This window comes from Podarcis muralis, chromosome 14 (assembly GCF_964188315.1).
Source record: "Podarcis muralis chromosome 14, rPodMur119.hap1.1, whole genome shotgun sequence".
Taxonomy (NCBI): domain Eukaryota; kingdom Metazoa; phylum Chordata; class Lepidosauria; order Squamata; family Lacertidae; genus Podarcis; species Podarcis muralis.
The window spans coordinates 10385542-10507437 of NC_135668.1; the positions used below are offsets into that span (position 1 = coordinate 10385542).

The 121896-nt window shown below is 42.6% G+C and overlaps 2 protein-coding genes across 3 annotated transcripts; both read left to right on the forward strand.

Annotated features, from left to right (window-relative positions):
- The first annotated feature begins 54822 nt into the window (after positions 1-54822).
- Positions 54823-104937, forward strand: ATOSA (atos homolog A). 2 transcript variants are annotated; one of them, XM_028705418.2, is made up of 12 exons: positions 54823-56679; positions 85480-85664; positions 86488-86690; positions 87294-87419; positions 87657-89499; positions 90632-90742; positions 92494-92573; positions 94292-94400; positions 96547-96705; positions 101649-101717; positions 102329-102528; positions 103937-104937. In XM_028705418.2, the coding sequence occupies exons 1-12, from the start codon at positions 56664-56666 to the stop codon at positions 104088-104090; spliced, it is 3255 nt and encodes a 1084-aa protein (XP_028561251.2). In that variant the 5' UTR covers positions 54823-56663; the 3' UTR covers positions 104091-104937. The 2 variants fall into 2 exon arrangements, with proteins under 2 accessions (XP_028561251.2, XP_028561250.2); XM_028705417.2 differs by lacking the exon at positions 54823-56679 and adding an exon at positions 65894-66052.
- A 3589-nt stretch (positions 104938-108526) lies between these two features.
- Positions 108527-117908, forward strand: ARPP19 (cAMP regulated phosphoprotein 19). The gene is made up of 3 exons (XM_028705798.2): positions 108527-108849; positions 111479-111601; positions 114733-117908. Exons 1-3 carry the CDS (start codon positions 108805-108807, stop codon positions 114901-114903), a joined length of 339 nt encoding a protein of 112 aa, XP_028561631.1. The 5' UTR covers positions 108527-108804; the 3' UTR covers positions 114904-117908.
- The last annotated feature ends 3988 nt before the right edge of the window (positions 117909-121896 follow it).

Consider the following 121896-nt stretch of genomic DNA (forward strand, 5'->3'; position numbering starts at 1 on the left):
GGCTTAGTCAACATGGCCACATGACCCAGAAGCTGTACGCCGGCTCCCTCGGCCAATAAAGCGAGATGAGCGTCGCAACCCCAGAGTCGGTCACAACCGGACCTAATGGTCAGGGGTCCCTTTACCTTTACCTTAGTCGTTTAGTCGTGTCCGACTCTTCGTGACCCCATGGACCAGAGCACGCCAGGCACTCCTGTCTTCCACTGCCTCCCGCAGTTTGGTCAAACTCATGCTGGTAGCTTCGAGAACACTGTCCAACCATCTCATCCTCTGTTGTCCCCTTCTCCTTGTGCCCTCCATCTTTCCCAGCATCAGGGTCTTTTCCAGGGAGTCTCCTCATGAGGTGGCCAAAGTATTGGAGCCGCAGCTGCACGATCTGTCTTTCCAGTGAGCATTCCTTCAGAATGGATAGGTTTGATCTTCTTGCAGTCCATGGGACTCTCAAGTGTCTCCTCCAGCACCATAATTCAAAAGCATCAATTCTTTGGCGATCAGCCTTCTTTATGGTCCAGCTCTCACTTCCGTACATCACTACTGGGAAAACCATAGCTTTTACTATACGGACCTTCATTGGCAAGGTGCTGTCTCTGCTTTTTAAGATGCTGTCTAGGTTTGTCATTGCTTTTCTCCCAAGAAGCAGGCGTCTTTTAATTTCGTGGCTGCTGTCACCATCTGCAGTGATCAGGGAGCCCAAGAAAGTAAAATCTCTCACTGCCTCCATTTCTTCCCCTTCTATTTGCTAGGAGGTGATGGGCCCAGTGGCCATGATTGCAGCAGTACCAGCGGAGGTGACCAATGCAACCTTGAAGCCATGTATTGTGGGATCATCCCCAGTTAATGTGACCTGCAGAAGAAACTTGCAGTGATGTTTCATTAGATCCTTGTCTACCCTGCCATATTAGAGCTGGCCAGGATACGGGCAACTGAATGGGTTGGAGGTGTGGTAAATGCATTTTTGCACAATGGACATTTTTGCACTGTCCTCAAAAAGGAAGCAGTGTGTACACTTCTCAAAAAACCCACCCTAGACCCAACAGAGTAACTACAGACTGGTCACCATCACCCCTTTCTTGGCAAAGGTGGTGTAGAGGGTGGTTGTGGAGCAACTGCAGGTATGAGACTGATTTATCTAGAGCAACAGTTCACAAACTTTTTTCTCTGGAAACTTCCTTTCAACCGGAGACAGGAGGCCTGTTGCAGAGATTTATGCTGAGTGGGATTTTGTCAAACAAACAAACAAACAAACAAACAAACCACCTTTTGGAGTTTTGGAGGGGGTTTTGTTGTTATTGTTAAGTTTTAAATCTCAAGTTTCTTCAAATTGTAATCATTTCCTATTAAAATAAATGTGAACGTAAAATTATTAAAAATGCTCTTTCACATGTTCTTAATGCGGCCTTTTGAGTTCCTAGAAAACTCCTTCAAAACAATTGCCCCGTGCTTCATCATATGCATGAAGTGTTATCCTGAGTTGCAGGCGTGTGTGTGTGTGTGTGTGTGTGTGTGGAATTATAAACAGTGAGGTAAGAATGAAATGAAATGCAGAAAAGTACAGACAGTGGTCATAGTTAACTGGGTAATCGTGAAAGAAATAGTTATTAATAACCAAAGAGTACGCCACTTTAAATGTGTTAGTGTAATTCTAATTCTTTGCGCTCAAGTAAGACTTATTGAATTCAATTGGGCTAACTCCCAGGAAGGTGAATTTGCAGACTTAATATTTAAGGCACTACAAGATTCTTTTGTTTAGGCTATTATCTACTGGTTCCTCAGCTCTAGCTAATAGCCATTATCACATCTTGTGACAGCTAATTCTATGCATTTGTTATGCACCACACTTTTTGTTCCCTGCCCTGAATCTCCTGCAAACCAGCTACCTTGGATAATCCTTCCCACTAAAGATGTTGGTGTGAAGGCACTTATCTTTTGGAATGCCTTCCCTTTGCATATCTGACAGGTACCTTGTCCATTGTCTTTTCACACACCTGCTAAAGATTTTCCTCTTTCAACAATCGTTATTAAAATCTTTGTCCCTGTTGGCATCTGTCTTGAATTGATTTTATTTTATTGTGCAAGATGGATATACTACTGGATTGTAATAAAGCCTTAAAGTCATTTACAAAAGGAATAGAGCACGAAAATCATCAGTAAGAACAACACCTATAAAGCATTCAAAAATAATTAGAATCAATGATAAACTAAAAACCAGATGAAAACATGTTAACATTCTGGGCTATATTTCATTCATAGGCTATATTTTTAAAAATGTTTTTAGCAGATCCCCCAAAGTGTACAGTGAAGACATCTATCTACCTGATGCCAATAGGCAGGGAATTCCAATGTTTGGGCGCTGCTACACTGAAATATCAATTTCTTAGAAACACAGAACGAATATTTTGTGGCATCTATAACAGTGCCAGTTCCACAGATCAAAGTAGTCCTGTGGGCATATATGGAGTAAGGCAATCTCACAGGTAAATTGGTCCCCAGCTTTTAAAGGCTTCATATACTAAACAGTAACACCATGAACTTGGCCTAGTAGCAGAACAGCAACCCGTACAGGACTCTTGAGCAGCAGTGGACAGGGTTTTGCTCCCGTCAGCAATCAGGCAGCGGCATCCTGCACTAATTGCAGCTTCCAGATCAAGTGCAAAGGAAACCCCTCATAGAGAACACTGCAGTAATCCTGTCTTGAAGTAACCAGTGCATGATCTACCAAGTTTTCCTGGTTGAGGAACAATCATAGTTGTTGCACCAGTCTCAACTGGTAAAAGTCAGTTCTAACCATTGAAATGGCCTGGCCCTCCAGTCTGCAGCCAAGACTGCAAACCTGCTCTTTCAGGGGAGGTACAAGTGACCATTTTCTCAAACATGGGAAACTCTCACACAGAGTGCCTCTCTGTCTTGCTAGGAATCAACAGGTATCCAGTACCATATTGCTTCACACCATATTTCCATTATTGCCACCCACGAGAAATTAGGTCAGAGGCCTCTGGTTGCCCTCTCTTTACTATACATGAGTGGCGCTGTGGTCTAAACCACTGAGCCTCTTGGGCTTGCTGATCAGAAGGTCGGCGGTTCAAATCCCCGCAACAGAGTGAGCTCCCATTTCTCTGTCCCAGCTCCTGCCAACCTAGCAGTTCAAAAGCACACCAGTGCAAGTAGATAAATAGGTACCGATGTGGTGGGAAGGTAAACAGTGTTTCCATGCACTCTTACTTATGTCATGGTGTCCCGTTGCTCCAGAATCAGTTTAGTCCTGCTGGCCACATGACCCGGAAAGCTGTCTGTGGACAAACGCTGGCTTCCTTGGCCTGAAAAGCAAGATGAGCGCCACAACCCCATAGTCGCCTTTGACTGGACTTAGCCATCCAGCGGTCCTTTACCTTTACCTTATAAGCCGTTGTTGTTGTTGTTGTTTAGAGGAGGGATCCCGTTTTAGATTATTTATATAGTGCCGGGGATTTTAAGCATCTTACAAATAACAACAGAACAATCCTGACAGAAACAGACAACTTGGGTTAGTCTCATATCCGTATGTTATGTCCCTGGCTGCACTGCCTCCCGCATCTGCTAAGGCCAGACTCCCGGCAGCAGGAGCAGTTTCAGATGGCAGAGATAAGCAGCTGCTAAATCCATGGGCCAGCAAAATGTCAACTCCAGAATAGTAATCCATGGGCAAAGGGAAGTGGCACTGCTGTGGGTGCCGGGGGTGAGGGGGTGGAGAGGAGAATCATCTGTCAGGAGTTGGGAGATAAATCAGGTGGCTCTCCTTAGCAAGGAGCTGCTTACCATATGGAACAGCTGGGTAGCCCCAGAGTTTCTAAAGAAGGAAATTGTGTCTGCTTCCTTCCTTGTGCTCACCTGCCTCTGTGTACAGATTGGTGCACAGAAGTTTAAGTTAAACTGTAGGTGGCAGTATCATATATTTATTCTAGTTACAGGTAGGTAGCCGTGTTGGTCTGCCATAGTCGAAACAAAATAAAAAAAATTCCTTCCAGTACCACCTTAGAGACACAAAAAGCTCATACCACACACAAGAAAGCTCATAACAATAACAAACTTAGTTGGCCTCTAAGGTGCTACTGGAAGGAATTTTTAAAATATATTTATTCTGTTAGCAGTCAAAGGATTTAAAATAGTTACTTACCACCATAAAGCAGCCTGACTTGATTCAGCTGATGTTCTGTCTCAGCTTTCCTGCTGATAGGAGTTTGTAGTCCTAAACATCTGAAGGGCACCAGGGATGGCATTCAACAAAGTGTTACTTAGAGTAGACCCATTCAGTTAATGACCAGGATGTAAGTAATGTCCATTGATTTCATTAGGGGACTCAGGCATATAGCCTATTCCCCCCCCACCCCCCCAAAAAAATACTCATAAAAATATTGTACATATGTGTGGATTTTCAGCTGAGTTAATCTTGGCTGAAAGAAGCAGAGGATAAATATAATGAATGAATGGCACTCATCTGCCACATAGGTCTGTTTTCCATCTGCCTTGCAGAACCAGGAAGGTTTTATTGTTCCTTGAAAAATTACTGTACAGTTGGAAAACGTAAGGATGCTTTGTTTCCCCATGAGATTTAAAAGTGATATTTTAGAAGGATAATGGCGAAAGGCAAGCAGTCTTCCCAGTAATGCATTGCAGAAACTAATAAACTAAACCTGGGTGCGGCTTTCTCAAGGCAAAGCACCCCAGTGTTGCATGTAACACAGGATGTACGGTATTCACTTAAGGTGTGTCGGCACTAGCCCTGTTTTTACCCAGAGAAGGAATGTCTCTCCTTGTCGCCGCGGGTAGTGGCTTCCTGCCTTGATTTGCACAAAGCAGTCAGGTCCTGCCTTTGCGCTTCCCATAGGCATCTGGTTGGCCACTGTGAGAGCAGGATGCTAGACTACATTGGCCTGATCCAGAGGCTCTTCTCATGTTCTTAAGAAGGAGCACTGGGATGAATCTACTTCAAGGGAAGGGTGAAAAACAGTCTCTCACTTGCAAAATAACAGCAGCAACAAAAGCCCTACCAAGGCAGCTGTATTGGTTCATAGGAAAGAAAAACCCATCCAAAAACTATGTCTTATGCCCATGATGAGAAAAGCAATGACAAACCTAGACAGCATCTTAAAAAGCAGAGCCATCACCTTGCCAACAAAGGTCTGTATAGTTAAAGCCATGGTTTTCCCAGTAGTGATGTATGGAACTGAGAGCTGGATCATAAAGAAGGCTGATCGCCAAAGAATTTATGCTTTTGAATGATGGTGCTGGAGGAGTCTCTTGAGAGTCCCATGGACTGCAAGAAGATCAGACCAATCCATTCTTAAGGAAATCAGCCCTGAGTGCTCACTGGAAGGACAGATTGTGAAGCTGAGGCTCCAATACTTTGGCCACCTCATGAGGAGACTCCCTGGAAAAGACCCTGATGTTGGGAAAGAAAAGGGGACGACCGAGGACGAGATGGTTGGGCAGTGTTTTTGAAGCTAGCAACATGAGTCTGACCAAACTGCGGGAGGCAGTGGAAGACAGGAGTGCCTGGCATGCTCTGGTCAATGGGGTCATGAAGAGTCGGACAAGACTAAATGACTAAACAACAACAACAATGCCCATGATGGGGAGGGAACATTTCTGGGCTTCTAGATGTTGTTGGAATGCCAACTCCCAACAGCCTCAACAGTCAGCATGGCCATTTTACACTGGGTGGCAGAGGTTACAATCCAGCAACATGGCAGGACACAGTTTCCCCACCCCCCTCTTATGCTATTGTTCCCCCCCCCCAAGCCATCCCCATCTCTGAAGGAGAGGGATTCCTCCTCAGAGGCTTCATCTTTGTACTTATGTTAAAAGAGCTTAAGAAGGGCAATTAATTCCTTTGTATTTCTTTTCTGTAACCAAACTGAGTATTGTTGAAGGTGTCATGGCTCTGTTAGGCACATTCCTGGTTAATGGTCCAGGAAGTTCAGTTGATGTCGAATGAATGGGGGATAATGGTCAGGTCAATGATGGTTTCCTCACAGTTCAAAGTGTCTTGTTTCTTGAATGAGATACCCCATCAGAGGTTTGGAGAACTTCAGTTAAGCAGTTGCGGGTGCAGGGCTGGGGGGCAGTTGAAATCTCAGAGAAAGAGAAAGAGTTGTAAGAAGTCTAAAGGCACCTTGTGGGTGCAGGACTCTGTCTCAGGGTCTGACTTAAGGTAACAGTCCTTCAAGTGGCTCTTTGCTTCCAAAAACAACCAGGAGTTTTGTGGCATTGTTATTTTTGTTGCAAGAGACTAACACAGGGACCCCTCTAAAAATATTTGCATCCAGCTGTGCTTGTAGCTGTGTGAATAAAGGAAGTTTGAATAAAGCAAATAGGATGGGGGGGATTAGTCTGGATGCTATCTGTTGGGCCCATCCAAACTTGTGGTTTTATGTATATAAAATGGATTCTTGTAGCAGAATGAACTGCTGCAATGGTCAAACCAGTGTAGCCAAATCCATTAAGCATTAGTCATTGTCATCATATTCCTTTTATTTCTATAGTGGTACCTCCGGTTATGAACTTAATTCGTTCCAGAGGTCTGTTCTTAACCTGAAACCATTCTTAACATGAGGCGCGCTTTCGCTATGGGGCTTCCTGTTGCTGGCGCGCCACTGGCACGCGACTTCCACTCGCATCCAGGGGCAAAGTTTGCTACCAGGAGCATCTACTTCCGGGTTAGTGGAGCTCATTACCCAAAGCGTTCATAAGGGGGACGGTACGTAACATGAGGTTCCACTATATACTGCTTTATATTTTTAAGAAAAAATCTCAAACGGTTTACAGTAAGACATCATTTAAGGAGCCCCAAGTGGCACCATGGGTTAGTGCGTCTGGCTGTGAACCAGAAGGTTGGTGTTTCAAGCCCACCCAGGGACAGCCTTGGGCAGGATTTCTGCATTGCAAGGAGTTGAACTAGATGCTGTCCCTTCCAGCTCTATGATTCTGTGATCAAATAAAACAATCTAGAATAAAGCATTACAAAAGAAGTCAAATATGTATGCATTCAAAGCAACATAATTAATAGGAAACTAAAATTTTATCTTAAAGGTTTCATAATAAAGCATCTCTTTATATGACTAAAGAGTTGGCCATCACACATGCGATGCTTCCTTCCCCTCTCTTGGCTGGAGGTGATGTCCCACTGAGGACCAACAGAGTCTGGTCTAGTCTCTGGAGCTGGGACCATACAGCACCTAGACTTGCTGAACTTGCAGGTCTTCACCTCTCCCCTAGCAGGAGGCAAGGTCATTCCAAGTGAAAGGAAAACAACAGGCCAGAGGCCCGTCTTGCATGGTCTCCTCTGGAGCTGGGAAAACCTTGTTTTTTGTGCTGAACCCAAAACTATATTTGGGACCCCCACTAGAAACCTAATGGGGGAGCCAGATTTGTTGGCATGCTAATTCTATGAAGACTTTCATCTTACGCTCAGCTCACGTATCTGTGTAAGTAAAACCATATACCCCAAAGACACCATAGTCTCTGGTGAACTTCATTCCAAGGAAATCAAAGCCGGGCTTATGTGCTGGAACCCCTGAAGTCTCTGTGCTGTATGTAACATTGCAAAGGCATGTTTAGTCTCCTCTTCTTTCTAATCCGTTCATTTACCTGGGGGCAATTCCCATTTAATTTGATAGGCCTTACTTGCCTGATTAGACATGGTTAGGATTGCATTGTAAAAATGCAATCCCGAATAGAAGAAAAGGGAGCAAGCACTATTGAATAAGAGCAGCCCTTGCCCTCCAGTAAAGATGCCAAAATTGCTCTGTTCAGGTTGCGACCCAAAGAAAGGAGTCAGTCTCATTGAACTCAGTGGGACTTATATCTGTAAGAACAAAGATGGGATCACACTGTGGATCAGGCATCCCTGTCCCAGGAGCACCTCACTGCCAGGGAAGTGGGAGAGCATCCTACAGTTTTATTTTCCAGTCCAGTAGGTCAGTTCACAGCAGAATAATAAATTAAAGTTACATAACAAGATGGAAAATTATGTCTGAGGTTATGAAAGAAAAGTCCTTGTAACTGCATGACCTGTTTAAACAATAGACTTCTTTTATCAGCAAGATAAAGAGAATATCTCAGACAGGGAAACCAAACCAGACAAAATGCTTGATTCATAAATGGGGGAGAGGATGTTCCTCCTTTGCAAAGAACACACATAATGCCTTCCTCCATGAAAGGAAGCAACTCCCAGAGCCTCAGAGCAGCGGAAGAGTTTCAGATGTTGCAGAAATGCAGACCCAAAGCCTGCACCTATGTAAATGTTTGTGGCTGCAGGAGAATCTAAGGAGGTAGAAAGGAAGAGGCTCAGAAACTGGTAGCCTGCTGTATCCTCCAGACACAGGAAAGAACCCCAGATTTTGGGATCCCCTCCAAACCTGTCTTCCCACGGCCCACTGTAGAACAGTCTTAGATCTCTACCATAAAGGCTTTGGATTAAAGTCTCCTCTCAGCCATACCTACCTCATAGGGCTGTTGCGAGAATGCCCTATTTAACATGTTGTTTTTGTTTAGTCGTTTAGTCATGTCCGACTCTTCGTGACCCCCTGGACCAGAGCACGCCAGGCACTCCTGTCTTCCACTGCCTCCTGCAGTTTGGTCAGACTCATGCCCCCCTCATGCTTCGAGAACACTGTCCAACCATCTCGTCCTCTGTCGTCCCCTTCTCCTTGTGCCCTCCATCTTTCCCAACATCAGGGTCTTTTCCAGGGAGTCTTCTCTTCTCATGAGGTGGCCAAAGTATTGGAGCCTCAGCTTCAGGATCTGACCTTCCAGTGAGCACTCAGGGCTGATTTCCTTCAGAATGGAGAGGTTTGATCTTCTTGCAGTCCATGGGACTCTCAAGAGTCTCCTCCAGCACCATAATTCAAAAGCATCCATTCTTCGGCGATCAGCCTTCTTTGTGGTCCAGCTTTCACTTCCGTACATCACTACTGGGAAAACCTTAGCTTTAACTATATGGACCTTTGTTGGCAAGGTGATGTCTCTGCTTTTTAACATAATTTAAATAATGGGGCTTATTTCTGTGGGTACATGTTTTGGGTTGTGCTGCATAGAGCTGGCTAAACGCAACACAGACCACTTTCTCACCACAGTTTGAAATTCTACCCCCATACTGCTTCAGGCTCTCTTGAGAGAAGGCCGTGGGTACACAACAAAGAGTTCAGTATGGCTATAAACTTTGTAGCTAACTTAAGTCCCTCATTGTGTAGCCGTATTCTTCCCTCAGGAGATGCTGGAGGGCAGAATGCAGATGCACAACAAAAAGAGTTTAGTGTGGTCATAAACTTTATAACCTTGCTAAGTCCTTTGCCATGCATCTATAAACTAACAGGGGTCAGAAAACTTTTTCAGCAGGGGGCCGGTCCACTGTCCCTCAGGCCTTGTGGGGGACCAGACTATATATTGAAGGGGGGGAAATGAACAAATTCCTATGCCCTACAAATAACCCAGAGATGCATTTTAAATAAAAGGACACATTCTACTCATGTAAAAACACGCTGATCCCCAGACCGTCCGCAGGCTGGATTTAGAAGGCAATTGGGCTCTCGACCAAGAACCTCACTGGCTACACTAGGGAGTTATTGATGGAAAACGTCTGAGCCCAGCCGGTTCCAGTGGCTCTCTGCCTGCCAAGGAAGGATTGGAAGCACTGATTATTATTCGGAAAAGGAGGAGGGAGAATTTGAGGATTGTTCCATCAGCACAAACCTTTCGGCTTGCCAGGTGAAATGATCCTCCTCTCCTCCCCTTGTGTGCTGTCCCAGGAGCTCTCTTGACCCCACCACAGCAGAGCCAATTTGAGGGGAACATATGGGGGGGGGGAACCCTGTCAGGCAAATGAAAGTCCTTGCACTGGGCACCCACTGACAGAACTCATTACAGTGGTACCTCGGGTTAAGAACTTAATTCGTTCCGGAGGTCCGTTCTTAACCTGAAACTGTTCTTAACCTGAAGCACCACTTTAGCTAATGGGGCCTCCTGCTGCTGCTGTGCCGCCGCCGCACAATTTCTGTTCTCATCCTGAAGCAAAGTTCTTAACCTGAGGTACTATTTCTGGGTTAGCGGAGTCTGTAACCTGAAGCGTCTGTAACCCGAGGTACCACTGTAGTTGAATCCCAACTATTCTTATTAATATTATTATTCTCAGGGCTTTTTTTCAGCCTGAACTCACCGAAACTCATTTCTGGCACCTCTCTGGTGGGCGCCATTGCCATTCTTAGAGAACAAAGGGGGTGTTCATAGTGAGTTCTGGCATCTCTTTTTCTAGAAATATAGCCTTGATTATTCTAATTAATAATAATTTCTTACCCACCCTTCACCAGCAGGTCTCAGGGCATGTTACAACAATTTAAACTTGGGCACTAAAAACAGTTAAAACAAATTACAGTCACAGAAATAGGGCAGGCCCTGAAAGCACATACCTCGGGCACAGCGTTCAAAACTCCCATTTGTTAGAAGAAATTATCTTAAGCCAAATGAAACTAGGTATAATAATTGATACTTGGGTATAAAGTTGCATCTGGCAAAAGGTAAGAAACGGTTTTTTTTCCTTTTAGAAGCAGAGAAGGAGCTCTGACAGCTACACAGCGACATCTACTTTGTCTGTAATGAATAACACCAGTTCACAATGTCAGTCCACTCCATTCATTGGATTCATAAGCTGTTAAGTGGTGTTTCTGCCCCCCCCCCAACATTGCATGATGCCCTCCCCTTTGTAGGTCCTTTTGTTAACCATTTCCTCCTGCATCTTTTATAATAATCCAAATCTTTTACGTCTCCATTATATCCAAAATCCAACATTAAACTACAACATTCTATACATTGTCTATACATTCTATACATTGTTATGCTAGAAAAACTCCAAGTCTTAGATGCGCCTTTGGTACTTCCTTTTCACATTCCTAAGAATGTGCTCTCCACTTTTGTCCCTACAAAAGACAACATCAAGTAATTGTTAGCATGTTATTGATATTAGGATATAAGAAAAAAGTAAAGAACAAAACAAAACAGAAACTAGCAGGGAGATGTTTTGAGGTGTCGGATGGAAACCCACCCATGCCTGCCTCTCCTAAGTAACACACACACCCCCCCACACACCTGAGGAGGTGTCAATGACTTACCTGTAACTTGTGAAACTTACCTGTAACTCTATCTGATGTGCCTCCTTTCTGTGTGCCTCCTTTCTATGACATACTGTATTTCTGATACAGTATATGACTGACGTTCTTGCTGGGCTGGCCGCAGGAAGATCTGCCTGTGGATCATAAGGTATACAAATTACGGTTTTCTTTTGTTCTGGGTTCTCCTCCCTCCTGCTTGTGGAGGAGTGGGGACCTTTTGCAACAGCTTATTTCTATTAATAAAAATCAGGCTTACTAGCCGCCTTGCTTCCATATACTCTGGTTGGCTTCTTCTTCTTCTCTCCAACCGATAGAGACTTTCATGAGGAACTCTATACGGGGCTCTAGAAACCCAACAAGGGAGACAGAGAAATTTTCTTATAACACATTGTTCTAGACGCGTTTTGCAACAAGGAATTTCATTAGCGTGAGCAGTTTCTGAGCTCTGGGCGCAGTACTGAGTCTAAGATTTTAGATTAAAATTGCAGAGGGGAAGGAAAGGAGGAACTTTTTCTGCCTCCCCACCTCCAGCCACTCTCTGAAGACTGGAGAAGAGACCCTCTTAAGAATATTAGGGGGGCAGGCAGGGGAAGCATGGCTTTGTTTTTTGCAATCTTCAGATGTGGACTAGACCATGTGAAAAATGAATACAGTGGACGCTTGGGTTGCGAACGTGATCCATGCGGGATGCACGTTCACAACCTGCAGCGGCGCATCTGCGCACACGCGGGTTGCGATTTGGTGCTTCTGCGCATGCGCGGCCGCCAAAACCCAGAAGTAACCCATTCCGGTACTTCTAGGTTTTGACGGGTCAGTAACCCAAAAAAACACAACCTGAAGAGTCTGTAACCCAAGGTATCACTGCACAGTGGTACCTCTGGTTATGTACTTAATTCGTTCCAGAGGTCCGTTCTTAACCTGAAACTGTTCTTAACCTGAACCACCACCACTTTAGCTAATGGGGCCTCCCGCTGCCGCCGCGCCACCGCTGTGCGATTTCTGTTCTCATCCTGAAGCAAAGTTCTTAACCCGAGGTACTATTTCTGGGTTAGCGGAGTCTGTAACCGGAAGCGTATGTAACCTGAAGTGTATGTAACCCGAGGTAGCACTGTATAAGATTTTAGCTGCCGTTCATTCATTTTCAGCTTTGTATAATAATAATAATAATAATAATAATAATAATAATGGCAACAATAATATTTTATTTATATCCCGCCCTCCCCAGCCAAGACTGGGCTCAGGGTGGCTAACAACCAATAATAAAAACAAGTTGATTGAAATACAATTTAAAAAAACAAGATTAAAATACAGCATTAAAACATTAGGATGCAGCCTCTTCTCAGGAGGAGAAAGGAAAAAGAAAGAGGGGGAGGGAACCAAACTGATTCTAAGCCAAAGGCCAGGCGGAACAACTCTGTCTTACAGGCTCTGCGGAAAGAAATCAGATCCCTCAGGGCCCTGGTCTCAAGAGACAGAGCGTTCCACCAGGCCGGAGCCAGTGTTGAAAAGGCCCTGGCTCTGGTTGAGGCTAATCTAACTTCTTTAGGGCCCGGGACCTCTAGGGTGTTGCTATTTATGGTCCTTAAGGTCCTCCGTGGCGCATACCTAAAAAAGTGCACCTAGACATTCCGCTGTTGAACCCATAACCTAGGTTTAAGGTGCCATTTATCTCAGTTTCTGCCACTTTGTGGGGAGGGAATTCCACAACCTAGGGTTCGAAACCCACCCACCCCCCCGAAAAAAAATTGAGAGTGGCAGAAGAGGAGAGGAGGAGCCTTTGGCTGCTGTTGGAAAGCAGTGACCTTCAGCCTCCACAATTTCCTCAAAGGGGCAAAGCCTACAGAGAAGAGCTGCTGTGCTCATTAGACCTGGTACTCCTGAGCAGATCCTGTTTCTTTTAATAAAGAATTAACTTCACGTACCCCATATGATTTATTGCTGGCTTGCTCCTGACAGCCTGCTTCCATGAAAGTAAATCTCAATAAGCTTAATGGGAATTTCTTCTGATTCAGCACCTTTGGGATTGGACTGTCAAGACTGCTTTCCTATGAAAAGGTGGGGGCTCTGTTAAACTCACTGAGATTTACTTCAAAATAAACATGATTTTTTACTTTGATTGCAGTGTGAATAAGGTATGGTCTGGTTATATGTATTATAGGTAAAGGTGGTGAAGGACCCTTGGATGATTTAGTATTCTACGTATATTAAGTATATCATATAAGATAATTATATTAAGTATATGTGTTTTTATAGTTAAAGCCATGGTTTTCCCAGTAGTGATGTATGGAAGTGAGAGCTGGACCATAAAGAAGGCTGATCACTGAAGAATTGATGCTTTTGAATTATGGTGCTGGAGAAGACTCTTGAGAGTCCCATGGACTGTAAGAAGATCAAACGCATCCATTCTTAAGGAAATCAGCCCTGAGTGCTCACTGGAAGGACAGATCGTGAAGCTGAGGCTCCAGTACTTTGGCCACCTCATGAGAAGAGAAGACTCCCTGGAGAAGACACTGATGCTGGGAAAGATGGAGGGCACAAGGAGAAGGGGGCGACAGAGGACGAGATGGTTGGATAGCGTTTTTGAGGTTACCAGCATGAGTTTGACCAAACTGCGGGAGGTAGTGGAGGACAGAGGTGCCTGGCGTGCTCTGGTCCATGGGGTCACGAAGAGTTGGACACGACTAAACGACTAAACAACAACATATGTGTTTTTATCCCAGCATTCCCTCAGAGAACATATTTCTCTTCTCCACCATTTTTGTGGTCTCAGCAATCCTGTGAGGTAGATCAAGCTAAGGTCTGGTTGAAGGTCACAAAATGAATTTAGTGGCTGAATGAGGATTTTAATCATGGTTACTCTAGTCCCAGTCCAATCCGCTAACCCAGGTGTGGGGAACCACTGGGCCTCCAGATGTCGCTGAATTTACAACTTCAGCCCCAGAAAGCATGGCCAATGACTAGAGATGATGTGAGCTGTAGTTTGGCAACATCTGGAGGGCCATAATATGTGGTCTAAACCACTGAGCCTAGGGCTTGCCGATCAGAAGGTCGGCGGTTCAAATCCCTGCGACGGTGTGAGCTCCCATTGCTCGGTCCCCAGCTCCTGCCAACCTAGCAGTTCAAAAGCACATCAAAGTGCAAGTAGATAAATAGGTACCACTCCAGCAGGAAGGTAAACGGCGTTTCCATGTGCTGCTCTGGTTCACCAGAAGCGGCTTAGTCATGCTCGCCACATGACCCGGAAGCTGTACACCGGCTCCTTTGGCCAATAAAGCGAGATGAGCGCCACAACCCCAGAGTCGTCCATGACTGGACCTAACAGTCAGGGGTCCCTTTACCTTTATATTTTAAAACTCCCAGCCCAGTCCTCTTCCCAGGGAACTCTGAGAATTAGCTATGGGAGGGGAATAGGATTCTTCTAAGAACTCTCTGAACCCTTAAACAAACTTCCCAGGATTATGAAGACACGAGTGCTTGAAGTGGCATGATACGGTACTGCTTTAAATCTGCACTATACTGCAGATGGGGCTTGAGTACCAATTTCATATCCAGCTCTTTTTCTCTTAACTGAAAACCTTTTCAGATGCTACCTTTGAAAATGAGCTCAGAATGAAATATTTCCACTTCTGCATAATAGTCATTTCCCCATCTTATTCAAAGCCCAGTCACTTCCTCCTTAACAATTAAACCCTTGAGGTTGTGGTTTTATGCTCGGGGGGGGGGGGGTTGGGGTTGGGAATGGTTTAGTCACATAACGCCACATTGGCTAGACATAAACTCTCCATTTTGAATGGAACCAACCCATGATCATTCTAGATCATGGACCTGAATGGACACAGGCACTCTTCACTTAAAATTCTAATTAAATTTAAATGGATAAAAAATAGCTTTAAAGATAATTGGGTTTCTTTTTTTTTAATCAAAAAATAAAATACAAAATAAATATAAAGGAAAGAAACTGATAAAAGTCACATGGTTCATTTTACATATAAATCCCTGCATATTTTACAAAAACTATATCATACAGTATTCCATTATTTAAAAAGGTTAAAGACCACTGACAGTTAAGTCCAGTCGCAAACTCATCTTGCTTTACAGGCCAAGGGAGCCGGCGTTTGTCCGCTCTGCAGACAGTTTTTCCAGGTCATGTGGCCAGCATGACTAAGCCACTTCTGGCGCAACGGAACACCGAAATGCTGTTTACCTTCCCACCAGAGCGGTACCTATTTATCTACTTGCACTTTGACGTGCTTTCGAACTGCTAGGTTGGCAGGAGCTGGGACAGAGCAACAGGAGCTCACCTCATCGGGGGGGGGGGGGAGATTTGAACCGCCGACCTTTGATCGGCAAGCCCAAGAGGCTCAGTGGATTAGACCACAGCGCCACCTGCATCCCAAGGTACGTCCCTGCTAGCACTTAAACGCACAGACTTGTAGTCACTGTAACACTGTGGAGCCATCCCATCAATGCCCTGTCTTGCCCAGTCCTCTCATGCGCTCCTAAAATCTGTTTTGGCGGTTTCCTCCCAAGCCCTGTGTTGGGAGATTTCTAATGCTTGATGTTTTTATTATGTTTCTAGATATGCTGTAAGCCGCCCAGAGTGACTGGGGAAACCCAGACAGATGGGCAGGCTATAAATAATAAAATTATTTATTATTATTATTATTATTATTATTATTATTAACCCTCCAGAGCAGATTTGGAGAGGGTGTGGCATGTGAGGGGGCAGCAGGAGGAGTCCTACTGTGCAAGTTTAAATCCTTGCAGTGACAGGAAGGTTGCATAGCGCTACATTGTATACAGCAACAGATATGTAGTTAATGCAATATGTCATTTGGCCTAAAGCAAAACAAATTAAATTTTATTCTTTTTTTTTTTTTAAATGGAAACTTGCCTTTACCAAGGGGATGTGTAGCTTTCCCATAGGACCATACCATTCAGAATGTATAAATTTCACACCAACAGAAATTTGACTACCACCATTTTCTTTTATACTCAGCGCTGAAATCATCACAGGACTTTGAAGGTTTAGGAGAACAGCTCAGCTAACACAGTCATCCTGAGTCTATCTATGACTCATACTCATGTCCTTTCCCGAATCTTTTTCTGAATCATTTTGATTATTGCCTTTCTCCCTCACAGCAGCAGGTCTGTGGGTGGGACTGTTCTGTGTCTTCTTTCTGAAAAGGACTTCGCCGCACTGCAGATGTTTAGTACAAAGATCTGCAAGCCAAAAGCAGGCTTGGCCGACTTTTTCACGGTTTATCTTGAGACCCCCTGGTTCCATTCCTCTCCCCCCACGGCCTCAGCAGAATTATTCTTATTATTTTCTACCCCATCCATCTGACTGGGTTGCCCCAGCCACTCTGAGCAGCTTACAACATATATAAAAACATAATAAAACATTAAACATTAAAAAGCTTCCCTATACAGGGCCGCCTTCAGGTGTCATCTAAAAGTTATATAGTTACCCATCTCTTTGACATCTGATGGGAGTGTGTTCCAAATGGCAGGTGCCACCACCAAAAAGGCCCTCTGCCTGACTCCTAGTAGCTTCACTTCTTGCAGTGAGGGAACCACCAGAAGACATTTCGTGCTGGATCTCAGTGTCTGGGCTGAATTTATTAAATTTCTATATGCTACTCTAAAGTCCTAATGTAGGAAAGGCTCAGTAAATGTACTATAAAGCAGTAATGACCTGGCTGGAAAAAGAGACAGTCTTCTAACAACACAGAAGAAAGCAAATCCAGTGGCATAGCGAACAGGTGCTGTGGTGGCAGCTGGTGTCCATCGGGACTGATAGGGTCAGACACACACAAATACATTCCAAATTATATTGTACGTTTGGATTTTAATTGTAAGCTGCTTCGGGAGCCGTTCTTGGCTGGAAAGCAGGGAATAGGTTTAATGAATAACTGTTGCTCATTGGATGCAGTGGGGATTGGTGTCCATTGGGACTGGTAGGGCAAAAAGAATGGAGGTCACCAGTAGGTGGCGCCAAAGCCAAACCCATTCTAGTTATGCCCCCATCCTTTTCCTCCTTGCCAAATTCTTAAAGGACACCACTAAGGCTAATTTTGCTTTTATCTAATTGTAGATAAACATTTGTTCAGTTTATCTGTTTTAACTTTTGTTGCTTGTGTGCTGTTTATGCTTATTTTAGCTTTTGGCAATTTGATATGGCTATGCAGTTCTCTTAAACTTTTTGTTTTCTGATGGCCTGATTACTAGGCATGAATAAAAAAGAACTTCAATTCTGGATGCAAATACAACAAAGGATGCCTTTCACGAAAACAAAGCTAGGAAACGGAATGTAGTAGAGTCACATAAATTGTGTCTCTGCTCCTGTTATTTAATTCGGGCACCTTGGAGGAAAATTTTGAGGTAAGCGTCAAGCTAGTTCCCCAGGGAACTCATTCTTATAGTACAGCATGAGATCTCTGTTTGACTAAGCTCAGTGAATCTTTGCAGAGGGGGAAGGAAAGCTCTGCATACTTTCCGAGCCTGGGAAATCCCAGTTGCCTGGTTATCAAGGCATCTAAAATGTTGATACTGACACCTAGTGGTTTAAACATAGCTGATGCCTAGGAGAGCGCAAAATATGGTCTGAAGCTCAACATCAAAAAAACGAAGATCATGGCCACTGGTCCCATCACCTCCTGGCAAACAGAAGGGGAAGAAATGGAGGCAGTGAGAGATTTTACTTTCTTGGGCTCCATGATCACTGCAGATGGTGACAGCAGCCACGAAATTAAAAGATGCCTGCTTCTTGGGAGAAAAGCAATGACAAACCTAGACAGCATCTTAAAAAGCAGAGACATCACCTTGCCAACAAAGGTCCGTATAGTAAAAGCTATGGTTTTCCCAGTAGTGATGTACGGAAGTGAGAGCTGGACCATAAAGAAGGCTGATCGCTGAAGAATTGATGCTTTTGAATTATGGTGCTGGAGGAGACTCTTGAGAGTCCCATGGACTGCAAGAAGATCAAACGTATGTATTCTTAAGGAAATCAGCCCTGAGTGCTCACTGGAAGGACAGATCCTGAAGCTGAGGCTCCAATACTTTGGCCACCTCATGAGAAGAGAAGACTCCCTGGAAAAGACCCTGATGTTGGGAAAGATGGAGGGCACAAGGAGAAGGGGACGACAGAGGACGAGATGGTTGGACAGTGTTCTCGAAGCTACCAGCATGAGTTTGACCAAACTGCGGGAAGCAGTGGAAGACAGGAGTGCCTGGCGTGCTCTGGTCCATGGAGTCACGAAGAGTCGGACACGACTAAACGACTAAACAACAGCAAGGCTGCAAACCTAGCACAACAACCTCTGAGTAAAGGTAAAGCTTAAGCTAATAGGACCCACTTCTGAGTAGACATGGTTAGAACTGTGTTGTTAATCTTAGAATTGCGTGTTGAGTCACAGTAGCCCCCCAATAATTCACACTTCACACATCAATTTTTGTTTAAGGTTTTTGGCATAATTTTTGGCCACAACTTTATTCAAATACAAAAAATGTGAGTGGTTGCTTAGGCATTGGTTATGACTATCTGTCCTTGCCCTCAGGGACAGAGCTGGCCTTCCGGACACCAGCGGAAGCCAGCGTGGGAAACAAGTATTGGGTGAGAAATAAAGCCGGGAACCAGACCATTACTTCTCACCCTCATGTTCCTGTGGGGCTTGCACGGCCCAAGTCCGACTCCGGGGACAAGGACGAAAGAATGGCAAGCCCCTGGATTTCCTTTAACGGAATTCCCATTCGCATCATTTGGAGGGGTAGGCACTTACCCCTCCAAGCACCAATTTAACCAATGCCTAACCGCCAACCTTACAAGTTGTGACGATTTGCTACGTAGTAGGCAAAAACCAAATGGCACCAGCCAATCAGCCAGATGGCAAAATTCCTACTAGGCCCCCGCACCAAGGCGGACGACCCCATGACAGGCAATAGCAAGGTCAAGCGAGCAAAACAAAAAACCACCCTATAAAAGGGCGGGAGGGCGGGTGATCCGATGCAAAACGGCCAAGAGGCCGTGCCAAAGTCTGGCCCCTGTATATATAGACTCTGACCCCTCCTCCGCAATGGCAACAATCAAAACACCCCAGCAACCCAGTTTAACCATTAAATGGTCGGGATTCAACTAAATTTGCCTAGTCACCGGAGGGTGGCCTGTTCCCAACCGCAACACGTGCTCTCTGCTAGGGAGAACACGCTTTGTAGAAATGGAAGGGACCACAAGGGTCATCTAGTCCAAACTCCTGCAGCGCAAGAGGCTGGAAGAAAAGGAGCAGTGCCGTCCTACAAAAATCTGGAGTCAGAAAGAAAACCAGTAGGGAGAGCCCAATCCATAACAAAAACATAGCATAGATGTTATGACAGTGAGACAGAGCTGTTTGACAGTGGAATGGATTTTCGAGGAAGGTGGTGAACTCACCTTGTAGGTTTTTAAGCAGAATTTTCCTAGAATTCTGAGGGCTTGACTTTTTCTTATTTGTAACCCATTTTTCTTTTCTTTGTTATCTCTCACATACAGGGCCGGATTTAGGTTTGATGAGGCCCTAAGCTACTGAAGGTAATGGGGCCCTTTATATGTGATATTTTAGGGAGCAGGCTAGCAGGTGGGACCCATCATTTACATCATAGGAGCCTACACAACACAAAACACTGCTGCTGTATGTAGGTTTTATTTTGGTTGTTTTATATCTTAGATTTTGGAAATGTACATCCAGGGTTTTCTTCCTTTAATTTTTTGGGGGGCCCCAAAGAAAGTAGGGCCCTAAGCTGTAGCTTGTTTAGCTTATACAGTGGTACCTCGGGTTAAGAACTTAATTCGTTCTGGAGGTCTGTTCTTATCCTGAAACTGTTCTTAACCTGAAGCACCACTCTAGCTAATGGGGCTTCCTGCTGCCACTGCGCCGCCGCTGCGCCACCGCTGCACAATTTCTGTTCTCATCCTGAAGCAAAATTCTTAACCCAAGGTAATATTTCTGGGTTAGCAGAGTCTGTAACCTGAAGCGTATGTAACCCGAGGTACCACTATACGTAAATCCGGCACTGCTCACATACCACACAAAATTGCACACCATGAAACTTCAGTTTGCATTCCTGAGTCGTATTTATTGGATACATGCAGTGGTTTTGAGGGGAGGGGGGGAGAAGGAAAGAGTCGTTGTTTATTTAGAGTTTTTACTTAACCCAAATTGGATGTTGAACTTTTTGTCCTGGATATAAATGTCTGCTGTTTTTCTTGTGAAGAGGCAGGTGTGTTCTTTTCTTCATTTCCCATCAGTTCTAAGATGGAGCAAAACTGAACTGTAACCATTGATATGGCTATAACATTAATGTATGACAGCTGATTTTGTACTTTTGTACTCTCTTTATTTTGAAATAAATAAATAAATAATTTTAAACAGCCAAGGACAAAAACAGATTAGTTTTTAGAACTTTGTATAAAACCTGAAATGAAGGAACTAGCTGTATATTTGTTGGGTGGGAGCCAGCACCGAGAAGGCCCTGCCTATAGTGCCCAGCACCCTAATGGATCTTAATGGCAGGCACCCAAGGAGGGTCTCGGAAACTGATCTTAAAACATGGGCAGGTTCATAGGTGTCGGCTATCTATAGATGTTGTGCCCTTCCCCAAACAAACACCCTATGGCTTTTGAATCGGTGAAGGAATAAATGAATACACCAACCTCACATTTCCCTTTGAAATCCTAGGAAGTATGCAGCTGGTAACTCCTCCTTGCAAGATTATCTGCAGCACTTCACACGTGCACAAAATGCCAGCTTAGACAAAACAAAAAATGGGATAATTTGTTGCTATAAAGGTAAAGGGACCCCTGACCATTAGGTCTAGTCGTGACCGACTCTGGGGTTGCGGCGCTCATCTCACTTTATTTGCCGAGGGAGCCAGCATCCAGCTTCCGGGTCATGTGGCCAGCATGACTAAGCTGCTTCTGGCAAACCAGAGCAGCGCATGGAAACGCCGTTTACCTTCCCGCCGGAGCGATACCTATTTATCTACTTGCACTTTGACGTGCTTTCGAACCGCTAGGTTGGCAGGAGCAGGGACCGAGCAACGGGAGCTCACCCCGTCGCGTGGATTCAAACCGCCAACCTTCTGATCAGCAAGTCCTAGGCTCTGTGGTTTAACCCACAGCGCCACCTGCGTCCCGTTGCTATAGAACAGAGCTTTATTTTTACCGTATCATTAACAGTTAATGTTAATAAAAGTGAGCAATGTGGGTCACACAGGAAAATAAATTGCGAACATTTATTGTTTGTGACAATGGGAAGCCTTCCTAACCAATTTCTGGAAAGATTTAGAAACAGAAACTCAGAAGTGAGACAGGATCTTTCCTGTGCAACCTTGTAGTTTTGCCAGCAGAGGGCAAACACAGCATACTTCATGGTGGAAGAGGACAATGTATGTCACTGGATCAAGTTTCAATGAGGAAACCAGGCAAGGACATAAACACTTGCCCACACATAAATGATAAATTACACCTAATTACACTGACCTGGGAAGAAAGGAGTCCCATTGATATCGACAGCACCCTTTCCAAATGAACATGCTTAGCAAGGGATGAGTCATTTCATTTAAATCAGGGCTGAGGAAACCACGGCCCTCCAAAAGCTACAGAAGTTTGACTCCCATCGCTGAGCATTGGCCGTGATGTTGGCTGAGGCTTCTGGCTATCAAAGTCCATCAACTTTTGCCACAGGCTCCCCAACCCTGATTTAAGTGAATGACTCATTTAACAGTTTTCGTCCCTCGTTGCTGCCATAATAATAATAATAATAATAATTTATTATTTATACCCCGCCCATCTGGCTGGGCCTCCCCAGCCACTCTGGGCGGCTTCCATAAAAACCAAAAATACAATAAAATATCACATGTTAAAAACTTCCCTGAACAGGGCTGCCTTAAGATGTCTCTTGAATGTCAGGTAGTTATTTATCACTTTGACATCTGCTGGAAGGGCGTTCCACAGGGTGGGCGCCACTACCGAGAAGGCCCTCTGCCTGGTTCCCTGTAGCTTTGCTTCTCGCAATGAGGGAACCGCCAGAAGGCCCTCGGCGCTGGACCTCAGCGTCCGGGCAGAATGATGGGGGTGGAGACGCTCCTTCAGGTATACTGGACCGAGGCCGTTTAGGGCTTTAAAGGTCAGCACCAACACTTTGAATTGTGCTCGGAAACGTACTGGGAGCCAATGCAAGTCTTTCAAGACCGGTGTGATATGGTCTCGGCGGCCGCTCCCAGTCACCAGTCTAGCTGCTGCATTCTGGATTAGTTGTAGTTTCCGAGTCACCTTCAAAGGTAGCCCCACGTAGAGTGCATTGCAGTAGTCCAAGCGGGAGATAACCAGAGCATGTACCATGCAGATTTATATTAGTGTTTTTATGTTCTGCATTTTAGCTTTAGAAATGCTTTCGATTATGGCTTTGATATTATATGCACCCCCATCCTCGGATGAATTGGCGAAGGGCAAGCTATAAATGCACCAAAGAAATAACAAATACATCTCGTATCAAGGGTCAGTAAAGTAGAGACTACAAGCCCAGAATTATTTGAGAGAATCTTGCTGGAAGGTGTCCAGAGTGGCTGGGGAAACCCAGCCAGGTGGGTGGGGTATAAATAAGAAAATTATTGTTATTAAAGGTACAGTAGTGTGTGTGTACACAAGGGACGCGGGTGGTGCTGTAGTCTAAACCACAGAGCCTAGGACTTGCCGATCAGAAGGTCAGTGGTTTAAATCCCCACGGCAGGGTGAGCTCCCGTTGTTCTGTCCCAGCTCCTGCCAACCTAGCAGTTCGAAAGCACGTCAAAGTGCAAGTAGATACATAGGTACCACTCCAGTGGGAAGGTAAACAGCGTTTCCGTTCGCTGCTCTGGTTCATCAGAAGTGGCTTAGTCCTGCTGGCCACATGACCCGGAAGCTGTACGCCGGCTCACTTGGCCAGTAAAGCAAGATGAGCACCACAACCCCAGAATCGTCCGCAACTGGGCCTAACATTCAGGTGTCCCTTTACCTTTACCTAGTGTGTGTATAGAGCCTTAAGCAGATCTCTTTCTCTCTGTGGCGTTTACTAGTGAAAGCAAATGTGATGCAGTGACTAGGCTCCTAGACCAGAATGTGGGAAACCCAGGTTCCAATCACTGGTCAGCTATGAAGCTCACCTGGTGGCTTTAAAAACATGTCCCTTTGCCTTAGTCCATCCTTCTTCATAGCATTGTTGTGAGGCTCAAAAGCCTCCTTCTGCTCCTCGTGAAAGATGGATCACAAAAACAATTAAGAAGAATGGCATGCATGCCTGCAATGGGTTACTGTATTTTTTTGGTCTCATTTCCTATTTCCTGTATCATCAGTGAACACACCTTCCTGCCACTCAACCACAGTGCTGAGATCTAATTAAAATAATGCCTAACCTCTTATTAAGATTGGTGCTGAGTGCTCTTGCGGGCAGGGCCATACCTCTTGGAAAGGGCACGTGCTGTGCATGTATCGGGTTCCACATTTCATCACCTGTATCCAAACAAATCTCATCCTGAGACCCTGGAGAACTGTAACTCATCAGGACAGGAAGTGCTAGGCAAGGCAGAACAGTGGTCAGACTGCAAATGAGGTAGCTTCCATTCTCTCCAATATTTTCCAATGAAAATAAGGATGTCCCATTCCATGGGCAGCTTCCAACATATATAAAAGCACAACAAAACATTAAACATTAAAAAAAAACCTTCCCTATACAGGGCTGCCTTCAGATGTCTTCTAAAGGTTGTATAGGGTGGGACGCGGGTGGCGTTGTGGGTTAAACCACAGAGCCTAGGACTTGCCGATCAGAAGGTCGGCGGTTCGAATCCCCACGACGGGGTGAGCTCCTGTTGCTCAGTCCCTGCTCCTGCCCACCTAGCAGTTTGAAAGCACATCAAAGTGCAAGTAGATAAATAGGTACCGCTCCGGCGGGAAGGTAAAAGGCCTTTGTGTTTCGCCAGTAGCTTAGTCCAGCTGGCCACATGACCCGGAAGCTGTAGGCTGGCTCCCTCGGCCAGTAAAGCGAGATGACCACCGCAACCCCAGAGTCGGTCACAACTGGACCTAATGGTTGGGGTCCCTTTACCTTTAAAGGTTGTATAATCACAATTGCCAAAATCCGCCACACCGATCTGCTCGGGGGGGGGGGGATATTGTCACCCCCCAGGCATGACACCCAGGGCAAACTGCGCCCCCCCCCCCGCACACCTCTTGCAACGCCTCTGCCAAGACCTGCTTTAAAGCCTTACATGGCCTGGGACCCAAATACCTGAAGGAACGCCTCATCCCATACAAGCTTGCTCATGCATTAAATTCTTTAAATGAGATCCTTCTCTGAGTGTCATCAGTTGATGAAGTGCATTATGTATCTACAAAGCCTTTTCTGTGGTGGTAACTCAACTTTGAAATGCTCTCTCTACGGAGGTTCCAGATAGGACTGCTACTGAAAAACTGTATCTCCGATTTTTGTCTTTTTCTCTTCCCTTATATGGAGAATCAATTGAATAATAACAATAACTAGTCCCTTGTTGAGGCATCATCACATAATGTGTCTCCCAGACCCACCCTGTCACCACTGGTGTCAGCCAGTGATGAGGGATGAAGACAGGGAAACACAATGTCATGGTGCCTGTTCACATTCAAAGCTGAACCTACTAAATCCGCATTTTCCTAAAACATAGCCATTCCTTGAAATTTGCAACACAGTTCTCCACCTAAGTAAATGCATCTATTAGTGACAATAAAATACAGAGATGCATAATATTGGGGGAAATTGCTTTACAACAATGTTTGTGTGTTAGGCAAAACTGCATCCAAAAATAAATGTGTTTATTGGGAGAAACGCACCCTAAAATTCTGACAAGTTTTCATTATTATTATTTTATTATTTATTGACTTTCTATATCGCCGTATACCCGGTAGTCTCAGGGTGTTTCACAGAACCAATAAATGCAGTTCATGAGCATTTATTTTGTTTTGCTTTGCTTTTTTTAAAAAACAACAACTATCAAATTGCTGCAGAAATGGGGGAAACTGAATTTGAGATTGGAAAAATGATAAGCCAAGTGAACAAAAATTGGCAGGTCTTTCCATCCTTGGCCACAGCAACACAGGATAAGTGATCTTACAAAAGTGAGGAAAAGATTTCACACGGGGACGCCATGTTTAGCAGAAGCCACATGTTAATTGTAGCTCCACTCTGTCCCTTGTGTTGCCTGTTACGTCATTCTGTATTTTATGTGAGCAAGCCCTTTGTTGTACAATTTGTGTAACATTAAGATTTATTTATTTTTAATCCCTGTGGGCTTTTAGTCAGTGTTGCTTATGAGCAGATTTCTTACCTTGTTTACTCAGTTTGAAACTCCAGTGAGCTGTATTTACGTAACAGAAGAAAACACCCCCACCAGTAATTTAACACCACCTATTTGTTGTGTAACCATCCTAGGATAAGAAATTAACAATCCACAAAAGCAGCAAAGATGTGGTGTGTGTGTGTGTGTGTGTGTGTGCTCGGCCATTAACAAGCTGTTCTGAAGCTTGCTTCTTCATTTTAGAGCTTGGAGGGAGGGTTGAGATGTAGACACTTATTCCCAGCCCCAGGAAGTCCGTGCAATTCTTGCATTTCTGCATTGATTTCTATGGTTGAAGGGGGTTTCACTTCACTGAAACACTATATCAGATTTTTTCTCTTCCCCTGCTGTAAAACAGGTGGCTGGGTAGGCGACTGATCTGGCGTCCGGACTTCATATGGAAAACTATGACATATACACACAAGTTTTAATGGTGATACATCAAGGGAGATTCTGTATTTTAACATAGCTCCTGGCCCTCTTGTAAACAGGTACAGAGATCAAGCTTGAGAATGTGAACTACAGTGGTACCTCAGGTTACATACGTTTCAGGTTACAGACGCTTCAGGTTACAGACTCTGCTAACCCAGAAATAGTACCTCGGATTAAGAACTTTGCTTCAGGATGAGAACAGAAATCGTGCAGCATCGGCGCGTCAGCAGGAGGCCCCATTAGCTGAAGTGGTGCTTCAGGTTAAGACCAGTTTCAGGTTAAGAAGGGACCTCCAGAACAAATGAAGTACTTAACCCGAGGTACCACTGTATAGAGTTGCAGCCTGAATATGCAGGATAAGGATTGATTGATCTGAGAATTTATAAACTTGCTCTGTATTCAGACACTAGCCGAAAAGTGTGTAGAAAAATATAAAACATAACGTAGATCATGAAACAGTTTTTATTTTCTAAAGAATTGCCACCACTGCTATATAGGATTTGTGCATATCAATGTTGTTTCAAAAATGGGTGTTTGGAATCTCCTTCCTATGATGGTTTCTGTAGAAGGATGTGCCAGCTTATCTGAGACAGTCCATCCGTACTGAAAAACTGTCAATTAAAGTTGTCATCCAAATAGGAAATCGTTACAACATGGGAAAACCTCGTCCATGAAATTATGAAACTCCTTTCTTGTCTGATGAATCATATCCTGCCCTTTCCCTCCCTGCCTGTAATCCCTAGTCAGACTTTCCTTAATATATTATCCAGGGCTTCATTTCAGCCTCAAAAACTGTTGTCAACACTAGGGCTCAACTTTGGAACCTGTAATGTTATAATAATAATTACCTTACTGTAACCTACAATAAACTAAGGACATACCATATTTTTCCGTGTACAACACCCTCCCCCGTGTATAAGACGAACCCTATTTTTTGGGACTCCAAAGTAAGAAACTGGAGGGAGATTGCCCACAGTTGTTAAGTTTTTTGGGGGGGGGGAGAGTTGCTGAGCTTTTTGGGGGGGATTAATGACCATCACTCACCTGTTGTTGTTGTTGTTGTTCAGTCGTTTAGTCGTGTCTGACTCTTCGTGACTCCATGGACCAGAGCACGCCAGGCACTTCTGTCTTCCACTGCCTCCCGCAGTTTGGTCAAACTCATGCTGGTAGCTTCGCGAACACTCACCTGCTTGACTGCAAATGCCAATTGCACACCTCACCAAATCCACCAATCGTCTGCCCGCTCACGGCCAGCAGCCACAGATCGCCCACCAAATTGCCGCAACAACAGCCAATCGCAACCACCCCTTGCCACAGGCACCAATCACCCGCCCAGTCGTCACTGAATATCTCCTGCTTGTGGCTGCCAACAATCACCCATCACCCCTCTGCACTATCCATGTATAAGATGACGTCCAATTTTTAACATTTTAAAATAATAAATAAACCTTGTCTTATACAGAGAAAAATACAGTACATATTAGCTTATTCCCAGTCCATGTCAGTTTTGCAAATGTTCATTCATATGTCTGTTCCATTCCATTTTCATGTAAATCTGCAATTTGTTAAAGAATCTACACACAAATTTGTATATAAATATATATACAGTATATTATCATAGGTACAGTGTTTTTTTCTTGAAAAATAGGTGCTGGTACTCTTCATGAAGTTGTTACAACAAATGCCACACTTTTTAACAACAACAAAAAGAGGTGCTGGTACTGTATACTCTTGAGTAGCCCCTGAAAAAAAGCACTGCATAAGATACATATTTTATTCAACTGATATATTTCTAGACATGTTCTGTTCTGAAATATGGATTCTTAATGCTTTTTGTTCTGGGTTTTTTTTAAGCTGAGAACTGCACTGCAGAATTTGGAGAAGTGTGAAATCTGAAGGATAATGATGCTCCAAGCTGCACAGCTCCTCAAGGTGCAAATCAGGCAAATTCACATCATTCCCCAAGCATTCTAACAATGAACAAGCTCCACATTCACAAGGAATACTTGATGTGTTGCATTTTAGATGGATATTTAAGATGTTTTGAGCGTACACCGAAAATGTGAACGTGTCAAACATGTTTTTGCAGATGCATAGAATTGCCCGAGGTATCTCTTTCTAGACACAATTCAAATTGTTGGTGCGTACCTTTAAAGTCCCAAATGGCCTCAGCCCAGTATACCTGAAGAAGTGTCTCCACCCCCATCGCTTCAGCCCAGACACTGAGGTCCTCCTCCGAGAGTCTTCTGTTGGTTCCCTCACTGCGAGAAGCAAAGTTACAGGGAACCAGGCAGATGGCCTTCTTGGTAGTGGCACCCTCCCTGTGGAACACCCTCCCTTCAGATGTCAAGGAGATAAAGAAGACATCTGAAGGCAGCCCTGTATGGGGAAGTTTTTTATGTTTGATGTTGTTAAGTTGTGGGTGAACATATCAGACGACACAGCGATTCTTCAAACAGCTCTTGTTTATTCACAGGCCAGAACAGACCTGAACTGAAGGGTTCAGTCAGCCTGCTTATATAGAGCTCCAGTACAACGTAACTGTAACAATTTTCTAAAACTATCCAATCACTGAACGTCACTTTCAATCCCTTATTTGCATAGCTATCTACAGTATCCCCCTGCTGGTCCAGGGTGCGAACTTCAGTACATAACAGATGTTTTATAATGTTTTGATATATGCTGTAAGATGTCCAGAGTTAAATTGTTGTTGTTGTTGTTGTTGTTGTTGTTGTTGTTGTTGTTGTTGTTCTTCTTCTTCTTCTTCTTCTTCTTCTTCTTCTTCTTCTTCTTCTTCTTCTTCTTCTTCTTCTTCTTCTTCTCTTGGCCCTTAGGGACTTGCAGGGTCACTGGTACGCCTGTAACTCAGCTGGGATAGCCAAGTGGCAACTGTATGGACAGGTTGTCAGGGCCAGTCTCTAGGCAGTTGTCATGATCAAGACAGGAGCTGGGAGTCAGATGTCAGGAGTTGTGCCAGAGGACCAAAACTGGCACCCAGAGCTTGCGAACAAAGTCAGGAATCAAAGGTGAAACACAACACAGAACAAAGAACACTTATATTGCCCAAGAAAAACCCTCGCTCAAACGGGAAGCCCAAGGATAGCTCTGGGTTTTAGGTTTTCCTGGATCACTCTCTGATGAGCTACCTCCTGAATGGCTTACCTGGCCGTGGTGGCTTTGCTGAGAAAGTGGGTCTATAGTGTGACAAGGAGAACATAAGAAAGGCTGGGGCAGTGGTAGAAGGATTGACTAGCTTATTGGGGCCGATACGTCTCAGGATATTTCCAATCTTTTTTTTAGAATTTATTTAATCATTTTTTCAATACAAGCAACAACTGCAAAAGACAAAACAAAACCATAATAACAATAATAACACAATTTGACAATTCAGATTTAAATACACTGATATACCTATGACTGCACCCTTTTAACAATATTTTCCCACCTCTCTCTCCCCCCCACTTCCCCTCACTATCCGCCTTATCGCTTAAATATCCATTCCAGATTTCTTCATATTTAGGATATTTCCAATCTTAAGTGTACGCTTGTTGACTTGAAAGTAAGTTCTGCTGAACTGGACTTACATGCATTCTTTAGATTACAGTTCTAAAATTATAAAAGGCATACAGGTAAGCAATGAGGAAGAGTAAGTCATGAAAGAAATACTGTCTCGAGAGGAGATGCCAGGGGATACCGTTTTGGGTGTGAGCAGCTTATACTGAGCACCTCAAAGCAGATTTAAAAATTTAAATTGTGAGTCACGCTGGGGGAAGAGACGTCAGCCAAGGGCTTTGTTGTTGTGAGAGCAAACTGAAGCAAGCTTGGTGACTGTGTGTTTGTGTCAAGCACAGTGGACCTCACAGTAACGCAACTCTTCTGACCTACTTAAATAAATACAGTGGTACCTCGGGTTAAGTACTTAATTCGTTCCGGAGGTCCGTACTTAACCTGAAACTGTTCTTAACCTGAAGCACCGCTTTAGCTAATGGGGCCTCCTGCTGCCGCCGCGCCGCCGGAGCACGATTTCTGTTCTCATCCTGAAGCAAAGTTCTTAACTTGAAGCACTATTTCTGGCTTAGCAGAGTCTGTAACCTGAAGCGTATGTAACCTGAAGCATATGTAACCCAAGGTACCACTGTACTAGCTGCTTACCACACCACACTTTTCTGAGCAGTGATGAGTTCTATCTTCAGGTCTGTTTGGATTAGAGCAAAGCGGACACGATACGTCTTCCTGAGAACATCAGAGCCTGCTGAATCATGGCAGGATCCCACCCAGTCCAGCATCCTGTTCTCACAGTGGCCAACCAGAAGCTTATGGTAAACCCCAAAGCAGGACCTGATTGCAACACTACCTACCTACTTGTAATTTTCAGCAACTGGCATCCAGGGACCCACTGCCCCTGTAATTTTTGCTTTATTTACAAGAGGAGAATAGAGGCAAGCAGGCACTGCTGCAACAAGGCAGTAGAACCCTAAGAAAAGGTCCTGCAACAGAACACACTTGATAAGTATGCAAGTCCCGATCTCATCCTTAGTATCACATCTACATGAAGGTGGTAATAATAATAATAATAATAATAATAATAATAATAATAATAATAATAATAATAATATAATCTATTATTTGTACCCGCCCATCTGGCTGGGTTTCCCCAACCACTCTGGGCGGCTTCCAACAAAGATGAAAGATACAGGTACATTAAAATATCACACATTCAAAACTTCCCTGAACAGGGCTGCCTTCAGATGTCTTCTAAATCTCCCAGGTAGATAGAGACAGGACGACTCACAGCTTTAGTTATATCCACATGACTTCCCCCAAAGAAACCTGGGAATTGTAATTCACCCCTCACAGAGCTGCAATTATCAGACCCCTAACAAACTACAGTTTCCAGGGGAAAGCCGTTAAAACAACAACAATGTATGCTATGGATGTCACCTGTCTCTACTCCCACAAGCCAAACTAGACCGCAATCCCTCAAGGACCGCCGCTCTCCATATGAACCTGCCTGGACCCTGCAAACACCATCTGAGACCCTTATTTGTATGGCTCCTCTACAAGAAGTCAGGAAGGTGGCAACACGAGAAAGGGCCTTCTCTGCAGTGGCTCCCTGTTTGTGAAATGCTCTCACCAGAGAAGCGAAAACGTTCCTCTTCAACCGGACCTTTGGCTGATATACATCCAATACTCTTTTAAATGTTACAGATAGGTAGCCGTGTTGGTCTGCCATAGTCAAAACAAAAAAAATTCCTTCCAGTAGCACCTTAAAGACCAACTAAGTTAGTTCTTGGTATGAGCTTTCGCGTGCATGCACACTTCTTCAGATACACACTTCTTCAGATACACACTTCTTCAGTGTGTATCTGAAGAAGTGTGCATGCACACGAAAGCTCATACCAAGAACTAACTTACCGTAGTTGGTCTTTAAGGTGCTACTGGAAGGAATTTTTTTTGTTCTTTTAAATGTGTTTGTGAGAGGGGGTGGGGAGGTTACTGGTTTGTGTTTTTTCTTTGTTCTTGCTTTTATTATATATATTGTGTTTTTATCTTGTATTTTTATGTTGTGAACCACCTTGAGATCTATGGATGAAGGGTGGTATACAATTATAACAATAACAACAATACTGTAATAATTTTAAGCAAGAGATTGGTCCTTGCATGCTTGTTTGTTTCTTTGTTTGCTAAATAGAAGTTGCCTACTTCCATTCATGAGCCTTACATTTCAGTGACCTGCATGTACAAGTACAAATCTGTGTCTGAGATCAGAGCAAGGATGCTAATATCATAATTTTGTGGGGGAGGGGGAGTTATTCCTATTGTTAAATTGAGAGGCAAATGCACTTGGCAATCTATTGCCAGTCTTCCAATAATCCACCAGAATATCCTGTAAACCTTTTAGGGTGTAAAAATGAATTAAACCCTCAGTCAGTACTTTTTTTTTCTAAAAAAATGTTTAGGGGTACTCTCTTTTTCCTACTCCTGTTGAAATACTGACCCTCAATGAGGCCAAACTTAGATTCACAAAATGTTTAGGGGTTTGCATCCCCCTGTGTTTCCCCAGAAAAAAAGCACTGCCTTCAGTTATAATTCAGAAAGAAATGAGAAACTATCAGAGGTTTGGGAAAAGCTGAGTTGCAATGACTAATCATTTCTGAGTACGAATAATGCTGCAAACAGGATTCCAAAAATAGTCCACAGTTTAAGGCACGATTCCAGTATAAACACTTTCAGCCCAATGAAATGTGATCTCCAGTTTGCCATATTAATTTAAAAGAAATCAGGATTGCATATGTTTATTATTGTTCCCTAACATCCTTCAGCACTATGTATCTAACACGACTATGGTCTGATGTGAAGCCAGCTTTATTGCTCTTATAAATTCATCAACTTTTTTATTCCAAATGCAAGGATAAGGAAAGCAGGATGCACAAAATCCAGAATTTAGCAGGTCTGGATGAGCGTGATAAAAAACAACGAATAGCATATTATTGTAATGAAAGGGCTTTGGAAGAACATAGGAAATAATTACCCAGCTACTTAGTCAGAATAAATTTGCAGTATCCTTGATGCTCATCTTACAAACCCTGATCTGCCAGCTCCATTGATAAACTGCACGTTTAAAGCAGCCTCATTACTGCCTTGTAATACAGTATTGCCTTATATCTGGATATGCGCCTTGTTCCTTGAATCCCTTGAAATACTATAGGAATGTAACAGTAAATTTACCTTGTGTCGATTTGCATGCTGCATCGCCACTGTTGCTCCTTCTCCTCCTCGCAGTGTTTGCCAGCATTGTGGCACAGGGGCTCTCCATGGTCATCTTAAACACAGGGGCCTCACTCTGAGGAAGAACCCTGAGAGCTCAGATGGTCCACTGTCAGCTGCTTTTGGATAGCAGCAGTGAGGGCTCCATGGAGCCAGTGAGTGAGCAGGTAAGCCGTGGTTGGGGGATACAAAATAATCTACCTGTCTCCTGTCGTTTTTGTTATGTATTGAAGTTCTCACCCGGCCACCAGGAGTATTGTGTACAGTGGTACCTCGGGTTACATACGCTTCAGGTTACAGACTCCGCTAACCCAGAAATAGTACCTCGGGTTAAGAACTTAGCTTCAGGATGAGAACAGAAATCGTGCTCTGGCGGCGCGGCAGCAGCAGGAGGCCCCATAGGCTAAAGTGGTGCTTCAGGTTAAGAACGGTTTCAGGTTAAGAACGGACCTCCGGAACGAATTAAGTACTTAACCTGAGGTACCACACATAGTTTTCACTCAGGTCCACGCCAGTTACTTTAGGCGGGAAACCCTGGGTTGTTGTTGCTACAATGTTGACAGCCGGCTGCCTATAAAAGCAGGCCGGCTGAGCTGTTTGCTGTTCAGTTCTGTTCCAGCTTACAAATAAAGAGCTGCTTTGGAGAAATCACTGCGTCGTCTGCTATGTCTACTCACTATTTAACAGTTTTCCCTACCTTTTTTTTTATTTTAAATGTAGGTTACATCCACCATGCATCTCATGGCTTCCCCTGCAGAATCCTGGGAACTGTAATTTATTAATGGTGCTGACCTCACAGAGCTGCAATTCCTGGCGCCCTTATCACATTGCAGTTCACAAGATTCTCCATGACTGTTAGTGGTATGAGTGCTTTACAGTATATGTATGATGTATGTATGAAGGGACGCGTTGTGGCGCTGTGGTCTAAACCACTGAGCCTCTTGGGCTTGCCAATTGGAAGGTCGGCAGTTTGAATCCCCGTGACGGGGTGAGCTCCCGTTGCTCTGTACCAGCTCCTGCCAACCTAGCAAATTGAAAGCACGCCAGTGCAAATAGATAAATAGGTACCACTGCGGCAGGAAGGTAAACACCGCTTCCATGTGCTCTGGTTTCCGTCATGGTGTTCTGTTGCACCAGAAGCGGTTTAGTCCTGCTGGCCACATGACCCGGACAGTGGTCTGTGGACAAATGCCGGCTCCCTTGGCCTGAAAGTGAGATGAGCGCCACAACCCCATAGTCGCCTTTGACTGGACTTAACTGCCCAGGGATCCTTTACCTTTGCTTTTACCTATGTATGATGTAGTTGTGACCTGAATCCCCCCCGTTTCCTTACAAGGTGGCTGTACACACTGTGACACACAGCTGTTGCAAGACTTCAGTTATCCACCATTTTAATTTTCCCAGAGGAATCTATGCATGAAAATTTGCACATGTTAATTTTATGAAAAAATGTGCCATGTGCTTGCCTGTTGAATTTTTTAAGCACTTAGCAACATGACCAGGCTGGCTGGGGCTGATTGGAATTGGAGCCCAGCAACATCCTATTCCTGAAATACAGGAAATAAATGAAGTGGACTAAAATGTCATGCTAAACGTCGCACATTATATTGTACACATGATGTCTTGTACGGAGATTATCTTGGTGCAGGAAATAATGTTCCAAGAAGCAGCCCCCGGGGTCACTAATTTGAAAAGATGATTAACAGAATTGCTGTTTGTTTGATGATTAATGGCTTGAGTAGGATTGCTCAGATGAGACATTTGAGATGTAGTTTACTCTAGAATTGATCATACAATTTTAGGCAAGCACCCCACATATAAAGCACTGTTTCTTTTAAATCAACTTTAAAGTCCACTTTTTCACCTCTTAAAAACATGTGATTAATGTATGGTTTTTATGGGGGGAAGTCACATTATGGGGGGGGGGGGGGAATGAGGGATATAATTGCAATAAGTTACTAATACTCCAGTTCCAATGAAATCAATGGCCATACTTGATGTTAAGTTGTGGGTGAACATATCTGGCAACACAGTGATTCTTCAAACAGCTCTTGTTTATTCACAGAACAGAACTGAACTGAAGGGTTCAGCCAGCCTGCTCTATAGAGCTCCACCACAACACAACAGTAGCAACTTTCTGTAACTAGCCAATCACTGAACGTCACTTTCAATCCCTTATTTGCATATGTGGACCTGAGTGAAAACTATCTACAGTATGCCCCTGTTGGCCCAGGGTGAGAACTTCAGTACATAACACTTGAGGTGGCAGTGGTAAGCAGGCATTCCACTGTCAAACTGAACCGTATCACATCCATAATGACATTACTGCTGGAGAGGAGTACCTACCAGTTTGTAGCTACTAAAAGAATGCTGACTTGTGGGTTAAAATGAAGACCTTCTATGGAGAAACAAGGTTTCTTGTGTACCATAGCTCCCAAAAGCAAGAAGCAGGCTTCTAGCAAAACAAGTATAGCTGGGCTGAGATTTAGCACTCATTTTCTACCTCATCTGAGTGTTAAAGGCAAACAAACAGAGCCTTAAGACCGAGCCAGGTAAACTACCCCCAGCCTTGAAGCTTAGTAAAGAACAAAGATTTCCAATATTAACCATATTTACAAGCAGCCAATAAAAGGCCTCTACCAATACAAGGAACCTGGCTTTCAGTCCTTGCCTGATCAGCAAAGCAGTTGCTTTCACTGATTCCCTCACTCTTGCACTTCTGGTTCGTATGTTCAGCTATCTTGCATTACTTCAGTACTTCGCCTCGCCCTCAGTCAAAGTGCTTGACCTTCATTCTTCAGCCTCGACCTGATTACTGACTCCACAGCAACCATCTTCCTTTCGGAGCAGCATCAATCAGCTGGATAACATGTGAGGTCTGCTCCCTAGTCACAACAACTTGCAGCAAACCCCATCTAGGGAAAAATATTCCCTATTGCAGTGCTGCTGCTGACTTGATCGCTCCAAAATGGGCTGTTTTTTATTGTTGGTTTAGAGATAAGCATGATGTGGCTATATTTCTTGCAGCGAGCTGCACGAAACCCTCGGTCCGCTTGGTGAAGGATAGGCTATAGAAATATATACAGGGATAAGCACACAGAAACAGATATCCCTGGCTCCATTCTAGCCCTGACCAGGACATTCTAGTCCTGAAAGGACAGCAAGGAATGTCTTTTCTGGCTAAAGTCTGAGGCTTTCAGACTCTGCTGCACTTGTAGGGCCGTCTTACCCATAGGCGCTAGGGGTGCAGGGCACCGGGCTCTCAGCGGCGCCAGGCCAGGATTTGGAGTCTGGGGGTTGGGAAGAGCCGACAGCCGCTGCTGAGTGGGCCAGAGCCCATTAGAGCCACAGCTCTTCTGTGGGCAAGCGTGGCGCTGAGGCAGTCGGCCGGCTCCGCCCTCCTGCATGCCTGGGATAGGCGGGCCGACAAGAGGCCCGCCCAGTGCACACTGCTCACATGAGGCACCCGGCTTCGTTCAGTCGCCACCGCTGCCTCAGGCTCGACTGTTGTTGTGCTGGGCTCTGCTTGTCCACCCCCCGACCCCTGGCCCTGGCCTTGCTCTCCTCAAGCTCCCCTGTTGTTATTGAGGCGGCTGGCCAGGCCAGCTCTGCCGTGTACACCTCACCAGCATGCCCTAAAAAAAGGTCAACAACTTTGGGGTTGAAAAGGTTGACAACTCTGGGCGACCTGGGGGAGGGGGCGCTGAGTGTATCTTTGCACCCTGGTGCCGCATATGCTTAGGATGGCCCTGTGCACTTGCGACAATCAGCCCTGCTGGGGCATTAACGTGAACGTGGATACGCTAAAGTGGAGAGGGGACGTAAGATCACACACAAGTCAGGGACCAAATCATGAGAAAGATTCTAAGCATGCAGACCCAACTACAAACCCGGAGTCATGTGACCCAATTGTTCAAAGTAAGGGTCTCCTTGAGAGCAAGGCCAGAGTATTCAGGGCCCACCTCTTAAGTTTTCCAGTTTCTGGGAAGAATGCGGTTTTCTACTTTCTGAGTTATGTCCCTCTGCTTCGTTGTTCCTAGCATCCTTTTCCCATTGATCTTGAACTGGGCCTAGTCTCCGGATTATGTACTAGACCTTGACTTATAGCCCTGTGCTTGCTTATATGGAGATAGCAAGGAACCGGACAATAAGGTTCAAGGTTTGGGAAAGCAAGCCCAGTTCAAAAAGGTGTGGTTTTCCTTCCATAGTTTTGTGAAGAGAAACTTAGCCACGTACCCCCATGTCTGCTTTCACATGTGTTCCTCTGCAAGGACTCATATGCAGGAGAGCTAATGAGATGTAACAGATGCTCATTTGACTCTGAAATGTGACTTATTAAGCTGCAACCGTTGTTGATGTGACACTCTACAATCTGTTTTTCTTTGGTGTTGTATGGTTTTGTCTGCACTCATTTTTAGAACCATTATTAAAAAACAAAAGCAAACTGGGAAATGGGCACCTAATTTGCCTCTGAAATACTGTAATCAGGCTAAATAAGATTTAACCCTAGCCAGCACCTTTGTCCTATGTTTTGGCCACTGTTGTCATTATCAGTTTCTTGAAGCACCTTTCCTGAAAGCAGCCCAGGGCAAGATTTGTTGTATCTGAGAATTATAAACTCTCTGTCTATTGTGTTATTTACTTCGCTGCATCATCCGTCTAAAATGTAGAGTCTGTAATATGAATCCCATTGTAAGTGTGCTTGTTGCCAGTTTATAGAACAGAGGTCCCTCCAAGATTTCAGCCACCTACCAACAGATGAAGACCTCCCCACCCCCAACTTTCTTGGCAAGGAAAAATCTATACAAACTTGACCGCTGGTCTGCATGAAAAGTTATCTGCTTCTGCAAATTTCAGCTACATGTCATCCTCAATTCAGGTTAGGCATCAATTTTCCAATCTGAATCATCCGTACCCAGCTATGCACACCAGCTCACGTGCCAAATACCTGCAGAGGAATATGCATCACACTGTATGTGTCATTTTTTAAAAGGAGTTGATCCAAAGCCGTGAGAGGTTGGACAAGTTGGAAAGAAGGCATGTAGCAAATAAATCCATCTGTCAACACATGCCAGTCCAAGTGAATTCTTTGTGGGTAAAGGATGATGATACTACCGCTTCAAGGTTTCAGATATCTATTATTTGTTTCTGTTACTTCTTTCATAGTACTTATGAGGCTGCTTGTGGTGTTTACAGCACTTGTTTCCCCACTGTGTGCCAATTAAAATGGTAAAGGAGTAAGAATTTAGCCCCAACATGAGTTTGCGCAAACTGCGGGAGGCAGTGGAAGACAGGAGTGCCTGGCGTGCTCTGGTCCATCGGGTCACGAAGAGTCGGATACGATTAAACAACTAAACAACGACAAAAGAATTTAGCCATGTCTACTTCCCTGGGCCTAGAACTCGTGATGGTTGGCAAGGGGAAAAATGGTATAAAATGGAGAATTTCCTGCCTGCCAAGATCCAGGAGCAAGAACTCTTTGGTGAGAGAACCCTAGTAAAGCATGAAATTACAGGCTGTTAAACTTTTAAAATGTGCCCGTTTAAGTTCCTTCCAAAGTTTCCCACTTCTCCAGCATAGAAAAAGACCACATGTTTGAGAAGTTAAAAATTGTTTACTTACAGTTTCTTCAGAGGTCAGATTCATATGCCTTTCCATACAGTATTCAGAAAGCACAGGCAGCAAAAGTTAGGTTAGTTCCAAAGTGATGAAAGTTTCTAAATTATTGGTAAAGGTAAAGAAACCCCTGACCATTAGGTCCAGTCGTGGACGACTCTGGGGTTGTGGCGCTCATCTCGCTTTATTGGCCAAAGGAGCCGGCGTACAGCTTCTGGGTCATGTGGCCAGCATGACTAAGCCGCTTCTGGCAAACCAGAGCAGCGCACAGAAACGCCGTTTACCTTCCTGCCGGAGTAGTACCTATTTATCTACTTGTACTTTTGTGCTTTCAAACTGCTAGGTTGGCAGGAGCAGGGACTGAGCAACAGGAGCTCACCCATCGTGGGGATTTGAACCGTTGACTTTTCGATCGGCAAGCCCTAGGCTCTGTGGTTTATTTTTTTTTTTATATATAAATTTTTATTGAGTTTTCAAATTTTTAAAAGACAGACAAACATATAAAGACAAAACAAAACATACATGATTACATAGCCTTACTTTCATTACCTTCTTTCATTGACTTCCCCGCACCCCCCTTCCCACATTCCAGTTTCATTAATTATCTCAGCAAGTTATTTGCTCTCCTCCCTTAAATATTTCTTATCTTTTCTTAAAGTTTGTCACTTATGCTTGACCCAATTTAACTTATCCCATTTTACACAATAACTCCTTTCTCTAAGAACGGCCTAAATTCTCTCCCATGAATTCCTCCCTTCACATATTACATCAAAAATCATAATATAGCTGTTCTAGATCTCAAATTTTAACTATTCTACTCTCCCCTCCTCCCCTGCCCCGGTTTCTGTCCCTTCCCAAACCAATGTCCCAATAGATTGGCTGCTTTAGCCCGGGTTTCTCACATCGGAGGCTCTTAAGCCCCAGTTAGTCTCTCTCCACCAATTTTGTTGGTAGTCCATTTTGTTGGCCCTCTCTTCTTGAGGAGGTTCTGTCACCAGCCCCTCATTTTTTTCTCCTTCCAAGTCAGTGAATATCAGTTTCTGCTCAGGACCACTCAGTCTCTCATACTCCAGCCTGATGAAAAAGCCCCAATCATACTTGTTTACTCTTATATAGTCCAATATTCCAGTTATTCCGGGGACTTCTTCCTTTGTCTTTCTCTCCTTTTGCAGATTTGTGGTCCACTTGTCATTTTCTTTGTTTCTTTTGTTCCCAGAGGTTGCAGGCTTTTGGTTGGTTTTTTCCACCTGAAATTCTTCTCCTTCTTCCTCTTCTTTTTCCCCCAGTTCCAAAGTTATCTCCTCCTCTGCAGCTGCAGAGTTTCTTTCCATCAACTTTGTATCATTAGCAGAGTTGCTCAGTTCCAAACCGAAAGTCTCCAGTTGTTTACTTATTGTGGTACTTTGCTCTTGTAAAGTTCCCACGAGAAAGAACATCCTTTCAATCTCTGCCCATAGCTTCCCTTCTGCAGCCATTGCAATGTCTTTAGTTCCCTCCAGGGGGATTTCCATCATGATCCTATTCCAACAATCCGTTACTTGTTGTTCCCAGCCACTTTGTTATTCCCAGTCACTTTGTTTCAAAAAGTTCAATTTTAATGTAGCTCTTTTAGTCCGAAAAGATACTAATAACACAGTTCCAATTCTTTGCCGCTCGTTTGACAGCTCTTTTGACAGCTGTCAAACTCTTTATTCTTTTTCCTCGGGCTCCCACGCAGGGCACTCCCGGGTCCAAAGGGGGGGGGGGATTGCCAAGAGAAAAAAAAAAAAAAACTTCTGAAATTCTGCTCTTTTCCACTCCAGCACAATAACTTTGTAATCCAATTCGTGAGAGTTATCTATTTAAGCGCCAAAGTCTTTCCGCCTTAGTGCTCCTCTCCTTGCTTTGAATCTTTCTGTGGGGGGGGGGTGCGGACTTCCTTTTAACACACCCCCGATCGTACTCAATTTTAGGTATAAAATTTTTAGTGCCAAAATTCCCTCCTACTCACGGGTTATTTGTTTCAGTCCAAATTTCAGGAAGAAAGATAGCGCTCTCCGGTCATGGCTCGCGGCTTCGCTCCGCCAAGGCAGCGATCGACTCTCAGCGCCACGCCACTCTCCGGTCCACTCCGTAGCCTTTAAAAAGGCTCTTCGCGGGTCAGGGAGGGCGTTTAAGGTGCCCACCGAGTCACCATGTCCGCAGGCTTCCGCGCCTGCGGTTTCTAAGGGTCCCCGTGTCGCCGGCACGGCAAGACCCGTCCTTAGCGGAGCCGATTCCCTCCGGAGCTCGGAGGGAATCCGCCATTACCCCGTTCGCGCTATCCCGGAAGTCCTAGGCTCTGTGGTTTAACCCACAGCGCCACCCGCATCCCATTATTTGTACAGGTGCACAAAGATGACTTGTAGAAAGCCATGTGGACAGAGCTTGGAGCAACCAGCTCAGACCTTACATGCAGGGGTTCACATGTGTCAGGGCTGGAGTCAGATGCAGGTTAGCAAGCAAGAAGTAGAGTTTGTCAGAGAAGTTGCCCCTTCAGCATGAAACAAGCCGTCCCACTCTTTTCCCTCTGACCTCTCCTCTGTGTCCCACCACCAACCCCCTGGTTCTGAGTCTCCTCCTCCTGGGGGTTCCCTTGAGGATTCTTTGACTGGTGCCTTCCACTGCTGCTCTTCATCCAGCCAGTCCCTGACAACATGGTAGAACAAAAGGAAAAGATAGGTGAGAGGGAGTGACATAGCTAAGCTAGGGCTGCCGTACATCCGGAATTTCCCAGACATAGCCAGGATTCAGCCATTGGAAACAGCGCCCGGGCGGAAATTGCTTTAATGTCCAGGAAAATCCGGATGTATGGCAACCCACGTCGGAAGTGTAGATTTTGGTGAATTTCCTTTAAAATAGCTCAAAAACTTCATTTTGCAAATAAAAGCTCACAAACTTTAGGCAAAAGCAAACAGACAACTTTGTTTCCAGAATTTCCATCAGATCTTAAGCAACCTCCTTGCAAAGTGAACCAAACTTAAGTCATTTAAAAAAATCATACAGGCAATATTGGTGTGCTGTGTCTCCCAGGCTCGCAACTTAGTACTCAGCCAATGGTCACTGCATCAAATTGGGTAATTCATGAACTGTCAGGATAATGACCTCTCTTCTGGTCATGTGGGAACTGCAAAGATGGTTACATTAGGTATATATTTCATGATTCTGCCCCTGTAACCATTCATCAACTTCGTTGGACTGGTCATGTTGTGCGGATGCCTGCTTATCGTCTTTCAAAGCAACGACTCTATTACAAACTTAAGAATGGAAAGCTGGTGGTCAACAAAAGAGGCTTAAAGACTGTCTCAAGGCAATTTTTAAAAAAATGTAGTATAAACACCAACAATTGGGAAACACTGGCCCGTGAGTGCTCCAATTGGAGAATAGCTTTTACCAAAGGTGTCATGGGCTTTGAAGACACTCGAATTCAGGACGCAAGGGAGAAACGTGCTAAGAGGAAGGCACACTTGGGATATCCCCACTGTGATCAACTCCTGCCTGGAAACCAATGCTCCCACTGTGGAAGGACGTGTGAATCCAGAACGCCTCTACAGTCACTTACTGTGTTTATGGAAGACAATCTTACTCGGCTGTGAATGATCGCAGGAGGAGGAGGAGGAGGAGGAGGAGGAGGAGGAACGGTACATATTTCAAAGGCTATATATTCATATTATTACTACATTGTTGATTTTTCAGTAGTGGCCTAAAGATGGAGAAAATTAGTTTTGTCAGCCTGAAAACTTCTACTGTGTTGCAGGAAAAATCTGAGGGCTCCCTTGGACAAAAATAAAACACCAACCAGAGCAAATTGAAGCAAATCAGCAGCCTGTAGGCCTGGTCTTTATTGAAGAAAGACTGTCGCGACAGGGTGCTCCCCTCACTCGCAGGTGAGAGGGAAGACCCAGAAAAATAGTGTGCCAGGTCTTATAAAAACTTTTGAAATTCCCCTCCTCTAGGTCAAGCCCACCCCCAGAAACATCATGCATACATTACAGAAAGGAGGGGTTGAGGGAGGAGTTGGTGGCAACCTGAGTGTCTTGTCACCTGGCTGGTTCCTCCTTTCCCCCCCTCCCCATGAGTCACTTCCAGGAGACAAAGGGGAGTTTGCAGTTTTCTGCCCCCTGAGGGAAGATCTGATCATTGTCCTTTGTTTCAGTCCATGCTGAATCCACTCCCATATGCAAGTTCTTTGTGATTTTGATTGTCTTCTGTCTGGGATCATCTGGGCAGGGCTCCTGCAGATGTGCTGGGATGTGCTGAGATGGTGGAGGGATTATGGCTGACCAGGAATAAGTCACCCCCCTTTGTTAGTTCTAGTCATATGGAGTAAAATAAAAATGGAACAGTGCAAATCCAATGTATGGTTGATTTTCTATGAATTTATAACAGAAATGTGGCGTATGTAGTGTGTGAGTGTCTGTGTGTGTGTGTAGTTTGTACAAACAGAATGATTGGGGTGGGGGGGGTTCCTGCTACAACTGTACAGCCTTCCAAAGTGGTTAACACAACAGGACCTCTCACTTCAATTAACTTTTCACAGCCGCTGCCCCAAAGAACAAAGCTATTCTTAGTAAAGTGAACAGATTTGGAAAGAAGCAGCAGGAAATCTTGATCAGATTAATGAATTAATTGTATGCAAAGCAAATTCTTAGCAAAGCTAATTATGTGACCCTCCCCCGCCCAGTTCCTGATCATGTGCCTTTTAAAGCGCTGTCTCTTTAATTTGATCTGGTTTATGCTTTTATTTTATTGATGTGATTGCACTGATTGCCTTTATTGCATTTTCAAAGTACTGGTATTGTTTTAATGTTGCAACCTAAGTCACCCACAATTTTTTTGTTATAAGAGAAAATATAAATGAGTCTTTGTCAACCTGGTGCCCTCCATCTGTTTTAGACTACAACTCCCATCAGCCCCAGCAAATGCCCTAGCCTAGTCCTAGGGCTGATAGGAGTTGCAGTCCCAAACAGATGGAGGCCACCAGGTTGGCAAAGGCTGATATAAATAATGTCAATAATAGAAAAAGAAAATCGTAATCAGGGTCCAGAAATTCACTCATCACAATGGCTCTCTGGTAAGAATGAAGCTGAGCATAGCAGGAAATAGTTGCAAGGAGGCTTTGTTTCCAGAATTATTTTGGCTCTTGAATGTGCTGGAGACACTTCCAAATGTGAGTGCAATAAGCCCCCTGGTCTGAGCTGGTGGAGGAAGGAGAGGTTGGAGCAAGTCCCTGGAGTAATCCGAGTGCCTCCAAAGTTTAGCAGATGCTAGGAGCCTTGAGGGTGGGGAGGGAGTGTGATGAGCACAAATTTTGGCCGGTTACTAAGGCCAATATGTATGGACCCCCTTTCTGTTTACCCAACAGTCTGATCATTAACCTGCCTCATTTGAACAAACACACCCAATAGGCTTGCAAAATTTCCAGGGGTTGAAAACTGAACTGTGGTCAAAAGATAATTCCCTGGTGACACACACTTATTCTCCTTTGAGAATGCATCTTTGTAGCACTGCCTTTTCACGTCCTTTAAGTACCGGTATGTTCCATAGCAGCAGCAAGCATTTTGAAGAAGAAAAAAACCTATGAGCATACAAAGTTTTCGTATACAGAGTCAAACCGTTGGTCCACCTACCCAAACACTATTTACTCTGACAATGACTTTCCAAGTATTCAGCCACAGAGGAGTCTATGTCAGACTCAGAGGTCTATTTAATTGGAGGTATCAGGGATTAAACCTGGGACTTTGTGCTTGCAAACTCATTATCTGAGCATGGATCCTTATGTAATCACAAACGGCACCATCCACACACCTGAGGGGGTATAAGTAGGCCTGGGCCCTGGGGGAACCCTAAGTTTTGTAGAACAACAAGGAATATTTGGGAGGAGCAGGACCGTGAAACTAGCCCCACGAGGGACCATAAAATGTTGGCTGGCTGGCAGGGAGGGGGAGACGGGAAACCAGGGAGGGAGGAGAAAGGGAATGGAGTATCCTGGAATAGGGCATGGCTGGTTGGAACACTGAAGAAAGGTGCTCAACACTCCAGTCTGCAGGGGCCCTAGAAAATCTTGATTTTTGCTTGATAAATAGAGATGAGCTCAAATTCGAGCCAATTTGGGGATTCTCCCCATCACAAAGAGGGACACAGGTGGCGCTCTGGGTTAAACCACAGAGCCTAGGACTTGCCGATCAGAAGGTCTCGGCAGTTCGAATCCCCACGACGGAGTGAGCTCCCATTGCTCAGTCCCTGCTCCTGCCAACCTAGCAGTTCAAAAGCATGTCAAAGTGCAAGTAGATAAATAGGTACCGCTCCAGCGGGAAGGTAAACTGAGTTTCCGTGCACTGCTCTGGTTCGCCAGAAGCGGCTTAGTCATGCTGGCCACATGACCTGGAAGCTGTACGCTGGCTCCCTCAGCCAATAAAGCGAGATGAGCACTGCAACCCCAGAGTCGGCCACGACTGGACCTAATGGTCAGGGGTCCCTTTACGCTTTACCTTTACCCCATCACAAAGGAAAGCAGCCTGTTTCATTTTCTCCTTTTAAATTACTGGCGTACGTGGGGTTACAGACGTTGCAAAACTCCTTGAACTATGGGTAACCATACATTCAATTCCCACACTAAAGTCTCTGTGTTTGGATATATACAGCATTCCCCAAGGTGGGGTTGCTGTTTTGGCAGCATGTGACTATTCAACAACAAAGGCATAGTCAGGCTTACAGGCCTGAGGGCAGATGGGTATCTTGGAGGTGGGCAGACGGAAAGATGATAGCAGGTACACAATGGGAAAACCAGATAATGGCACCCCCCAGCAACAAGTTGCCTGAAATGAGGACATCAGAAAGCCTGAAAGCCTTTGTGCTGATGCCCCCCCGCCCACCCCGCCCAGTATCACCTGACTTTCCAGGCCAGGAGGACTATAGGAAGTGGCCCAGTGGCTGGTGCCTCAGTTCCTCACACCATCAGCTGCAGGTTAGGTGAGCTGAACAGACCAGAAGAACAGCCCTGCTGGAGAAGGAGAGATGCTCAACCAGCCAGAGGACAAAGGTAAGTTCAAAGCAGAGAGGGAACGAGGGTGAAGGAGGAGGAGGAGCAGCAGAAAAAGAAAAAAGTAAAGAGCTAAGCTATGGGCAAGCCTTGCCCGCTGACTTTGGACAGGGCAGGAGGATTGTGAAGGTGACAATTCTGGGGTCAGCCACCTCAGGGGCAAGCCAAGGAGGGAATGGGTTTGCTGAAGTAGGTCAGACAACGCCGATGCACTTGATAAGAGAGGGATTATAGGGGAAACCAGACTGTCTAAATAGACATATTAGAAGGACTCTAAACTCACCGGGGGGGGGGGGGGAGAGTTTACCAGGTGTTTTCTAGAGGCCAGAGAACCTCTAGGGCTCTGAAGATCCCTGGGATCCGTAGTGAGGGGCTGGAAACTCTCACAGTTGTTAATCAAGTCTTGTTGCAATTGCTGGGTTTCCAAGGCCCATGGTTTGTTCCCTTTGGTGCAACACAAATAGGTGTTCTACACACACATTTGCATGTGCACTATCTCTGATTTCCCAAAGCAGCTGAATATATTTTTGTTTTGATGGGCTTTCCCAGCTGGGTAAATGGGGTCTTTGCCATGAGTGTCCACGTATTACAGTACTTGTTCATATTACTTATTGTGTGTGTGTGTGTGTGTGTGTTTAACTGTTTTTAATGATCTTATACGTAAGTCACCTCAAGACTGTGGTTTAGAAGGCAATTAATAAATCAATAGTAATTATAATAATGTGTGCTGGGGAACACAACTCAAATCTATACACATGGTAAACATTCATTTTAGAGGATTTTTTCTTATTTAAGGTTTATAAGCTGCCTCAGTTACAGTGCAGACAGGCCAGGTATACAATATGAATATAATTTTATTTCTTATGGCAAAGTCTTCCATAACAGCATAAGCACAAGCGAAAACAGCAAAGCAATTTAGCAACTCTCAGCTGGTCACAATTTCCACATGGTAAGCATGTGGTGTGGTATATAAATGCTCAAGCGAAAAACAAGCCAACAAAATAACATTCTGGCTTTAAATATATTTAGGGTGGCCTCTTATGCATCACCAAAAAAAAGTGGGAAAAATGGAATACCAGTTTACATATGCTATTTTGTAAGGCAAGATTTAGAAATAACCAGTATCATTTTAATAGAAATAAAATGCATCTCGCCATAGTGGGGAAAACTGTGGTCACCAATGTGCTTACTCAGTATGCCGCCCAAATGCGCAACTTCAATGTCTCTGTTCTCCCTTCTTGCACCTCTTAATTTTTAACCATTTTTTTTATTGCATTTGTATCCCATCTTTCCTCCAAGGAGCTCAAGGTGACATACATGGTTCTCTGGCTCTCTGTTTCATCCTCACAACAGCCTTGTGAAGTTGTTTGGGTTGAGTGTTGGTGACTGGCCCAAGGTCAGCCAGTAAGCTTCGTGGCTGAATGGGGATTTGAACCCAGGTCTCCCAGGTCCTATGCTGGCACTCTAACCACTACACCACACTAGGTCTCACACTAATTGGGCCAGACAGCCCTTCAAAGGACTGCCCTCCCTAAAATACTGCTGCCCTAAATATATTGATTTGTGATTCTTGTGGGGTGATAGCAACTGTTATTTTTGCATTCTGATTGCCTTTGCTGTCTTCGGCGGCAATATATAATACCATCACTCTGATCTGAATAGTTTTCTCCCTTCCCTGTTTTCAAAGTGGGATTTTAAACAAATTTATGGAGGATGTGTCTATTGGAAAGTTAAATTAAACATCCACGTCCAGAGGCAGCATCTCTGAATACCAATTGCTGCCTGGGACAAACAGCAAGAGAAAGCAATCCACTTTTACGTTCAGCTTCTTGAAGCATCTACTTGGACATTGCCAGAACCAGGCTGGTAGACTATATCGACCTTGGACAGATCTAGCACAGCAGTGCATGCGTACTATGGGATGTCATAATGGTAAGATTGTAGATTAAAGCCTGTATCAGCCCCTGGCATCCATTCAGAACAGAAACTGGGACAGCTTCTGTAAATAAGGGGCTGTCGCTGGAAAATAGGGACACCTGGAGGGTCTGTTGATGTGAGTGCTTGGATCTCTGAGACATCCATTTAATTACCTGTAATACCTCGGATATAGAGTGTTGATCCAGGGCAGGCATAGGCAAACTCAGCCCTCCAGATGTTTTGGGACTACAACTCCCATGATCCCTAGCTAACAGGACCAGTGGTCAGAAATGATGGGAATTGTAGTCCCAAAACTTCTGGAGGGCCAAGGTTGCTTATGCCTGATCCAGGGCAATTTGGGAAGTTTAAATGCCGACACATCCTACAGATCCCGGTGTAATTGCTGCCGCTTCTGGGGAGCCTTCAGCCCTGGAGCCAGTCCTGTTGTAGACATTCTAACAGTCTAATACTTAAACTGGTGCTTTTAGGTTTTCCAAAAATACTGAAAGGAGTGTTTTTAAGGAGCATGGCTCAAGTAGTATAGAGCAGGAGACTCTTAATCTCAGGGTCGTGGGTTTGAGTCTCACGTTGGGCAAAGGATTCCTGCATTGCAGGCAACTGGACTAGACTATATTCCTTGTGGTCCCTTCCAACTCTATGATTATCTCTGTTCTAGAGAGGCAACCCACGAGACAGTGACTAGTTGGAGTTACTAGGTAGCAGAAAAACACTGCAGACATCAAATTGAATTGTTTAAGAATATGATTCACATTCACTTTGGTTAGAAGGACAGGGTTGTGAAAAATTCACCTTTAGGTGTTTCCACTCCAGGCCCACTTCCCTTATGCAATGTTTGCCCACTGGCCAGAAACCCTCCCAGTTCTCTGCCTTGCCTTGCTACAAAAAAAAGAGGCCAGTGTTTATTTTGATTGCAAGGTTTGTGCCCGCTGCGTTGGGGCTGTTGCAGTGTGATGCTGTACCTTGTACCTGGATGGAATAGATCAAAGTTCTTTTTCTTCAGGTACAATCAAAATCTTAAAGCACATGGTTACTTCTTGTCCAACCACCAGGTGTAGGTACTTTTTCAAGAACACCTGTGGTCTGATCACATTATTTCTGTGTGTACTTTGCATACTGCACATTACTTGTGCACAGCTTTCAAATGCCAGCTCCCTCGGCCTGAAAGCGAGATGAGCACCACAACCCCATAGTCGCCTTTGACTGGACTGAACTGTCCAGGGGTCCTTTACCCCCCTCCCTTTTTTAACCTTTTACTTGTACACAGCCAGTGTGGTGTAATGTTTAGAGTCTTGGAACTAGGACCTGGGAGACCTGGGTTCATATCCCCACTGAACTGTGAAGCTCACTGGGTGACCTTGGGTCACAGTCACTGTCTCTCAGCCTGATCTACCTTACAGGGTTGTTGAGAGGATAAAAACAGGGAGGAAAGAACCATGTATACCCCCTTGAACTCCTTGGAGGAAAAGTGAGCTATAAATGTAATGAAAGAATGAATGAATGAATGTTCTAGAAGTGGGAGCAGAGGAGAAGCAGAAGAAGAGGAATGAAACAGCAACTGCAATGGATTCAACTGACCAGGAATCCTGAGGCAGACTACTGTGAGGAGGCTGGGGGTGAAGTTTGGGCAAATCATCTCAAAGTACCTTTTCAAAGTTTGTCTATCCCTGCCAGCAGACATATACTAACTCTGACTCCAAGTGCCACATCACTTAAGAAGGAGCAATTATCCTTCGGAATCACAAGAATCTAGACCTACAACATTGTACGTCATTTCCTTGAATGTGCCCAAGTGCAGTGAATCTGAAACAGAGCACTCAACAAATTACATATAAGTGGCCAGAAGAAAATGAGTTCTGAAAAGCAAAGATTCAGGCATTCTTTTTACAAAGATGATGAGGATTTAATGTCAGTCTTGATATGGCCAATGTAACTTATGAATCAAAGTGGACAAAACATCATGAACCTTTGAATGATTTCAGTAGTTTTGTGTGTGTGTGTGTGTGTGTGTGTGTGTGTGTGTGTGTCTGTGTCTGTGTCTGTGTGTCTGTGTCTGGGGGGAGAACACAGAGCACATTCTGGCCACTTGACACGAGCCAGAGAAACAGGACCAAATTACACAAAGGAGATCTGTGTTCACATTTCCTGACTTAAAAAACAAGCACCTTTTAAAGCAGGTGCATGGGAATCTGAAATTTATCAGAGCTGCCATGTAATTGGTCGAACCCTTTCTCCATGCTGCTTATCTAATCTACCGGTATATCCTCCTGCTGAAGGTGCGAGTAAGGCTGCTTGTTCTTGATCTCCACAGTCTGTTTAAATTTGTTTTTATTTTGAATAAGCTTAAAGTCAGTTGGGTCAGCTGTTAATGTTAATTGCAACATGCTGGCAATGAGCATATCTGCTTTACTTTTATGTGGGCTTGAAAGCCATATATATTAATTGGAGGACAGGCACTGGGAGAGCAGCTGTTCTGACTTGACGTAGCATTTAGCTGATAAGGAAAGTTTTTTAGACGCTCATATCAACTGAAGGAAACTCGGCAGGGGACCCCAGTCCAGTCGCTGCTGTGGCACTGGAGCATGTGTACCGCACTGTCATTAGGATGTGACGTGATGGCATCACGTCACATTGCAACATCATTATGGTGTGGCCCATTGTGCACTGACGTTGGGCACCCACAGCCAAGTTGGTGCCCCTACTTACTGTAAACAGGAAAACCTACCTATAAATTTAATACCAAGATTGTGATTTTGGGTAGACATAGTCCTAGGTATAGATGGTGACTAACTATAGAACAAACTCATTTAGATACCTGGCTATACTCTTTAATGAAAGCCTCATTGGAAGGGTCATAGAATCATAGAATTGTAGAGCTGGAGGGCATGACGGGAGACATCTAGTCCAAACCCCTGCAATGCAGGAATCTTTTTGCCCAATGTGGGGCTCAGACCCATGCTCTACCAACTGAGCTGAATATTTCCACTCGGAAGCTATACCCTCTACCACCTAGAATCTCAGCAGCTCTTCTTACAGAATCCGTGTGGCCAACAATTAAGGCAAGAGCAGACTGCACTCAGTTAAAGTATATTTTTAAAATTGCCACTAAGCCTATTGAGCATTTTCCTGCTCTGTATTATATGGAATTGGAGTATGGCCAACTCTGGAAAGCAGCTATTATTATTTTACAGAACTCTGCTTTGACCTTGAATAAGTGTCAACTAAGGGATTGACTCTTCTGAATAGAATCCAAAAGGGACCTGCAACTAATCAGAAGCACCCATCCCCCCCCCTTGATATTCACTCCTGAGAATAAAGCATTTTAAAGCTAGTTATCTGACCAAATTCCCCCCAGCTTCCTTAATGCCTTTATTGAGCTGTGTTTCCAAGTGATGCCCACTGCAGTCTTGCACGGCTGATACAACAAGGTCCCAAATGCAGATAGACTTCACTGTCCCTGCTTTGTACCCCAAATGTTTTTGCCTGGCCGGAATGTGTCCTTGCATTCTAATGATGACTCTTGTTTGCGTGGATAGAGAGCTGTGTGAGCATGTGTAGCAACTAGCCTACTATACAAATATAAAATTTCTCTTCATTGTCCTGCCCACTTCTGCCTTCTGGCCTTGCCCACCACTGGCATGTGGTTCCCAGAAGGTTAACCAAATGGAATGCATTCCTCAGTCTGAAAAATATTAATCAGCCCTATCCTAAAGGATGTCACTCTTTATATTAAGCCCTCTGAGGGTGGCTGACTCATACAGAGAATATAGTCACATTCATACATCTGTAATCCTTGTTGCTCCGTGAGATTCCTTTTTTTTTTTTTTGCACTTGCTGATTACTGCTTTTACCATCATCCTACATCCTGTAAAGAATTTTGGGATGAAGCAAGGTTATGCTCATATATGATGTCACACACCTCTAATAATTTAGGAGGTATATAAAAACCCTGCTGCTGTCACTGTAACTGAACACTGCATGAAATGCTGGAAAAATATAGTGGTTTTGTGTTGGCAATGTGCTTTGATGCTGAAGGGTTGTACTGTGAACTCTTTCTAAGGTAAAGGTAAAGGTACCCCTGCCCATACGGGCCAGTCTTGACAGACTCTAGGGTTGTGCGCCCATCTCACTCTATAGGCCGGGGGCCAGCGCTGTCCGCAGACACTTCCGGGTCACGTGGCCAGCGTGACAAGCTGCATCTGGCGAGCCAGCGCAGCACACGGAAACGCCGTTTACCTTCCCGCTAGTAAGCGGTCCCTATTTATCTACTTGCACCCGGGGGTGCTTTTGAACTGCTAGGTTGGCAGGCGCTGGGACCGAGCGACAGGAGCGCACCCCGCCACGGGGATTCGAACCGCCGACCTTTCGATCGGCAAGTCCTAGGCGCTGAGGCTTTAACCCACAGCGCCACCCGCGTCCCTACGTGAACTCTTTCTACTTAGTGATATATTGTTTAGAAAGGTGTTGTAACATGCAGCTCAATCTCTGGGCGGCGAGAGACTCCAGGGCTAACCCAGGGTTTGGTTTCCTTGGACTGAATTTCACTGGAGACTGCTGTTTCTTGAGGACATAAGGTTTTACTTGAACTTATATACAACTTGAGCATAAGATGGTAGGACTCAAAAGATCAACACTCTAAGAGACGCCACTTCCCTGTTAGGTTTCTGGTGGGGTCCCCCAAGTCATAGCTTTGTATTTAGCAAGGCGAGCAAGTCAAACTTCTGTGTTTTCCCAGGTCCAGCCCAGATTATGGGTAGTTCTTGGCCTATTGTTCTACTACCCCATAGATGAGTGGCACCCAGTCAGGTGAGGGATGGAGGCCTACGCCCTCCTGGAAGAGCATCATTACCTTAACAAAGAGCCTGGTTTGATTAAATCAGAGGTCCTTTCTACTGCAAACTCCCATCTTAAAGATAACAAACCACAGGGTTGGAGGGGCCTCATAGCCATCATCAAAAGTAACCCTCCAACCCTGTAACAGTATTTCAAAATTGCTACAGCATATGAGGAGCAAATAGGCGAAGTAAAACACAATACACTGATGAATAGGGCTGCTTCAATCCCTCTTTATTAGGTGTGTGAATAGCCCAGGATGATCCTCGGTGGATGTTTCATTAATGGGAGCTAGTGGTTAGTAGTCTGTCTCCTTATACAGTGGTACCTCGGGTTAAGTACTTAATTCGTTCCGGAGGTCCGTACTTAACCTGAAACTGTTCTTCACCTGAAGCACCACTTTAGCTAATGGGGCCTCCTGCTGCCGCCACGCCGCCAGAGCACAATTTCTGTTCTCATCCTGAAGCAAAGTTCTTAACCTGAAGCACTATTTTTGGGTTAGCAGAGTCTGTAACCTGAAGCATATGTAACCTGAAGTGTATGTAACCCGAGGTACCACTGTACTTGGAAAGCTCTTTTTTTGCAGTGAGATACCTATCAAACTTTGGAGAAAGTAAGCTCTATAGCTGAGGGAAGGGGGCAGATTCTCACATGCACATCTAAAGGGCAGCTGGCAGTTTTGGAGAGTGAGAGAGCAATTTGTGCATTCCCTGAGGGCAGTGATGCAGTTGGGTAGTTTTAGATTGGATTGGAGTTAATGGGGGGAAAGGGGGCTTGGATAGTCAGGTACATTGTTTACCACATTTTGAATAAAGGTCCCACAGGAGATAAAACCCAACCCTTCTCCTTATCTCCCTTTGAAATACCATTGTTTCCAAGTGTACAACTGCAGCTCCTACACTCCAAGTATGTTTCATCCCACCCAACCACCTCCACAAAAAATACATGTGATGCCTAATATCCTAATTTGGATTTTTGAATCAGATATTTATTAGGGCAATCCTAACAATGTCCACTCATAAGTAAGACCTATTGAAAAGAATGAGTCTTACTCCCAGGTAACTGTGGTTAGGATTGCAGTTTATGTACGTATATATTATTTACATTTCATCTAGTTAATAGTGCTACACAAGATTTTTAAACTTTTGATGTGTGATGTTGAGCAGTCCTGTTGATTTGATAGCATCAATGGGGAAATCATGTTGCCATGTAGAAAGGTGTTTTTGATTTATGTATGCACAGTTAATTCCTTTAGATCCTATGCAGAGTTGGGTGAACTTGAATTAATTTATTTTAATAAGCTTATGTGTGCTAAATGCTGCATAATATTGAATTGTCAGTGAGACTTACCTCTGCGTAAACATGCATAGAATCAAAAATTTATTAAAAAGTCCAGTAGTATCTTAGAGACCAACTGTTCGTTCTTTGTATGAGCTTTTGTGTGCATGCACACTTCTTCAGATACCTTCTTCAGATGCATAGAATCAGGCTGTCTATGCCATTTCATTTTTCTCTGTAAAGTGTTCCAGAGCTACCAAACACAAAACTATTATTCAGAGGATCTCAAATGCAATTAACCCCAACCTACCCTACAAAACGTTATTTTTAAAATTGAGACATTTTTCTACTCCAGGTTAAATTCCAGTGCATCTTGGAGATGTAAAATGTCCCAAAGCAGAAAGGCAATTCAGACTGCTATCAGTTTTTGTTTGAAAAATACCACAGGAGATTAAAAAACCCCCAATATGTTAATACTAACTGGTGGGAAAATCACCACAGTGACAATGATTTCTTTGGGTGTGTTTTTTTGGCCCAGGCCCTTTTTCGCTTTTCAAAAAAGAAAACTGATCACCTACATTTGCATCAGTTTTTGTTATTTCCGGGCTGGAACTCAATGACACCTCTATGGAAAACAATCAATGGACTTTCTGGCTTTTATTTGCCCCATGCCTTTTCAGTACCCTTTTTATAAACAGAAAGAAAACTGAACGCTAAGCAGCTGAAATTTGAGGACATTGTTCACTATTATGCAAGTGACAACGTTCTAGAATTTGCACAGTAGGTTTACTTCTGTATAAGCAGTACAGCAAAAGAGGGCAATTGGGTTTTAGAACTAGAATGAGAAGAGATGATTGCATGTCAAATGAGGACTTTATTTCCCGATGAAGCCTGACACTAAAGAGGGCATGGGAAGTCTGGATGATTTTTGCACGTAGGAGTAAGGAAGTTAAAGAACAATGACTTCTGTCCCAAGTTAAGAGCTCAGACTGAGGAACTTTGCACCAGCAAACACTGTTTGCATTAGAACTTTCCCAACTTCTGTTCAGCTTCAGGCGAAAACCCACAAAAGTAGAAAAGGCAAGGCCGTCATCGGCATTTGGTTTTTTCCTCCTATGATCCTTGGAAAAACGGCCGTTCGTGCGTGCGTTTGTATAATTAAGAAAAACATACAGGGCCTGTTTTGGTCTCTCACTACTCAACAGGCCCAACTTTTACTTGGGCTTCGGTTGCCATAACAACGCAGTTCCTCGCCAGGCTTAGAAACAAGTGGAAGGCAAGAGCAGCTTGCAAATGGATTGGCCACGGGCGGGCCACGTGACGTCGGCCGTGTGTGTTTTTTTTGTGTGGTGTTTTTTTTTTCTTTTTGACAAGGCAAAATAAACCAGATAGCGACGGCGAGGAAGGAGGGGAGCGGACGGAGGGAGGGATGCCCGGCTGGGAAGGCGAGGAGAGGGGCGGCTAAGGCCGGCTTCCCGGAGGGTCCTAGAGCTGCGCGGGGCATGGGAGGCGGGGCAGAGACCCTCGCGACTCTCCCCGCACCCCGCTTCTTCCTCGCGCGTTAAGCTTCCCCGCTCGCGGGTCCGCCTGCCCAACTCTTCCTTCCCTTGCCCGCTTCGCACGACGCCGCCTCAGCCCGTGACTGGGGAGCGTGTGGCGGCGGCAGCGGCGGCGGCCCGCTTGGCTGGGAGGCAGAGAAGTGTCAGGAGGAGGAGGAGGAGAGTTAGTCAGCGGAGGAGGGCACGGCGGAGTCATGGAAAACCCTCGGCGGCCGCCGCAAGAGCAACAACAGCCCGGCTGGCGGGGAGGGAGAGCCTGCGCGTCGAGACTGGACTGAGGCGGGCAGGTCCGGGTGGCGTCGCCGCCGCCGCGTTGTTTACGTGAGGGCTTGAGGAGGCCCAGCAGCAGCGGCGGGTGTCCGCTCGCCTCCCTCTCCGGAGTCGCCGCCGCCGCGGGTTGTGGGGAGGAGAGAGCGAGAGCGGGAGCGATGCGGCGGCTGCCTTGACTTAGACCCGCTGAGGTGCGCGCGCGAGAGCGGGACTGCGAGCCAGGCTCATGCGGGGCAGGTGAGGGGCCGGGTGGGAGGAGGAGGACGGCAGCAGCAGCCGGGAGCCTTTTATTGGCCGCCGCGCGCGTCAGGCACATTGGGGCGCCTCGGGATCTCCGCCGGTGTTCGCGCCGCGAGAGGCGGGTGTCTAGGAGGGCCCGGAGCGCCGAAAGGGGCTGGCGGTTGCCGTTGACACGGGACTTGAGCGATGGGGCGGTGAAGAAGAAGTCGCCTTCCATCCCTCCTCTTCTCTCCTCCCTCCCCCTCTATTCCCCTCTCGGCCGGGTTGTGTAAGGTGAGGGTCGAGCCGAGCCAAGGAGGAGGAAGGTGGTGGTTTGTTTTTTTCCCTTGCGCGGAGCTCAATCCAGGTGCTGTTTAATTTACCACGAACAGCGCGAGGCTTTTTTTGTTGTTGCGCGTTTCTGAGGACTTAAGGAACAAAGTGGACCCTTGCGCTGCGCGGCTTCCCCGTCGTCTCCTCCTCCTCTTTTTTTTTTTTAAAGCCCTCCCTCCTTTTATGACAATGAGCGTCGGCGGCTGTTGTCAGACTGTTTTTATTTAGTCTCGGCGCGCGAGCAGGGAATTTGGGGGAAGGAGGTCGGGAGCTCTGCCCTCTCTCCCTCCTCCTCCTCCTCCTCCTCCTTCCTGCCTGGCTCCGTAGAACAGGTAAAACGCCATGGACTCCAGCCTGGGTTGACCCTGCCCTGGGGCTCTGTGATTCAGAGCCTTTTGATTCGGGCGAGTGTGTTGCATACGCGTCGGGGGGGGGAGTTTTAACTTTTTGTTGTCTGAGCTTTGGCCCAGGCAGGTTATAAATAGACCTGTTCAGACGCCGTGTTAAAGAAGGACACACTGGCAAGATCCAGAGAGAGAGAAGGAGGGAGGGGAGAAGGCAGGCATTGGCCGGGTCTAGCTTCCCCCCCTCCCAGCAGACTTCTGCTGCCACCACAATAAATGCCAGGAGGAGGCCTAGCTGCTACAGATTTTTGTGAGCTGTTAAGGATAAAGGGGGGGATTTTTATTGTATTATTCCTGTAACAATAGCAGAGAGAGAGAAATTAGCTGCAGACAGCATTAGTGAGACTACAAAGAAGAGGGAGAGAAAATAGCCCGGATAAGCCCTTCCACCCCCCTTTTCCTTGAAGAAGAAGAAGAAGAAGAAAGATTTGGACTGAAAATGAAGCCTGACCGAGGTAAATGATTCAATAAAAAATCCTATGCTTAACATTTTTATCCTGGATAAATGTTTTTTTTTAAATGGGTGGTGATAATATTGTGATGAGGTGGGTACTGGGTCCATTTTGGGGGGAGGGAAGAGTGAGGGTTTTGGAAGGATTAATGCCTGAAATTGATAATTATTGTTAGTGTCTGTAGTGTTATTTTTTTAAGGAGGTTGTGAAAATTTATTGGATTGACTTTGTCAATAAAGAGCTGGGTTTACTTCATCAATCAAGAACTGGAAGACAGAAACTCATTGTGAAAAATACCCTTTGCCCTGGGAGGATCATTTTAAATGTCAGAACAGTGTTGTGCTTAGGCTTAGGCTATTATCATACAATTGCAACATGAAAAAAAAATATCTGCCAGAGATTGCTATCAGGAATTTTGTTAGCAACTCAATCTCTGTATAAATGGATGATATAAACACAGGTTAGGACAGCATCGAAACTCATGCAAAGCAGCTAAAACTTTCATTCTATTTATATTCTCCTGACCACTTCTAGTAGAATCTGCTCTAGTTCCTTTAATTGTGTTTGTGGCTAGTAGTTAAATTCAGTGGGTCAGATAGCATCGTTCTACTGATTCAGAACTTGTGTAGCTATTGTAAAAATGGTTCACGCCACTAGAGTTAAGCAAGTCCTGACTTCTAATGTTAACTGTGTATTCATCATTAGTTATTGCTTGCAATAATGTATTTCACTGTTGTAACTAGCCTGAACATTATTTTTAGTGAACAGTGCAATCCTATGCATGTATACTCAGAAGTAAGTACTACTGATGTCTCAAGCATCTGCAGGATTGCAGGTTAAATTTCATATCTCACATTGGAGCAATGAGCACTCGGGAGTAATACCTTTGCTATACTGTATTGTACTTCCATAACTTTAAATACACAGTCAGTTACTGTATGAATCATTTCAGGCATGTAAGATTATATATTAAAGTGGTTGAGGATGTGTAAAAGTATCAAGGCTGTGATCCTATAGGCACTTACCTAGGAAGTGCTTTGTTTTTTGAGATGCTTGCTTATTGAGTATCCTTTTTTTGTTACGAAAAGTATGTTATTTTATGATATATTAAATAAGTGAATGTACAGAAGTACATGTGTCATGGCTGTTTTAAAACTGCTTGATCTTGAAAGAAAAGAAACTGGTGGGATACGGTCAAACAAAGGAGCATTGTGTATTGACAACTACTTGCAGAATCCTTATTTGACTTCAGTTGTGTCGTGTGCAATATGATTCTAAACATGTTTACTCTGAAGTAAAGCCGACTGTATTCAATGGTACTTACTCCCAATAAGTGCTCTTAGGTTTGCAGCCTAAATACTCAAAGGGAAAGCAGGGATTACTAAATATACCGAGATAAAGCAGAAGTTCAGTATTTGTAACTCCTTTCACACTATGAAAGCTTTGGCACAATAGATCTGATATGAGACAGTGGTGATTTATGGTGAGATAGCTGTAGAGTAGTCAGCCAGTGTAATGCAGTTGAAATAAAGGTGAATGAAGACTTCTTGCAGAAAACAACTTTTGATATATTGAAATTATAATGTCTCTGAGACACATCAGGCCACGTAACAGTAGCAAAATGTGCTTTAAATTGCCTTACTTTTTGCAGCAGCAAGGTGAAGTTGGAACTTTAAGTGCCAGTTGCAGTTTTGAAAGCAAATAAGAACTATAATTCCAATGCACATAGTTTTAACTGTCCACAAATTGTTACTCTTTGTGAACCATCTACAAAGGGTTAAACTGTGGCCTAAATGCCATATTCATCCTACCAATGCAGTTGTGAAGGCATAATCAAGCAAATGTTTACATGTGATTCCTCCCCTCAACAGCAGCTGCACCACAGGGAAGCATGAAATCACCTGCTTCCATTAGTTGCAAATTAATAGTGAAGGACACAGGATGAGTAGAGCATTTAACTAAGCTGCAGTACAGTCTGTTTAATACTGGACAGATAGGAGGAAAATTGTGCTGCACTTGGCTATAAAGGAGAAATGTTTTTTTCCTGTTTCTCCAGATGATATTCTTGGTTAATCAGTAGCAGTTTTGTCTTTTTCATTAGTAGTAGTAGTAGTAGTAATAATAGCTGAACTTAAGTTCAAAGTGATTGTTTGATCTAGGATTTTGGGTAGAAAAACATGCATTTAGAAGTAAAAATAGAATGAAACTCTTGATTTTAAATAATGTGCTAGTGAATCTGATAACTTCCTGTATTCAGATGAAAGGGGGCACTTATTACTAATTCTCTGTCAGTGACACTGAGAAGCATTTTCATTGATTTGGTAGCAGAAAAGATGGGTTGATGGAGGTTTAGAAACTTGGCTCTGAAATAAAGGGCATCGGTTAACATATTCAAAATGTATGAGGTATCTTATATTTATAAGATAGGGGGAGGGGTCAGAGAGAGCGCTCTGCCCCCCAACTGCTTGTACTATATAAGCTTAAGGTATGCAGTAAATAGTGTTCCATTGCATCCTATAAGCATCACTGAGTTTAGTAGATCTTAGTCTCCAGGCCTGGGGAACTGCCAACATTTCTGTTTTGCTTTTAAATCATTCAAGGTTTAACCACTTTTTAAAGTACCACTGACAGCATCACAGTCATATATATACATTTCTACTCAGAAATCTCATTGAGTTCATGGAGACTTACTTCCAGATATGAGGGTATAAGACTGTAGTCTAATTCATTTTGCCCTGAGGGGAGAAGAAAGAAACTTGGGGATTTGTCACCATTCATCTCCCATAGGGCCCCCTCCCTCCTCCAACTGTCACCAGAGGGGTGTCTGAATGACTCTTTTGCCCTGAGAGGAGTGAGAAGAAGTAGAATATTTTTTTAAAAAAATTGATGCTTGTTGTTGTAATTTTTGTTAAGCTGCGTGGTGAGGTCCACCTGAAAAACTGTATAGAAACACCTTAAAAACAATATTTTCCACAAAAAAACTAGTTCCAATTTACTTACTATATCTAGTAATTTGAAGGGGAGAAGTGGATATGCATATCTATAACAAGTCCTGGGCAGTGTTATCACCCATCTTCAGATGTTGCTGGAAATAGATGGTTTACCTACTGTGGGGACTTGCTTTTTCTTGTCATGTGTCAGGGAAGCCTTAAAGCTCCTTCCTTGGAAATACGTCCCATTAATTTGTAAGTAAAACTGCTTATGACAACTGAAACTTTCCAACTCCAGCCCACTGATGTATCATCTCCAACTTTTATCACATACAGCCCGAAACTCTGTAATTGTAGATTGAGAGTTTTGTAAATAGCCAACAGGCATATTTGATAGTTCTATTTAGATTTAGCAGGGAGTAAGCTTGTTTTGAAGATTGCAGGACTACCTCCCAAGTAAACATGCATAGGATTGTGTTCATCTTTGCAGATAAGAGGTGCAAAATTCAGTTTAGGATGATGAATAATAAACAAGAGGCATATGTGCTCCAGGTGATGTTACTTCCTGTTTAGTAGGGTGGCGGCAGCTGTTCTGAAGATTGCCTAAATTGTGCTTCTAGTTATAGAAGCCGCAGGTAAATGCAGGCATGAGGCAATGAAGTGGTAGTGATGCTGCATCCTGTTCTAGCAGGGAAGCTGTTCTGGCAGTTTTTCTTGCTATTGGATTGTACTCCTGAAAAGTAAATATAAGGGAGAGATCTGTGATGTTTGTTGGATTACTTTATAAGAAATGTGAGGATTAGGAAATCCTAGAAAAAGATGGCTCAGATGGCAATCTTATTGTCTGGTGGTTTGGATAATGATGTGGGGAATCTAGCCTTAATTATGGGAAAAACAGATGTGCCATTGTAGTATATAGTGTACAGACACAAAAGAATTGCAAGTTGCTCTGATTTTTTTGTGTAGATGAAGGACTTTCTGGTGTTTCGGTTCCTAATTAATTTTCACCTGCTCTGTTGCTGCCAAACAAAATTGCATAGTTGTTAGTACTACTGACCTTTTATTAGTAATCAAAGATTAAGTGAAATCTTGATGATGAAGAAGAATCTTGGGTGGAAAATGGAGGATGTGTATTAAAATATAATTGAGCATTTACTGGAGACAACATCTAAAGTGAAGTACAAACTATAATAAAGTAGTAATTATGTGCTTTCATCTTGTACTGAAAGTAAAAATGGAAATAGCAACTGTAATTTATTCAGTTAAGGTTTTAAGCTGCTAAGTTTGTGACCTATCTCTTTCCATTCAGCAGTGCATCCTTGTAGTTGATTAATTTTTATGGCTTTATATGAGGCCAGGCTGGATCTATGGCAATAGTCCTGTCACAATTCTGGATTCATGGTTGTAGTCCTTGGATGGAACCATCTTTGTTGGTAGAAAAAGGCATGAGTGGTATAAGCTATACTCAAGAGTAGACCCATTGAAAAACCAATGGACTTAAGTTATCCACTGTGGGTCAGCTCTGAGCATGATCTAGTCAGAAACCACTTTAGTATTTCAGTTCTGAAAATCAGTTTTATAGTGCCACACTGGACTTTGAATGAAAATACAACAAGTGCCTCTGGTAGCAATGGGACTTGATATTGATCTGTCACTTTCAGAGTGAATAGTATGAAAAAAACCCCATGACTTCACCTAGTGTTTTTACTTTGAGACTTTCTTGATCGTGGGAAGCAACAAACAAATTTAAAATAAAAATAAACAAGAAGGCTAACATTAAAAACAAATTAATAATAAGGTGAAATAATTAGTTTAGAATAGTAATGAATCAGATACTTCAAACAATAATGGGCAAGAAACTCATAATTCACATGACAGTGTAATGTGTGTGACTCATTTTCTGTTACCCAGATGCTTTCAAATTTACTCTTATGCCTAGGAATTAAAATATTCTTCAGACCACTGTGTAGACCAGATCTGGGGAGCATGTGGCTCTCCGGCTTTTGTTTGACTCCTAACCCCCATTGGCCCCAGTAAACATGGTTGATGTTGGGATCTGTAGCCCAGCAACACCTAGTCCCTAGCTCTGACACAGATTGATTCACATGTTAAAGGAAGAGGCTGTTTAACCAGTTTTAGTTTGTCCTTTTTCAAGCAGGGTGCTTCCAGATACGTGGCTTCTAGTGCTGTAAGCTATAAGTGGAATTGCAATATACTTTCCATGCTATTGGGAGTACGGTACAGTGGAACCTCGAGTTGTGGATGTAATCCATCCCGGAGGCATGTCTGCAACTTGAAGTGTTTGCATCCAGAAGCGCCATGTCTGCGCATGCGGCGCAATTTAGTGCTTCTGTGCATGCACGAAGCACGATTGAGATCTTCTGCACATGTGCGAGTGGTGAAACCCGGCGAAACCATTCAGGTACTTCCGGGTTGCCACAGGACGCAATTTAAAAAGACGTAACCTGAAGCGGATGCAACATGAGGTTTGACTGTATTGCAGTTTTTCTATGTATATATCCTGCTGTGTGATATTCACATCAGCAGGTATGAGACAGGGATGATTTGCAGCTCATCATCAAAAGTCTACTGCAGTCTGTTAAGGTATCATCTTATAATTTTATTTCTTTAATCTATTTTTAAAAATTATTGCAAAAACATATTTTTGGCTTTTTTTAGAATGAGATCATTCGCCATTACAGTGGTACCTCAGGTTACATACGCTTCAGGTTACATACACTTCAGGTTACAGACTCCGCTAACCCAGAAATAGTACCTTGGGTTAAGAACTTTGCTTCAGGATGAGAACAGAAATCGTGCTCCGGCGGCGTGGCGGCAGCAGGAGGCCCCATTAGCTAAACCGGTGCTTCAGGTTAAGAACAGTTTCAGGATAAGTACGGACCTCCGGAACGAATTAAGTACTTAACCCGAGGTACCACTGTATTTTATATTGACCTACTGACCAGTCGGGACGCGGGTAGCGCTGTGGGTTAAACCACAGAGCCTAGGACTTGCCAATCAGAAGGTCGGCGGTTCGAATCCCCGTGACGGAGTGAGCTCCCGTTGCTCGGTCCCTGCTCTTGCCAACCTAGCAGTTCAAAAGCACGTCAAAGTGCAAGTAGATAAATAGGTACTCCTCCGGTGGGAAAGTAAACAGCATTTCTGTGCGCTGCTCTGGTTCGCCAGAAGCAGCTTAGCTATGCTGGCCACATGACCCGGAAGCTGTATGCCGGCTCCCTTGGCCAATAAAGTGAGATGAGCACCGCAAGCCCAGAGTTGGTCACGACTGGACCTAATGGTCAGGGGTCCCTTTACCTTTACTTTACCGACCAGTCAGCTGGATACCGATACCAAGAAAGGTCCTAGAACAGATAATTAAACAGTTGTTCTGCGAACACTTGGAAAGGGATGCTTTGATTATTCAGAACCAGCATGGGTTTCTCAACAATTTATGCCAGACTATTATTTATTTATTTTATAGAGTTGCAATATTGGTGGATCAGGGGCATGTTGTAGATGTAATGCATCTTGATTTCAGTAAAGATTTTGACAAAGTCCTCCGTGATATTCTTCTGGAGAAGCTAGTAAAGTGTGGGCTAGACAGTGTTACTAGTTAACTGACTAAACTTAAAAAGTGACCACCAAATGTTCCTCACAACCCTGTCAAAAAGTAATGTGCAGGTTTCTGTCCTAGGATTGGTTTTGTTCATAAACTTTCTAAGTGACTTGGATCATTGATCTGACCCAGCTTCATCAACCTGAGTACAGTAATCATGAAGCCCTTCATGGGCCCGGGTTTGAGGGTCTAAACCTGGTTTTGGGTCAAAGACAAGGTGAGGATGTTGCTGGTTTACCAGCCACACTGTTGCAACAACTATTGCTTGGTTGCAATTATTGCTTTGAGATGCTGTGGCAGCACAACTCCAGATAATCTTGGAAGAAGCAAATTTTTTTTTTTAGATCTGTTAACGTTTGGGTTCTGGTCAGAGTTGGGACAGAAACAGCCTTGGTCATTCTGATGAGTGACCTTGACTGGAAGAGAGACAAGAGAGTGTGACCCTATTGATTATCCATGATCTCTCAGCCATGTTCGATAGCATTGACTATGATATCCTCCTGGGGCGATGCATTGGGATGGGAGTTGGAGGCACTGTGTTGCAGCAGTTCTACATGAGGGGTTGTTATCGGAGAGTAGCACTGAGTGACACTTCTTCAACTTTATGGCTCTTGGGTTGTGGGGTTCTGATAAGTTGTTTCTGTCCCCATTGCTGTGTTAACACCCATGTGAAGCTGTTCGAAGTGAACTGCCATCAGTATGCTGATAATACCCAGGTCTCTCTTTCTCTCTACAAACTGAGTTAGGTGAGGATGTGCAGGTGCTGAATCAGTACCTAGGTGCAGTCGGCTGGATGGGGCCCAATAAATTGAAACTGAATCCTAACAAGATAGAGGTTTTTGAAGGTGATTCAGCGTTATTCTCCCACCCCTGTTGTTATCTACTGATGCCCTGGACATAAAAGATTCACAAAGGCCCTTCTTTCCTTGTACCACAATGAAAGCTGTCATGAGAGCCAGTGTGGTGTAGTGGTTAAGAGCGACAGATTCGTCATCTGGGGAACCGGGTTCTCGTCTCCACTCCTCCACATGCACCTTGGGCAAGTCACACTTCTTGAAGTCTCTCAGCCTCACTCACCTCACAGAGTGTTTGTTGTGGGGGAGGAAGGGAAAGGAGAATGTTAGCCACTTTGAGACTCCTTCGGGTAGTGATAAAGCAGGATATCAAATCCAAACTCTTCTTCATCATCTGTTCCAGCCAGTGTTAGAAACTGGGGTAGAAAAGCTAGGAGCCAAATGGCTTCTGGGACCTGGGTTGTGGGCACCAAACAGAATGTCTAGTCGTCACGGGGTGTGTGAGAGTTGGCAACACTTTTTATTCATTATTTTGATAAGCATGAATTAATATACAATTCACATAAGTGACACATTGTTAATATCACATTTTTTGCAGAAATTGTTAATACATGTTTAATTCGGTGTTTACAATAAAAATATTGGTACCATACTTGAGTTTCTCAAATACTCTACTCTTTATTGTTAAACTTCTTAACATATTGTCTATCAACATATACTTTGAGACTTCAGAGCACATACACTTCAGAAATCCTTGAGTGTCAGGTGCAAAAAAATGGCACCCAGACTTTTTGAGGTGCTTGCAAATGGAGAATCCTTAGGTGCAAAATCTGCCTGGCGCCCTGCTAATTTTGAAACCCGGCTCCAGTCAGCTTGACCAGTGATCAGAGATGATAGGAGTTAGAAATCCAATAACATCTGGAGGGCCACAGGTTCCTTACTCCAGCCTTAGGCCTTCCAGGTACTGTAGCAAAGATAGATGATATGATTTCTCAACCACAACCAAGTTGTGGCTTGTTCTTCATCCTGGCTATCTGGCCCTGTGACTTTAAAACAGGCACCCCCAACCTTTGGCCCTCCAGATGTTTTGGACTACAATTCCCATCATCCCTGACCACTGGTCCTGTTAGCTAGGGATCATGGGAGTTGTAGGCCAAAACATCTGAAGGGCCACAGGTTGGGGATGCCTGCTTCAAAAGCTGCAACTGTTGTGTGAAAACACTGCAACTTTCTAAATTTTACAGACTTCATGGCAAATGAAGTTGTGTGATTTTAAAATCTTAAATTTCTGTACACTGAGAGGGCATGTTTCTGTTCCTCAGTCTTTGACTCTGGAAAAATCCTGGCTGTTTAGCATGTGAAGAACCTTTAACAAACTTTATTAACTTTACATGCATGTAGAAATAATTCCCAATAGAGTAGAAATAGAAATAGTAGTTTCAATTGACATTTTTCAACAGTGTATGTGTTGTTTTCCCCTCTTTTTAACTATTAACATACTGTGAGCAAAACTACTATTCAAAACAAATGTTCTTGTGTTTGTCATATGTACACATTTTGGGTATGTTGAGCTAAAAATGCCATTTATCTTTTTATATAAGAACTGTAATAATAGCAACACTCAGTGGCACATTTAGTGTGTCCTGCTTCTTGTTGTTCTGCTTTTCTTTGCTCTCAAATTGCCCAAACACAGCTGGGTTCATAAGAGGAGAAAAGAAAACATGATACTACTGCCAAACAGACAGGAAACTGTAGTAGACCTTGTGAGCAGTGAAGGGTTGAAGCACGCCTTCCGTCCAATCAGCTGCGAGTTCTGTTGCTATGTGCACTCTTACTCTGCCTTCTTTGTGGAAAAAATGTCTTGCACAGAGAGGCTGAATATGTAGCCAAAGCTGAACATTTTTGTGTTAGCCACTGCAGACATCTGGATTCCCGAGATACTGACAGTGTAGCCCATTTTGCTGCCAGAAGGCAACTACTTTTTCCGCCCGATTCCAGTATGGTTTACAGTGGAAACAAAGGGCTGCACAGAGAAGGTGTGTAAAAAGAAAGGAGTAATTCTTAAATGTTCTTAAGTTGTTTATGAACCCTGACTGTGTTTCTTCTTTTCTCTTCCCTATTCTGTATACTTGGTGTTATAAGCTGCAGTTTGTCTTTTGTCTGCATGGAAATCTTACACATGGATAATTTCCTTGTGACAGTTTTAGAACTCACTTGTGGTGATAAACAATAATGAAAATCATGTAATTGTTGATGCCAAACAAAGGTGGAAAGGAAAAAGGAGAATGATATGTGAGAGAGGAACTTGCCACTTCACAAAAAAAAGCCATTTCCAGTAGTAGGTAGTGAAATTTAGTCTGTGTGTGTTTGATTATTGAACAGCTCCATTATTGATCGCGAAGCTCATTCAGTTTTAATGCCATGAAAATTATACTACCATATACTAAGTTTATATTTTGCATAGCTTCATGTTTTCTTTCCCTGTAGAATTCCAGTAATTCACCTTTTCAAACTAACTAAAGGTTTCCAGAATAACTTTAAAAGTATCAGAATTTTGGGCTTATCCTCCCTGTTATATGGCATTTTATACTGGATATCAGAGATGTATATTACTTGCCATAGAAGACCCACTAATAGCCAGGCATAATGCTTGCTTTATTGTTCACAGTGAAAATGGAAGACTTGGCTGACAATGTGTTTCTTTTGTGTGTGCTTTTTGTTCATATAGGTCAAAGTTCTTTCAGAACACAAGGAAATGATTACATTATTCTACTAGTATATCTAGTGCTAGTAAATACAGCATTATCCATCTCTTGCCATTTGCTTGCATTGGTCCAAAGAGAGGTTATAAAAATAACACCCAGCCATTTGGCTGTTTTGAGAAGCAAATTTTAACGATACTAAGAAAAACCCCCAGTAATAATTTGGAATTAAACAAGGTGGTACCTTTTTTAAGCTACTGCTTTGCAAAGCCAGTTAACAAAACACTGAAAGCCCCCACACCATTTTTCACCAATGGTATTGTGAGTCAGATGAGGTTTTTGAGAAACACAAGAGTCTAATTGTGACCTGGTAACACAGATGTTAGTTGTATTTGGAGCATCTCTTGATAGCCTAGAAAGGGAAAACCATTTGATTTACGTGATCATGGTGGTATCTAACATGCCCTCTGAAGGAAGAAGAATGTTCTCACTGGGCTCTTTTTTTTTATGTCTAGGAAAATCTTATGCTTTGCTACGAAAGAATGTTGCAGCTAGGGATAGCAAAGGGGACTGAAGGTTCTTTCAGAGTAGCTATTCTTTCAAGCTATCCAGCATATTTATAGATAAGTTCCAAAACCGAGTTATCATCCTGCAATAGAAAGGGGGCATAGGAGCATGGATTTCTCAGGGGTTTTTTTTTGGGGGGGGTAGGTGTTGGGAGGTTCCACATGTGCATCATACACCTGATTATAGTTTCTCTCTCCATAGAAGACTATGGTAAATTTGAGAGGGTGTAGCCCTGGTCTCTGCGGACATGTGCTCAGGCTTGAAGTTCATTTTGGAAGCTTCAATGTGCACAATGAAGAGTTCTGCCCTGAAGCAGTTTTCCTGTTCCATTTACTGAGTGGGGCAACTCTGCATGCCCATTCCTTTGCATGAACAGAGTTGCCATTTGACTTCCTTAGAAGAAAGCAAAGTCCACTCACACAGGAGTTCTAGATCCATATTGGAGTGTGCTCAAATAACTGGGCCAGGCCATAATGTTCCCATAAGCACCCGATGTTGGTCCAAGAGATTTTGCCTTGAGGTCAAAGACATGATGGTGGACTCCTTTTCATGTACAAAAGTTAATGGGACTGATAGTTGAATCTTAGGTCAAAGTGGCAATGGGATGGGGATACAGGGTAGGCCACATTGCATATACATCTCTGTCCTTTGACACTTGCTATTCCAGCTCCTTGTTCTTTTCCCCCAGTATGCCACCCGAGACAGTTATCTAATGGTTGGGCCAGCCCTGATTTAGCACTTTTTATAGTGGATTCCTCTTTGATGTTATGCTGTCTTGTTTGAAGTTATCTGTATCTATAACAACTTCCTTTATATAAACAAACAAATAAAAATAATGTATATGTGTGTGTGTCTTTCTGTTGTGGAACTTCTGGGAGCTTTTACCACTTCTCAAATTAGTTATAAAGTCTCAGAATGCCTCATATGAAGAAGAAAAAGCTACAAGAAATTCTCCATGAATCAGGCCAGCCAATTAAAGATATTAGAAAGCAATACAATAGCAGTTTTATGGCCACCTTATGGATCATTGCTCAGTATTTGCACACTTGTGGTCTAAGGGCACATGATGGACCCCTTTGTAGAAGCAAGTTAGGTCTAGGTCTGGTCAGTGCTGAGATGGGAAATCCTTACATATTGCCTTGCATTCCATAATGGCAAACATGCAGGATATAAATACTGTATAATAAAATATGTGAGTACATTGTAAATGTTTCATGCGAAATTATTTAGAAATAGAATAAATACATTTTTGAAGGAGGCAATTTAAAGGTAAATTCTATGATATAGTATCCCTTAAAATAGCCAGACTGAATGGCAACAAACCCTTGTTTAGTGATCTGTATGTATATATGCTCTGTTTCTCACAAATTTTCACAGGGGAGTTCTCCTAAATGTCATTGCAAATCAATTTATACTTGCCTTTATGCAAGCTTATGCATTGTAACTGAAAGAAATGGGCTTGCTAGTTCCAGAAATTGATTGAATCATGCAGGATATAAATACAATAAAATATATGAATTCAAGCTAAAAGTACTATCTGTATCTTTTCACATTTTACACATAGATTATACAATTTAGGTTTTATATAATTCTCACAGAGTTGGAAGGTATATGTAGACCAGGTACAAGGAACTTGTGGCTTTCTAAGTCCCATCAACCCCACTCAGCATGGCCAGTGGTCAGGGATGATGGGAGTTAGGAGACCAGCAACATTTGAAAGAACACATGCTATCTCTCTCTGATGAACATCATTCTTTGCTCTGAGGCAGAACATCTGTATCTAAACCATCCATGGTGGATGTTTGCCCAAACTTTTCTGGAAAATCTCTGAGGAAGGAAATGGTACCATTTTCCAATGCATCTTTTTCTTTTTACATAAGCTGCAATATGATAGTTCTAGTGGTAAATTATCATGATGATTAGGAATGTCTTTAACATCATCTGTAGTTTTTAAATAATTTACATGCCCTTAGTGACCAATAGGATAAACTAAAGATTCCTGGGAAAACTCTGGTTTTGATGGTAGGTTTGTAGAGATGTGATCTGCTTTATTACCTTGAGGGAAGACCAAGGGTTTCTGCATTTGCTTTAGTTACATTCTTTTTCTGCTAACTATGCTGCTTTCTAGACTCTACATCATTTGTGAATTGTGTTTTACTATAACCTGCCTTCTGCCATAGAGCCCAAGGCAGTGTACATGTTCCCAGGCAGTCACCCCTCCAGGCGCTGACAACACCTGGAAAACCACAGGTTCCTTCCATTTCCAGTCTAGTCCATTTGGTGATAGTATTATCTTTTCTATATATGACAAGCATCTTTCCTATACATGTATTCACAATGTATATAGTTTTATTAGGAACTATTAGATCATATTGATGAGAACATTTTTCATGTCCTTAGATATAGGTTGAGGCAGATCATACCTGTTCCAGAAATAGTCACCTGCAATGCTTAATACACTTCCTGTAGTACTGTTCAACCCAAAGGCAACTAATTCTAAAAGCAATTCCCTGAAAACTTGGTAGCAATTGCTTGATTTAACTTTGACTCTCTGACTCCTCTACAAAAGGATTTGCAAGATGAAATCTTAAAAACCCATGAGGCGCTTTTTCTCTGATCATTGTAATGCCAAGAGTTTTGTAGGAAGAAAATGTGGCAAAAATGTGTAGCGAGCACAAGTCTCTTGAACAGCACACTAACGAGTGTTAAAAGTGAATAGAGGCCAGATATTTATTCATAATAACCTCTTTGTAAAGAAAACTACTATGGTGAAGTGTGGGTTTTGTATTCTTCCAGTTAAGCATTTTCAAGCAAATGCTGTGTGCAGATGCACACAAAAGAGGAGTCGCTGAACTCTTGACTGTGTATTTGCTACATGTGACGTGTACCTAATTCTTTGCCAGAACCAGTTCAGGGGAAACTGTTTCTCCTAGTTTTCAGCAGCAGGCCGTGCTCAGTGCTGATTGGCTGGGGTTTGTGACATTTCCCTATCTCACTGGAGCAGTTTTGCAGTGTTTTAACTTTTGCTGTTGCTAAAGCAATGATTAAACTTGAGGTGATAAAGTACAGGTGGCACTCAGAATAATATTTTAAAGTGGACTTTCTATCTGAAGCATGGGCAACATTAACAGACTTGGCAATGGAATCACCAATAAGTGTGACTGACTTATTTGGGCAAAAAACCCCAAAGTTCTATATCACAGTATGCCTACATGTATTTCTGTATACTCTTCTTTCCCTCTTGTGTTTGGTTTGCAGGTATGCTAAAAGCAATTCTCAAAACACTGCCCAGGTAAGGATAGTATGTTCTTAAGTGGCAAGATTTCTGTTGTATCTTTGCAGCTTGGGCAGAATGAGTTGAGTTGTAGTGGTTGTGCCCAGAAAACTTTAAATAAAAACAGTAAGGTTTCATGCTGTCTCAAAGAGTTTATGGTTTGTTAACTGTGGGAGCTGCTACAGTTTTCCACAAGGTATGAAAAGATTTAGAATCCTACGGTTCATTATTACCTCGGTAGTTGCTATAAAAGACTAAACACAGATGTATATTTGAGAAAATCTCTTATTTGAGGAGGGAAAGAAAACAAAAGAGATCATTGTGGACTTTAGGAAATGTAAATTGAATATTCAGCCACTTATTATTGAGGGGAAGTGCGTGGAACAGGTCTCGGTGTTTCAATTTCTGGGAATGGAGTTGAGAGACGACCTAACCTGGGGAGAGAACAGCAAAGACCTGGTGAAGAGAGCACAGCAGAGGTTATATTTTCTGAGAATCCTCCGGAAAAACAATCTCTCAAAGGACCTGCTGATGGCATTTTACCATTGCACTGTGGAGAGTGTACTAACTTATGGTCTGTGTGTATGGTTTGGGAGCTGCACAGCCAGGGAAAAACCAATGCTATCCAGGGTTGTAAAGACTGCAGAGAGAATTATTGGGTGCACTCTTCCCACCTTAGATCAAATCTATGCTGCCAGGTGCCATAAGAAAGCGGAAGAGATAGCACATGATAGTACGCACCCCTGAAATGATCTCTTTCAGCTTCTGCCTTCTGGAAGAAGGTATAGGGTTATAAAGGCCAGGACTAGCTGCCTGGGAAACAGTTTCTACACTAATGCAATTCTGGTTCTAAATGCAGCATAAGGAGTCTCTGTAGTATAGTGTATTTTAAAATTGGGTTTTAGAGTTTTTAGGGTTTTTTGAATGTTTTGTGTAGTTTTTATGTAGTTTTATGTAGTTATGTGGTAGTTTTATGTAGCTTTATGTAGTTTTTCAATTTAATTGTTCCGCAAGGGACAATGACAATAAAGATATCGTAATCATAATCATTATGGTAATCGGAGATAATGCAACTGATGTGATACAGTCAAAAGGCTAGGCTCCTGTCAATAACATCACTATTGCATTTTGATGCTTCTGGACATTTCTTTTTCAGGGGCAGCATAATGTAGATCACATTCTAGTAATCTAGATGTGATCAGGGAATGTGGCAGGATCATGGTTCCCACCCCCATGGAAAGGCTGTGCTTGATGCATCAGCTTAAACTGAGCAAAGGTGCTTCTGGACACAGACACTACCTGTCTGTCTGGGACTAAGGTCAAGACCTGGTGTTCTTGATCCTTCAGCATCCTTGATCCTTCAGGAGGAGTTCCGCCCCCTCTAGAACTGTTTTAGTACCTCTATCCAGATCTGCCCTCCCTCCTACCATCTGTACTTCCATCTTATTTGGATTAAGGTTAATTTGTTAGGCCACATCAAGTCCTCAGTTGACCTCGGATGGATTCAGAACTGCCACAGTTTCCCTGGAACTAGGTAGAAAGAGTGTGGGTGGAGGAGTGACGAGCATTCTGACAACACTGTACTCCAGATGACCTAAATAATTAAATGAAAGGCTTAGAGAATAACAAATGGAACAAGACGATCCTTCCAGAACCTAAAAGGCCATTGGTACTACATTCTGAGATCCATCCTCCAGGAACGATACAGAAGGCACCATAAAATTGTGCCACCAATCCAAGCCATCATATTACCTTGACAAGGCACTCTGTAAATCCTCCTGCAACTAGATATTGTCATGGTCCCTGGAGAACGTATTAAAATTAAAATCAATCAAAAGTTGCTTGTAATGCAGATTCCAATGTTCTTGTCATTGGAGTTGTACTTGAAAAAGACCGGACTGAAAATAGTTGTATACCAATCATTGTGCAGCAATTTGAGTTGGGCAAACAACTCCCCACCCCATGTATGTGCCCTAAGCAACTCCAATTTTAATTCAATAAGTTATGGAAGCTTTAAAATTGTGCACGTTAGCTAGAAAGTTACCTAAAACAGTGAATTGTCATTTAGCAATAACTTAAGAGCTATAATCAAAAGTTACTTTGTTTAAATTGAGATTCATGACAGTACGTCTACTGAATGATGCTAGCCATACAATCTCAAGTACAGTGGTACCTCGGTTTAAGAACAGCCCTGTTTATGAACTGTTCGGTATATGAACTCCGCAAAACTGGAAGTAGTGTTCTGGTTAGCAAACTTTACCTCGGTCTACAAACGGAAGCCGAACGGTGGAAGGGTACCGGCGGCAGGAGGCCTCATTGGGGAAAGCGCGCCTCGGTTTAAGAACGGCTTTGGTTTAAGAATGGACTTCCGAAATGGATTAAGTTCGCAAACTGAGGTACCACCGTACAAGGCTCAGCTACCACTAAATAGTAGCTTTGAGATGCAAGGATGCTGCCTCAAATGGCTGCCAATTAGCCAACAGTTCAAGGTTCTGGCATTTGTGTACAAAGTCCTCTACAGCTTGTGACCAGGATATCTAAAAGCTTGTCTCGCCCCTTCTGTGCCCAGTCACTGTGCTAGAGGGCCTTCTGCAAATATCCCCTCATCAGGAGATGTGTTCTGTATGGTGTGGGAAGTGGGCTTTTAGTATGGTAACACCTGTCCTTTAGAACAGGGCGGTCCAACTTTTCATACCAAGTGGGCCACAAGAGTACTTTGACTGGGAACCTGTGGGCCACACACTGCCTTGCCTCATGGGGGAGGGAGGAAGCGAGGCCAAAACTTGATTCCCTTCTCAGTCCTCATACTGCCTTCCCAAAGCCGGCTAAGCGAGGGCTTTGAGAAGGAGGCATGAGGCTCTGGCAGGGTCCTAGAGCCCTCCGTCCTCCTTCCCTAAGCTGAGAAAGTGCCAACTAGACTTTAGGAAGGAGGCAGGAAGACTCAAGGACCCTGTCAGATCCCTCAAATCTTCCCAAAGCCAGGCAGCACAGGTGTTAGGGGTGCGAGTCAAATGTTGCCAAGGGCTACCAAAAAAGGCATTGGGAGCTGCTTGCTGCCCGTGGGCTGTGTGTTGAACCACTCAGCTTTACAACTTCTTGGCATTGCCTATTGGGCAGGTGCTGTCACTGTTACCCTTTCACAAGGGCCACACATCCCATTTTACCATTTGAGGAGAAATGGGAAGTACCCCACTGGGGCAAGAGGGGGGCCACCTCTAGGACTTCCACTGCCTGAGGCAGCTGTTTCACCTTTTTTATGGGTGGACCTGTCCTGTCTTTTCAGCACTCATTGAAAACCATTTTTCAACAGGAATTTAGAGGCTTTTTTTCCAGTTGGTAACTGTATTAGATGAAATGTTTTTCTTGTTAAATCACTTTGGGCTGTTTTATAGGAAGCAATTATTGAGTGAAATAAATAATAGTAAATAAAAATGCAAAATAGTGGATGGGAAAGGGAGCAGGAGCAAGAACGTTGTCAATTATTGGCTTCCTCCCTTTCAACTCAACTAATATAATTTCATTATTATTCCTTGTACAACAGCTTTGCGTTATTGGGTGAAAATTTAACACATTATGATTCTGGAATCTTTGCCTAATAACCTGTAATTTGTGGGGAACTGGAAAAGATATCAGTATTCTAGTTTGATAAACATGGATGTGCCTGTTCTGATTTCTAAAAATTATGATTCATTGCCTTTTCCAGATCAACCTCAGGACAGTGGAATTAATGTATTCCACAAGTCATGATTAGACAGAAAATGTGGGTTGTGCTGTAATTGTCCATTATTCAAACATAGACTCCAATGCTCCACAGGAGTGGGCTCTTCAGAATCTAATCTTAATCATTTTTTTAAAGAAAACATTCTTTGGTTACGTTCTGTTTTGGTTTTATGAAGTATGCCTTTTTTTAGTTAAGTCTGAAAATAGAAGCGCTCAGATTCAAGGTGGCAAATAGAAAGGCTTCTAAACATAGTCGTGTGTTTTCAAGTACATTTAAAATCTTTTCTAATGCAGCTGCCGCAGTTTTTACGTTAGAAGTTAATTCCAGATTAAAGAGTCAATTAAAAGCTACCAGCTGTGGTTTGGGCTTCCATATATTCATGAAAATGATATGCAAACTTCCTGTATCTTAATCTTAGAGTAGGCTTTCCATGGAGAACTGCTGAATGTATGCCAAGAGGCATATTCTAGGGGACCCATTCTGTTCACACCGGGCCCAGGGTAGTGTGTGACTTAGAGCATACCTAGCACTCTTCTCCATTGGAAGTGAGTATCAGTAGTGGTGGGGAAGCTGTATTTCATTGTACTTGTCTGCTGTAACTGATCCGATTGAGGAACTCCAGATAAGCAGCTAGGTTTCCAATGGCGTGAGGGGAGATATCAAAAGGCAAGCAGCAACAATATAGGAAACTTCCTTATAACACGTACTTCAACCAAAACCCAGACTAAAATGTGTCAATTCACAGGTAATCTGGTTTCCTTCAAGAAGCTTTTGCAGCAGAACTGCCACTAGCACTTAAATTCCAAGGAGGGGTTTTAGAAAGGCACCACAATATCCTATGCAGTAGAATGGAACGCCAGCAAAGTCTTTGTGTGGCCACACTATCCCCTAAAAACAGAAAGAAAGGACTTGCCAAGTGTGGGTGAGAGAGTGAAAACCTTACTCATTGAATATATTTCTAATCTCTTGCAAGAATATGCCATCTCAGCCAGCTATTGGCATACCACCTGCCCCCCAAAAGCCACATTCTTCTTATCAAAGAGAAATATAATAAGGCACATTTTTCATCAAAGGAAATTAGAGCTCAATTTAATTTATTTTGAATTATAGTGTCAGCAAACGGACTTTTCTTGTGTGGCTGGGGCTGCCACAGTTGAATGCAGACCAGTTGATATTTCTTGCAGGTCCCTTCATTAAGCAAATGAAAAATGATAAAGAGCCAAGTCTGGAGAAGTTTCCAGTTGAATGGTACAAAAGGCATATAGCAGTAGCACCAATATTACTTTCAGCCTACTGTGGAGCTGTAGAACAGAAGTCTTAGCCCTCTCCCTATATAAGGCACACACCTCTTTCTTAAACCAGGCAAATATTGTACTTTATGTTTAAGTTGTCTGCCAGTGTTGCTGATTAATGCTGATAAAATTTTTACAGCAATCTGGAGGATAAGTTATAGAAGGCGATAGCAACCCTAAACCATCCAAATCAGGTGAGAGTTCAAAAACTCAACCTGGGGGTTGATAATATGATATTTGTGACTCTGAATAAATGCATGGATTCCCCTTCATCACTCATCTTGCCAGATGCAGAGAAAGCATTCACTAGAGTACACTGGCCCTTTGCAGACACTAGTGCACAGAGGCCTTTGGGTTATGTTGGGAAATGTTAATTTAGGTGGAACTTTACTGTTTGGTACCCACATTGCGAGTGATGATTAAAAGAGTGCTGTCTTCCTTTGCTTTAGAGATGTAGACTGGGCAAAGCTGCCTTCTTCCACGTCTTATTTTTAAATCTCTGCTTAGAGTCACTGGTTTGTGCAATCTGTATGAACCATTGCATCAAGGGGATGTACGTTGGATGAGAGCAGCACAAGATTTTCTTATATGTAGATGACATGCATGATACTTGCCCAAACCACATGGATAATGTGGATTGCTCTTGAGTTATAGCATTAACTGGTCTAAATCAGAACTCAATACCTTAAACAAAATCTGACCCTGAAGCCTCTATGATTCCTGGTAATTTTATTTGCATCCGACAGCCCTAACATACTGGGAAATTGAAAGGTAAAAATGGAAAGAATAGTTGTGTAAGCAAGGTTAGACCTTGACAGGTGGACACAACTGTCTCTGGGACAAGGTCAACGTAGTCAAAATAAATGTTTTGCCTAGTCTTATTTCTGTTCAGAGAGGCAGTCCTTTATATACATTTCACAGTGATATCTGAAGCATCTCAGTGCTTTATTTCATAAATTTCTTTGGGGCTCTTTCCCCTCTATGATTATCTTCTGGGGGGGGGGGGATGCAGTTAACCAGTTGAAGAAGGGCTTTTGCATTCCTGGAACTGGAGCTTACCACAGGGCCAGTGTGTTGGTGGACACTCAAAGGTGTCAAAAATGGGTACCACCTAATCTTTTGCCACTAGCAGCCCTAATGTGGCCCTGTGTGGCCCCTCCTTTTGGGATGGGATACTCTCAGCTCCAAACGCATCCAGGAGGATGGTACCCCACTATCCATTTTGGCTGCAAGAGAGGTTTGGGGATAGATTACCACAGAAGTTTTCTTTTCATCCCTATCACCATGTGAAGCAGACATTTAGTTGAAAATACAGGGCTGGCAGTGGAGCTGATTATGTCAAGCCAGCTAATTGGCCAGAATCTCATCAAATGGGAGAGATCAATATAAACTTCCAGTATCTGCCAACTAGCAGTGCAGTCAATTGTAACGTTGCTTGACTTCTCTCATTGTATTTGAATATTCTGATATCTGTAGGATCTGGTTCCCTCAGTCCATCATCCGAAACCTGCAATTTATGTTAAGCTATGTTGGTTAAGACCAGCATTTGATGTGCAGAGGTTAAGATAGGTGTGGCACAGGGTGGAGAAGTTTTATGGTGAGCAATATGGAAATGTTATGGACCACAACAACTTCCTCCACCCTCCCCTGTAGCCAAAGTTGATGTTGCACCAAGTACTTGGGTGGGCAGAACTGAATCAGATCAGCTCCACCCAGCCCACCCATCCACATCAGCTCCCTCATCTATATAAGAATGTCACAGATGAGCAAGATCTTGCTATGAATTGGCCTGGCATTTAAAGGCAATATCACCTTGCCATAGATACCGCAACCCAGATACCTGTGAGATACAGATAGGGCTGGTAGAAGAGACACTTTGTAGTCATCTAGACCTTCCCATACCTATGTCCAGTTGCTGTACCTGTAGGCCTCCCTGTCCTACAACCACAGACCTCCACTGCAACAAGGCTATAGGAAAGCAGAACCCAAATGTTGCTTTAGCAACAAACGTAAGTTTGAGCCCTGTATGAGAGCAGCAGATTTGAGTCGGTTGGCCCAGTTGCAAACTCTACAGAGACCACGTGCCTTTTCAGTTAAAAGGTTTCAGCCCACTCTAGCAGGCCTTTTGTCTGATGGAGCAGGGGAGGCTCGGGTTGTACTGGGGCTTTTGGGATTGAGTCCTCTATCACAGTGACATGTTCTCCGGATGGAAGAGCATTGGCTAGTTTTGTGGAAGTGCTTCCATGGCCTTGTATATCTGACTGATTACTCTACCTTACCCCCTGAAAAAAGGGAATCTGACCCTTCTACTACCTCTACCCAGGTACATCCTGAATACCCAGAACCCTGAATAAAGACCCTCCCAAAAGAAATGCCTCCAACACTGGCACCCGTTCCGTAATCATCCATTATGTATTCTGAGTATGTGTCCATGAATGGCTTCCCAGGCCAGCACTCCCCATCGCTCCACCTTTTACCAATAAACTGGGTTAAGTCCATGCCTCCCCTTTTGGTTGTTTCTGCCTCTCACCCAGGAATCAGACTGATGAGACACAGGGGATTGATGCCCTCATCCTTTGTGGCTTCTTTGCTGGTACTGCTACTGATGGTGGGCCTGCTATTCTTTTAAGCCCTTGTCCCAAGAAGCTAATGCAAATCAGGAGCTGCTGTACTGCAGCTCCCATCAGTTCCATCCAGCACGCATGAATAATGGCATGGGATGGTCAGCTTTGTAGTTCAGCAACATCTAGATGGCCAAAGGTTTCCCATACCTGAGCTAGAGGCTTCTAGGGAATAAGGCACTGGAATCCATTTTACCCCAGTATGTTGTCTTTTCCCCTCAGTATTAAGCCTTGAGAAACAAGCATAGTATGGAGGGGAGAGAAGCAGCAGCAAACACAAAACAAGAGGCTCCCACTGTCAGCTGAATCTGTAGTTATGAAATCTGTTCCTATGTTCAGATGTGATCCTATGCATTTAGCCTTGCATTTAGGCCCAACCTGATTGATAGTCATAGGAAAGGAGTCATTGGCAGCAAAGGACCTAAAAGAAAAAAGACTTAGGCCATTGTCTGCGTTAATATTAATTCAATCCAATTTTTATATGAAACTTCTTGAGTAGTTATTAGGAACAGAGCCTTCATCCCCCCCCCCCCAAATGTTAATGCTTCGTTATTAGATCTCATATCAGCATTGTTCCTGGGTCTCCTTTCCTTTTCCCTATTCAGGGCTGGAAGAATGCAGCACTTGATTAGAAAAGCCATGCAGCTGTTAAACTGTTTTGATTGCAAGGGAGTGGGGGGTGGGACTAACGCCGGAGTTGTATATTTTGAGCTGTGAATCCTGGCCCTCGAAAAATATGTTCTAAGAATACACTGTACAGGCTGTTACAAAATACACATGCAACAATAACCTCCCCTCAGGAGAGGCTTGCAACTGGGATAACTCCCTGGGATAACGGGTGAAACTAGGTCAGAGCTGTGCAAATATTTCATGGGAGATCAGCCTGCACATTCTGTGGCTCCAGATAATGCTATATTTCATGCAATTATCTCCTTTTAAATACTGTTTCATGTACTCTTGTGTGTCTGTGTGTTTACAATCTGGATTTTAGGGTTTTGGGTTGCAAATCACACCGTGTCCTCTTTGGAGTAAAATTGTTGCAATAAACAAATGCTATAAATAAGTATAAACAGTGCTTTTTCCTGGGAGGATGCAGGGGTACGCATACCCCTAAACATTTTGTGAATCTAAGTTTGGCTTCATTGTGGGGCAGTATTTCAATATGAGTAGGAAAATGAGAGTACCCCCTAAACAATTTTTTTTAAAGAAAAAAAGCACTGAGTATACATTCACCAAATGTATGAGTCGTTGACCACTGGTTAAATGATACTTATGTAAAGGACTCCCTTGTCTGTTAGTTTGATGTTTATGCACATTAGTATTCTGTTCTCAGTATGTTTACCTGACGGCAGCTCCATTGACTCCTGGGACAGTCAAGTAGCTATGCTTAAAGTTTCTACCATATATGGGTTAACATTTTAGCCATATATCGCTATATATAGACCACGGAAAGACTATAACTTTCACCTAATCAAGAAACTAAAAGTTATTCTTAGAATCAAATAGATAAAATTTCTGTGGGAATATTTTGCCACCTGCTTAAAAACTGAATCTGTAATACAGTTCCAGTAAAACATACTGTACTGAAAACACTCTATCCTGGGATATGAGCTTAAGCTGTGCTGACTTTGAACTTGTGTATGTTTACTGATAGTCTAAAGTTACAGAATTTAAAATAGACCTTCTCAAGTTTCATTAGTTGTAGCTGATCACTCTGTCGGGGACTCAACATGTCTGATGACCTGATTACAAAACATAGGTATTTTACCAAAGCTGAGCTCACAACCAGTGCCTTCCAAGGTTGAATCTCTTGCAATGTTATCCAATATCCTCTTCTGCCCATAGAACTTCTTTATGAAATCCACCTCAATTTCCAAGTACTGTCGAGGGAGTATATTGTCAAATTGTTGCCCTTTGTTTTAAATGTTGTGATATTTTTCATAGTGCTTTGTTTTAATGGAAAGTTTTTAAAAACACTCTTTTGGCAAGTGCCTGATTGGGAGGGTATCTGCATGAATCTCTAATAACTCCATTGTATAACTGCTAGCAAAAGACAGAAGCATTGGGCAAGTTCTAGCTTTACTCATTTGCAAACTATTTTATATTCTGAATTATTTTGAACCAGAATAATCGCCAAACCTGACAAAATCCCAACATGTAAATATTGCAAAGTATGTGAATTTGTTTTGTTAGTTGGACTATAGTAGTTGCCTTTGTACTATAAATTTCTGTAAGATCCCACTGCCTTGATCATAATTGTGACAATGCTTATGCTACCTTTATATTAGAATGTCCTGCTGCTGTTTGTACTGGCAGGTGGGAAAAAATACTTTCTTTTTATGACTATAATTGGCATGTTTAATTGAAACTTAGAAAATCACAGGTTATTAGAATAATCAATAGTTATTTTACAAGTCCTATTGAATTGCTGAGACCTGTTTGTGATTTAGATCTTGCTAAATAGAAATGTCAATTTTAGTATCTTATAGTGTGCATGGCATCTTGGACAATGCTTGACTTAATATTCGTTGTTATCGGAACCAAAGGGATGTTAGCTGAGAATGTTATGTGTTGTTGAGGTATATAGCAACTCCTTGTTTTGGGTATCATCCTATTTTGAACACCAGCTTTAATTTTTTTATGTTGCATGAGGGCCCCTACAGACTGGTATTTTTTGACGGGTGTATTCTGCAACATGTCATTGATGCAATAATAGTGCATTAGTGGTGGTTTTATACTATTCTGTTCATACATCATTCCACTTGATTATTTCTGCAATACTTCCTCAATATTCCTGCATTATTGCTATCTGGAGGGCCACTTTTGCATTGTAGTGCAACAGAAGCAGGACACACACACACACACACACACACACACACCTGGAAAACAACAACAGTGGTATGGAAAATTGGAGGATTTCACCAGTTGAAAACAAAGCAGTATGACCACCCCAAAACTTTTGTAGGCACAGTCAGTATTGAAAATGGCATTGTCTCCCAGCTACCCCAATATTACCCTGAACACAAATAATCATGAAGATACAATTCAAAGGGTTTGGGGGGGGCAGGTGGACTTGATTCACCCCTCTCTCTTCCCCTTACAAAGTCACTCAAAAGGGAAATGGATTTGTCCAATTGTACCAGCATATTTTATTTTCTGTACCCTGATGTTATGGAAGCTGCTTGCTTTTGACATTAATGAATAACATGGTGTTGTAAAAATGGGCAAAACGTATATTTTTGTCTCATTTTGTCTCATTTTTGTCTCATTTTGTCTCATTTTGTCTTATTTTGTCTCACAGTTGCTAGGGGAGGCACCAGCTCCTTTCTAAATTCCTTCAGTCCAAACTTGTTCTACATAAATGGTAGAACAAAAATTGGAAGGCCGCTTCCTATGTTCTAGTTGTGAGATTCCATACAGTCAATGGATTCCTTGCTTACCATTCAGAGATTCTGTCCGTTTAAAAACTTCACTAGTTATAGGGTCAGTCTTGATGGTACCCATGGATCCTTTCCAAATCTGTGATCCTGTATTTGTGAGTTAAGAATCTATAAGAGGAAACCTGCTGAAGCAGTCAAACTCGTTCCTTTGTTAAGATAATGGCCTTAGCAGCTCAGCTAAGTACCTGTCCTTAGCATCTTAAAGAGCTAGCCCACCTAACCTAGCTGGGTGCCACATCTTCCTAGGATGAAGAACAATAGCCAGAGCAGCGGGATCTGCGTGGGACCCAAAGCTGTAGCTCCTGGGTTTTTGGAAACCTAATAGGGAGGCAATATCTGTTGAAATGTTAATGTTGTGAGCTCTTCCATTGTATGCTCAGGTTGTATATGTGTGTAAATAAAACCATATATCCTAAAGAAACCTCAGTCTTCACTGACTGTTCCAAGGAAACAGAACTCTAGAAAGGCACTAGCAAATTTGAAGTCTTTTGCTGCTCTGGTCTCCCTTCTTACATTCCTCTTCCCTGAAACTAAATTCTGGAACATCTCTTGAACAAAGTTTCAGCCTTCAGCTATAGGTTTCAGTAAACTTACCTCGGTTGTTGAGTAACTATTCAAATGCCTGAGTTTCTAAAACCTGAACTACTGTTTTGGGTTTCCTCCTTGTTGCTCAATGTTTTCTAAAGATGCAAGTCTTAAAACATTTCCTTATATAAGTTAAATGGAAATAGGGTTGTTGGGGTTTTTTTGCTATTTACTCTGCTTGACCTTTGGTAATTCAGCTGAAGTGGGTGGTAGATGGGTTTGTTCTTTGCTGTAACTAAACCATTGTGAAACATAAACTTACATTTTAAACGTTGCAATCTTTAAAAATGCTCGGACACAGTACCACTGAAGCAGAATGCAAATGAGGCCTGCAGTTTTTCACAATGGGGAGTTCTGTGATAGAAGCATAAAACAAGGGAATTTGTTACATTATGCATCTGCTGGAATCAAGTAAGTGTAATTTATGAAGAGCACTGCCAGCTGCTGCTTTATCTACTGAGAGTTGGTGAATTTTAATTCTTTATACTAGTTTAGACTGGACTTGTGCTGTAACAATGCATATTCTGTGTGCTCCTTGTAAATCTTGCTTGGCACAAGAGGTGTCCATTATTCAAAGCTGCTTTTAAAAAATTCTTCTGTAATATAGGAGTGGAAGCCCTTCAAAACTTATCCAAAAGTAATTTTTTTAAGCTGATGTATTGATTCTTGCCCAGTGAATATTAATTATTTAGTCTAATGCTTTCTGGGGCCCCCTAGACTTAACATAGAACATGGGATGGTGAAGAAATTAGTTTCTCATTAAAATGTAAATAAAATCTATCTAATTTTCACTACTCAAACCAACACACAAATCAAAACACTGGTGTCTTTTGAGATTTGAATTTATCCGAATTTTGCAAAGTAATTATTCAATAAAACAATATGTACAATAATGCACATACAGACAACCCCCTCCCCCATTTCTGCATGTTCAATATGTGCATGACCGTGCATTGCACCAAACCTGGAAGTGACCTGAAAACATCACAAAAACATCACAAAAAGAGGTGGGACGGAATGGGGTGTTTGCAGGCTTTTTCAGTTGTGTTTCAATTATACATGATTACACTAACATTTTTGTATACCGCCCTGGAATCTTTTGATGAAGAAAAAAGACAGATTGTAAACAAACTGATACAAATACAAATATTTGAAAGAGTAATTTTTGCATCTCCAGCCTGTGGAATTAAACGCTTCTGTAAAACTTAGTAGTATTTCTTGGGCCTAGGCTTTAAACAGTGTAACTTGCTGCACTTTACTGTGCAGAGATAGTTCTTTAAATTTATAAAACTTTACTCAAAAACAGGGTGGATTTGAGTTAAATCAAATAACTTTATATTACGATTTAAATCACTAGCCAGTAAGACTTGATTTCAACCATTTTTTTACAGGAAGACTCATTCTTGCTGGTATAATCTTAATATTTACAAACAGATGAAAGGTTTCATTTTTGGAATAATAACTTTTTATAGTTATATGAAACATTACTGATTTATACTGTTTGAAATACATAGATAATTATGAAATTATTGTGAGGTTTAATAAGTTAACTGTTTATATTTGGACAACTTTTCTGCTGTACTTTATTGGAAGGAGAAAAACAATCTTTTCCTTAATAACGATTTAAACAATTTATTTAACTAAAGCAATAATATTATAGCATATGTATCTATGTTTGTTAACTGATGTGGTTAAACTTTAAAAAAAACCCCAAACTTAGCACACATGAAAAACTTAAAACAAATCCTTATTTCCTGATGAATAGCCTTTGGACTATAATGTAACTTAAACAGAAAACTACCTTTATAAAGATTTTTCCTCCAAAAGCATTTTATTTTAAAAATCCAATAATTTTTTTAAAAAAATCTGACTTATTTTTTTAAAATCATTGATTTTTATCCACCCTGCTCAGAAAGCAGACCTGAACAAGGAAAAAGTTAACAGTGAAGGGATTCATCAAGAAAAGTGAGATTGGTTTCTAAACCAAAAATTTCCCTCATGAAATGGTAAGATGACATAAAACCCAAGAGTCTCATAGTCACACATTTCATGCCTCTCAAATGTAAGAAGCAAAGGCAGTTTTCAGGAGAAGTTATAAAACTGTGCTTGTTTCTCAAACTTGCCATGTGTTACTAAAATAAATTTGCTGTTCCTGGCTAGAAGGGGTTGGGTTTTTTGCCACTTCAATTTAATCCAGCAAAATATAGTAATTTTTTTGAGGGATCAGAAACACCAGGTTTCAGTAAAAGTTCTTCAGAGAAACCTTTTGAAGTATATACTTCTTTGAAACATTTTTAGGAACAAAAGATTTTAAAACATTCATAATAAAAATCATTGTAAACGAGTAGAGGCTGAGCAGCAGACTATTTGCTGTGCTGAGTGCTCCTGTTCAGAGTCCCAAAAATGCCATTCCACCCCCCCCCCCATGTTCCTTTTAATTTTATTCATTAGCTCAGCATTTTGTACCAACTGATTGGGTTTGGTCTTGTTGACCTATTTTGGTATTTGTGGTTTCTCTCTGGTGTCTGTGGGCAGCTCTCTCTTCTGTCCCCAAGAAGATTTTATAATAACTTCTTAGTATATACCAGGAAATGAACTATCTAGGTGATGAGATTTTTTTAAAATCTACATTTCTATATCTTTGTGTCCCTTCCTCCTTTTCTGCCCATTCCTACTTGTCACCTGGTTGTCATGCCCCTCCTTTCAACCTCTCAGTTTAATGTCAATGAGTTTGGGCTGATTTGTGAATTTTACTGCTCTCCACCTTAGTTTTCCCTCCCATTAGTTCCCATCTGCACACCTTAGCATTATTCAGAATATTCTGATAGCCACTGTTGTGCATATGCAAGCATGAGAAGACTGAAAACTTAGATGGCAGAAATGATATTGTGGGAACTATTTCATACAGCTGTACAAATTTCATTTTTGACATTGGCCCTGTATACTTCCCTGTCAGTCCAGCGGAAAGGCTGCTTCTGTGTAGCCAATCAGCACTGGGATACAGAAAGTTGCTTGGCCTTTCTTGGAACTAGTGGCAAAATTTCGAAGGACATTTAGAATACAATTTCTGATTTTGTGATGTGCAAAAAGAGTGTTATGGTGCAGTTTGATGATGCAGTTTGTATACTATAATTTAAAAAAGAATTAAAAATATGATTGAATTTTGTCAAAGTAAAGTGTGTGTATGTAACAAAGAAATAGATTTTGAACTATTGTGCATATTGGTATTCTTATATAAGTGGATGTTTTGGTCTCTCTTAGACACTCTGGACGAATACTTCGAATATGAAGCAGAGGAATTCCTCGTCAACTTAGCCTTGCTGATTACTGAAGGTAGAACACCAGAATATTCTGTGAAGGGTAGGACCGAAGGCTTCCACTGCCCTCCAGCGCAATCAAGTCAGCCCGTAACAACTAAACATGAATGCAGTGACAAATTGGCCCAGGTATAATGATCAATAGACTCTTCTACTGTTTAAAGTAGTTCTTCCCATAAATTAAATTGCAAATGGTGTATAGTACTGTGTGTGTTGTATTTAACGCCTTAAAAAGACCACCTATGTAGTACAATGACACTTTACTTAAGTCTTATCAGTGTTTGTCATTCAATAAAATGCTAGAATCCCTAGTTTTCTTAAAGCACAATAGTCAACTATTGGTTGGTGTTCTGATAAGATTATCTGTTTTAACCACTGGTGGGACTTGTAGATGTTGCATGCTATGCAGAATCAGCGTATAGTGGCTCCCCCAACTTGCAGGAGAGAAATTTAGAATAGAACATTCTAATTTGCATCTTTTGATTAGGGAATAAACTGTTCTAATGTCCTAACGTTCAATTAGGAGGCTGTAGAATATGAGAAACTGAAAGAGTACCAAAAATCAAATATACAGTGGAGATATACAGTGGCCATGTTGTTGAGCAAATATGACCATATTCCTGATGCTTTTGAGTTCAACACTTATCATTTATTGGATCTGAGCTAGTTTAATCCCTTTTTAAAAACTTAAGCAAGTCATTGAATTTAGAAAGCTGCAGGGTTTGATTCTGGCCATGTTACCCTCTTGGGTACCGTTGGCCATAGAAACCTACATGCTTTAATCAAGGATGAAGTGGAAACTGGATGAATTGGAAATAGCTCAAGAAGAGCTTTGCCAAGCTGTGTCACCTTTTCAAAAACACATTATGAACTTTGTGTCTTACAGAAGTGTGTCTTGTACATAAGAAGCAGATTTAAATCTAATATACTGCTTTCTCATATTTTTTTCAAGTGTCGTCAAGCTAGGCGCACTAGGTCCGAGGTTACGTTGTTGTGGAAGAACAATATTCCGATCATGATAGAAGTTATGCTACTTCCAGACTGTTGTTATAGTGATGAAGGGTCTACTACAGAAGGAAATGACTTAAATGATCCTGCAATCAAGCAAGATGCATTGTTACTAGAAAGGTGGATTTTGGAGCCAGTTCCACGACAGTAAGTTTATATATGAGGGTTGGTGAAATACGTAACAGTTGGCATAGAATCTTAAGTCTACAACAGGCTAGTGTGTATGTTTTCATTTATTTGGTTTGGGCATTAGTCACATTTTGTCAGATTGTTTCTTTTGTGCAAGTAAAATATTAAATTGAGGTTGATTTTTTACTTTTCTGTAATTTTACATACTCATTGACTTTGCAAATAGTGCATTCCAGCTTTGTGTGCTAATGGATTGTGAGTAATTAGAATAGATTTCAGTGAATCCACAAGGCTCTCTATTCTTGATGACACTGTGTGCTTAATTTCTTACCTTAGTTTTTAATGATATATTTTGTGCCAGTAGGTACAGTAGAAGTTGGATAGCAGGTTTGATTTTGCTACTCATTGCTATTGGCTTTTAATAATTCTGATTCCTTGTGCAGTTCTTGCAAGATGCAAAAGAATCCCTTTATGAAGGGAATTATTGTAGCAAAAGTGTGAATGGGAGGGTATTTTCACTCTCTTTTTGGATAATCTAATCAAAGCCAAACTAATGCTTTGCTTTATTTTCCATATGTTTTTTAATCAACAGATGTTTGTTTATATTTTATGTATCTTTAGAAGTGGTGATCGATTTATTGAAGAGAAGACTCTCCTGTTGGCTGTCCGCTCTTTTGTGTTTTTTTCTCAGTTAAGTGCTTGGCTGAGTGTATCACACGGAGCAGTCCCTCGTAATATACTCTACAGGTAGGCCTTAATGAGACATTACCTCTCACTTAGCAGACATCTGGGGATTAGAGAGAAGCAATGATTTTTCCAGTTGTGTTTCTCTGTATGACCTAGTTTGGGATAAAATTGAGGTTCTTTATTTAAAGAAAATATATGTCTGCTGAGAGCTGAGAAACCCTCCCCCCAAAACTATATTGGATTGTGTATAAAGAATTGGTTTGCATTTAAAATCCCATGTGTTTTCTAATTTTTCAGAGTAAGTGCGGCACATGTGGATCTTCAGTGGACATTTTCCCAGACCCCAACTGAGCATTTTTTCCCTGTTCCTAACGTTTCTCACAACGTGGCCTTGAAAGTCAGTGTCCAGTCTTTGCCTAGACAATCTAACTATCCAGTCCTGACCTGCAGTATTCACACCAACCTTGGATTTTATGAAAAGGGAATAGAAGATCATAATGTACACCAGCACTGTGATTCCATCAAGGCAGAGCAATGCACTGTGCCCACTTCACAGCGTGCTTGTGGCAGAATAATGAGGACTGAAGGTTTGCTTGGTGTGAGAAAAGGCCCTGAGTTTAGTACAGCTGTTAAAAATATGAAACTTTATCCACCAACTGGGCCTGTGTCTGACTTTGGGGCATCGGAGTCTAAAGTTCAGTGCTACACGGCTTCTGTTGACAGCAAGAGGTTACCGCAGGAACCGCCAGAGAGAGCGTTAAAATCAATTTGTTTAGCTGACTCCCACGTACATAATGGCTACTCTTCCCGCCAGACATTAGGAGAGTCTATTCCTTTGATAGGCTGCTTACTCCAAGAGCGGCATGAAGTTATAGCAAGAATTGCCCAACATCTGATTCACTGTGATCCAGCAACGTCACCCACCATAGGGCGGCCATTCAACACAAATGATGCAGGTTTGGTTAACTCAAAAGTTGCACGTTGTGCGTACGAAGAGGAGGGCTTGCAGAAGAAAGGAAGAGAATTGTTCTCTTCTTCTACTGCTAATTCAGAACTTCCTTCATCAGAAAATAGCAATGTTGGAAAACCTCGAATAATACCAGAAACACCATTGTCTGATGCCTATGTTCCAATGAACCAGTGCTCTCGCCAAACTGTAGAGGAAACCAACCCTCTGATAAGCTCCTTACTTCAAGAGCGGCAGGAGGTCATAGCAAGGATTGCCCAACACCTGATTCACTGTGATCCACCCGTGTCTCATGTTAGTCATCCAGTGTTTAATGTCCATGAAATTAGTTCAGTTAATCCAAAGACTTTTCACACTTCCTGTGAAGAGGACAGCCCACTGAAGAAAGGAAAGGGACTATTTTCGGATTCCTTCTCTAGTTCAAAATTGACTTTCTTGGAAGACAACCAAAAAACAAGAGGTAAAACACCAGCAACTCCTTTGAATTCATTTAGATATGATGTTGAAATGAAGTTATCTCCAAAATCCCAAGCAAGAAGAAAACTCCTGCTAGCAGAGCCTAATGAAGTAGTCCAAAACACATTTCAGCCGTCTCCTGTCAATAGAAATAAAAGTCCATTAACCTATACAAACCAATCATGTAGCAAAGAAGATTATAAATCTGAACTGGCAGATAAATTAGAATCTGTGATTTCTGGTTGTTCCCATAAATCTCAAGTAGTAAAGAAAGGTATTGCCAAGCAATGTTCTGATTTCAGTAGCACTGATGAAGTAGTTTGCGCAGATAAGCATAAGGACAAAACAATCACTAGCGAAAACAACATCCCAGACTGTTCAAATCCACCGTGGGATCAGTCCAAAATACCTGAAAATATTAAAGTGACTGTAACACAGGCACCTGATAGTTTGCACAGAAATGAACTTAAGCGCTTAAACAAAGACTCTAAACAACCAAATATTTGTGAACAAAGCTCCCAACTGACTAGTATTGAAAATTATTTACATAGAGATCATGAAAGTTTCAAATGCAAGAATAAACAAGACAAAGTGAAAAATGAACATGATGAGAATGAAGACCCAACAGACTATGAAGTTCAAAAACGTTCTCAGAAGAAGCTGGTTGAAGAAGGCTCGGTGGCTTTGTTTGAACAAAAGAAGAATGCAGAGATGCTGGTGGGTGTTAGCTAACTTTCATGTTTTTGTTTTTGCTTTTTTAAACTACTCATGCATTTAATTTCTGTCATACTTGGCCCCACTATAAAGTGCTGAAGTTGACACTTTCAATGTTTTGTGGGTCAACTGAAATCCTTATAGTTGACAGTACTTCAGTCAAAAGCACATTCACGCTGTACCCTTGCATGTGATGTTGAATGCCTGTAGATTCTTTATAATCTTTGCTAATAATGCACTTATGTACCAAAACTCTGATTGCCCGCTGTGGCTTATTCTATCTAGAAGATTATCTATTTTTCCAAAACATTATGTTGCTATAAAACAGAAGCTGTTTTAATTCCCAAGGGAAAGCACCTTGATTCCATTGTATCCCTTAATTTTGATACGGCTACCCTAGCATCAATGCTCCATAATGCATTCTTGATTCTACAAATAAACAATGCCTGTTTGTGCAGTAGTGCAAGTAAAAAAACAAGTCAGCATGCAGTATCTACTTTGATTGGAATGTAAGTGAGCTGCTCTGTGAACTGTAATTTGACAATTTAGCTGTTTGAACTGAGCTGTAATCTTAAAATGAGCTGCTGAAGGCACATCCACAAGGGAGCTTTCTTAGACTTTCAGTCTGGTTCTTTAGTTCTAAATCAGAAACATGGAGATAGGCCCTTCTTTAGCCCAAAGCAAGGAACTTGCTGTTGAAGAATCCCTTAATGCAGGAACCCCCAACCCTCAGCCTTCCAGATTTTTAGGCCTACAACTCCCATGATCCCTAGCTAACAGGACCAGTGTTCAGGGATGATGGGAATTGTAGTCTAAAACATCTGGAGGACTGAAGGTTGGGGATGCCTGCCTTAATGGGATTTCTACTGGTGTTGTACTGTAGATGCTACCTGCATTGATTTGTCATTGCTCCCGACATATGACATTTGCCATATGTCTGTAGCTCTGACATACGGAGAACCAGCATGGAGTAAGTTGCACTTGTCACTTCCTTATGAATTTTGGAAGCTCAGTATACTTAGGATGAGACATTGTCCCTGAGAAATCACCTGTGCAAATGTAATTTAAAATGTGCAAGAGAACTGAACTTGATAGGTTTCCTATTTATAACTGATTGTTTTTCCTCTGTGGGCAGCGCACAGCACCACTCAAACACGTGTTGCATAGGAACAAGTTTCAACATTTGGTTGGGACTTCTACGAAGGCTTTCCATCCTCGAACTGGATTGCCTCTACTTTCAAGTCCTGTAAGTTGCCGTTACATAGTTTTGTTATGTTTCATAATAATATTTTTAAAACACAGGAGGTGCTTTATTTTAGATACTTTGCCTGCAAATTATTTTTACTCCTTGTTAAGGCGTTTACCTATTAAAATATTTATACGTAGAAACAAAGCAATAAATTAGAAAAAGCTATCCTCAGTTGATGGGTGGGAGATAACAACTATAGCAGTCTCTTTTATAGTTTCAGAGTGTAAATGAAAGCATGATGAAATGGCCAAAAAAGGATCAGAATTTAGACTGCATAGTTTTAGCTCACATGGACTGCTGCTGCTGTTTCATAACCCACCTTACTCCCTGACAGGGAGAAAGTTTACAGATAAAAGCAGAACAGCTAAACACACAGGGGGGAAATCGTTAAAAAAAAATTATATATCTATATATTCTATATTTATAACCTATTAAAAATATAGACAATCACAACAAAGATAGCATGGCACCCACCCTATCATTTAAAACAGTCAGTTCCCAAAAGCCTGTTGGCGCAAGGAGGTCTTCACTTTCTGGTGAAAGGACATCAAGAAGGAAGCCTGTCTTAACTTCCCTAGGGAGAGGGTTCCAAAGTCTGGGGGCAGCGACTGAGAAGAAACTCATAGACCCTAGTTCTGATCCATAGATAACACTACCAAAAAAAAAGCATCTTCCCACAAAATGAATTCTCAATGCAATCAGCTTAGATAGCATTGATTGCCTGCTGGGAAAGGAGAAAACTTGAAAGGGTCGTTTTCCTCCCATACAAATTACTGTCAGTGACAGTATCATGATAACTTGTCGAACAAAATGCACACAACATTGGGTCATTGTGTGTGTGCAACCCCAGACAATGGATGTAGGAGATGCTTCCTTTAAACAGGATCTCATCCAAAAAGATAAGCTTCACACAGATAATACTTCTTGGTTCAGTATTATTAATAATACCTGTCCTTTACCATGAGGTCCCAGGGTGGGTTACAATAATTCAAAAGCAAAATATTAAAAAACGGTTACAATAGATTAAAGTCAAGAAAATTTGAGCTTTCTGTTGCACATTTAGGGCTGTTGTTAGCTTAACGCTATATATAATTTTAGATTTAACTACATAATGTTAGATTTAGATTGCACTCTGATGTGGAAATACATTTGTGTTCGAATTTGCACGTACTGCTTACATGCGTTGTTGGCAATTAATATAAATTGAGAGAGCCTATCTGCATCACAGATGACCATCTGCCATATTAAATGATTTAACTCAAAAAGCAAACCAATAAATATTATTCAAACTACTGATTATATGGTAGTGATTCGTCACCCATACCCCTGTGGACCACTTGAATATTACTAAAGGTGTTGGAGGACCACTTTAATTATTTTTCTGTCTGCTGCAGCAATTGTAACACACTGTGCTATAGGCAGTATTGTTTTTAATTGCATTTTCACAAACATGACGCAGAATGTTTTACAACCATTAACCTGAATGAAGTTCACAGGCCACTGGTGGTCCACATGGGCACAATTTGGGAACCCCTGTTACAGAGTCCCTTTTCAGTTCTAATGCCTGGGACAAATGTACCAGCTGGCCAATGGTGGGAGGCTGGATACACTCTGCTTTCATTATATCCATTGGCTTCCATTATGCCCCTAAAACATTTTAAAATGTTTGATACCAAGATTTCAAGCTCTGTTAAGGTCTTGTGGTCAAAACCTAAGTTTGTTTTTCTCCCCAATCTCCTTCCTCTGAGGTTCCTGAAAGAAAAACACGATCGGGATGCTTTGATTTAGATACATCATTATTACAGTTGAAATGTTTGTCCTCCAAAAGGTTTGTCCTCCAAATGTTTGTTCTCCAAAAACCTTTTACAAAAAGGTTTATAATATTTGTATGTTTTTACAATGTAATCTGTAACTGTGGGTGTGCATGAGAGAGTATTACAAAGAAAGCACAAATGTGCATCTTCAACAAGATCTCCTCAGACTCAGCTAATTTTATTCATACAGTAACTAGCACTGCAACCTTCTAGTTGATTTAAAATTAGCTGGTTTAGAAACCAACTAAATAAAAAGATACCCCTGATTAACTAAGGGAGTTGGGCATGTTTAGCCTGGAGAAGAGGAGGTTAAGGGGTGATATGATAGCCATGTTCAAATATATAAAAGGATGTCATATAGAGGAGGGAGAAAGGTTGTTTCCTGCTGCTCCAGAGAAGCGGACATGGAGCAATGGATCCAAACTGCAAGAAAGAAGATTCCACCTAAACATTAGGAAGAACTTCCTGACAGTAAGAGCTGTTCGACAGTGGAATTTGCTGCCAAGGAGTGTGGTGGAGTCTCCTTCTTTGGAGGTCTTTAAGCAGAGGCTTGACAACCATATATCAGGAGTGCTCTGATGGTGTTTCCTGCTTGGCAGGGGGTTGGACTCGATGGCCCTCGTGGTCTATTCCAACTCTATGATTCTATGATTCTAACTGAGCAAGACAGTAAATTCTTTTTAGAGAAAACTTCTAAAAGGTACAGATGTATTTATTTCAACAATTTATATACAACTTAATCACGATCACTTAGTATGTAGTCACTTAGTCACACCTATTTAATTTCTTGGCAAAAATGGTGCATTTCCCAGATTCAACAATATGACCTGGGTATCGTCATTGTTTTAACTGGCAGGCTAAGACAAGTTGGTGCCTTACTTGTGTTGCTGAATGCACACAGGCCTTCTGTGGAATGCTGATGAATCCAAATATTTGGGAACTTCCCAATAATTGCACAGAAAGATGCCTAGATCATATATGCTAGACTGTTACCTTGTGCAATGTCAAACTAGCAATTTTTCAAATCTGTGGAAGCAGAATCTATGAAAAGTGTGTGTCAAACTGACATTTTAAAGAGTAGCTTTAATTGGTGTTTATACATTCTGAAATGTACATTAGTTTAACTTCAAATCATAAGACAGTGGAGGGGGCTGATCTGTAGTTCTCTAGGTATTGTTGAAGTACAGTTTCCACCAGCCCCCAGCTAGCATAGCCTGTGGCAAGGGATGATGGGAGTTGTAGTCCAGCAATATCTGGAGAGCCACATGTTGGTCACTCCTGGCATACGTAGTTCAAACTTGGCAGCTTTAATGCAAAATGTCTGTGTGCATATACCGTATTTTTCTGTGTATCACACGACCCCATGTATAAGATGACCCCTATTTTGGGAGCCCTCAACAATTGCTGAGCTGCTTTTGTAAGTTTGCTGAGCAGCTTTTCGACAATCTGGCTGACGGAACTGGTGCCATAATATACCACATACTGGCACTCACCAAATACTCTTCCTAAACCAGGAAGAGCGGGTAAGCAGCCTCCTCTCCGACATTTCCCTGCTACCGTCGCAGCACCAGCCCTTGCTTACTTAGCATATTAACCCGTGTATAAGATGGCCCTCAATTTATCACAAAAAAATTCAGAAAAAAGATTGTCTTATACATGGAAAAATACGGTAACTGTGGAGGATATAAGTAGTGACTCTTGGTTTATTTTTTTAAAAAACTTTTTTAAATAGCCCACGAGGGTGTATAAGGAGAGAGAGTGATCCAGATGTTCACGAGAAACCATTTCTGAGTTCCAGTGCACCACCTGTAACAAGTCTTAGCCTCCTTGGAAACTTTGAGGTATGTACATGCTCCTAAAATACTCTACTTCTTGCAATTGATGTATTGATACGCTACTACATGGGTAGGCAAACTAAGGCCCGAGGGCCGGATCTGGCCTAACCGCCTTCTAAATCCGGCCTGCGGGCGGTCCAGGAATCATCATGTTTTTACATGTGTAGAATGTGTCCTTTTATTTAAAATGCATCTCTGGGTTATTTGTGGGGCCTGACTGGTGTTTTTACATGAGTAGAATGTGTGGTTTTATTTAAAATGTACCTCTGGGTTATTTGTGGGGCATAGGAATTCGTTCATTTCCCCCCAAAGAATATAGTCCGGCCCCCCACAAGGTCTGAGGGACAGTGGACCGGCCCCCTGCTGAAAAAGTTTGCTGACCCCTGCACTATTATGATATGCCCAGTGTGATTCTCAGCACACTTAGTGCCTGTTCTTTTCATTTTCTGGTGCAAGGTACAAATGGCTTTGCACAGACTTTTTAATTGAAGATAAATGGGGTGGTTGGGTTTTTCTTGCAGATTTTAAAAAAAATATTAATAAATATGTTATGAATAGATAAGTACAGAAATATTTGTACAGGCATCTCAAAAGTTGCATGCAATAAGCACGGGTGCTCCTGCTGACATGCATGCCGAAAACCGCACCAGAAGAGGGGCAGGGCAGGGGCTCTGCATCTCAAACGGATGAATATCTTTTATTTAGCCTAGCTGGAGTCATTATTTCATAGGAATTTTCTTTTAAATGTATACAAAGTGTAAATTTCAAAACATTTTTCCAGACCCAGGTCCATTTTGAGGGGGGAGGTATATATTGCTAGGCATATCAGCATTCCACTTTGATTGATACCTGAGCTGGTTCTGGTTCTGTAATTATTTTATATATTTGTCTTAAGGTTCCTTTTGACTGGTTACTTTCTGAAATTAAAATTTCAAATCTTTTGCTTCCTCAATAGTACAAAATCTTCTTAATTGGTGGTGGTGGCAGTGGTTGTTATTTACATTTGTATACCATTGTTCATCCGAAGATCCCAAGATGGTATTATGTGCTGCATCTACAGAACTGAATTAAGGGGTGCCTGCGGCTGCCCCATTTCATAGATTACTTGGTAGTATAATTTGCCTAAAGTTTATTTCATCATTGATCCTAATTTGCTTTGTCTGTTTGCCTCCCGCTATGACATGTCTCCTAAAAGGTTTTTGGGATGTGTGTTTTTGCATTCCATGTTGTAGTAAACTGTGGTTTGAAATTATAGACCTGGACTATGTTTACTTTTGATCCCCGCCCCCATGATGTATATATCTTGTGTGAGAGGATTTGCATTAATAATTTTAAGACCCCTTTTTTGTATTAGGCCAAAGCATATATAAATAATCCAGATTTTCTGGTGACTTAAGCATAGAAGCATTATTATAGTATTTTATTTTGGGAAAAGCCATTTCTCTTCATATTTTATGTTGGTAGAGAGTTTGTGATGTAACTCAAGGTCTTTTATCTGCCCAAATAAATTTAAACAGAAGTTCTTGCCATTTTTTGATTAGGTTTAGCTGTAACATTATGCTTAAAAATAAAAACAAGACCCGGGGCATAATGCTCATTTTTTATAGCCAAAATTCTGCCAAACCCTGTTAAATTTAGTAACTTTAAGCCAATTTGAACAATTCTTCTGGGTTTTACAGAATCAATACTATATTGTCTGCCAACCTCCCATAGCCAATGGTGGTGCAGGGGGAAAACCCCATTACACAGGCAGTGGGCAGGGCTTATACTGAAAGGGCTGGTTAGATGAATCCGGCCCAATGTATAAATTAAAAAACCAGGCATTTCAAATCTCTACTCCAGTCAATGTACATCGCATGGCAGCTTGGGGTTAACTAGGTTTGTGATAACATTTGCCACGTCGGGACTACAGCTCAGTGGTGAAGTGTTTGGTTTGCATGCAGAAGACCCCAGGTTGAAAACTTTCATCCCTAGTTAAAAGAGACCAATGGCAGGTGATGTGGAAAAGTCCATCAGAGGTGCTGCCTGTTGGTGTAGACCATACTGTTCTAGATGGGCAAGTAATCTGACCTGATAGCGGGTGTCTTCCTTGTTATCTGTTTGTACACTTCATAGGTAGCTTTTTTCAACAGAGTTTTTTCCATTCTTCCAGGAGTCTGTACTGAACTATCGTTTGGATCCCCTGGGCATTGTGGATGGCTTCACAGCTGAAGTGGGAGCAAGCGGGGTCTTTTGTCCAACGCACATGACTCTTCCGGTTGAAGTTTCATTCTACAGCGTTTCTGATGACAATGCACCCTCTCCATATATGGTAAACATTTGAACGTTACAGTTGGCTATGGAAATACATTTACATGTCTGAACTAAATCCTGAAACATTTGTAAAGATGGTTGGGTTGCCTTGGATCCAAAGCATACTACTGTTGCATGCACGGAACCACAGCTTTGGTAGCAGTTCGTTGCCAAAGGTCTGTAGTCCCTGCTGTCCCCTGTGCACACTTTTACTTTTTGAACTTTTAATGGCAGACTACGTGTTCACCTAAGCTGGGTTTTCCTGCAATAAACACGAGATTGCAATCTAGCTCTTGCCTAGTAACCACTTCCATTCATTATTGTATGGAATCTCAGCAGCTTAAATGCAAATGCATGATTACAGCTGTTGATACTCCCTATGTATCTCAGCATTTATGCAGAAAATAAGAACCTGTTTTAACTCATTTCACTTGATAGGGAATGATTATGGCAACAGAAACTATTGTATTATGCAGAATCGGCGAAGTTTACTGGAAGAATAAGAAATCGGGGTGACAAAGTTCTTAATCTAGAGTAGAAATCATTTCTTGAATATTTACAAAAATATTGTGAACAGGTTAAGACATTAGCAGGATTAATGTAAAAACATGAAGTGATATGAAACAACTATTGATTATATGTGATAAACCATAATACATGAATTTGATTTGGAAATGCAGTAAAAATATTGTAAACAAAAGGAACTGCAGAAAGAGGGAAAGGAGAGTCTAAATATGATAAATGTAATAATTTGATTTTAAAGAGCTTTTTGCTTGTAAAATAAAAATTACAAATAATTTTTAAAAAGTTAGGAAATGATTATAATTCTTTGATCAGCACACAGGGATGAGTTCAGCCTCTAGGTGTTAGTATCCTTTTGTACTCATTTCTGACTCATGCCTCCACCCAGGAAAAACTGGGACTTCAGCTTGGTATGGCTAAACAGTATTTATTCAAGTTAACAAACAACATCCGCATTAACAAGAGACTGGCAACGTAGACAAAATGCAAAACTGTCTACTTCTTCCATGGGTCTAGATGTGCTAGTGGCCTTTCCCATGATTAATTCAAGAATGAAGTCAGTGAGGTGGCATGCTGTCGAAATAAAAAAAATAAAATTGTCCAGTAGCACCTTATAGACCAACTAAGTTTGTTCTGGTATAAGCTTTCGTGTGCATGCACACTTCTTCAGATACGTGTGCATGTACACGAAAGCTTATACCAGAACAAACTTAGTTGGTATATAAGGTGCTACTGGACAATATTATTATTATTATTTATTTCGACTGCGTCAGACCAACACAGCTGCCTACCTGAATCTAGTGGCACGCTGTGTGTTTGTTCCACAAAGGTGCAAAAACTTTAGCACAGTTAACATGAACACAATGGCAAGGTGTCAGTAGTTAATGACTGCAGCCAATCGTTGGTGGCAGTAAATTTATATTCCAATCAGATTGTGGCTGCAAAGAGCCTCCTGTAGTTCATTTTGGCCTTGCAGCATCAGCCAATCAATCAGAGAACCCAGTTGCTGGCAGCGGCGTAGCGTGGGTTATCAGCACCCGGGGCGAGGCAAGTAATTTGCGCCCCCTAAACCGGGGCAAGGCAAGTAATTTGCGCCCCCTAACCCGGGGCAAGGCAAGTACAGTAATTTACTCTCCCAAGCAGCAGCAGCGAGGCTTCTCTTTCCCCCGTGCTCTCCTGGAGCTGCCTCTTTTCTTTCCTTTTTTCCCTTTCTCCAAGGATTTTCGCTTTCTCTCCTTAATTGATTCCTCCTCCACACCGCGGCGTTTCCTGGCTGCTTCCCCCCCCTTCCCCCCTCTCTCCTCCTCGCTCTGCTTGCCTTGCCCTGCCCTGCCCTGCCTAAGGGCGCCCTGAGGAGACTCCGCTCTCCTTTTTGACCGGGCGAGGTGGAAAAAAAGGGGGGAAAGTCTCTTCCCGCCCCCTCGCCAGACTCCCTGCTCAGCTCGGCTCACTACCCAGGCGGCCAGTGGAGAGAGAGCCTCAATTACCATAAAGCTCCTCTCCCTCCGCTTTGCCAAGCTGTCAAAGCCCGGCAGCAGCGGCAACGGCAGCAGCAGGCGCAGCCAGCCCCCCGCCAGCCAGCCCACCCGGCTTCCTCTCCTTTTTTTGCCCGCGGCAGAAGGCTTCGCTCTCCCCCTTCCGCGACCTCCTCGCCAAGCCGAGTGAGCGCGGGCTTCCTAACCCGTGGATTTTAGTAGGGGCAGAGAGCTGCTAGTGCGAGCGCGCCCCCCGCCCATGTTGCGCCCGGTGCGGCCGGCACCCCTGGCACCCCCCACGCTACGCCACTGGTTGCTGGTTTGGCATACAAACGTCGCATCCTAGTACTGATCTCATCCAGGTAGGATGAACTCGCTTGTTCATAATTTCAGCCAAAAGGAGTTGTAAAATATTTATTGTAAAGGTTAGCAAATCTCTCCTTCAGCAGAACTATAGCACCGAATTAGCTTTTGCTAATGATTCACTATCAACCAATATGTAGTCTATTGTGCTAGTTTTTGACCCTAACAGGAATGTATATTCGCCAGGGATCTCACCTCTTGTGCGGCCATTTAGAATGTGTAAACTTAGCTGCCTCGAAAATTTGAAAAGGCAGGTGCCGGCATAGTTTGAATAATGGTCCTTAGATAGCCTTGGGGTCTGGTGGGCTTCTGGGCTAGATGTCTCGGGAAACCCAATTTTGCACCTGCATTTGGTTGCTAAACTGGAGTCATTTGGCCCTAGTCTTTTGTTTAAATCACCTACCAGCAGGACCTTTGCCCCTGGATAATCTGAAATCAGCAACTTAATAAAGGTTTCTAATCTTTTCCACTTGCTATTGGTGTCAATATTTAAGCTAGTTGGAGGAATATAAACATTTATAAATAACACTTTAGATCTTCCCCATGAATAAGTAAAGCCATTGCTAGTTGGTCTAGGGAGGGCAGCTCTTTACAGGTGGCATTTAGACATTGGGAAATCAAGATGCATCTTGAATTAGATTTTAAATCTTCACAAGGGAGAGAGTGACTCCTGGTCTTGGTCTCCTTTCCTGGCCAGATCTTTCACCCTGTGCTCTCAGTGCCCCTTGTGCTCTGAGTGTAACAGACCCTTACTTTTCTTACTTGTTGAAGGTGGCTGTGGAGGAGGCACAGGTGTCCCAAGCACCCATTTGTTGGTTAACATATCATTAAGGATATGTTGCAGCTTCACCCAACTTTCAAATGAGGCTCCTTTCTATTTTGGGTGCCTTACAGTAAGACTGCAATACCAACCTCCACCATTTGGTGGCTTCTGTTTTTCTTTGCACCTTTACATAACTCCTTTGGAGTTTTGCACATTTTCCTTTTTGTGGGGAAAGCATCATATGTGAAACAGCCCTTTATATAAGCTACCAATGAACATCTTGTTTTGATAAGTTATATACACTTGTCTCCTGTGTGCCAGCCTAGCTAAATAGGTACGTACGTTCACAAAAAGAAAACACATATACAGTACCCAAAAGTACTCTTGGTTCCCACTCCTGTGGCAGGCAAAACATCCAATATACATTACATGAACTGCTTTGGACTGAAGTGAAGAGACTCTGTGGGCCCCATTATAGCCCAGTCATCTTAGTTAGGAAAGGAAGCTATTGTGGTTGTCCTGTCTTCCTGCCTGCAAATAAATGCACTGTGATTATTATCCTGTGGAATTGACACTGTTCTTTAATCCTTGAGTTAGGAGTACAGTGGTGCCTCGCAAGACGAAATTAATCCGTTCCGCGAGTCTCTTCGTCTTGCGGTTTTTTCGTCTTGCGAAGCAACCCGATTAGCGTCTTAGCGGCTATTAAAGGCTTAGCGGATTAGCGGCTAAAAGGCTATTAGTGGCTTAGAAAAAGGGGGGGGAAGCGGGGGGGAAATGGCAAGACTCGCAAGACGTTTTCGTCTTGCGAAGCAAGCCCATAGGGAAAATCGTCTTGCGAAGCAACTCAAAAACGGAAAACCCTTTCGTCTAGCGGGTTTTCCGTCTTGCGAGGCATTCGTCTTGCGGGGCACCACTGTATGTGAATACTGTTCACCCTTCATGATCAATTTAAATGCAGATGTTGAAATAATCAATTATCCGTCCTGAAAAGATGCTTAAAGGGGAAACCAGAGTGAGTGAGACTAAACTGTCCTCTATGAGCCACATTTTGGTGCACTCTTAACTTAACTTTGGGATGCGGGTGGTGCTGTGGTTTAAACCACTGCGCTGCTTGGACTTTTCAATCGGAAGGTTGGCGGTTTGAATCCCTGCGACGGGGTGAGCTCCCGTTGCTCGGTCCCAGCTCCTGCCAACCTAAGCAGTTTGAAAGCCCATCAAAGTGCAAGTAGATAAATAGGTACCGCTCCAGCAGGAAGGTAAACGGCATTTCTGTGCACTGCTCTAGCTTCGTCAGAAGCGGCTTAGTCAATGCTGGCCACATGACCTGGAAAAACTGTCTGCGGAAGTGGACAAACGCTGGCTCCCTCGGGCTGTAAAGCAAGATGAGTGCCGCAACTCCAGAGTTGTTCGTGACTGGACTTAACTGTCAGGGGTACCTTTACCTATATAGTGGTACCTCGGGTTAAGTAGTTAATTCGTTCTGGAGGTCCGTTCTTAACCTGAAACTGTTCTTAACCTGAAGCACCACTTTAGCTAATGGGGCCTCCTACTGCCACTGCGCCATCGGAGCCCGATTTCTGTTCTCATCCTGAAGCTAAGTTCTTAACCCGAGGTATTATTTCTGGGTTAGCAGAGTCTGTAACCTGAAGCGTCTGTAACCTGAAGCATATGTAACCCGAGGTACCACTGTACCTTTAACTTTACTGGTGTGTTACCCATGTGAAAAAACTTTTTGAAGTTTCTATTGCAGATAATTTTGAAGGTTAAACACTTTGATATACTGATGCTTACATTAAGATGCCTATTTGTAATTTTCCATTTCTTGTTTGATCCTTACAGGGTGTAATTGCTTTAGAGTCACTTGGTAAAAGGGGTTATCGGGTACCTCCTTCAGGAACGATACAAGTGGTATGTACTTCATGACATAAGAGTTACATCAACAATTCTCTTTCCAACATACAGTGGTACCTCTAGTTATGAACTTAATTCGTTCCGGAGGTCTGTTCTTAACCTGAAACTGTTTTTAACTAGAGGCATGCTTTCGCTAATGGGGCCTCTTGCTGCTGCTGCGTCGCCGGCACACAATTTCCGTTCTCATCCTGGGGCAAAGTTCTCAACTCGAGGTAGCTCTTCCAGGTTAGCGGAGTTTGTAACCTGAAGCGTTTATAACCTGAGGTGTTTGTAACTCGAGGTACCACTGTACTGCTAATCACTTGGACCTCTTGGATATGAGCTGTTAGATAGCTCCTTTCTTTGTCCAAAGGCCACAGGCTAGAAGAGCAGAAAGTATTTGGAAAGATCATATTTGAGAAGATAGCCAGCAGTTACCTAGCAACTGCAGAGGTTGTCTCAGTCAGATAATATGGAAGGTGATTGAGAAGCTTATTAGTTCTTAGTCTCCTCTTTCCAGAAGCAATAGCTGTGTATGAAAGTGCAGTTACTGAAGACACATGAATTTTCAAGTGTTTGGTGGTTCGACAGAATAGTGCCATTCTGAAACACCTGTTTGTCCTTTTCAGACCTTATTTAATCCCAACAAGACTGTGGTGAAGATGTTTGTGGTGATATATGACTTACGAGAGATGCCAGCCAATCACCAGACATTCCTACGGCAAAGAACCTTTTCAGTCCCTGTGAGACGAGAAACAAAGAGAAGCATTAATAAAGAAAATATTCGACATACTGAAGAACGACTACTACGCTACCTCATTCATCTGAGGTAAGGCTGCTGAGCAAAGGGCTGTATCCAACGTTCTCTTTTTGCTAATGCAAGGGCTGTTGCACTAGTGGACCGGGGGGGGGGGGGTTGGATATTACTCAGCAGAGGAGTCCAGCACTGCAGCTGTGCTAGTGGAAACTTGCTGTGCAACAGATTGGGCAAAGTTAACAGCAACCTGCTTAGGCATCCTCTTTGCAACCACATCCTGCTGGTGCAAAGCATGTCACCAGCAGAAGAAATATACTACTAAGTGATTTTGACTTAGTGCTATGTTGGATATATCCCAATGTTCTTATGTGTTACTTAGTGCAGATAATTCTTTGAATCAAAACAACAGCTTGTGGTTTTTTTTAATTAGTGCTGGAAAAATATTTTGGAAAAAGGCACCGGGACCCTGTTAACTGTACTTTTGCTTATGCAGATAAAAAGTCAAATGGGCCACATGTATTGGTTTTTCATTCTTTGCTCCAACAATAGATTTGAAACAAGTGACTCAAGTTTTAGTTGCTGAAACCATACACATTCTCTCCCAAACAAATGAAGTCATACAACTCTAAACTGCTTTGTGGCAGCATCTGTTTAGAAGGCCCTAATTAAAGTTGTGTCAGCGCTTCCATTGTGAAAGCCCCTTAGCAAGAGGTTGTCAGCAGAAACATTTGCCTAGGGCTGAAACTTGCCATTCAGACTTTTAAAAAACAAAAGCAGTCCTTTAAAACCTAAGGGTCAGTTTGCTTTTTCATTTTTTCATGTCCATGTTTGTGTCCATCAAAACTCCTGTAAGTTTTGGCAGGTTGCTTTTGTACTTTGTGTCTATGTGACTGAAAACATAACCTATAATTTTCTCTTGTGAGATGGATAACAATCTGCTGATACGCAAACCATAGCTGTCTGTCTAGAGACTAGCCAGCTTCTGTAAGATTTTTAAACAAGCTCATGCCCAGACTTAGCTTAGATCCTTTAACACTTTTTCTTGGCATGTTCCAAGAGGGTGTCATTCTGAGAGATATGTTCAGTTTTGCAGTGAAGATTTATCTTGTTTTCTCATTGGCTTTGAAAGAATGAGATACAGGCTATAAAAATATCAAACAAATAGGCTCATCACCCTAAATATATGCACTAATGTGTTCTGATTCAATAATGTGCCATAAACATAATTGAAAATTGCAGTCACTGTTTCATCTGTTCTTCCTACTTCAAATAAAATGTCTCAGTCTGATCCTTAGAGTACAAGCCTCAAGCAGTGGTTATATAAGGATAAATGGAAAAACACCTACTTCCTTTTGAACTAGATAAAAAGTAACAGTTTAGACTATTGAAGAAATTTCTTCTCCAAGCTTTGTTCTTCTGTGACATTTCTTACATGTGCTTTACATTCAGCAGTGACTAATACTGACATCTGTTCTCCTAGGTTCCAGAGTTCTAAGTCTGGAAAGATCTACCTCTACAGAGATGTAAGACTCCTGTTCTCTCGAAAATCCATGGAAGTTGACAGTGGCGCTGCATACGAACTCAAATCTTACACTGAATCTCCAACAAACCCTCAGTTTTCTCCCCGGTGTTAGCAAGATGCAACAATGAAAAGTATTTGCTCAGTTACCAGATTACTATTTAATAAGATGAACAATTGGCATAAACTAAACTGTTTAAAAGTGAAGAAAGTGAGGTGGTGGTCAAATGAGAGTCAAAGCTCTTCTAGGCTCTTGGACCAGTTTTTAAAAATGCTTCTGGAATGAGCTTTGTGTATTCCAAGTAGACTGGAACATACTTAGTCCTAATCTTTTTATACTGGTTATAAACCACTTCATTGGACATGTTGCAATAGCAGATTCCCAAATTAGTTTAGTGTTTACACCTTATTTTATTTTTTGGTTATTTAATATTTAATGTTTCTTTTACTTAAGTGATGTTTGTCTTTACTGTTCTAATGTAGCACAAATCCTATGTAAAATCATACTACGTATTTTTGACATTATTATTGAAATCTGAAATATATACAGAAGTCTTTACTTTGTGTGATGTGTTTTTAAGTGATACGTAAGCTGCTTAAAATAAGGATGGGATTTTGAACTTCCATTGCATTATCATACTATGCAAGCATGTAGGGCAGGATGGGTTGTGTATTCCCCCCCCATATTGCTAATTCCTCACCCCCACCCCATGATAACACATGAAACCATACTTCAAAACTGTGGGACTACTCATTCAAATCATGGACCCAACCTATAATAGCACCCATTTCCCTCCTAAAAGACCCCTCATCAAAGCCTTTCACATTGTTCTAATCAGTATCAAAATTTTACATAACACTGCTGTCCCATACCTGACTTTCTCAGACTGTGTTTTTTTTAAAAAAGATGTACTGTGAAAACAAAGTAGTATTTATATCTTAAATATATGTGAAAACAGCAACATTTGTATTGGTTTTATTTGGAGATGGTCTTTGTGCTCTTAATAGGGTTTTGTTTTTGTCCACTATAGACCACTAGCTGAGTCTAGAGCAGAGGTGGGGGATTGGAGGTAGCCAGCGGCAGTGCTATTTTTCCAGAAAAAGAGGTGCTGGAACCCATCTGAGAGGTGCTGGAACTGACTTCCTGTGAGTTCCGGCTGGAAAAAAAAATCCCTGGCCGGTGGGCTGTATATCCAGACCTTTCCCAGCACCCATGGACAACTTTGATGGGTGGGATTGCCCACCCTTCAGTCACCTGACATCACCTGACTTCAGGTGAAGCCTTTTCCTTTGCCCGCATAAATCAGAAGAATGTAAGAATAGCCTTTTGGATCGGGCCATCTAGTCCAGTCAGATGTCCGTGGGAAACCAGCGAGTAGACATCTGTTTGGCCACTGTGAGAAGCAAACCATGGAGGAAAGGGAAGTGGGGTTTGTAACCACCATTGAACAGCTTGATTGATATCCACGAGGACAAAGGAAGCCTTTCCCTGCAGGGCTTACAATAAGTGCCACTGTGGGAACTCCATAGTGCAGTCAGTCTCTCTGAAGCTTGCTGTAAGTGCTGGTCAAACAATTGTTTCCTGGAAACCAAGCGGGAACACACTTTAATGCTCCTGATTGTTCCCTGGCAGGTAAGCTTTGCTGCAAGCAACAATCCATTGACCAGCACTTACAGCAGGCATTTTGAGGCTCCTCTTTGTTGGGTGCGGTTTTGGGAAAACAACATTGCAGGTCAAATACGAATCCCTGCTGGGCCTAACTTGGCCTGTAGTTCATAGGTTCCCCAAAGCTGCTCTAGAAAGTCATCCCTTTTCTTGTACCTTGAAATAATTGAAACAATTCACTCACCAATCTCCAAGACACTAGGATCTCCTTCCATCTTCCCCCACAAGAAACTCCAGCAAAGCAAATAAATGTTCAGACATTCCAACACACTAAAGGGCATTGTGGGATATTGCTTGTGTGCAACAGTTCCACTAAATTAAGATTCTGAGTATTTGGAGGGGGGAGATGTTTTTGAAAAGGGAGTGAGAAATCACCATGAATTTTGTGGTTGGAGTTTTATGGATTGTGAGGATTCTCCAGAAAATACATACAGTATTCAAGAGTGTGGAGCTGGTTAAGGAAACTGCAACAGATTATAAGCCAGTACCTCCAAAGAACTTGAGTCCTGTGGTGCTAGAACTGTGGCAGGAACAAAAACCAGAAATGTCATATGCAGAAAAAAACTGAATTCTTCAAGTAAATCATTCAACCCAAATACCTTCTACAGATTCAGGATGGCTTTGAAACCTTTCTGAGTTCAATCAACTGTTTGAAAAACAGCTTGCTGATAGGCATTTTAATGCCAATGATTTAACCATCAGTTAGTAGCAAAGGCTTTTTGTGTGTGTTGTATAAATGTCATTTAAATTTACTGGAAAGTGCCCCATTGGTCTCAACAAACAATTACACAAAGGTAAACTCAAGGTTGTTACACCTTTACCAACTGTTGCTCCGTAGGGCAGTATCCAACATTGTGAAAGTTGATTTCTGCTCATGTAACAGAACTTCCCTTTCTTGTCCTCTGTGCCCCCAAATCTGACTCCTAAGAGTCTCCCAGCCCTCTGGAGCAGATTAGAGGAGTGTGGAAGGCTGCAGAATCTATCCTGCTAATAGTTTCTGTTCCATTGGCAGACAGACTTTGTTGCATTTCACTCCTAGCAAACAATTTGTGTGCAGCCGCCTATGACCATAAACAGGTTCTTCCTTTGGGGGTTTTGCAATACGTACAAAGAAATAACCAAGCTGGCATCATAAGCTACTGCATACAAACAGCTCACCATGTGGCAACTGCTCACTAAGCACATTACTTTAAATTTGCCTCCACATGAAAGCTGTAATAGTACCAACTGGCCTAAGAGTGTCTTTCATCTTTGTTAACTGCAGCTACCACACCCATATCTGAAGTTAGGGCAATTTGAGGTTCTAGGTCAGGGGTGTGACTTCAGCAGTCCTGAAAATCAACACACATCAATTTAGAACTGAAGCAGTGCTTTGATACCAAAGGGTGTTACTCCTTTGGACAAGTTATTAAATTTCCCCACAGCCCTGTAAACACAACCACTAAGGGACTCCCTTAGATGCTCATGTTACGCTAATTTTGAAGGGTTTTTGGTTTCCTCCTCCTAGGCTACTTCTGAGACTGGCCTGGTTCACACACCACATTGAACTAGTTAAACTATGGTTTAATTTGGACAAGCAGATGTGCAATTGCAGGCGCTTCATCCCTCCCCTACTGCCAAGGGAAGAAACAAGCCATAATCTGGCTTGTCATAACATGGAACCTGGGCTTATGATTTGTTTCTCTTAGAACAAACCACAAGTGGAAGTGAATGTATGTTTACTGAGTAACAAGCCATGCAATGTTTTTTCTGCCTTCCCAGTAGAGGAATAGCAATAGTAGGGGAGGAACAAAGTGCTGCAATTCCAGCAGCCTGCACTAGCATGATTTATTTTAACTATGGCAGAGGTTCGGCCCTCAGAGCCCCACTTGAAATGGCGCAACTTCTTCTCAAAGGGTTCAGTGGTGTTGCAAGGCCAACTCCCCACCCACAAAGTGGTTGTAAGCGTTCTTTTAGGCAGGGAGTGGGGAAGCAAACTCCTTGAGGCTGCTGCTGTTTTTCATCCTTTGCCGGCCAATGGATGGAGCCAAGCTGGGCTGGCTCAGTCAGTAGCGCATGAGACTCTTAATCTCAGGGTCCTGGGTTTGAGTCCCATGTTGGGCAAAAATATCCCTGCATCCCAGTGGGTTGGACTAGATGACCTAAACGGCCCCTTCCAACTCTACAATTTAGGATTATGCTGAACTGAACAGAGTTTTGTTGTTGTCGTTTAGTCGTGTCCAACTCTTTGTGACCCCCTGGACCAGAGCACGCCAGGCACTCCTGTCTTCCACTACCTCCCACAGTTTGGTCAAACTCATGCTGGTAGCTTTGAGAACACTGTCCAACCATCTCATCCTCTGCTGTCCCCTTCTCCTTGTGCCCTCCATCTTTCCCAACATCAGGGTCTTTTCCAGGGAGTCTTCTCTTCTCATGACATGGCCAAAGTATTGGAGCCTCAGCTTCACGGTCTGTCCTTCCAGTGAGCACTCAGGGCTGATTTCCTTCAGAATGGATAGGTTTGATCTTCTTGCAGTCCACGGGACTCTCAAGAGTCTCCTCCAGCACCATAATTCAAAAGCATCAATTCTTTGGCGATCAGCCTTCTTTATGGTCCAGCTCACACTTCCATACATCACTACTGGGAAAACCATAGCTTTAACTATACGGACCTTTGTTGGCAAGGTGTTGTCTCTGCTTTTTAAGATGCTGTCTAGGTTTGTCATTGCTTTGATCCCAAGAACGGAGTTTACTCCCGTGTAATTGGGGTTAGGGCGGGACCCTTCTTAACACCCGCGTCTACATTAGAGGAGAGCTGCCGAGAACACGTCCCAAGCACCAATAAACTACATCTCCCAGAATGCCACAGCGGACGAGCGGGCTCCCATAGGGGAGCGCAATGTGACGCACGCAAGCTGCAAGCCGTGATCCTCCTGCGAGAGAGCCGCATATCCCGCGCCTGCCCTTCTCCGGCCTCATCCACTTGCTCTCCAGCGGGGCGGCAGGGTAGCGGGGCAACCCGGAACGCGAGCAGAAATTTGAGCCTGCCGGCTCGCCGTCGTCCGCGGGCGGCCATCTTGTGTGCGGTTGTGGTACCGCCAGCAGGAGCAGCAGCAGCAGCAGCTGATCGCCGGCGGCAGGCCTTTCTCCTCCGGTGGGTTGCTGCCGCGGTTGTGTGGAAGCCATGTCTGCGGAGAGCCCGGAGCCCGCTTCGGCGGAGGAGCAGAAGGTGAGGCGTCGCTGCCGGGCCTGAGGCGGCGCGAGAGGGAAGGAGAGAGCTCAGGCGCCATGTCCGGAGCCGGCGGAGGCAGCTTAGGCCGCGACTTGTATGAGGGGGAAAGTTTAGTCAGGGGAGTCTCCCCTCACTCACCGGCTTGCCTTCCTCTCTGGGCCCAAATTCTTTTATCGGGGGCTTAGGGGGACGGTTCCTGAGAGAAGCTTTGGTTCACCTCAGCCGCCTGGCGCGCGCGCATTATATGGCGCAAAGTCTAGGGAAAGGCCTCTCTCTCTGTGTATGTATATGTATGTATGTATATGTATGTGTGCTGCTAGTTTCCGTGGTGGGTGCGAGTGTGGGTATCCCTGCCGTCCCCCCGTCGCCTCAAGAGCCTCCCTTTCCGCTCCTGGCAGTCGAGTTTCCCTCCTTCGTGGAGAAACGGCCGCAGCAGGAGCCACAAAACTTTGCGCTGGGCGGGAGAAAGCTGAGGGGCGCCGCCGAGGCGTTTTGTTCCGCAGCGCGTGGGGTGGCGGCGCCACTTTCCCCTCACGTTTGTTGTTATTATTATTACTATTATTATTTATTTATTATTTCCCTTGGTCCGCGGGGACGAGGTGCTTCCCCAACGCCGGCGAGATAGGGCGGGCTGACGAGGCCTCCGGGTCGCCTTGCCCCATTCGCTGCCTCGAACTTGCAGGGAGGGAGCCCGGGGTGGGCGTGCCCGCCGCCGAGGGCGCAAGCGCCTCCTTGGGCCCGTATTGTCTGGGTTGCAGCAAGCCGGGGAAAGCGCGGCGTGAATGTGACGACATCGGCCCCTCATCACGCTCGCTCGCTCCCCCGCAACGTGCAGCGTGGAGGCCGCGTACGCGGCTCGTGAGCCCCCTTAGCCCGCCTCACTTCATGCCCAGCTTGGAAAACACGCCATGGGTGTAAATCTTAGTTTTTGGTTAATTGCCAGCGTTCTGTTTCATATATACCAGTGATGGCCAAACTTGGGTCTCCAGCTGTTTTGGGACTACAATTCCCATCATCCCTCACCACTGGTCCTGTTAGCTAGGGATGATGGGAGTTGTAGTCCAACAACAGCTGGAGGGCCAAGTTTGGCCATCACTGGTATATATGAAAGAGGGAGGCTTTGATGCTGCTTTAGTGCAGTAAAGAAGCTGTAATGGACCGGTTTTATGCTTTAGTCCAGTGTTCCAAAACTTGGGTCTCCAGCTGTTTTTGGACTACAATTCCCGTCATCCCTGACCACTGGTCCTGCTAGCTAGGGATGGTGGGAGTTGTAGTCCAAAAAAACAATTGGATTGCCAGGTTTGGGAAACGCTGCTTTAGCCTATAAAGAACAAAAATTAGGGTCAATATGCCATTTCTACTCAGGCATACCTGGGAGTAGACAGAATTAAACTGAGGAAATATGCGTAGGGTTGGGCTGAAAGTGCATTGGAGGGGGGAGACGACGTAACTCCCCGTAATTTTTTTTGTTCTGAACTGGCCTGCAGTGAAGAAGTCTTACCATGGGATATAAAGTTGTTTGTTGGTCTGGGTTCTTTTTAAGAGTTATGTATTATAAGTCTAAAACAATTAACTGTTTTTGCATTTTGTTTACTGACTTTTAATAAAAACAATATCTTCACACATGCAACTTGAAGATACTTTAACCCAGGCTTCCTCAAACTCAGCCCTCCAATGGTAAGGAATTATGGGAATTTTTAGTCTCAAAACATCTGGAGGGTCGAGTTTAAGGTAGCCTGCTTTAACGCAATAAATCAGTGGATTCTAAGCATACCTACATGGTTTGGGTTGTGTCCTTATTATCCCATGTGTTCATATTAGCACCATTTATATTACAGGAGGTCATTATCAGAGTGAAGCTTTGGAACTTAATTGAAAACTACTGTCCAGCATCTGTTTGTTATCTGAGGGGGCAGCACATGGATATTCTGATGGTTTTCTGTTACCGGCCACAGAATCCCAGGTTGTGGCTCATGTTGATTCCTCAAATAGCAGACAATAAATGTAGGCTGGGTGCAAATAACTTGTGACCTACAAAGCTGTATTATAGCTTGTTTGACAACCCCTATGTTTGCAGACCAAGGTTATTGTACCTATCGTAGGCTGCAGAAGAGCTACATGTGTGTCAGTGGAAGGGCTATTAGCCGGGTTCTGAGTCCACTTGCAGTGCCTTCTACTCTTTCTCTGGAATGAGGGAAGAGGCAAAGTATTATTGAAATACTGAACCTTTGTGTGTGGTTGTAATTGTCTGTAAGCTGCTTTGAGAACCATTCTTGGCTGAGAAATGGGGTATACATCTTTTGAAGGGTTATTCAGCTGGGTGGATCACAAAATATACATGCCTAATCTCTAGGTGTTCATGCATTTTTACCCAACTTAAAAGCAGTGTACATATTTTTGTAAAATGGGCAGTAACCCTGGTATTATTCAGTTAGTGAAAACAGTTATTAAGTGTGGTATACGTTGGATGTGAAAACTGATAGGGCTAATCACATCATATATTGCTGGTGGGGGGATTAGCCAATAAAGGTTGAATATTTAAAGATGGGCATTTTGTGAAATTGCAAGATGATTCAAAGGAAGGCATAAGTAATGTAGTAGAAATACTAATTCCTTGTGTTTTCAGGAAATGGAAGACAAGGTGATTAGTCCTGAGAAAGCTGAAGAAGCAAAGTTGAAGGCCAGATATCCTCATCTGGGACAAAAGCCTGGGGGCTCCGATTTCTTGAGAAAGCGGCTCCAGAAAGGAGTGAGTAAGCTTGAACCATGTGTAGTTAGTCTGTCTAAGCAAGTAAAGCCTTTTAATCTGTCTGCTTGCAATGATGCCAGTTTTGCTCATATGGATGAGAAGTTTGCTTTGAAACCAACACCTCAATCATACTTTCTGGGCAGTAAAGGCCTATCGATTTCAGTTGTGCTTGAGTGAAAGCATACTTCACTTCATATCAGAGCCCACAAACGGTGCATGGTGCTTTCTAAATTGACATTTTCCCTCCAATCTCTGGGGGTTTTTAAATGTAGGCATTCTTCACCCTTTGCTTAAAAGAGCTGTGAAAATACGTTGCGTGAATTACTTGTTTCTTCAAGAACACACAGTTTAATAAAAAGCAAGTGTAACTGTTGATCCATAAGAAAATAAAAACCAGCATCCACAGTTGGGCAGTACCATTATTGGGACCAAGGCATCTCTGCCTTGGTTCGCCTCAGTCCCCACCATTGACACTTACCCTTGGGCTGTACCTGGCAGTGCCTTGTGTTCTCCCTCTACATGTGAGGTGTGCAAGGCAGCATTAACCCTCACACACCTGCAGCGGCAGATCAGGCATCCAGCAAACAGCCTCTTTACATTGGAGCTTGTTTTGGTGTTGCAAGCCAGCTGATTTGCAGGGCAGGGCATCAGCAAAAGAGTCATGTATTTTAGTGCAAGCCGCCCAGCAAGCATCACAGCAGTGCCAGCCAGCCAAGATGGAAATGTTAGGCGCCAAATGTGGCCACCAGACATCTCCACTTGCTCACAAAAGGCCAGATGCCAGTCGCGAAATGTGACTGGTGCCTACTTAGTTTCAAACACTGAGTTACATTAACTTGAAAACTAAAATTGGTCCATTGGTACAGATTCTCCTTTAGTTTTAAAGACTTAATAAGGCTTTAGGGAACACAGAGTATTTTGTGGCCTACTTGGTTGTGAAGGTGGGGATTGTTAAACTGGAACAGTGAAAGCATACATGCTCAAGTGTTCACATACTCCATATTAGTGATCATTTATTTAAATTATATATGAACTTTTTGTCCTGTCCCTCCGCAAAAAAATAAACAGGCATAAAGCAAATGTCTAAAGCAAATATTTATAAACCACAAATGGGCAGCAGTACTAAAAGTGACATTAATATTGTGGTGGACAATGCCTTAGCAATACTGTGAATTTTTTAAAAGGCTTTCTGAAATTAGAACATTATACAGCATTTTTCAAAAGGTCTGGCAAGTACTCTTGTTTTCCATCACCAAGAAATTTACTACACAGCCTAACAACCCCTTAAGATTAGATTGTATTTAACTTGCTACAGGATAACCTTTCAGGTGAGAGGGACCTCTTTATGCATCTTTTCACGTGAAACTGAAATAACCGCCAAGGCCTCGACTAGTAACTCAGTAGTTCTGAAAGTTATTTCCAACATTTCGTGATTGTATTGAGAGTTGCCTGCAGAGTCCTGATTTTATCAAGTAACCAATTTCTGAAGGGGACTATAGCTGCTATCTCCAGAGTGTTATGGAAGTGGCTTTTACCTATATACTATAGCGTACACCAGAATAGTTTTTTAACTTTATAACCATCACTGGTGCCAGCTAGTGTTAAAGCCACTGTCTGGTAATGACAAATGGGGATTTCACTGGGGGTATTCATCTGAGGTGTGTATATATTTTTCGGTGCAATAATTCTTCCAACTTTATATTTTTTGTACCTGAACACATTGTAATTAAGAAAATATGCCATATAGAACTTTATGAAGACTGGGAATAGATAGAAACATTTGAGTAAGCAATTAAACAGTGCCAACTTCCTTTCCCCCAGTTTATACAAATAAGAACATAATTATTCACATTTGGTTGAAAGCAAATATTAAACAGAGCAAAGTTTGAAAAAAATTAATAGAAAATAAACCAAATATGTTTTCTAAAATATATTGGATTATATCTAATTTAAAATGAGCTGAAGATAATAAATCATGGTAGAACCAAGAAATGCAATGTAACATCCCAGTGAGCTTAGTGTCTGAGCAGGAATTCAAAACTTCATCTCTCTGGTTCAGAAATGGGGAGCCTGCGACCCTCTGGACTCCAGCTATCATTAGCCTCAGTAAGCATGGCCAGTCGTCAGGGACCTGTAGTCTAGAAACATACTTGCTGTAGTCATATCTCAACACTAACCCCTTCACCACCAGGACTGTCTGAAATATAAACAAATGGTTTCCTAAACAAATACCGTAGATTCCGGCGTAGAAGACGACTTGTTAACCCCGGAAAAGAGGTTAAAAAGCCGGGGGTCATCTTATACGCTGGGTATGGGCGGCGCAGAGCGGAGCCCGCCTGCCCCCCTGCAGCGGCAGTGGGCTCTGCTCCGCGCCGGGAGAGAGCAGCTTGGCGCGGAGCCTGCTCACTGCTGCTTCGGAAGCAGCAGCTCTGCGCTGGGCAGCTTGTATTAGGCAACTGGGGTTATAAGACGGACCCCCAAATTGCAGCTGCCAATTTGGGGGGCCATCTAATACGCCCAGTCACCTAATACGCCGGAATCTACGGCAGTATAACCTGTCTTAAAAGTGTGGACGTGCCAATTAAGAGAAGCCTGTTTTGTAATGCTTTACACCTTTACTAATAGGCAATAATTCCACTTGTTGATGGCAAGAAAATGCTAGCAATAAAAGTAGCCCCTAAATCTTCTTTGAATATTATTTCTATTTATAATTCTGCAAGGCTGAAATAGTTTTATTCAGACTTTGCTCTGTTTGTTCATAGGTGCTAATTACTCACATGGCTGCAATATAAAGACGCCTGTTTTGTTCATTAAGATAAATAACATGCTTTAAGCAAGATTCTTAAACTTCCCTAGCCTTTACATATCTGGTTTTAGACTAACAGGCTACATTTGATGGGTCATAACTATTTGATCAGGTATAAGTTTCGTTTTTCTGTCTCATCTTATATAAAACCTGCTTGAGGGTTTCTCACAGGCACCTTATTGACCACTGCGAGAACAGGATGCTGCACTAGATGGTCTTACAGTAAGCCCAGAATGTCGCACAGTTAGGCGATTCTTGGGGAAAGTAGTATATTTAGTGTGTGTTTCTGTTGTACTCAATTCACCGATTCTTTCTTGCCTTACAGCAAAAGTACTTTGATTCTGGGGATTACAATATGGCTAAAGCAAAGATGAAGAATAAGCAACTCCCTACTGCAGCTCCTGATAAGACCGAAGTCACAGGTGACCACATTCCCACTCCACAGGACCTTCCACAGCGGAAACCCTCTCTTGTTGCTAGCAAGCTGGCTGGCTGACTAGATGGCAGAACTGCATGAATCTTCTCATTCCCTTAATATTTCCTTAATAGTTACTTCTCACATTTTTTGTTTCCACTAAGTCATTGACTGACCGCTTTGCAGGTAGTGGTAGCTTGTGCTGCTATTGTAAGAGAGTCCTGTTAAGAATTAAGTTGTGTAGTCCATGGAAGAATTGAGAACAATGCACTGATTTTAAAAAAAGGACACGTTTTGTTAGAGCAATGTAAAGTAATCTACTTGAAAAATGTACATATTATACCTATTTGCTAGTGTAGGGCTGGTTCCAGCAAGTGACATAGCAGGTTTGACAATTTTTTTTATGTTTCTGCTTTCTTTAGTTCACCTTAGTTACAGCATAGTATGTTTCTATTGAATACAACCACCTGTTGTGTTTCTTGTGTTTGGTTTTGTAAACTAGAGGTTTTAGACCGCAAGTTGCTAGAAGGTAAAGCATGTATTTAAAAAAAAAAAAAAGATGGGGCTCTGACTTAATTTGTGTATCTGCTCTTGAACTTGAATGGCCTTAAACCTACTTCAGCTTTAACAATAGATTTTTTACTTGGGCAATATTTGCTCATTTTGGTGTAATTCTTGTAAAACTCGTGCTTATCGACAACTGCCTGTTGAAGCTGGTATTCCTTTTGGTCCTGTAGTGTAGAACACATTTTTGAAGTGAATGAAGTGTGCATGTGCATAGACTGAATTCACTTTTGTGCCATTTCTGTAAATAAGATGGTTTTGCACAACTTTTGCAAATATCTGTTAACTTTACATTTTAAAAAAATGTGCCAACTGGAAGCACAAATAATTCTGTACCTTTGAAAGTCATAATCCTCATTTGAGTCAAACTATGTTACTGAAAATAACAGACTTCGGCGTTTAAAATCTGGAAATCACTTAAAGAACTATAATAGAAAGGCTTTGCTAGTATATCCTTTCTCTGTGTCAACAGTAACCTACAGTGATTAGTCTAAATATATACTATAGATACAAAACACTTTAGCTAGTATACCTTAAGGCAAAGTACTTCAAGGGGGCTAAATTATTTTAAAGGCAAGTACATCACATTAAGCAACTTGTAGATAACTAGGGTATTCCAAAGCTACTACAACATCTGCATCTTTTAAAATCTATGCAGGATATTTTGGACTGTGAAAATATGGGTATATTTTGATGCTATTAGAGGTCTCTGACACATAAAAGAACATCTAATTCAGTAGTTGTTAAGTAATCCATACATTTGGATTGGGAAGTGCTACTGATTTTTTTTTTACATATATTGTAGTGATTCATGATAAACATTCTAAGTCTTTATTTGTCAGAGTATGTTATCAATACTACAGCAGGAGTGGTTCAGTGAATTGACCTATTTGTCTTGCATATTGGATAGAAATGACAGTTAAAACTAGTTAACATCTATGGTGGTGTTTCTGTCTGTGCTAAAGGAATTTTATATTCTTTTTGCCTGATACCTGCACTGTAAAAGAAACAAGACTCTGCTGGCTTCTTCCAAGAGGATTCTTTTTTTGGGGGAGGGGGAAAGTTGTCAAAAGAGCTTACCTTTTTTGTTTGTTTTGTTTTGCAAAGCTCCCACCCTTTAAAAAGCAAATTTGAGACAATACAGCTAATAATATAATCATGTTAGTTCTGACCTATAATACTAATCAAGAGACCTGGTTTCAAAGGTACTGATTACTACTAACTTCCATTGTCTTCATCTCTCTCTTAATTTTTTTTATAAAAATCTTAACCTTGTTTCTGTATCAAAATTGGGTATCTTAAAATATTTGGGTGATAGGTTTAGATATACTGGAGATTAGGGCTGTTTTTTCATTATCTGTTCTGTCTTAAATGAGGAAAATACTTGCAAAGTCTCTAGCATATCAGTTTTTGTCTATGGGAAGTAATTCAGTAATTGGTTGTATCTCATTTTGATTTCCTCTCCCTGTAACATGAATATATTCACTGAAACAGACTTAATAGCGAAGATAATACCTTGTTATTAGTGAAGTGAAGTTGAGGAGAACAGCCCTCTGTTTAATTCAAGAGGAACAAGGTAACATTAAGTGGCTTTTTATTGAAGGTTGCTAATGTACATTCACAATTTATTTTTGTAGAAATAAGTAAAAGCTAGGCTTTCTGAAAAGTGACTGGCCTAAAAGTAGTAGTTCTGAACAGCAAATGACCTGGAATATTTCCTAGTTGCTACTACACCACAGATCATAGTTAGATGAGCTGGTTTGACATATAGGGAGGTATAAATAGCCATGTAAATCTAAACATTCCATTCCCCCAGTTACAGTTTGCTATTTTATATTATTGTTGTGACTGTGCAAATTTTCCGTGTCCACCAATGAATTAAAATGTTAAAGACTGTAAAGAGAACATAAGCTGGTGATCCATAAGAATATATACTACAGTACCAACCAGTTCAGTCTGATGTTGGACCTGTGTCTCTGGATAAACCTCAACTGAAGATAGTTTGATCATCTATGCTGTGAAGGAGACAAGGAGCTAGATCAACAATCATTTTATAGAAGAGCAAGTGGATTACTAACTTTCAACTTTAAGCTTACTCCAACAAGATAAAGCTGTAAAACTTGTGTACATACTGTATAATATGAGTTTTACTATTTGATAAAATGACCTTTTTCAGAGATCTATCTGCACTATAGTCTAGCAATCAATCAGCTTTATGCAGTGATTAGTAGTGCTCAAGTACGTCTATAATGAAGACAGTATGTTGTAACCCCCAAACTCTTCCCAGTAGTTAACTAGTGGAGTAATTAAGTGATTCAGAAGTGTTCTTCCCCTCACTCCCATCCCATCCATTCATTATTCATTGTCATAGGAGAGTGTGTGTGCAGAGGCCACAAAAGAACTGTTTGGTTTGATATATTCCTTAATGCATTTTTGATGCTGAAGTGGTGAAAATTTCAGTTGCTCCTTACCAACATCCACCTTGTATAGTATGCATAATAAATTCATCTAATTAGTTTTCATCGCTCTGTAGAAGTTTGTCTGGTCTCTTACTGTGTTTACTTCCACAACTCATTAAATCTTTTAGCTTAAAAAGTCCCAGTAGAACTTGCTTTGCACTTCTATGACTAGGCCTGTTTTTGTAGTGTATGTCCAACTACAAAAATATTACATACTTTATTGTAACTACCTTTATATACATCAGTACCTATTTTTCTAATAACAGTATTAAAGCTTATTGTTTGACTTTAATTCCATAATAGGCTTGTTTCTATGCTTATGAGATGTAAGTGTTGTTTGTGGTAATTAACCTGAACTTTAACTGAACAGTAATAACCTTCAGATGGGATTCTTATTATAGGGTCTAAAGCAGGAGCTGGAGAACCCCTTTAATGCCTAGTCAATCTGGTGTTTTCTAATACAAAAACCAAGGTGCTCAACAACCTCTAGCATACAACTTGGCTGGAAGTTTATCGATCACCAAGACTTGCCTTAGAATGCAAACATCTGCAAACTGCAGCTTCAGCTCACAATCGAAGAACATAATCCAACCTGCGTTCTATCTGTCCTGTCTTGTCTACTTTGACTGGTAGTGACTGTTATATTTTTACTGGGCACAATGGCATTTGAACCTGGAACTTGCATTCAAAGCATGAAAGCAACTGCACATTTTCTCTGCCGTGCTGAACGCATTTCATCTCCTGTGCCTTCCGGTCTATCAGTTGTTTACAATGGAACTTAGGTTTGTAAGGCTGTTTGAGTAATGTCCAGCTGGGCTGCCCAATGATTGCCTATTTCTTTAATAAATTGTATTGGCCAACCAAATACAGGTTATAGCCCTGAATAGTAGATATACCATTATGAAGAAATATGGCAGCCAGCCCTTACCTTATGCCACAATGGCTCTATTCTGCCTCCACTGTTGGGAATCAGTACAGTGGTGCCTCGCAAGACGAAAAGAATCCATTCCGCGATTCTTTTCTTCTAGCGTTTTTTTCGTCTTGCGAAGCAACCCCATTGGCGGCTAAGCGGATTAGCGCTATTAGCGATTTAGCGCTATTAGCGGCTTAGCAGGCTTAGCGGCTAAGCTGTTAAAAGGCTATTAACAGCTTAGCCCTTTCGTCTTGCGGGTTTTTCATCTTGCGAGAACATTCGTCTTGCGGGGCACCACTGTATGCCTCTGAATACCAGTTGCTGAGAATCACAAGGAGAGTGCTGTTGTACTTTGGGTCCTGCTCGCAGGCATCTGGTTGGCCTGATGAACAGAACGCTGGCCTAGATGGGCCTTTGGTCTGATCCAGCAGGCTTATTGTGTTCTAAACTGGGTCAATGACACCCTCCCCAGCAGAGGCTGTTGCAGAGGCTGAGACACCTGTATGAGATGCTTAGAGCCCACAGGCTCGCACACACTCATGCTGCCAACTGAGTGATTGATCTCTCACGATGCAATATATTTTGTTGCGGGAGCAAGACCAAAATAGCTAGACACAACAGAATAAGGCTGCTTTGCATAGGGCAGAGCATAGCCATGTGATGGCAGCCGTCTTGTATCAATATCCCAAAGTACCTGGATAAACTTACAAACTCAGTGCAGGACTAGATTGATTTCATCCCTCAAGCATTTATTACACGTTGACTAAAATATAATATGCATTGCACCTGGTGAAACTCCACTTGATGCAAGCAGTCTCTTGGTTTTTTTTTATACACGGTATAGGAAATGGTGTATAACAGTTCTGGGCTTGATTCTATGAATAGATGTACACTGTATCTACACTGTTTAAATATAGCTATATGAACAAGTTTCTATAATGGGAAGATTGAGCTGATCAGATTTGGAGGCTTTATTGTTAACTCTAAAAGGCCTGGGGCACTCCAAATACAAAAGGTAAGTTGAGAGGGGTTTATAGCATTTACATCATCATAGAGTACTTCCAGGTTGGTGTTTGTTGTGGAATTTATGCTCCTTGAAGCATCTACATGATGTTGGTATCAAAATGCCAGTCTATATATCCCCCCCCCCCTGGATTTGCCATTTCTGGAGAAAATCCCAAGAAGTAAAAACTTAAACCACACACACTCATCAGTGACTAGTTTTAATATCTCAAACACCTTGATGCAAAGTAACTGTGTGAAAGTACCCTTAACCTTGCTTTCCACAACTCATGCTAGGCATGTTGTTTTTGGTCATCCTGGCTACAACTTATTTTTCTCTCTCTTTTTAAAGGGGGCAACACATTTCATGGTGTAAAGTGTGGTGCACCTTAAGCAAAAAGGAAAAGGCTTGATTTTAAATCCCTCTTTGTAAATGGCACACATCCTTCAGCATCCTCCTTTGGTAGATCAGACATGGTTGGGATTGGTTCCAGCATGAAAGCAAATCCTTAAATCTTTACAAGTTAATATTTAAACACTCTTGTCATTCTGTTATTAAGGCAGCCAAGAAAATGCATTCTTATTCTTTCTGCACTCTGCCTTGAAGGTAAGTTGGAGTGTGTCTCACAGTTCCTGAACTCCCAGTTCCATTGAATGCAAGGAACAAACTGCAGGTACAACAAGTTGCCTTGATGCTGTTAGGTGGAGCTCTTCTCTGTCGGATGCATCTCTTGCACAGTGGTAACTACTTCCGGAGCAGTTTTCCCCCCCAGGCACTTCCCACTCAGACTGAGTGGTGCTGCTTGGTCTACTTTCCAGCCATCTTGATGTCACTGGATATCAGTACTGCTGCAGCACACAGAACATGTCTGTGACGATACAAAATGCTTAGAGCTCTGCGAAAGTAGACTAGAGTTTCTGGAACAAACATATTAAACCTCTTCCTGGGTTGTACCACTTCATACTACACATGGGGGTGTTCTATACTGTATGCACAAAGCCACATGCATAAAAATAAATCCCTATAATGAGGAGGAAGCCCAGAGCTGAGGCAGCTAAAAACATCCACCATACAGTGACCACACTTGATGTGGATGCTGCAATTTTTGTACTATGCAGAAATAAAATGCTGGCTGTTCTTGGTATATAGTACCTGCTCCCTGAACTTTGTGTGCATCATAAAATAAAAAATGGGATTTGGCTTACTGTGTCAAATTTCTAGTGAGGAGCAGAGCTAAGAGGAAGATGCAGAGATCTTCATGCAGCTTCTTCTGATTCTCTACTTCCTACGCAAGTCAGAGAACTTGTGAGCAAGGTCAGGTCAGCTCCAATACATTTTGCTGGCTGAGGCCTCGATATGCATACTACCCATGACTGCTCAAGTTATTTTGGAACTCGATGCAGAAACTCCTACTCCTACAGTTAAAATATAAACATGGGTGTATGCAGAATTCTTTTCCAGGGTTGTGGAGGGGGAGGTATATGCATACCAAATATATAAATTCATATTTTGTTTAAAAGGAACAGACTTCTATAGATACATAAGCTTGTATAGAAAAGGTAGTGGTACACACATTCTCTCTAACCAGCTAGTTACTACAAAACAAACTATAAACAGCTGTCTTCCAAATTTGCTGAAGCTAAGAAGCTCTGAGGCTAGAAAAGAGACCATCTAGGAACTGAATATATTGTACTTTTAATTCGATGGAAGAAATTAAACAAATGATGCCCAACTGCTAAATAAACAGTCCTAAGAGCATGTCATTTTCCTTGTAGTGGCTTGATAGCCACTACCTCTCTCTGCTTCTGAAAATAGCTGGATGTGCCTTAATCCTATAACTTCCTCACTATGGAAACCTGAGACCACGCTGCCTTTGTGCTCTACCTGTATCTCTCCAGATCTTCTGCCTGCTTCCTACAAATGCAGTTGAATTCCACTTAGAAGAACTGGATGATTAGCCTATATAATCTGCTCCCCCTTTTAGCATTTGGAGTCTACCTAAGACCACAGTGCCACCCTGAGTGTTGTATTACTACCTAAAGCAACAAATCATGATAACATTTATTTCAAAGAAGGTTCCATCAATACGGTCCAAAGGCCTATGAGGTGAACATCCTCCTCCTTCTCCTTCGGAA

Coding starts and splice junctions, on each gene's coding strand:
- ATOSA (XM_028705417.2), top strand. CDS start 66,016: ATGGTTTACAGTGGAAACAAAGGGCTGCACAGAGAAG. Junction 85,665..86,487: donor GCAGTGACAAATTGGCCCAG/GTATAATGATCA, acceptor ATTTTTTTCAAG/TGTCGTCAAGCTAGGCGCAC. Junction 94,401..96,546: donor GCCTCCTTGGAAACTTTGAG/GTATGTACATGC, acceptor CCATTCTTCCAG/GAGTCTGTACTGAACTATCG.
- ARPP19 (XM_028705798.2), top strand. CDS start 108,805: ATGTCTGCGGAGAGCCCGGAGCCCGCTTCGGCGGAGGAGCAGAAG. Junction 108,850..111,478: donor CTTCGGCGGAGGAGCAGAAG/GTGAGGCGTCGC, acceptor TTGTGTTTTCAG/GAAATGGAAGACAAGGTGAT. Junction 111,602..114,732: donor GAAAGCGGCTCCAGAAAGGA/GTGAGTAAGCTT, acceptor CTTGCCTTACAG/CAAAAGTACTTTGATTCTGG.